The sequence below is a fragment of the Pseudophryne corroboree genome, chromosome 7 (genome assembly GCF_028390025.1).
Source record: "Pseudophryne corroboree isolate aPseCor3 chromosome 7, aPseCor3.hap2, whole genome shotgun sequence".
NCBI classification, from domain to species: Eukaryota; Metazoa; Chordata; class Amphibia; order Anura; family Myobatrachidae; genus Pseudophryne; species Pseudophryne corroboree.
This window is the reverse complement of record NC_086450.1, coordinates 45641559-45754921: the sequence shown is the minus strand read 5'-3', so window position 1 is coordinate 45754921 and position 113363 is coordinate 45641559. Positions and strand designations below refer to the sequence as shown.

General features: G+C 47.8%; 1 long non-coding RNA gene and 1 pseudogene across 2 annotated transcripts; both read right to left on the bottom strand.

The window, feature by feature from the left end:
• Positions 1-21361: 21361 nt before the first annotated feature.
• LOC134944509 (uncharacterized) lies at positions 21362-84781 on the bottom strand. 2 transcript variants are annotated; one of them, XR_010181884.1, is made up of 3 exons: positions 84733-84781; positions 27566-27725; positions 21362-23742 (listed from the first exon to the last, which is right to left on the bottom strand). It is a non-coding gene; the product is annotated as an uncharacterized LOC134944509 (long non-coding RNA). The 2 variants fall into 2 exon arrangements; XR_010181883.1 differs by lacking the exon at positions 84733-84781 and adding an exon at positions 27991-28338.
• LOC134946069 (5S ribosomal RNA) lies at positions 47474-47592 on the bottom strand (annotated as a pseudogene).
• Positions 84782-113363: the final 28582 nt, after the last annotated feature.

The window sequence follows — 113363 nt, the reverse complement described above, 5'->3', positions numbered from 1 at the left end:
TTGACCTGGGTTAATCAAGGTTGCGGCTCAGTGTAAAAAGGTTTACCTCTGGGACCTGGATAGCTTGCAGGGTTGTTCCTGAGAAAGATCTGGGTCATGGTGCACTGTAAATGTATATGTCTGGTTGATGCGACCCAGCACCCGTTCACAGAATAGGAAGAGACGGCGTTTGTAGATCATTTAATCTCCTCTGCATGCGTCGGCAGTGACATTACCGACCTGGCATATTGCCGGGTTGAGCTGCCTGTCTGAAAGGGGTCTCTGCCGAGTTACAAATGAGAAGGCGTGCGACTCGGCATTTAGATATAAAAGCAGTATTAGGTGGCAGTATAAGGGGAAGGGCATATGGCACAAATTAAGGAAACATATATAAAGCTAGGTACAAACTATACAATTATCTGTCAGATAATCTGCCAGATCTGGCTGGTTGGAATTAAAATTTGGTAATGGATGAGAGCAAATTACAAGTTATGATTTGCTCCTAAACACTGGAAAATGAACAAAACCTGTTGTTCATACAAATTGCTTATGTAACCAACTTGGATGAACGACTGTTATTGACGGTTTTGCAGTGTTTGGGAGCAAATGATAGATTGTAATTTGCTCTCATCCATTCCAAGATTTTCATTCCAACCAGCTAGAGTGTGTACCTAGCTTTAGGAAGGAAGGTGGGTGGCACAACTTAATGAAACAGAAGGAGCAGGTGGCACATTTTAATTAAACATTATTTAAGGGGTTGCAGCAGGTGGTATATGGTAAATTCAGGGCCGGATTAAGCCTTGGGGGGGCCTGGGGCACTTAGGACAGTGGGCCCCTGGTGGAGGGGGAGGGTGTATATTAGATTGTGCATACCTTTCAACATGACCCATTCCAGGAGGGACAAAATGCTCTCTATCCAGACTTCCCTTTTAATATATGATTGGCATCACATGTGTTGAACTATTTCATTGATAAAAAAAGGTATTTCAACAAAAATTATTACAATCATAAATTAAGAGGGAAGTCCAGGTAGAAAGCATTTTGTCACTCATGGAATGGGCCATGTTGGGAGGTATGGATTGTGTATATTAAATATAAACCAATGGTGTATATTAGATTTAAACTAATAGTTTAATAATGCCTGGGTACTATTTATAGCTCCACCTAATAGAGAGACAAAAATACACATAGAAAAATAAAATCTATAATTTATCTTGCAAAAATGCAATAGCAGCAGCCTCTGTACTACTTACACACTGGGACAGGACTCAGGAGGATGCTCTTTGTGTGTCTCTCTCTAGACCAGGGGTGTAGCGAGGGTGGCTCCAGTGGAGCACGAGCTCCGGCTGCTGGAAAAGTTAGAGGGCGCGCCACCTTCCCATCCCTCCCTCCACCCACTACACGACAGACTGCTGTACAGGCAGTCACAGAGCAGGAGGAGAAGCAGAGGAATGCACACTGACTTGGACTTGGAGACTAGGTAGGGAACAGGGAAGGACAGGGGCGACAGCAGTAGACACTAACAGCCGACACATTCCGGAGCTCTGCCGCCCTCTTTATATGTCCTGTCTGCTTGCAGCTGTGATACTTCTGTCCTGCTACACCACTCCCTGCCCCCGCTGCTGCAGCACCTCTCTCTGCCCCGGCTGCTGCAGCAGTACCTCTCTCTGTCCCAGCTGCTGCAGCACCTCTCTCTGCCCCTGCTGCTGCACCACCTCTTTCTGCCTTGGCTTCTGCAGCACCTCTCTCTGCCCCAGCTGTTGCAGCACATCTCTCTGTCCCAGCTGCTGCAGCACCTCTCTCTGCCCCTGTTGCTGCAGCACCTCTCTCTGCCCCAGCTTTTGCAGCATCCCTCTCTGCCCCGGCTGCTACAGCACCCCTCTCTACATTGATGATGCAGCACCTCTCTCTGCCCAGCACCTCTCTCTGCTTTAGAATCTGCAGAGTAACATGTATAAGCGGCTCTACTATGTGTCATAAAGTGTATAAGGGGTACTACCGTGTGGTGTAATCTGAATTGGTACTATTCTGTGGCCAAGCCACTACCCAATTAAGCCACGAACCTATATTTTTGCTGCATGCCTTTGGTGTGCACTGTCCCTGTTTTATACATGTGGGGAGCCCAATGGTACCTTTCACCCTAGTCTCCACAAGGTCTAGAACCGGCCCTGTCACCAATTTAGGATTTTTAAATATTTTTCTTTTCAAATGTAACAAGCACCCAGTTAAGTACAGGAGAAGGGGAGCCGAAACATACCCTTGCTCCTGGCACTATGGCACCTAGCTACACCTCTGCTCTAGACATGAACACTATCATTAGATAACAGGTTACACAGGACCCTGACACCCAGGTGGGAGGAGGAGAAGCTGGGATCCCTATGTCACTTACAGCCCTCTGCTGCTATCTCTCCTCTGGTCAGGAAGCTCCATCTGTATCTCTTGAAACCTGATACTCCTGTGTCTCTGCCTACAATGCATACGGTCCTGCTCACATTCTGGCAGTCTGGTTCTGCTGCAGCACAAGAGGGAGAGCCAGTGATGTCAGTGTGTTCTGGCTGGGGGGCCCTTAACAGAGGAAGGCCTGGGTTGCAGCATGCTCTGCATACCCCCCTTAATCTGGCTATGGGTAAATTACATAATGTATTTTATTAAATATATATATCAGACTTCTCCAGATACCCCTTATATGCAAATAGACTCCTCCACATATACCTTATTTTCACATACACATACTATGCTTACCGACTTTCTGGCTGCCACATGTGGGAGTGGGCAGCCATGTTGGAAAAATAGGGGGCGTGGCCCTATCAGGGTGGGTGACACAGGGGCGTGGATGCATTATTGTGTCATCGTTGCCTCACCTTTGCTATTCAGTGCCCAGATTACCGGCATTGAATAGCTGGAGGCGGGACTACAATGACGTGATTCAGCGCGAATCTCGTTATCGGCCTCCCAGGACCACCTACTGGGGGAGGCTGCAGGAGGGTGAGGCCGGCCTCTGGGAGACTTGCTTATCTTTCCAGGGGGCTGGGAGCGCCACACGATCCGGGAGAATAGGTAAGTATGACATATACACAGATACAGAGAGACAAATAGCACCCTCTAGTGTAGTATATAAATGAGACAAGGGGCAATCTGTAATAGCTATTATATATTACCCAGAGTCTCAAATTAACGAAGTGGTAAAAAATAAAATAGGGACTGACATGGATACTCAAAAAAAACCCTCATGTGAGTATTAGAAACCTTACCACAGGTTCCCACAAAACAAGAAGCGGTGCACATACTGTATAGTGAATACAATCAGCAAAAAATATATATTGTCCGTATACCAGAAGCGGGTGTGGTTCATAGGGTCAACCACACTTAGGTCGACAGTCATTAGGTCGACCACTATTGGTCAACAGTGACTAAGTCGACACCTGAAATAGGTTGACATGGTCATTAGGTCGACCTAAACTAGGTCGACATGACAAAAGGTCAATATGAGTTTTTTTCCTTTTTTGGGGCGTCGTTTTCTTCGTAAAGTGACCGGGAACCCCAATTAGTGCACTGTGTCCCCTTGCTTTGGACAAGGTGCCTCGCTCCGGTACTACTCACATTCGTAGTCCACGTGGATCGTAAAGTATGAAAAACATAAAAAATAATCGTGAAAAACTCATGTCGATATTTTGTCATGTCGACATAGTACATGTCGACCTAGTGACCATGTCGACCTAGAAACCATGTCGACATAATGCATGTCGACCAATAGTGTTCGACCTAATGACTGTCGACCTAAGTGTGGTCATCCTAAGGACCGGATACCACCAGAAGCAGAGCTTTAACTAGACATTTTGGTGCCCCCTGCACCAGAAAGAGAATTGCTCCCCCTCAATATTTAAAATAGAGACAGTGCACGCCAAAAGGTGCGCTAAAGATGGAGGGGTGTGGCTTCAAGGGAAAAGGGCGTGGTGACATAATAGTACCAATTCAAATTGCATCGCACAGTAGTGTCCATTATTCAAATTACACTGCACAGCAAGAGCCCCTTATACACGATACAGCACAGTAAGAGCCCCTTATACACGATACAGCACAGTAAGAGCCCCTTATACACGATACAGCACAGTAAGAGCCCCTTATACACGTTACAGCACAGTAAGAGCCCCTTATACACGTTACAGCACAGTAAGAGCCCCTTATACACGTTACAGCACAGTAAGAGCCCCTTATACACGTTACAGCACAGTAAGAGCCCCTTATACACGTTACAGCACGGTAAGAGCAGCTTATACACGTTGCAGCACAGTAAGAACCCCTTATACATGTTATAGCACAGCAAGAGCACCTTATACACGTTGCAGCACAGTAAGACCCCTTATACACGTTGCAGCACAGTAAGAGCCCCTTATACACATTGCAGCACAGTAAGACCACCTTATACACGTTGCAGCACAGTAAGACCCCCTTATACACGTTACAGCACAGCAAGAGCTCCTTATACACGTTGCAGCACCGTAAGAGCCCCTTATACATGATGTTACAGCACAGTAAGAGCCCCTTATACATAATGCCAGGTATGTCAGATAAAATATTAAACACTGTCTGGAGACAAATATCTGGGCAGTAAATCTGCACAGTCCCCAATAACAGGGAAGGGTTGAGGGATCAGATATAAGTATGTACAATGTTACTAACAAATAATGATCTTCGGGCCTTATTCAGCTTAAGCTGCAATTTAGCAAAATTGCCGATTATTGGATGACTGCGCATGCTCTGTGACCGCATCGGTCGTGCACGAAGGGCAAAATGCGTTAGCAGGCCCGGCAGAGTGTGATCGGATAGCAGGAAATGACCGTTAGTGGGAGGTAACATGGGGTTTGTGGGGGGTGGTTGGGAAACTGCAGGCGTGTCATGGCCATGTCGGGGCATGCACCTGCAGCCGCGTATATATTGTGTAGGCATGGGTCAACCAGTATTGTTGATGGTGCTGGTGGGTGTGGTATGCGTGACCGCTGGTCAGCATACCGACGCCAGCATCCCAGCAGCGGAATCCCAGGGGGGGGGGGGGGGGGGGTACGAGTGCATCAAGCACCTTGTGGGCTCACTGCGCTCACCACGCTGCGGTCCCTGTTGGTTGGTATGCCGACCATCTGATTGTGAGGGGGTGGGATGTAGGGAGGTTATGTGACCATAGGTCTCCTTACCGCCGGTCACATGACTACATCCCGTGCTAATGGCTCCCGATTTCTGCATATGCATCACACTTAGGGTTGGACTGGCCCACAGGTGCACCAGGAAACCCCCGGTGGGCCCCTCTGCTGGTGGGCCCACCCACTCCTCTAGGGATCATGTACCAAGCTGTGCACTTGAATTATACATATGTTACGTTATACTGCACAGGACTGTGGTGTATTGTTGTTCTGATACATTATCATTCATGCACTAGCAGTATTTACTATATATATTTATTAAAAGTCACAAACCATGCACTCGCTAATGGCTACCCAAGCCTCTATGGAGGTTGGCAACACCCCCTTTGGAGGCTGGCCACACCCCTAAATATGTGCCCTTATCACAGCATTCCCCCAGTGAGCTCTTCATGCCCCAGTCCGACACTGATCACACTTATGAGAATGCAGCAGTGGGCGTCTTTTTCTTTTCTTGGCGACGCTTCACATGCGTTTTTTAGCAGAAGCAGGATTGAGAAAATCACAATTTCTGTCTCAGTAGCTATCCAGACTGAATTAGGCCCTTCGTCTGTAATTTAGTAATAAAGCTGTTTCTCCTAAAATAAATTCTGTGTTCAGATAAAATATTTATCACTATTCAGAGTCAGATATACTGTTTGTGCAACAGATCTGTGCCCAGACCCTGATAGCGGAAAATGGGGCAGTGGATCAAATATTAGTGTGCGGAATGTTGGTAACAAATAATGGCTCTCATCTGTTATTTAGCTGTAGCAATGGTTCCCTACTTATATTCCCAGATGGCTTATGGTGCACACTGTATCGATATGTGTTGTCTATGAATATAGTTACATACATTATTATCATTATTAATATATTGGTGGTCATTCCGAGTTGTTCGCTCGGTAATTTTCTTCGCATCGTAGCGATTTTCCGCTAATTGCGCATGCGCAATGTTCGCACTGCGACTGCGCCAAGTAAATTTGCTAAGAAGTTTGGTATTTTACTCACGGCATTACGAGGTTTTTTCTTTGTTCTGGTGATTGTAATGTGATTGACAGGAAGTGGGTGTTTCTGGGCGGAAACTGGCCGTTTTATGGGAGTGTGTGAAAAAACGCTGCCGTTTCTGGGAAAAACGCGGGAGTGGCTGGAGAAACGGAGGAGTGTCTGGGCGAACGCTGGGAGTGTTTGTGACGTCAAACCAGGAACGACAAGCACTGAACTGATCGCAGTGGCTGAGTAAGTCTCGAGCTACTCAGAAACTGCAAAGAAATTTCTATTCGCAATTTTGAGAATCTTTCGTTCACAATTTTGCTAAGCTAAGATTCACTCCCAGTAGGCGGCGGCTTAGCGTGTGCAAAGCTGCTAAAAGCAGCTTGCGAGCGAACAACTCGGAATGAGGGCCATTGTGTTTATATCTGTATCGTATGATCAGATATTATTTAGGCATAGTGCCAATCACTTTTGCGATAAATCCTCTCTGCGACCATTATCACAAGACCACCACGACGCATGCGCAGTCCGCTGATAATCGCTCAACTGCGTAACAATCAGTTTAGCGTACATCCCTGACCAGGCCCAATGTCTGATAATGATGCTATGGTTATTGTTGGGGCGTGTTGGTAGTGTCCACTGGAAGACAACTGCTCTCCTGCCTGCGGGGGTGATGTAGAATGAGACCGGCACCACTTTGCTTCACATCATTTCCATAAAACCGCAATGGCGACTTTGTTAGTGAATACATTATATGGCTATGATTTGGGGTTCAATTGTGTCCATCTCTGGATCATGTCCTTTGTATGTTACCATTGTCTGCCTGTAACACCAAGCACAGGGCACAGCTGCAGTGACCCAGATCCTTGGCCCACAATTCTGTCTCTTGGCACCTGGACGAAATAGCAGGATACGTCTGCTAAATGGGGAAAGTCTAGGGGTAACAGTTTTGGAAAAAGATTTGGGAGTACTCATTGATAATAAGCTTAATAACCGTATACAATGTCAAAGCGCAGTAAAGAAGGCAAGTAAGGTGCTAGCGTGCATAAAACGGGGAATTGAGACCAGGAACGAGGATGTAATTCTGCTATTGTACAAATACTTGGTACGTCCGCACCTGGAATATTGTGTTCAGTTTTGGGCACCACTGTATAAAAAAGATATCGGGGAACTCGAAAGGGTTCAAAGGCGAGCTACTAAATTGATTAAAGGGCTAGAGGGACTGGATTACGAGGAAAGACTTACTAGGTTGATTATGTATACACTGGAAAAGAGGCGTCTAAGAGGAGACATTATTAATATCTTCAAATATGTAAAGGGGCACTACAAAGAGTTATCGGAGGAATTATTTATTAAAAGAACTCTGTTTAGGACACGTGGGCACTCGTTGAGGCTGGAGGAAAAAAAAATCTGTACACAACGGAGGAAAGGGTTCTTTACTGTTAGGGCAATCAGGATTTGGAATTCCTTGCCAGAGAAAGTGGTAATGGCGGACTCTGTAAATGCATTTAAAAAAGGATTGGATGAATTTCTTATTTGAATTGATATCCAAGGTAGAACATTTAAAATATTGACGTTGTTAATCTGGGTGTAACATGACTATAGTTGTTAACTAGTCATACAAACATTATTCAGCAGGTACAGTAAAATCAACTCAACTTAATACAGAATACAGGTTGAACACGATTGGCATTTTGACTCTTTTCAACCTCAATTACTATGTTACTATGTATGTCTGCGTGTGGACAGCGCTGATCCATTCTATAAAAGTAAGCATGTGCTCGATTGTTAAATCTTTCTATATATATTAATCACTGATCAAGCAGCTTATCTTGACTCATGAAGTTGCAGTACACACGTCAATCCAGTAGATGGCGCACCAAGACAAATATTACATATCATAGAGTCGTTGGTCATGTTACTTGCAACCTTTCAGTGTTACTGTAGATTAAGTAGCAACGGATTTGGGCTCTACAAGATATTTGTTTAACTAAAGTGAACTTAAGGCTTCATTCAGCACGGATTGCAATTGCGACTGAACGCACACTGATTGCGATCGCAAATCTGTGAAGACCTCTAGCCAAACCCACAATGTAATTTTCAAATATACAACCCCATCGCAAATCTAGCCCACTCCCACTGCACGCATAGCTGCAAACGCAACATTGCATACATTCACTCAAAATTAAGAGAATAAACGCAGCACTTATACATCGATGTCAGCACAAAACTGGGATGGTTTGTTTCTTGTTCTATTCTATCAGAATATTGGGGGTTATTCCGAGTTGTTCGCTCGTTGACGATTTTCGCAACGGAGCGATTAAGGCAAAAATGCGCATGCGCATGGTACGCAGCGCGCATGCGCTAATTATTTTAGCACAAAACTTAGTAGATTTACTCACGTCCGAACGAAGAATTACCATCGTTGAAGTGATCGGAGTGTGATTGACAGGAAGTGGGTGTTTCTGGGCGGAAACTGACCGTTTTCTGGGAGTGTGCGGAAAAACGCAGGCGTGCCAGAATAAAACGTGGGAGTGTCTGGAGAAACGGGGGAGTGGCTGGCCGAACGCAGGGCGTGTTTGTGACTTCAAACCAGGAACGAAACGGGCTGAGCTGATCGCAGTGTAGGAGTAAGTCTCGAGCTACTCAGAAACTGCTAAGAATTTTCTATTCGCAATTCTGCTAATCTTTCATTCGAAATTCTGCTAAGCTAAGATACACTCCCAGAGGGCGGCGACCTAGCGTGTGCAATGCTGCTAAAATCTGCTAGCGAGCGAACAACTCGGAATGAGGGCCCTTGTTAGGCAGGCATTAAGGGTCATGGTGTAAACACAATACATACATGTAAAATGTTAAAGCAACATGTTGCTTACAATAGTAATACGTGGGTGTGGTATGTTAGATAGACTAGAATTAGGTTGACAGTATCTAGCTCGGCCACTATTGGTCGACATGCATTAGGTCGACATGGGTTCTAGGTTGACATGGTCTCTAAATCGACATGTACTAGGTCAACATAACAAAAGGTCGACATGAGCTTTTCACTTTTTTTTGGTATCATTTTCTCTGTACAATGACGGGGAACCCCAATTAGTGCACTGTGTCCCCTCGCATGGCTCACCTCCCTCCGCTACCGCTGCGCTTGGCACAGGTTACCGTTCCCAATTGTAGTCCACGTGGATCGTAAAGTATGGAAAAGTTAAAAAAAAATTTAAATAATGTGAAAAACTCATGTCGACCTAGAGTCCCTGTCGACCTAGAAACCATGTTGACCTACTTACTGTCAACCAATAGTGGTCGACCTAGACATTGTCGACCTAAGTCTTGTCAACCTAAAGACCGGATCCCGTAATACGTTATGCACAACACTGTGCTAAAATGAGCATATACATGACAACATACATACTGCACCTAAAGTGTCATTTTGTAAATGTAAGAAAAATTATTTATTTAATTAGGCATACAGTACACTTGTTAGGATTCTTGGACTTGCTGAGTGTTGAGGTTCTTGGACTTGCTAAATATTGTGGGTCTTGGACTTGATTAATGTTGGGAGTCTTGGACTTGGTGAGCATGGGGGATCCTTGGACTTGACTGGTGTGGTAACCTTTGGCCTTGCAAAGAAATGTGAGGTACTCCAGGGCTATAGATGTGAGGTCCCTAGAGCCCTCAAGAGGGTATTCCCCAATAACAAACCCCCGCTGTTCCCTTAGTGCTAGTTGCGCATATTGGTACTTAGGGGTCCTCCTGGACTTTTTACCTCCAGCAGTAGGGGCTTACACAGTAGACTGGAGACCTCGGATAGTGAACTGGGGAGCAACTGAGAGTGAGGCACACAGGAGCCCGAGGAGCGTGACAGGAGCTGGATAGGGATCTCCACCCAGGCTGATGAAGTACTGTGTAGATAGTGAGTGGGCTAGAAACTGGAGTACTGGAAAGGCAGACTAAAGGTTCCACATTAAGCAGGCAGGGCAGCAGGCAGAAATCAGACAGGCAAAGGGGCCGGCAAAGTATTCATCGGGAATATCTGGACGGGTGTCAGGGTCAGTGATTTACACAGCAAGCATAAACTATAACCAGCACTAAGGGAGTGGCAAAGACAGGCTAACTGACAGCAAGAGGGAGTAATAATTACTCATAGATGTGAAGCTGCGCTGCTGCACGTTCTCACTGAGTTTGCACCTGCCTCCTAATTGCCTATCAAACAGGAACGCTGTCTGCTTCCAGCAAAAAGTGCGGCCACCACGTCAACATTGCCAGGCACCAGGCAGGGACCAAGGGCTCGGGCGGCCAGTAGAGATGAAGTGTCCCGGTCACCTGGCAACTGGGACCTGAGTTTGAAAACGACTCGTCCGGCAGACCGTCAAAACAGTGCTATAACTAGACATTTTTGCGCTGTTTGCAAGAAACACCATCAGCGCCCCCCATATATAAAACAGGGCCAGTGGCGCACATGCCAAAAATGTAGGGGAGTGGCTTTGTGGGGAAGGGGCGTGGTCACAAAATAACAATTCAAGGGAAGACAGCGAGAGACAAGACGTGGGGGAGAAAACGAGAGACGAGACATGGAGGAGAAAGAGATGCATGGGGAAGACAGTAAGAGAGGAGATGTTGGCGGGAGACCGAGAGACAAGACACAGGGAGAGCGAGAGAGATGAGATGCGGGGAAATGCAAGAGAAGAGACGTGGGGGAGAGAGCGAGACGAGACGCGGGGGAGAGCGAGAGAGACGAGACGCAGGGGAGAGCGAGACACGGGGGAGAGCGAGAGAGATGAGATGCGGGGAAATGCAAGAGAAGAGACGTGGGGGAGAGAGCGAGACGAGACGTGGGGGAGAGTGAGAGAGATGACACGTGGGGGAGAGCGAGAGAGACGAGACACGGGGGAGAGCGAGAGAGACGAGACGCGGGGGAGAGCGAGAGACAACATGCAGGGGAGAGCGAGAGAGACGAGACGCAGGGGAGAGCGAGACACGGGGAGAGCGAGATAGACGAGATGCTGGGGAGAGCGAGAGAGACGAGACGCGGGGGAGAGCGAGAGAGACGAGACGTGAGCGAGAGAGAGACGACATGCGGGGGAGAGAGCGAGAGAGACGACACCCAGGGGAGAGCGAGAGAGACGTCACGCGGGGGATAGCGAGATGTGGGGGAAAGTGAGCGACAAGATGACAAGATGTGGGGGGGGGGAGTGAGAATGAGACGTGTGGGGAGAGAAAGAGACGTGGGAAAGTAGAGAGTGAGGTGGGGAGAGAGATGGGGATGGGGGAGAGAAAGAGACTAAGAGGGGGAACCCAACAGAAAAAAAATAAGAATTTACTTACCGATAATTATATTTCTCGTAGTCCGTAGTGGATGCTGGGAACTCCGTAAGGACCATGGGGAATAGCGGCTCCGCAGGAGACTGGGCACAAAAGTAAAGCTTTAGGACTACCTGGTGTGCACTGGCTCCTCCCCCTATGACCCTCCTCCAAGCCTCAGTTAGGATACTGTGCCCGGACGAGCGTACACAATAAGGAAGGATTCATGAATCCCGGGTAAGACTCATACCAGCCACACCAATCACACCGTACAACTTGTGATCTGAACCCAGTTAACAGCATGATAACAGAGGAGCCTCTGGAAAGATGGCTCACAACAACAATAACCCGATTTAGTTAACAATAACTATGTACAAGTATTGCAGACAATCCGCACTTGGGATGGGCGCCCAGCATCCACTACGGACTACGAGAAATAGAATTATCGGTAAGTAAATTCTTATTTTCTCTGACGTCCTAGTGGATGCTGGGAACTCCGTAAGGACCATGGGGATTATACCAAAGCTCCCAAACGGGCGGGAGAGTGCGGATGACTCTGCAGCACCGAATGAGAGAACTCCAGGTCCTCCTCAGCCAGGGTATCAAATTTGTAGAATTTAGCAAACGTGTTTGCCCCTGACCAAGTAGCTGCTCGGCAAAGTTGTAAAGCCGAGACCCCTCGGGCAGCCGCCCAAGATGAGCCCACCTTCCTTGTGGAATGGGCTTTTACAGATTTTGGCTGTGGCAGGCCTGCCACAGAATGTGCAAGCTGAATTGTACTACAAATCCAACGAGCAACCGTCTGCTTAGAAGCAGGAGCACCCAGCTTGTTGGGTGCATACAGGATAAACAGCGAGTCAGATTTTCTGACTCCAGCCGTCCTGGAAACATATATTTTCAGGGCCCTGACTACGTCCAGCAACTTGGAGTCCTCCAAGTCCCTAGTAGCCGCAGGTACCACAATAGGCTGAAACCACCTTAGGGAGAAATCGAGGACGAGTCCTCAATTCTGCCCTGTCCGTATGAAAAATCAGGTAAGGGCTTTTATAGGATAAAGCCGCCAATTCTGACACACGCCTGGCCGAAGCCAGGGCCAACAGCATTACCACTTTCCATGTGAGATATTTTAAGTCCACAGTGGTGAGTGGTTCAAACCAATGTGATTTTAGGAACCCCAAAACTACATTGAGATCCCAAGGTGCCACTGGAGGCACAAAAGGAGGCTGTATATGCAGCACCCCCTTGACAAACGTCTGAACTTCAGGAACTGAAGCCAGTTCTTTCTGGAAGAAAATCGACAGGGCCGAAATTTGAACCTTAATGGACCCCAATTTTAGGCCCATAGACACTCCTGTTTGCAGGAAATGCAGGAATGGACCCAGTTGAAATTCCTCTGTAGGGGCCTTCCTGGCCTCGCACCACGCAACATATTTACGCCAAATACGGTGATAATGCCTTGCGGTTACATCCTTCCTGGCTTTGATCAGGGTAGGGATGACTTCATCCGGAATGCCTTTTTCCTTCAGGATCCGGCGTTCAACCGCCATGCCGTCAAACGCAGCCGCGGTAAGTCTTGGAACAGACAGGGTCCTTGCTGGAGCAGGTCCCTTCTTAGAGGTAGAGGCCACGGGTCCTCTGTGAGCATCTCTTGAAGTTCCGGGTACCAAGTCCGTCTTGGCCAATCCGGAGCCACGAGTATAGTTCTTACTCCTCTCCGTCTTATAATTCTCAGTACCTTGGGTATGAGAGGCAGAGGAGGGAACACATACACTGACTGGTACACCCACGGTGTTACCAGAGCGTCCACAGCTATCGCCTGAGGGTCCCTTGACCTGGCGCAAGACCTGTCTAGTTTTTTGTTGAGGCGGGACGCCATCATGTCCACCTTTGGTTTTTCCCAACGGATCACAATCATGTGGAAGACTTCTGGATGAAGTCCCCACTCTCCCGGGTGGAGGTCGTGCCTGCTGAGGAAGTCTGCTTCCCAGTTGTCCACTCCCGGAATGAACACTGCTGACAGTGCTATCACATGATTTTCCGCCCAGCGAAGAATCCTTGCAGCTTCTGCCATTGCCCTCCTGCTTCTTGTGCCGCCCTGTCTGTTTACGTGGGCGACTGCCGTGATGTTGTCTGACTGGATCAGCACCGGCTGACCTTGAAGCAGAGGTCTTGCTAGGCTTAGAGCATTGTAAATGGCCCTTAGCTCCAGGATATTTATGTGAAGTGATGTCTCCAGGCTTGACCACAAGCCCTGGAAATTCCTTCCCTGTGTGACTGCTCCCCAGCCTCGCAGGCTGGCATCCGTGGTTACCAGGACCCAGTCCTGAATGCCGAATCTGCGGCCCTCTAGAAGATGAGCACTCTGTAACCACCACAGGAGAGACACCCTTGTCTTCGGTGACAGGGTTATCCGCTGATGCATCTGAAGATGCGATCCGGACCATTTGTCCAGCAGGTCCCACTGAAAAGTTCTTGCGTGGAATCTGCCGAATGGGATTGCTTCGTAGGAAGCCACCATTTTTCCCAGGACCCTTGTGCATTGATGCACTGAGACTTGGCCTGGTTTTAGGAGGTTTCTGACTAGCTCGGATAACTCCCTGGCTTTCTCCTCCGGGAGAAACACCTTTTTCTGGACTGTGTCCAGGATCATCCCTAGGAATAGAAGACGTGTCGTCGGGATCAGCTGCGATTTTGGAATATTGAGAATCCAACCGTGCTGCCGCAACACTACCTGAGATAGTGCTACCCCGACTTCCAACTGTTCCCTGGATCTTGCCCTTATCAGGAGATCGTCCAAGTAAGGGATAACTAAAACTCCCTTCCTTCGAAGGAGTATCATCATTTCGGCCATTACTTTGGTAAAGACCCGGGGTGCCGTGGACAATCCAAACGGCAGCGTCTGAAACTGATAGTGACAGTTCTGTACCACAAACCTGAGGTACCCTTGGTGAGAAGGGTAAATTGGGACATGGAGGTAAGCATCCTTGATGTCCAGAGACACCATATAATCCCCTTCTTCCAGGTTCGCAATCACCGCTCTGAGTGACTCCATCTTGAACTTGAACCTCTGTATGTAAGTGTTCAAGGATTTTAGATTTAAAATAGGTCTCACCGAGCCGTCCGGCTTCGGTACCACAAACAGCGTGGAATAATACCCCTTTCCCTGTTGCAGGAGGGGTACCTTGATTATCACCTGCTGGGAATACAGCTTGTGAATGGCTTCCAATACCGCCTCCCTGTCGGAGGGAGACGTCGGTAAAGCAGACTTTAGGAAACGGCGAGGGGGAGACGTCTCGAATTCCAATTTGTACCCCTGAGATACCACCTGAAGGATCCAGGGGTCCACTTGTGAGTGAGCCCACTGCGCGCTGAAATTCTTGAGACGGGCCCCCACCGTGCCTGAGTCCGCTTGTAACGCCCCAGTGTCATGCTGAGGACTTGGCAGAGGCGGGAGAGGGCTTCTGTTCCTGGGAACTGACTGTTTGCTGCAGCCTTTTCCCTCTCCCTCTGCCACGGGGCAGAAAAGAGGAGCCCTTTGCCCGCTTGCCCTTATGGGGCCGAAAGGACTGCGCCTGATAATATGGCGTCTTCTTATGTTGAGAGGCTACCTGGGGTAAAAATGTGGATTTCCCAGCAGTTGCCGTGGCTACCAGGTCTGATAGACCTACCCCAAATAACTCCTCCCCTTTATAAGGCAATACTTCCATATGCCTTTTGGAATCCGCATCACTGCCGCGTCCATAACCCTCTTCTGGCAGAAATGGACAGCGCACTTACTCTTGATGCCAGTCGGCAGATATCCCTCTGTGCATCACGCATATATAGAAATGCATCTTTTAAATGTTCTATAGTCAGTAATATACTGTCCCTGTCTAGGGTATCAATATTGTCCGTCAGGGAATCCGACCAAGCCACCTCAGCACTGCACATCCAGGCGGAGGCGATTGCTGGTCGCAGTATAACTCCCGTATGAGTGTATATACATTTTAGGATATTCTCCTGCTTTCTGTCAGCAGGTTCCTTAAGGGCGGCCGTCTCAGGAGAGGGTAGTGCCACCTGTTTAGACAAGCGTGTGAGCGCTTTATCCACCCTAGGGGGTGTTTCCCAACGTGCCCTATCCTCTGGCGGGAAAGGGTATGATGCCAATAACCTTTTAGGAATTATCAGTTTTTTATCGGGGGAAACCCACGCTTCATCACACACTTCATTTAATTCCTCAGAAGCAGGAGAAACTACAGGCAGTTTTTTCTCACCAAACATAATACCCTTTTTAGTGGTACTTGTATTATCAGAAATATGTAAAACATTTTTCATTGCCTCAATCATGTAACGTGTGGCCCTACTGGAAGTCACATTCGTCTCTTCATCGTCGACACTGGAGTCAGTATCCGTGTCGGCGTCTGTGTCTGCCATCTGAGGTAACGGGCGTTTTAGAGCCCCTGATGGCCTTTGAGACGCCTGGACAGGCACAAGCTGAGTAGCCGGCTGCCTCATGTCATCAACCGTCTTTTGTAAAGAGCTGACACTGTCACGTAATTCCTTCCATAAGCCCATCCACTCAGGTGTCGACTCCCTAGGGGGTGACATCTCTATTACAGGCAATTGCTCCGCCTCCACATCATTTTCCTCCTCAAACATGTCGACACAATCGTACCGACACACAGCACACACACAGGGAATGCTCTGATAGAGGACAGGACCCCACTAGCCCTTTGGGGAGACAGAGGGAGAGTATGCCGGCACACACCAGAGCGCTATATATAAACAGGGATTAACCTTATAGAAGTGTTTTTCCCCTTATAGCTGCTGTTATGTTAATACTGCGCCTAATTAGTTCCCCCCTCTCTTGTTTTACCCTTTTCTGTAGTGCAGGACTGCAGGGGAGAGTCAGGGAGACGTCCTTCCAGCGGAGCTGTGAGGGAAAATGGCGCCAGTGTGCTGAGATAGGCTCCGCCCACTTCTCGGCGGACTTTTCTCCCGCTTTTTGCTATATTCTGGCAGGGGTTAAAATACATCCATATAGCCCTGGGGGTTATATGTGATGTATTTTCGCCAGCCAAGGTGTTTTTATTGCTGCTCAGGGCGCCCCCCCCCCCCAGCGCCCTGCACCCTCAGTGACCGGAGTGTGAAGTGTGCCTGAGGAGCAATGGCGCACAGCTGCAGTGCTGTGCGCTACCTTGGTGAAGACTGGATGTCTTCTGCCGCCGATTTTCCGGACCTCTTCTTGCTTCTGGTTCTGTAAGGGGGCCGGCGGCGCGGCTCTGGGACCGGACTCCGAGGCTGGGCCTGTGTTCGGTCCCTCTGGAGCTAATGGTGTCCAGTAGCCAAGAAGCCCAAGCTGGCTGCAAGCAGGCAGGTTTGCTTCTTCTCCCCTTAGTCCCTCGATGCAGTGAGCCTGTTGCCAGCAGGTCTCACTGAAAATAAAAAACCTAAAACTAAACTTTTTCTAAGAAACTCAGGAGAGCCTCCTAGAATGCACCCTTCTCGGCCGGGCACAAAAATCTAACTGAGGCTTGGAGGAGGGTCATAGGGGGAGGAGCCAGTGCACACCAGGTAGTCCTAAAGCTTTACTTTTGTGCCCAGTCTCCTGCGGAGCCGCTATTCCCCATGGTCCTTACGGAGTTCCCAGCATCCACTAGGACGTCAGAGAAAACTGCAATCTAAAATAACCCACATTTCAGTGTGTGACCGACCTGCAGCTTGGTGCTCTCATAGTCGCAGGCTCACAGCTGTGGCCTGTGTGGTGGAGGCAGAGCAGATGCCGCAGCCGGCTTCCGCTGCATTTGAGGTGCGAGGACGAGCCACCAGTGAAGCTGCCGTGCGGCCACGTGACATGTACAGGATGACAGCGGGGGTGGTGGAATCCAGGACTGCGGGCCGGCTAGAGTGGCGCCAGAGTGTGGGGTGTAGCTGCCGGGGAGCACAGGGTGGCATCGGCAGCGTGCACTATACCAGTGGTTTCCGGAGTGAGATGAATAGCGCAGCACGCCGCACACACTGGAGCTTCTAGCACGCATATCTGTGTAGCAGCAGGCCGGGAGCAGGAGAGGGAACCAGCGGGTGAGAGGTGCTGGGGATCAAATAGAGATTGGGAAGGTGCTATTATACTTTACATTGCAGCAGAAACATACACAGATCACAAACGTGGCCGGTTCCGCCCTCAGGACGCCTGCGCTGTGTGCGTTGCCCCCTCCGCACACACCTAGTTACGGCACTGCGTCACATTACTAAACAGCATTCCCTGCATCACTATGAACATCAGCTGCCTGTGATTTTGCAATTATTAGTTTAACCATCTGAGCTTTTGCTGCTGCCGACGGTAATTCCACAGTCTGCGTAGCTCTCTAGCTACCCAGCCTGTGTTGTTGAAGCGTTTGCAATGTCTGCAATCTGTTTCGCATATATTGCGATTGCAACACGCATGACACACCCACTACATGCCCCACATTGCAGAAATTGCATACTCATCTGACTGACACGCCTCCCCCACTCCTTTTTAAGCTAAATGCAATCGCTACTTTGTTCGCAGATACCTACAGTAGGTACTATCATGACAACCAGATTTGGTGCGTGCGCACTGTCTTCTGTTTGGTTATGTACGCATGCGCAGTGTCCCGATAATCACTCATTGTGCGATTAATCACATTTGCAACTGATGCTGAATGAGACCCTTAGACTGGACTGTGAGATTAATTGCCCCTTGAATTGGATTTTGTGGTTTACATGAAAAAATAGAAAACTGTGGATTATTGCTTATCGGTGTACTGTCACAGGGACAAATGCTCAGGGCTGCAGGCATAGATCGCAGGACCAGCTGCTTCTCCCATAGGCAGCTTTACGCGAAGTAAAAACTGTAAATAGTTTACAAAGACATTTTGTGATCAATGTGTACAATATAAATATACAGTACATCATAATAGTACATGGCACTACAGTATTTGTAAAATGAGTCCCGCTGAGGAAAATCAGACCATGAGCAATGCTAGCACACACACACACACACACACACACACACACACACACACACATAATATATATATATATATATATATATATACAGTAGCGCACATATTGCATAGCGCTGTACAGAGGTTACAGTCATTCATATCAGTCCCTGCTACATTGGAGCTTATAAAGAACTAAGGGGGACATTTACTAAGCAGTGATATGAGCGGAGAAGTGAGCCAGTGGAGACGTTGCCCCATCAACCAATCAGCAGCTCTGTATAATTTTATAGTATGCAAATTGTAGATGTTACTTCAGTGCTGATTGGTTGCCATGGGCACTTCTCCACTGGCTCACTTCTCCACTCTTATCACTGCTTAGTAAATGTCCCCCTAAGGATCAAAATGGGTTGAGGTTACCTAAAGGATAAAAGAAGGGGCAGACTAGATAGGCCAAGTGGTTTTTATTTGCAGTCAAATTTTATGTTTCTATGTTACTGTAAGGTCCCTATCATATGTACACATATACACACTATATGTACACATATACTCACATTTGTTGCTCGAAGCCAATGAGCCTACCAGTATGAAGCTGGAGTGTGGAAACTGGAGCACCTGGAGGAAATCCGTATAAGCATAAGAAGAACATATAAACTCCACACAGTTAGGGCCTTGGTGGGAATCAAACTCCAAACCTGCGGTGAGGCAGTCATGGTAACCACTACGCCAACCATGCTGCACATAAACAGATAACATGACTTGTGATGCGGTCTGGTATTTATAATTTGATTTAAAATTACAGTACTTTGTTATCTCCTTCTGCCACAGTTACCTACCACCAATCTCTTCAGATCATGGGGGTGACTCAGACCTGATTAGATGTGTTAAATTTAGCACATCTAGGATCAGCTTCCCTGACATGCAGGGGGACGCCCAGCACAGGGCTAGTCCGCCCCGCATGTAAGGCCCTGCCCCGCCGCACAGGTATAAAAGCATCGCACAGCGGCGATGCTTTTGTACTGGTAGAGTAGCTCCCCATCTGCACAGCACCTGCGCGCTGGCAGGGAGCTACTCGCTGCTGCTCGGGTCACAGTGGCTGCATGTGACAACAGGCAGCTGCTGCGGCCCGTCTCCCCAATGGTCCGGGCACGCCTGCGTTGCCCGGACCACGCCCTCTCGCCCAGTGACCGCCTCTACCTGTCAATCAGATCGTCGGCTGTCTGGCATGCGCCGGCGCACTGCGACGCTGGCGCATTCGCAGTTCAGACCTGATTGCTGCTGTGCGAACACGCACAGCAGCGATCAAGTCTGAATTAGCCCCCATGTTCCAAATTATACTGTAGTCAGACACAATTCTTTGCTGAAGCCAGTGAGTATAGAAAGGAACCTAAAATGTAACAAAACAAAATGCTGGTATCTAATTGGCTGCTTATAGGGGGTAATTCCAAGTTGATCGCAGCAGGAATTTTGTTAGCAGTTGGGCAAAACCATGGGGGTCATTCCGAGTTGTTCGCTCGCAAGCGGATTTTAGCAGATTTGCTCATGCTAAGCCGCCACCTACTGGGAGTGAATCTTAGCATCTTAAAATTGCGAACGATGTATTCGCAATATTGCGATTACACACCTCGTAGCAGTTTCTGAGTAGCTTCAGACTTACTCGGCATCTGCGATCAGTTCAGTGCTTGTCGTTCCTGGTTTGACGTCACAAACACACCCAGCGTTCGCCCAGACACTCCCCCGTTTCTCCGGCCACTCCTGCGTTTTTCCCGGAAAGGGTAGCGTTTTTCCCCACACGCCCATAAAACGGCCTGTTTCCGCCCAGTAACACCCATTTCCTGTCAATCACATTACGATCGCCAGAACGATGAAAAAGCCGTGAGTAAAATTCCCAACTGCATAGCAAATTTACTTGGCGCAGTTGCAGTGCGGACATTGCGCATGCGCATTAAGCGGAAAATCGCTGCGATGCGAAGATTTTTACCGAGCGAACAACTCGGAATGACCCCCCATGTGCACTGCAGGGAAGGCAAATATAACATGTGCAGAGAGAGTTAGATTTGGGTGGGTTATTTTGTTTCTGTGCAGGGTAAATACTGGTTGCTTTGTTCTTACACTGCAATTTAGATTGCAGATTGAACACACCCCACCCAAATCTAACTCTCTCTGCGCATGTTATATCTGCCCCCCCCCCCCCCCCCTGCAGTGCACATGGTTTTGCCCAACTGCTAACAAGGGCCCTCATTCCGAGTTGTTCGCTCGTAAGATTTTTTCGCAATGGAGCGATTAGTCGCAAACTGCGCATGCGCAATGTTCGCAGTGCGACTGCGCCAAGTAAATTTGCAAAGAAGTTTGGTATTTTACTGACGGCTTAACGAAGATTTTTCTTCGTTCTGGTGATCGGAGTGAGATTGACAGGAAGTGGGTGTTTCTGGGCGGATACTCAGCGTTTTCACGGCGGAAAAACGCAGGCGTGCCAGGGAAAAACGCGGGAGTGGCTGGAGAAACGGGGGAGTGTCTGGGCGAACGCTGGGTGTGTTTGTGACGTCAAACCAGGAACGAAACTGACTGAACTGAACTGTAAGTCTCGAGCTACTCAGAAACTGCAAAGAAATTTCTTTTCGCAATTCTGAGAATCTTTCGTTCGCAATTCTGCAAAGCTAAGATTCACTCCCAGTAGGCTGCTGCTTAGCGTGTGCAAAGCTGCTAAAAGCTGCTAAAAGCAGCTAGCGAGCGAACAACTCGGAATGAGGGCCAAAATTCCTGCTGCGATCAACTTGGAATTACCCCCATAGTCTGGGTTGAAAGAATACCAGTGCTTGGTGATGTGATGTGGCATTGGATGCTGACATGCTGCTCATTCATTGGCTGTTTACTGTTCAGCCACAGTCCAGTTCTAACGGGTCTTGCAGATGTTCTGTCTTATTGGCATGTGTTCGGTATATTGCAGCGCTGGGTACATATCAGACACTGTAACCAAGCCTTTATCCATGTTACATTTATTCCAGGAAAATGAAAATTATTTCTGAACATCTTCTCTATACAGCAGTTTATTCATTCTTCACAATTATTTTTAGCAAGTATAACGTGTAGATAACTTAAGAGAGTTAAATACACTCAATTATGCAGTAAAAGCATTCAATAATCACACAACCCCATAATGCTCCATATGGCATGTCAGGGCCTGCACCTCCTCCTAATGCAGGAACCTCTGCCTCTATGCCATATGGAGCATTATGGGGTTGCTCCAAGGTAGGTAGCTCTTAGCTTAGATATATTTAAGTAAGGAGCCATTATCATGTGGCTCCTTGCTGGTTAATCATAGACCCAGATTGGGGTAATGGAGATGTGGGGTGTGGTACATTCTAATAACACTTTTCACATACTAATTTCTTTAACACTATTTCTCCATTTTAATTACATCTCATTTTTGTATCACCTTTATAGCTTCGGCTTCCTAACACTAATTTATTAACACTATAGTTTTTTCACTGGTATGCTGCCCTGGGCTTTCTGGCTTATGTTGGTGTTTTGGGGTGCCACACCCTGCACCTAGATATAGCGCTAGGGACCCCAAATATACAGAAACGCTTTGATGCGGCTTTGGGGCTTATTCATACATTTGCGCAAATATATGTAACTGAGATCTCTGAATTCTAGTATTGTGTGGGATTTAAATCTGGTTACTGTTATCGTTCAGGGTGCTTGGGGAAACAAAATGCCTTTTCTTTCTTGCTTAGAAATACCCCTCCCTTTCAAGCACCTGAATGATATCACTAAGATAATTGAGCTTCTGCCACTATTTATGTCTGCTGGAAAGTAATGTAATAGCACGGACAACCAGGACCATATTGGCCTTATCAATAATGGAGGTCCAACCAATTCTTCCTTCACAATGCCTGGTCCAGTTTTCATAGCTCATAGTTGCTGTAAGATCCATTTAAAGAGAATGGCTTGTATTGATATTATGGGCCAAAACCAAAGTTCACATACTAAGCATGTGCAAAAAACCATATGGCGCATGCATTACCCCGAATGTATGCACAAAGTCAATGCAAAAAAGAAGTCCATCTCCTGAGAGTGTCAGTGAAAATGGCTGCGTTCCCAGATGCAGAGCCGCTTCCACCCCGGGCCCATGTTCAGACAGAGAAACTGCACCTGCCATAGGGCTAGTGTAAGGGTTGATGGTGGATGGTCTAGAACAGCCGGCCATGTTATTGCTTGCCCAAGTGCTGATAGTGGACATCTCAGGCCTTGCACATTCAGCTTCTGCATATTGCACCCATGTAGACGTCAGGGTTTTAATTTTGTTGGAGTAAAAGACATCTCCATCCCATTTATTGTATTAAAAGACCCCCAATCAGCACCCCCTCAGTGAATATCCAACAATCAATCTAAGGCTTGAGGAGAAGAAATTTTGTACTCAGCGCAGGAAGGGAATATTCACTGTAAGGACAAGTCGAATATGGAATACACTGCCAGAGAAGGTTGTAATGGCGGACTCATCCAATGCGTTACAAAATGGGGTAGACAAATTCCTAACGGAAAAAGATATACGAGGATATAGCCTTTAACCTAAATAGAATAGGGAATGCAATATAACTCAGGTTGAACTCGATGGACTACTAGTCCTTTTTCAACCTCACCAACTATGTATCAAGATATTTAACATTTCCAAAATGGGTCTGCGGCCACCTACTACAACAGAAAACCCCTCCCCCCCACTAAAATGTGACAGCTCCATGCCTTGGAGATCATTTAAATATCTTATTTAAATAAACTAAACTTTTGAATGTGACTTAAAACAATGGGTTATCATCAATCACTATGGAACGCATACCGTTTGTATCTCATGATGCTTTGCTGCGGTAAGGCTTAACCACAAATTGCACAATTTTTTCCATTTGCTCTTTCACCTCTGGAAACAAGGTCGGCATCAGTGTATCTGTATCAGACATGTTGACATTGAATAACGGCGGTACAGCTAGACCCGTCCTTTCTTTGTTGATGAACAGTGGTCCTATAAAAACCAAACACTGTCCAAACGGAGTGTTCACCTTCCAATAGGAGCAGTGAGAATCCCAGACCACATAGTATTTTTCATTGTTAGATGTGAAGACCCAGGTTTGGATGCCATAGTCCCCTTTTTGAAGTCCCCAGTCCTTAGGAGGAGTATCTGAACTGTATGCATGGTTAATGCGCTCCCATATTATCTTCAGAGGCCAACATGCTTCCTGGTACTCCGGCATCATTATTATATCCATGTCCATGTTTCTATGGACAATTTTACACACTGGTTCTTCTTTCCACGGGGTCTCTGGAAGTGTTGGCTCAAATGCTGTACTGTACTCAGCCAGATAAATCTGCAATATAAGATAATTATGGATACTTAATATTACATTAAAAACGTTGGATCTGTTGGACAAATATGTAAGTGGTCACATTTTTCTCATAAGGAGAGACCCGTATGTCTTTCTGTCCCAGATAGTCTCTGGTTGATGGTTCAGCTAAATGTATTCTTGTCTGTATAATTGGTCAGTGAATAATGCTGGCCATACATCTACAGACCAAATCCCTGTTTCTTTGATGCCAATCAGGTGAATATCGATTTGTTGGGAAATTGGCAAAACCCAGCATTTTAAAAATCTCCGCACACCGATTCTGGTCATTTTTTGGGTTGGAATCGTTGCATGGAGGATTTCCAACATGTTTGATTTTGCCAACACATTGGAAATGACCTGACCAGGCATTGGCCAAACAGGGTATTGCCATGATAGATGCCAGATCTATGGACCCCATAACATATCATCCAGCAGCTGTCATGTGCTAATATTTAATGGGTACTCTCAGATACACATGATGTCATACATACACAGCATGTCATAAGTCAACATTTTGCATTTAGGAGATCTACACTAATTAATTCTTGCATACTCTCCCAAAATGTCCAAGAGAAACCTCTGAAATACATGGAGGTCTCCTGTGTGTAGTCTTTTCTTGCATATGTAAATTCTACATAAACAGTCGCTTATATATTTCCATCCTCCTAAGCAGGGCGTAAAATGGTTCTGGAGAGGTGGTGGAACTCATTTCCCCCACCACCTACTATCCCCTCCCATTGGGCGGAGCCAGGGCTAGAGTTTTCAGCAGAAGGATATCTAACCAAAGGCGCTTATATGGGTCAAATTGCCAATAGCAGCTGCTGATAAAGGGTAGTCAAGTCTTGTATAGTATATCGGAAAAAACAATCACATTTTAGACATATATCTGTAGCAGCGCTGAATGATAGACAGTTACGATAAATAATTAAAAAATGTATTTAAACATATAAAATTTCATAATCAGTAAAACATATTATGTGTATGCTCAGGACTCCTTTCAATCCTGTACAATTATGCAGGGCCACCCACTATCAATTATTCCAATCAATATGGACAGTTCTTGAAAAAAATGATGTAATGGTCTTGTAAAGTGCTTGTAATTTTGATGTAACGTTACCAAATTGTGACCGCTGGAGGAAAGTTGCTGTCCACAGCCTGTATATTCTAGGAGTGGGGTATCCTCACAATGGCAATGCGGTATCCAACAGCGATGGATGGTTAACAGACCAAGGTGTTGTCCATTAGGAATTTTCCATAGGGTGAGCACGGAAATCCTGCTGACGGGGGTAAGGTAGTCCTTCTCCTGACGTGTTTCACTGACGCGTTTCACTGTTCTTTGACAGCTTTATCAAAGGACTTCCTTTGATAAAGCTGTTAGAAAACAGTGAAACGCATCGCCATTTTGAGGATACCCCACTCCTAGAATATACAGCCTGTGGACAGCAACTTTCCTCCAGTGGTCACAATTTGGTAACGTTACCTCAAAATTACAGGCGCTTTACAAGACCATTACATCATTTTTTCAAGAACTGTCCATATTGATTGGAATAATTGATAGTGGTTGGCCCTACATAATTGTACGGGATTGAAAGGAGTCCTGAGCATACACATAATATGTTTTACTGATTATGAAATTTTATATGTTTAAATAATTTTTTTTATTATTTATCGTAACTGTCTATCATTCAGCGCTGCTACACATATATGTCTAAAATGTGATTTTTTTTTTTAGGGTTTTCAGCACCCTGCTGGTTGCATAAAATAGGTGTGGTCTCCCAAGAAGGTTGTGGCCACATAATAGTACCCTCAATTCAAATTATGCCACACAGTAGAACAATCTTATTCACATTTCACAGCATGTATGCCCCTTATTCATATTACACCATGTAGTAGTGCCCCTTATTCACATTACGACACACAGTAGTGCTCCTTATTCACATTATATCACTCAGTAGTGTTCCTTATATACAATGCCCAAAGTAGTAGTGCTCCTTACACATAATGCCCACAGTAGTGCCACTTATACATATAATGCCCACAGAAGTGCTGCTTATACACATAATGCCCACAATAGTGCCACGTATACATATAATACCCACTAGGGTGGCCAATCCCGGGATCGGGATCGGCGGGATCACGGGATTTGAGGCCAAAAATGCCGGGATTTGAATCCCGGGATTGGAGCCTCCAATCCCGGGATTCACGGGATCAAACTGCGCATGCGCACTGTGGTTTTCTTGTCCGGGCAGCGCTGCTGAGCACTAGGGCTCGGCTCAGCCTCAGACGCTGCCCGGCCCTGGCTGTGCGTGGCGTGCACATCTCACACCTTCCCTCCGGTGGCCCGCAGCATCTACTCTTTGGCTGCCTTCCTGCCCGCCTGATCAGTGGAGGAGGCCGGCCCTGGCTGCCGTCGGTGCGCGGCGTGACGCCAGCGAGGTCATGCTGCGCATCCGCACACCATCCCTCCGGCGGACCGCCGCATGTGGTCTACATCGTGGCTGCCCTCCAGCCCGCCTTCTTTGACCTTAAATGGAGGAGGACGCCGCCAGACTATGCTCATGCCTGTAGTGAGTATGTTATTTATTTATTTTTTAATCTAAATTTGAAATGGGCGGGGCTTGGGTGGGAGAAAAATTTAATCCCGGTTCAATCCCGGGAATCCCGGGATTGAGCATTTTTCAATCCCGATTCCCGGGATTGAAAAAATGCCCCGGGATTGGCCTCCCTAATACCCACAGAAGTGCTGCTTGTACACATAATGCCCGCAGTAGTGCCACTTATACACATAATGCCCACAGTAGTAGAGTTCCTTATGCAAATAATGACTGCAACAGATTCCCCACCTCTCTGTGTCCCTCCAGCCCCCTTTCACCTTGTCTTCAGCAAACACAAAGCCTGCTCCTCTTCATGGTTCTCCTTCACTTCAGTGGAGGTGACGGCATGACATCACATACGCCGTGCCAGAAAAGGAAGCCACTGGGACCTGAGGAGGGGATGAAACCCTTCCGACAAGACACAGCATGTGTGAGTAACAGGAGGGGTGGGCTGCTGGCAGAGGAAAATGGAGTCACCAGGACCTGAGGAAGGGGGAGGTAGTTGCAGCTCGTCAGTGACATTAGCGCCATCTGCATCATTTATTGACAAGGGTGGTTGGGGCAGGCTTTCCTCTTGGAGTGCCGTGGAGCTGGAACTAGTTCCACCTGCCATTACAGTTGGTGTAACTCAGTTCCACCCCACTTTAACCCCTGCCTCTATGGAGTCCCAGATGTACAGTTGCCATTTTCTGGCTGCCCCCTTGGGGAGGGAGCATCCGGGTCAGCACAGCTCAGAAGAGAAGGGGGGATGTTGGGAGCATGACATGTCATAGAGAGAAGGGAGGGGTGTGACATGGCATAGATGGTGATACAAGGGGCATGGTGGATGTGATCAAGATATCATGGCCATGCCCTTGTTATTTAATGATGAGATTACTGCCCACTTCACTTGCCAAGTGGACGGCTGGGTAGAAGGTAGCGGCCGTTACTGGGAGACTTGCCCACTCTTCCACCCGATTTTCTGGAGCCTCTCTCTAGACTTGCCCACTCTACCACCTGATTTTCTGGAGCCTCTTTGCCATTTTAGGGGAGCAGGCAATAATGTCCAGATTTGGATTGACTACTGCAAAATGTCCATCATATTCTTTTTTATTATTATACATATCTCAAAAAGCACCACTGAGTTATCCATATTATTCTAGGGCATGGTCTTACATTCAGAGATCTCTGTGGTTGTGGCATTAATGTGTACATAACAAAGATACACTCACCGATGATGGAGACTCACAGGACTGCAGCAGAACAAGCTATGAGAAGGCCTTGCTAAGAGATCTGTTCCGATGTTTGGTGGGTGCATCCGAAGGCAGTGGTCAGTTTATTCCTTCTGCCTCTGTGCTTGGTGCCCCTGGTGTAATATTCCCCGCAGCTGCACTAGACAGAGGAGTCACAAGACAGTCATGTACTGTACACAGAATACAGATAACAGAATAGTGTAACAGCAACGCATTCACTGCGCACAAGTATAATTTTACCTAGCACTGGGGAAAAAATATATACAGTATATATATATATATATATATACACATACAGTGACACATACAGCACTCAATATCTGAGACAGAGAGCGATGCAAGGTCCATAATTATTAATAAATGACACTCCTGCTAGAAAAAAGAAAAAAAGAACCAGCACTCACATTTCAGTAGCATCCTTTTTTCGTGAAAAAATGTTAAAGATCCATACAGTCAAAATGTAATGGCAGCAGCAGCCCAACAGCCGCTTCAACCACAATCACTTGATCTTCCTATACAGTATATATATTGTGAAGGCAGCGGAAGCAGGTTTGTTCTTCAGCAGACGTCTGTTTCCCTTGTTTAGTTTAATTCAAATGTATTCGGGAAATGTAAGTAAATGCTGTTTAGGAAAAGTATGAGAACATGCCGAGAACACTGTCTGCACAAAAAGGCTCACATACTCAGAATCCACAGTAGATAAGATACGGAGGCCTTGCTTCTTATTGGCTGACAACTGTAATTCCCTGGTTGCTTGGAATTTGTTTTTTTTTATGCATTGCCTGCTAGAATGCTTCTAATTCCTGAATGTTTATAATAAACTCAGAACAGCTCTAATCTTCCAACCTCCACTCTTGTGTTCGTTGTACCTTCCTGCTCTATGCGCTGATGCTTATAAAAAGTTTATCTGACCTCTCAGAGTGACCTGTTGTCCCAGTGTCCTGACTCAGGGCCAGATTCAAAAACAAAAAATACAGGGGTGTTTTAAGAGAGGAGAAGACTCTACTGCGCATGCGCAGATCTCAGGGAAAATGGTGCGGCGGCCATTTTCCCTGACATTTCTCTACTGCGCATGCACAGAACGCCGTGAAAATGGCCGCTGGGACATTTTTCACTGTGTTCTAGCAGCGCTGCGGATGCCGGCGCTGGACTTCGGAGGGGTGAGTATTTTACAAATGCAGTGTGTGCGGTGGGGACCCCTTCTGGACTCGGGCCCGTGTTCACCGCACACACTGCACCCATTATAGACATGCCAGTGGAAACATATATATATATATACATATATATGTATATATCAGTGACATGCGGTGAGGGCACCAACTGGTGAGGCACGGAGGCACCTTCCCCCCCCCCCCCCAACCAAATACAATCTGTGTGAGGAGGGGCGGCCAGGGCTGTGTGTGGGGATCTGAGGGGGGGAGCTGTGGGGGGGCTTTGTGAGGAGGAGAGATCTTTGTGTGGCCCTGGCACGGCATCATCATCTTCACCATTGGGGACACACACACACTACACAGCATTGTGTATACACATAAACACACACACTTTGTACAGCAGCACCCACATGGGACCAAGCAGCAGGTAGATGAGGGCAGCAGGCGGGCAGACTGTACACAAGTCCCCTGGGAGCCGAAGCAGCAGCGGCTGTGATATCGCTACTGTCTAGGTAGCCCCGATTCGGTCCCTTCAATTATCATGTCACCTCTGGATACCAGGTCGTCATGTATTGCTGAGAGAACTCAATAAGACACACACAGCCGCATGTCTCATTAGTAATCTGTTTTACTTTGGTCAGCTTGGATATTTATACACATATATTGGCAGTAAATGATTAACACAATTATATAACTTCATATGCCCCTTGTCCTTCTGCTTATCTGGAGCTACATTTACATGTTTTCTGTTTCCGTGGAGAGCAGGGTGCCAGATGCTCACTTTCACACACAATGTTATATAAAACAAGCTTTTATATTTTCCATATGTTCAAGGCTAGTTTAATCTAATCTCTTTCTAATATTAAAATTAATTGCATTATTATAATTAAGCATGGTAGCTAAGCTTTATCTCTATCAGCTGTGACACAGCAGCAGCGCCTCCGTCACACGGGCAGTAGCAGGGGCTCCGCCTTCCCGCCGCCTGGGCACATCCATCACCGCTCATCTGGCTCTTACCTTCAGCAGGGAGAGCTGGTCCAGGGCGAACCGGAGAGGCCGCTTGTCATCCATCGTCTCCACGCCACCGCTCTCGGTCCTCTCCTGTCCAGCAGTAACTCCCCGCCGCTTATGTGTGATTGGACCAGCGGATCCAGTGCTGGATCCGCTGTCCAATCACATATGCCTTGGTGGCAGGGGCGTGCTTTCCCTGCCAGCGAGGCACTTGTATAAGTGCCGCATTCCCCTTAATTTCCAATGGGCTTTTACAGCCCAGAGCTTGGCCCCGCCCCCTGCTTTGTCCCCGTTCCCACAGTCTACGGGAGGCACTAGCTATCAGTGCCTCCCAAACTATTTAAACAGATTAAAATGATTATAATAATATAAAGAGCATACATATGACACAGAATATGTGTCTTATGTATCTTCTTTTTATTATTTTAATCATTTTGACAGGGGAGGCACTGCCTCCCCTGACTGCACGTCCCTGGTATATATATATATATATATTTTCTCTTAGAGGATGCTGGGATCCACATTAGTACCATGGGCAGGGCCGGACTGGGACTAAAAATAGGCCCTGGCATTTTTGAAGCACACAGGCCCACCTCTGTGACTCCTCCCCTCACTATTCCTGACTCCTCCCCACTTATTAGTCTATGTTCTTACAAATATAATTAATATTCTAACAACATACAGGCGTACATCATTCTCTATTAAAATATACACAACCAGTGGTTGAAGTGGAAATTTTTAAGTGGGGGTGCGCGCTCCGGAAAAGGGGGCGTGGTCACTCAAAAGGGGGCGTGGCCTTCAGTGTAGTTTACCACACCATACACCCCTTATACGCATTATGCACCATAATAGTAGGACCCCTTATACTATCTAGTACTGCTGCCCCTTTCACATTATACCACACAGTATGAGCCAAAATTCACATTACAGCACCCGGTATGAGCCGAAATTTACATTATATGCCCCCGATAGTGCAGTGCCAGGTATACAAATGCCCCCACAGTGCCAGGTATACAAATGCCCCCACAGTGCCAGGTATACAGATGCCCCCACAGTGCCAGGTATACAGATGCCCCCACAGTGCCAGGTATACAAATGCCCCCACAGTGCCAGGTAAACAATTGCCCCCACAGTGCCATGTATACAGATGCCCCCACAGTGCCAGGTAAACAATTGCCCCCACAGTGCCAGGTATACAAATGCCCCACAGTGCCAGCCAATTGCCCCCACAGTGCCAGGTATACAAATGCCCCACAGTGCCAGCCAATTGCCCCCACAGTGCCAGGTATACAATTGCCCCCACAGCAGCCAGTGCTGCAGCTGCTTACCGCTGCTGCACTGCTGCTGCTGCTGCTGCTCCTCCTCCTCCGGGCTGTGAGGGACGGGGGTGAGAGCGCCGGGCGCACGCCAGCGCGGCTGTGTCTGGCGCGGCAGCGTATAGCGTTCAAACCAGCCGCCGGTTCGTGAGCCAATCAGACCTCGCGGACCGGCGGCTTCTGATTGGCTGCCGGTCCGCGAGCTCTGATTGGCTCACGAACCGGCGGCTGCTTTGAAGTCCGCTATACGGCGCTCTCACCCCTGTCCCTCACAGCTCTCCAATCTTGACAGCTGAGACGCGCTGCCGCCGGACTGAGCGGCAGCGCGTCTCAGTGACCGCTGGACCGGCCCACGTGGCCATCGGCCCTTCTGGCATTTGCCAGAAGTGCCAGATGGCCAGTCCGGCCCTGACCATGGGGTATAGACATGGTTGCCGACTTCTGGGCTGCTCTCTCTGGGAGAGAGCAGCCCGTCGGCTCAGTAGGGAAGGGGGGGCCTGAGGTGACGTGACAGGGGGCGAGCCAGAGGCGGAACGTGGGGCGGAACGTGGGGCGGACCAGAGGCGGAACGGGGCGTGGCTTCAGGGCAGCGTCATTTAAGCCACGCCCCCCACTGTGTAATGCTGTGATTACCGGCATTATACAGCAGGGGGCGTGGTTACGATGACGTGATCGCGATTCAACAAGAATCGCGTCATCACCTGCCCGGACCGCCCACTTTACTCATTAAGTGGGCGGCGGGCAGGGGGTGACCCCCGTAAATCGGGAGACTTGCCTTCTCTTCCGGGGGGCTGGGAGGGTCACCCGTTTTTCGGGAGCCTCCCGGCCATTCCGGGAGGGTAGGCAAGTATGCGTATAGACGGGTCTACCAGGAGCCATTGGCACTTTAAGAGTTTAATAGTGTGGGCTGGCTGCTCCCTCTATGCCCCTTCTACCAGACTCAGTTTAGAAAATGTGCCCGGAGGAGCCGGTCACAGTTGGGGGAGCTCCTAGAGCTTCTTTAGTTTAATTGTTTTTCTAAGAGTATTTTAGGCACAGAGAGGCTGCTGGCAACAGCCTCCCTGCTTCGTGGGACTTATGGGGGGAGTAGTGTCCACCCTTAGGGGTTTTGAGCCACTACTCCGCTGTCAGGACACTGAGCTCCTGAGGGTGATGATCGTTAGCCGCCTCAGGCGACCGCTCACTCCCACAGCATGCCGCCACCCCCTAACAAAGCCAGAAGATTTCAGTGGCAAGTGAGTCACCAGCCCCCCTGACAAGTGGGGAGCTGGTGTGAAGATGGCGGCAACAGGGTGGGAGCGCGGTATTAACCGCGCTCCAGAGGCTCAGCGGTACACTGTGCTGTGCTATGAGGGGCACCCTGTGCCAGCGCCTATGCCCTACACTGTTTACTCATTCCATCAGGGACCTGGATCACGCTGCCGGCGCCATACCACAGGCCAGTATAAAGATATAAAGTGCGGGAAGCAGCGCCATGTTCAAGGGGCGGAGCTTCTCCTCAGAGAGGACCCAGCAGCTCACCAGCGCCATTTTCCTGCCTACATTTCCAGCTGCAGTGACGCTGACAGGGAGAGCTGTCCCTCCACGCAACTCCAGCTATCCTGAATGGTACCAGGGGGTTGTAGAAGGGGGGGGGGGGGGGCTGTGTACTCTATTAAGGTACACAGTCAGCGCTGGGTAGTTGTATTATTTCTACCTAGGGTAGCGCTGTGCGTGTGCTGGCTCCAAGCTCTGTGCTTCTCTGAAGGATTTGGGGGGAATCTGTGTCTGACAATTTCCTGTGTGTGTGTGTGGGGGTGTATGTTCCCTCACATAACTATGTCCAGGGACTCTGTGTCTTGTGCTGCAGAGGACGCTTCTTCTCCAGAGGAGTCCATTCCATATACCCAGGAATGTACTGTGTTGTCTCAGATTCCAGTTACTGAGCCAGAATGGCTAACTGATATTAAGGGAATGATCTCTCAGATCTCTACTAGGGTGGCCCATACTGAGACTGAAACTCAGGTGTTAAAAAAGATGGCAGGTTGGTCAGGTTCTGTTCCCATTCTTTCTAAGACCCCAAGTGCCTCCTGAGCTATTTAGCTCACCGCACGTCCTTGGTGTATACCCACAGAAGCGTGCACTTGCCCAGATTATGCAAGCCGACACGAATACCGACTCTGACACAGCAGACGGCGATGGGGATGTGCTGAATGGGGGCAGCATCCCTTAGCTTATGATTGAGGCCATTAGAGATCTGTTAAACATTACAGACACTTCACCTGTGCGGGGTGAGGAGGCTTACTTCACAGAAAATAAGAAAGCCTCGATAACCTTCTGTAACCCTACCTCTCTGGTAGGAGTTTTACCTTTCGATTGGCATGCCTCCACCCAAGCTGATACACCCAGGCTTGCTTGGGTGAGCCGTCCCGTAAGAGGATATTGGGTTGTTGGTGGTAGTAATGGACAGAAGCTCTTAGGTTAGGGAGGTATGGGTGTGGAAATTGGAATTTCTGAATTTCTCATACGTCCTAGAGGATGCTGGGGTCCACTTCAGTACCATGGGGTATAGACAGTTCCGCAGGAGCCATGGGCACTCTTAAGACTTTTCAAGGGTGTGAACTGGCTCCTCCCTCTATGCCCCTCCTCCAGACCTCAGTTTTAGAAATATGCCCAGGCAGACTGGATGCACTCTGAGGAGCTTACTGAGTTTCTCTGAAAAGACTTATGTTAGGTTTTTTATTTTCAGGGAGATCTGCTGGCATCAGACTCCCTGCTTCGTGGGACTGAGGGGGCAGATGTAGGAACCAACTTCCTAAAGAGTTTAATGGCTCTGCTTCTGGCTGACAGGACACCATTAGCTCCTGAAGGAAACTGAACGCTAGCCGTGCCTAGATGCTCACTCCCACAGCACGTCGTCACCCCCCTCACAGAGCCAGAAGTCAGAAGACAGGTTAGTGTTAGAAGACAGATCTTCAATCAAGAAAGTGACGGCTAAAGGTACCGCGCGGCTGGTGGGAGCGCAGCGCGCCATGTTGCCCACACATACACAGGCACTGCAGGGTGCAGGGCGCGGGGGGGGGGCAACCTGGGCAGCATGAAACCTATGGAAACTAGCATAAATAAGGGGCATAAGTTGCTGAGGCACAGTCCTACCCCCGCCAGTATAAAAAATTACCTCATAAAAGCTGAGGAAAAACACACCATTGAAGGGTGGAGCTTCCTCCTCAGTCAGCCAGCACACTGCTCAGCGCCATTTTCTCTCTCTCCTCAGGCTGCAGAGACAACGCTGGTCCTCCTCCACTACTGAACAAGTATCAGGGTGCAAAACAGGGAGGGCCACAGTGAATTTGGTGCTATATAATTGTGTGATTAGCATTATAAAAGCGCTGCCTGTCAGTGGGCATTTTGTGTTCACATATATTGTGTTACTGGCGCTGGGTTGTGAACTGGCAAATCCTATCTGTGTCCATCTGACAGATTTTACTGTGGGTCTGTCCCCTATAAGTCCCGGAGTGTCTGTGGTGTGGTTGTGCACGTGTGTGACATGTCTGTGGCAGGGAATTCTTCCTCTGTGGGAGACATGTTAGAGACACAGAGGTGTAATATGACACCAAGAGCCTGACTGGGTGAAAGGTTACATGATAGTTTGAATCATATCAGTAAGAGGTTGGACTGAATCTCATACAGAAAACTGAATATAATCTGCTGAAGATGTGATTTTTAATAGTTCAGCCTTTCATCCACAGGGACCCCTCTGGGTCACATACAAATAAGTAGTACAAACTGATACCGACACGGCCTCTGATTCCTGTGTCGACACTAGTGATTCCAGGGGAATAGGTCCTAAGTTAGCAAAAAGCATTCAAAACATGTTGTAGCTATAAAGGAGGTGTTAGAAGTTACGAAGCCCCTTCTTTTACCACAGGGAGAGGGTTTACTTTAGTAAAGAAGTAATGTAATTTTCCCTCCACCTTGGGAGTTGAACAGTCTCTTGGAGGGAGTCTGATTTAACCTGAAAAGAAATTTCAGATTTCCAAAAGGAATTCAGGCAGCTTACCTTTTTCCAAAAGGTGGGAGTCACCCCGCATTTTAGACAGGGCCCTGTCATAAAAGAGAAAAGGTGTTTCTCCCTGCGCCTGGAATGGCTTCACTTAAGGAGCCGACAGACTGCAAGTGAGTGAGGTAATCTATTGATGGGGCCAATGGGACACTACTCAGGCTTACCATTGTCTGTGCGTGGGTGGGTAGGGCTATTGGGTGGGTAGGGCTATTGAAAAGTGGTCAGAAAACTTGTCATTAGACATTGACACAGTAGATGGAGACGAGATACTCCTAACGTTAGGTCATATCAAAGACGCTGCTGCGTACGTACTAGAAACCATGAAATAGATTGGTTTCTTGGGATCAAGAACCGCTACCATGGCAGTATCGGCTCGGAGGGCGTTGTGGATTCGCCAGTGGAATGCTGATGCAGATTCCAAAAGAAATATGGAGGCTCTCCCGTATAAAGGTGAGGCATTGTTTGGTGATGGGCTGGATGTGTTAGTCTCGGCGGCTACCGCAGGTAAGTCGACATTCTTGCCTTATGCTCCTACACCGGTGAAAAAGACACATCACTCTCACATATAGTCCTTTCGGCCCAACAAATACAAAAAGGCCAAAGGTTCCCCCTTTTTTGCAGGAAGGGGAAAAGGAAAGAAAATCCACAGCGTCTCCCGGATCGCAGGAGCAGAAGTCCACCCCTGCTTCTGCCAAATCTGCAGCATAATCCTGGGGCTCCCTTGCGGGAGTCCGCTCGGGTGGCAGCACGTCTGAAACTTTTCAGCCAAATCTGGATTCAATCTGGCCTGGACCAATGGGTCTTACAAATAGTGTCCCATGGGTGCAAACTAGAGTTTCAAGATATCCCCCCATGCCGATTTTTCAAATCGACCTTGCCAGCTTCTCTTCCGGGAAGAGAGGCAGTAACAACGGCAATTCAAAAATTATGTCAGGATCAGGTCATTGTCCTGGTACCCTTGGCACAGTAAGGAGAAGGTTTTTTATTCAAGCCTCTTCGTAGTTCCGAAGCCGGACGGCTCAGTCAGACCGATTTTAAACCTGAAAAATCTGAATCTCTACCTGAAAAGGTTCAAGTTCAAGATGGAATCCCTGAGGGTAGTGATTTCCATTCTGGAAGAGGGGGACTTCATGGTGTCAGTAGACATAAAAGATGCTTACTTGCATGTTCCCATTTATCCTCCTCACCAAGCTTATCTGAGATTCGCAGTACAGGATTGCCATTACCAGTTTCAGACGCCGTTCGGACTCTCCACGGCACCGAGGGTATTCAACAAGGTGATGGCGGAGATGATGGTCCTCCTTCGTTAAAAAGGAGTCAATATAATTCCTTATCTGGACGATCTCCTGATAAAAGCGAGATCCAGGGAACAGTTGGTGCAGGACATCGCACTCTCCCTGTCAAAACTCCAACAACACTGTTGGATCATGAATTTTCCAAAGTCGCAGTTGGAACCGACGACAAGATTGTCCTTTTTAGGGATGATTCTGGACACAGAAGTAGGGAGAGTATTTCTTCCAGTGGAAAAGGCTCTGGAAATCCAGAAATTGTTCCAACAAATATTGAAACCAACAAGCGTGTCGATCCATCAATGCATTCGGTTGTTTGGGGAAAATGGTAGTGGCCTACGAGGCCATACAGTTTGGCCGATTTCATGCCAGATTATTCCAGTGGGACCTGTTGGACAAGTGGTCCGGATCCCACCTACACATGCACCGGAAAATAATCCTGTCCCCCAAAGCCAGGATTTTGTTCCTGTGGTGGCTACACAGTACTCACCTACTAGAGGGACGCAGGTTTGGGATTCACGACTGGGTCCTAATAACCACGGATGCAAGTCTCCGAGGCTGGGGAGCTGTCACACAGGGGGAAAGCTTCCAAGGAAAATGGTCAAGTCAGGAAGCCTGCCTTCACATAAACGTTCTGGAATTGAGAACCATTTACAACGGCCTTCTACATGTGGTACATCTTCTTCAAGATCCCGTGCAGATCCATTCGGACAATGTAACAGCAGTCGCGTACATAAACAGAAATGGTTCGATAAGGTGCCGCACAGGACTATTGAGGTAATCTTTGTAATGGGCTTTTGTAAAATATGTCCCTTGTAAACCAACAGTGCATATACATAGAAGATGCCTGAAATAGGTATCCAAGGTATCGATATTGTTGGTGGTGCACCCAGAGCAGGGGCGGATTGGGATGGAAAACCAGCCCGGGAAATTTCTGGAAGCAGCCCTAGTAGAGGCATGGTCTGTAGAGGGGGTGGGGTCTGAGAAGGGGGCGGGATCACTCATCAGGACTGAGTTGCTTCCTTCCTTGCGCCTTTTGCTGCAGTTACATCTGTGATTTTATTGCAGTGCTGCACTGCCACAAAGCCTTTCCCTGGTGTAGATTTGTGCATCTAAATATGCAGGGACTGAGACGCCCACTGTCATTGTCTACATATGCTGCAATCATACTTTGTGCATCGCAGGATACCATCATCAGTCACACCATGAAACTTGCACCAGCCCTATGCTAGGTGCAGATCATCCGTTTGAGTATGGCCTCCAATGTGAGCAATGCAGCATCTCTGCACACAACCACAATCAGCCTGTGAGGGTCATTCTGACCCGTTTGCTCTCTGCTGTTTTTCGCAGCCGAGCGAACGGGTCTGTACTGCGCATGCCAGACGGCCGAAGGCTGTAGCAGGGCTGCGATCGCCTCTGACTGATTGACAGGCATAGGCAGTCGCTGGCCGGGAGGGGGCGGAACTGCGGCATTTGGCTGCCGTTTCGTAGGTGCGGTCCGGCCAACGCAGGCGTGGCTGGACCGAACGGGTGGCGGAGCAGTAGCTCCCGGCCAGCACGCTAAAGCTGCGCTAGTCGGCAGCTACTCTTGAAGTGCAAAGGCATCGCCGCTGTGCGATGCCTTTGCACTTCTGCGGGGGGGGCGGCATTGACATGCGGGGCAGACTAGCCCCGTGCTGGGCGTCCCCCTGCATTTAAGGGAAGATGATCGTAGCTGTGCTAAATTTAGCACAGCTACGATCAACTCGGAATGACCCACAGTGTTACTCCAGTAATGCACCCATACTACATTACATTTACGTCTGATTATCCAACCACCTGTGACCATCCAGGAACGTAGAATACACAGAAGAGTACTCTAAAACCTCCAATGCATACATATATTAGAGATGTGCACTTGAAATTTTTCGGGTTTTGTGTTTTGGTTTTGGGTTCGGTTCCGCGGCCGTGTTTTGGGTTCGACCGCGTTTTGGCAAAACCTCACCGAATTTTTTTTGTCGGATTCGGGTGTTTTTTTCAAAAAACCCTAAAAAACAGCTTAAATCATAGAATTTGGGGGTCATTTTGATCCCAAAGTATTATTAACCTCAAAAACCATAATTTCCACTCATTTTCAGTCTATTCTGAATACCTCACACCTCACAATATTATTTTTAGTCCTAAAATTTGCACCGAGGTAGCTGTGTGAGTAAGATAAGCGACCCTAGTGGCCGACACAAACACCGGGCCCATCTAGGAGTGGCACTGCAGTGTCATGCAGGATGGCCCTTCCAAAAAACACTCCCCAAACAGCACATGACGCAAAGAAAAAAAGAGGCGCAATGAGGTAGCTGTGTGAGTAAGATAAGCGACCCTAGTGGCCGACACAAACACCTGGCCCATCTAGGAGTGGCACTGCAGTGTCACGCAGGATGGCCCTTCCAAAAAACACTCCCCAAACAGCACATGACGCAAAGAAAAAAAGAGGCGCAATGAGGTAGCTGTGTGAGTAAGATAAGCGACCCTAGTGGCCGACACAAACACCGGGCCCATCTAGGAGTGGCACTGCAGTGTCACGCAGGATGGCCCTTCCAAAAAACACTCCCCAAACAGCACATGACGCAAAGAAAAAAAGAGGCGCAATGAGGTAGCTGTGTGAGTAAGATAAGCGACCCTAGTGGCCGACACAAACACCGGGCCCATCTAGGAGTGGCACTGCAGTGTCACGCAGGATGGCCCTTCCAAAAAACACTCCCCAAACAGCACATGACGCAAAGAAAAATTAAAGAAAAAAGAGGTGCAAGATGGAATTGTCCTTGGGCCCTCCCACTCACCCTTATGTTGTATAAACAGGACATGCACACTTTAACCAACCCATCATTTCAGTGACAGGGTCTGCCACACGACTGTGACTGAAATGACGGGTTGGTTTGGACCCCCACCGAAAAAGAAGCAATTAATCTCTCCTTGCACAAACTGGCTCTACAGAGGCAAGATGTCCACCTCATCATCATCCTCCGATATATCACCGTGTACATCCCGCTCCTCACAGATTATCAATTCGTCCCCACTGGAATCCACCATCTCAGCTCCCTGTGTACTTTGTGGAGGCAATTGCTGCTGGTCAATGTCTCCACGGAGGAATTGATTATAATTCATTTTAATGAACATCATCTTCTCCACATTTTCTGGAAGTAACCTCGTACGCCGATTGCTGACAAGGTGAGCGGCGGCACTAAACACTCTTTCGGAGTACACACTTGTGGGAGGGCAACTTAGGTAGAATAAAGCCAGTTTGTGCAAGGGCCTCCAAATTGCCTCTTTTTCCTGCCAGTATAAGTACGGACTGTCTGACGTGCCTACTTGGATGCGGTCACTCATATAATCCTCCACCATTCTTTCAATGGTGAGAGAATCATATGCAGTGACAGTAGACGACATGTCCGTAATCGTTGTCAGGTCCTTCAGTCCGGACCAGATGTCAGCATCAGCAGTCGCTCCAGACTGCCCTGCATCACCGCCAGCGGGTGGGCTCGGAATTCTGAGCCTTTTCCTCGCACCCCCAGTTGCGGGAGAATGTGAAGGAGGAGATGTTGACAAGTCGCGTTCCGCTTGACTTGACAATTTTGTCACCAGCAGGTCTTTGAACCCCAGCAGACTTGTGTCTGCCGGAAAGAGAGATCCAAGGTAGGTTTTAAATCTAGGATCGAGCACGGTGGCCAAAATGTAGTGCTCTGATTTCAACAGATTGACCACCCGTGAATCCTTGTTAAGCGAATTAAGGGCTCCATCCACAAGTCCCACATGCCTAGTGGAATCGCTCCCTTTTAGCTCCTCCTTCAATGCCTCCAGCTTCTTCTGCAAAAGCCTGATGAGGGGAATGACCTGACTCAGGCTGGCAGTGTCTGAACTGACTTCACGTGTGGCAAGTTCAAAAGGTTGCAGAACCTTGCACAACGTTGAAATCATTCTCCACTGCGCTTGAGACAGGTACATTCCACCTCCTATATCGTGCTCAATTGTATAGGCTTGAATGGCCTTTTGCTGCTCCTCCAACCTCTGAAGCATATATAGGGTTGAATTCCACCTCGTTACCACTTCTTGCTTCAGATGATGGCAGGGCAGGTTCAGGCGTTTTTGGTGGTGCTCCAGTCTTCTGTACGTGGTGCCTGTCCTCCGAAAGTGTCCCGCAATTCTTCTGGCCACCGACAGCATCTCTTGCACGCCCCTGTCGTTTTTTAAAAAATTCTGCACCACCAAATTCAAGGTATGTGCAAAACATGGGACGTGCTGGAATTTGCCCATATTTAATGCACACACAATATTGCTGGCGTTGTCCGATGCCACAAATCCACAGGAGAGTCCAATTGGGGTAAGCCATTCCGCGATGATCTTCCTCAGTTGCCGTAAGAGGTTTTCAGCTGTGTGCGTATTCTGGAAACCGGTGATACAAAGCGTAGCCTGCCTAGGAAAGAGTTGGCGTTTGCGAGATGCTGCTACTGGTGCCGCCGCTGCTGTTCTTGCGGCGGGCGTCCATACATCTACCCAGTGGGCTGTCACAGTCATATAGTCCTGACCCTGCCCTGCTCCACTTGTCCACATGTCCGTGGTTAAGTGGACATTGGGTACAACTGCATTTTTTAGGACACTGGTGAGTCTTTTTCTGACGTCCGTGTACATTCTCGGTATCGCCTGCCTAGAGAAGTGGAACCTAGATGGTATTTGGTAACGGGGGCACACTACCTCAACAAATTGTCTAGTTCCCTGTGAACTAACGGAGGATACCGGACGCACGTCTAACACCAACATAGTTGTCAAGGCCTCAGTTATCCGCTTTGCAACAGGATGACTGCTGTGATATTTCATCTTCCTCGCAAAGGACTGTTGGACAGTCAATTGCTTGGTGGAAGTAGTAAAAGTGGGCTTACGACTTCCCCTCTGGGATGACCATCGACTCCCAGCAGCAACAACAGCAGCGCCAGCAGCAGTAGGCGTTACACGCAAGGATGCATCGGAGGAATCCCAGGCAGGAGAGGACTCGTCAGAATTGCCAGTGACATGGCCTGCAGGACTATTGGCATTCCTGGGGAAGGAGGAAATTGACACTGAGGGAGTTGGTGGGGTGGTTTGCGTGAGCTTGGTTACAAGAGGAAGGGATTTACTGGTCAGTGGACTGCTTCCGCTGTCGCCCAAAGTTTTTGAACTTGTCACTGACTTATTATGAATGCGCTGCAGGTGACGTATAAGGGAGGATGTTCCGAGGTGGTTAACGTCCTTACCCCTACTTATTACAGCTTGACAAAGGCAACACACGGCTTGACAAATGTTGTCCGCATTTCTGGTGAAATACTTCCACACCGAAGAGCTGATTTTTTTGGTATTTTCACCAGGCATGTCAACGGCCCTATTCCTCCCACGGACAACAGGTGTCTCCCCGGGTGCCTGACTTAAACAAACCACCTCACCATCAGAATCCTCCTTGTCAATTTCCTCCCCAGCGCCAGCAACACCCATATCCTCCTCATCCTGGTGTACTTCAACACTGACATCTTCAATCTGACTATCAGGAACTGGACTGCGGGTGCTCCTTCCAGCACTTGCAGGGGGCGTGCAAATGGTGGAAGGCGCATGCTCTTCACGTCCAGTGTTGGGAAGGTCAGGCATCGCAACCGACACAATTGGACTCTCCTTGTGGATTTGGGATTTCGAAGAACGCACAGTTCTTTGCGGTGCTTTTGCCAGCTTGAGTCTTTTCAGTTTTCTAGCGAGAGGCTGAGTGCTTCCATCCTCATGTGAAGCTGAACCACTAGCCATAAACATAGGCCAGGGCCTCAGCCGTTCCTTGGCACTCCGTGTGGTAAATGGCATATTGGCAAGTTTACGCTTCTCCTCCGACAATTTTATTTTAGATTTTGGAGTCCTTTTTTTACTGATATTTGGTGTTTTGGATTTTACATGCTCTGTACTATGACATTGGGCATCGGCCTTGGCAGACGACGTTGCTGGCATTTCATCGTCTCGGCCATGACTAGTGGCAGCAGCTTCAGCACGAGGTGGAAGTGGATCTTGATCTTTCCCTAATTTTGGAACCTCAACATTTTTGTTCTCCATATTTTAATAGGCACAACTAAAAGGCACCTCAGGTAAACAATGGAGATGGATGGATACTAGTATACTTATGGATGGACGAGCGACTGCCGACACAGAGGTAGCTACAGCCGTGGACTACCGTACTGTGTCTGCTGCTAATATAGACTGGATGATAATGAGATGAAATCAATATATATATATATATATATATAATATCACTAGTACTGCAGCCGGACAGGTATATATATTTATTATGTAATGACTGATGACGGACCTGCTGGACACTGTCAGCTCAGCAGCACCGCAGACTGCTACAGTAAGCTACTATAGTAGTATGTATAAAGAAGAAAGAAAAAAAAAAAACCACGGGTAGGTGGTATACAATTATGGATGGACGAGCGACTGCCGACACAGAGGTAGCTACAGCCGTGGACTACCGTACTGTGTCTGCTGCTAATATAGACTGGATGATAATGAGATGAAATCAATATATATATATAATATCACTAGTACTGCAGCCGGACAGGTATATATATTTATTATGTAATGACTGATGACGGACCTGCTGGACACTGTCAGCTCAGCAGCACCGCAGACTGCTACAGTAAGCTACTATAGTAGTATGTATAAAGAAGAAAGAAAAAAAAAAAAACACGGGTAGGTGGTATACAATTATGGATGGACCAGCGACTGCCGACACAGAGGTAGCTACAGCCGTGAACTACCGTACTGTGTCTGCTGCTAATATAGACTGGATGATAATGAGATGAAATCAATATATATATATATATATATAATATCACTAGTACTGCAGCCGGACAGGTATATATATTTATTATGTAATGACTGATGACGGACCTGCTGGACACTGTCAGCTCAGCAGCACCGCAGACTGCTACAGTAAGCTACTATAGTAGTATGTATAAAGAAGAAAGAAAAAAAAGAAAGAAAAAAAAAAACCACGGGTAGGTGGTATACAATTATGGATGGACGAGCGACTGCAGACACAGAGGTAGCTACAGCCGTGGACTACCGTACTGTGTCTGCTGCTAATATAGACTGGATGATAATGAGATGAAATCAATATATATATATATATATAATATCACTAGTACTGCAGTCGGACATGACTGATGACGGACCTGCTGGACACTGTCAGCTCAGCAGCACCGCAGACTGCTACAGTAAGCTACTATAGTAGTATGTATAAAGAAGAAAGAAAAAAAAAACCACGGGTAGGTGGTATACAATTATGGATGGACCAGCGACTGCCGACACAGAGGTAGCTACAGCCGTGGACTACCGTACTGTGTCTGCTGCTAATATATACTGGATGATAATGAGATGAAATCAATATATATATATATATATAATATCACTAGTACTGCAGCCGGACAGGTATATATATTTATTATGTAATGACTGATGACGGACCTGCTGGACACTGTCAGCTCAGCAGCACCGCAGACTGCTACAGTAAGCTACTATAGTAGTATGTATAAAGAAGAAAGAAAAAAAAAACCACGGGTAGGTGGTATACAATTATGGATGGACCAGCGACTGCCGACACAGAGGTAGCTACAGCCGTGGACTACCGTACTGTGTCTGCTGCTAATATAGACTGGATGATAATGAGATGAAATCAATATATATATATATAATATCACTAGTACTGCAGCCGGACAGGTATATATATTTATTATGTAATGACTGATGACGGACCTGCTGGACACTGTCAGCTCAGCAGCACCGCAGACTGCTACAGTAAGCTACTATAGTAGTATGTATAAAGAAGAAAGAAAAAAAAAAAACACGGGTAGGTGGTATACAATTATGGATGGACCAGCGACTGCCGACACAGAGGTAGCTACAGCCGTGGACTACTGTACTGTGTCTGCTGCTAATATAGACTGGATGATAATGAGATGAAATCAATATATATATATATAATATCACTAGTACTGCAGCCGGACAGGTATATATATTTATTATGTAATGACTGATGACGGACCTGCTGGACACTGTCAGCTCAGCAGCACCGCAGACTGCTACAGTAAGCTACTATAGTAGTATGTATAAAGAAGAAAGAAAAAAAAAAAACCACGGGTAGGTGGTATACAATATTATATATATATTATATACAATTATATATATATATATATATATATATATATTAAACTGGTGGTGACTGGTGGTCAGGTCACTGGTCACACTATCAGCAACTTGCAAGTAGTACTCCTAAGCAGACAATCACAATATATATTATACTGGTGGTCAGTGTGGTCACAATGGCAGTGTGGCACTCTGGCAGCAAAAGTGTGCACTGTACGTTATATGTACTCCTGAGTCCTGCTCTCAGACTCTAACTGCTCCCCACTGTCAGTGTCTCCCCCACAAGTCAGATAATATACAGTCACACTATCTATCACTTCAGCAAGTAACTAGTACTCCTCCTAATGCTCCCCAAAATTACTACTGTGTCTCTCTCTACTGTCTCACTCTCTTCTCTATAAACGGAGAGGACGCCAGCCACGTCCTCTCCCTATGAATCTCAATGCACGTGTGAAAATGGCGGCGACGCGCGGCTCCTTATATAGAATCCGAGTCTCGCGATAGAATCCGAGCCTCGCGAGAATCCGACAGCGGGATGATGACGTTCGGGCGCGCTCGGGTTAACCGAGCAAGGCGGGAAGATCCGAGTCGCTCGGACCCGTGTAAAAAAACATGAAGTTCGGGCGGGTTCGGTTTCCGAGGAACCGAACCCGCTCATCTCTAACATATATCCAAAGGAAACACAATACCGTAAATAAATGCAAGTACCCCCACAGACGGAGTACCCTGAAACTTCCAATACCTACATATATCCAACAGAAACACAATACTAGCAGAGAGGCAGATGGGAGAAAAAGAGAGATAGGGAAGAGACTGACAGATGATGTGAGAGGACAGTGGGAAGAGAGAGACAGATCAAAGAGACTGACAGGAAGAAGAAAGATACAGAGAGCAGAGTGACAGAGGGAGGAGAGACAGGTGGGCAGTAAAGATACAGATGGAAGGGAGGGACAGTCAGACAGAAGATACAGACAGAGGGAAGAGATAGAACCATGCCTGGTCATATCACTCGGGCAGTACTGGAAATGGGGTACAGGCAACTTGAAGTTCTGCATGCAGTGGCAGAAAGGAAGATGCACTGCGCATACACCAATCTATGAAGAAGAAAAAAACTGCTTTGTTTTCATTCGTCAGCACTGTTTCAATGTGACAAACAGTGCTGCTGGGTGTTTTAGGAAGCAGCTTCAGTACTGAATTCACGTAAAATAACGTGGCTGGCGGTAATGTTAATGGTAATGAAAAATTAGTGTTGAGAAATGGGAGCCATGGTGAGGGAAAGAAGGTGTCAAAGAGACATGGGGTGATAGAGACAGACACGGGTGGGGGGCAGAGAGAGACAGAGGGGTAATGGATACAGACACGGGGGGAGGGTTGTCAGAGAGATAGAGGGGTAATTGAGATAGACACAGGTGGAGGGGTGTCAGAGAGACGGAGGGGTAATATAGATAGACACGGGGGGGGGGGGGCGCGGTGTCAGAGAGACAGGGGGTGATAGAGACATGGCGAGGGGGGGCGGAGTCAGAGAGGCAAACAACATGGGGGAGAGGAAGAAGTAAGGGGTGGGTTGGAGAAATAGGGCAGACAGGCTTGTCTCTGTTCACCTACCCCCTCTTCTACTGCTGCTGGCCGTTCCCAGTGCAGTCCACAAGGCTCCACATCAGATATCTGCAGACTCCATGGCTGTGCTGCAGCTTCAGTGATCATAGCAAGTGTATAGGCAGGGGCGGGGCAACAGCCACACATACACAGTGCAGCGCACAACAAATGCTGACTGCTGTTAAAGGCTGTACGCTGCCTTACTATTTCAAAAGGCAGCATGCAGCACAAGTTCTCATTGCGCACAGGTTTACTGACTGCTCGCTTCGGCACGGCAGGAGCGGATATCAGGGAGTCCAGTGCTCCCGCTCCACCCACATTACACCGCCAATTGCCTGATAACTGCTCCGATGGTTTTAAACCCCACCCCACTGATTTTAACATAAACTGGCAGCAGCTCGCAGGCGGGAGCTTCCGCGGACGGTTTCTGAGCAGAAACCGCCTCTAGTGACCAGCAGCCATTGCCCAATCTAAGAGCTCCGATCGCAGTAGCGGCAGTCCCCGGCTCAGCGCAGAGCGCACTATGTGCATTGGCCCAGCAGAAGTGGGGTAGGGCCGGCCCACCGGTGACTTGCATGGTACCCTAGTGGGCCAATCCGCCCCTGACCCAGAGTCAATGGTACGTGTCGAGATTTCGAAGAAAAAAGAAAGACTCTTGTAGAATAAAACTTAACTTTTAATTAGTATGTATTAAAATTTACGGTACACAAACAAACACACATATGATACAATGGGGAAGGTTACAGAATTGCACCTTTCCTCATATGGGTAACAGTTCTCAAATATCTGTTACGAAAAACTAGGAGTAGCAAATTCTCCAATGATTCTAAGTATTTTAGGTGACAGTGGCACCTGAGGTGCAAATATCAGAAATATTTTTTTTTTCAGATAATAAGAAAATTCAAACAATAATTAGGACTACAAGGTAGTCCCATATCAAATGTCAACTGTGATGATATCTCCTGGTATGGACTAATTAGCTATTTGATGATCCAATCAAAGATATGTAATGTAATTAAATTTTATATAAGTTTGAGGTCAAACATTAATGGAAATGATAAATGAACAGATAAGGTCGGTAATGGTCAAATGTTGCTCCAACACTTCTGCTTTTCACATGAATTCAAGGGTGTTATGGACTGCAACCAATGTTCCCTAGTGGTCTCCCATCTAGGTTCTAACAGCAATCAAGTATAAATTTGTGGTCAAAGCGTTAATGGAGAAGATAGATAAACGAATGAGGTCGGTAATGGTCAAATGTTGCTCCAACACTTCTACTTTTCACATGAAATCAAGAGTGTTTCTTACTGCACCCAATATTCCCTAGCGGTCTCCCATCTAGGTACTAATAGGGCTTCTCACTGCTTAGCTTCCAAGATCAGGCGAGATTGGGCGTGGCCAGTGACATATGGCAGTAATATCACAAGAATTTGTGAATGAGAGGGTGTTTGGTTATTCGGACAATGGGGGTTATTCCAAGTTGATCACAGCAGGAATTTTGTTAGCAGTTGGGCAAAACCATGTGCACTGCAGGGGAGGCAGATTTAACATGTGCAGAGAGAGTTAGATTTGGGTGTGGTGAGTTCAATCTGCAATCTAAATTGCAGTGTGAAAATAAAGCAGCCAGTATTTACCCTGCACAGAAACAAAATAACCCACCCAAATCTAACTCTCTCTGCAAATATTATATCTGCCCCCTGATAAAGCTAAATATTTATCTTATATAAAACCCTTTATGAGGTCTAAGAACACTGTACGCTGTTTACGTATGGAGTACCGTAAGGGTACGCTCGTTGCGTAACAATCGCTTAGCCGTGGTCGAGACGCTCAAGCGTCACGTTCGCTCACGGCCAAGAGATCACAGGCAGGCACGCTATTGGCTGCCGACTAACGTAATGATTCGCTATAGCGTAACGGACGCTGTATCGGGAGCGGGCTGCTCGAGCGATACAGATGCTCACGAGAATACGCTGTTGGTATCGGGCACACTTATAGGTGAGCGACTACCGTAATGCTACGCTATCAGCGTAGCGGACGCTCGAGACCACGAGGAGATCACGAGCGGCGCAGACGCTCACAATGTTAAACCTTTATATCTAAACCATAAACAATGTAATATGCTGTAAAACCTTAGTGTAGAGATAGGGTGTAGATGCAACACAGTGTAACCTTATTAACTTAAAAGCTGTTTGAGCGTCACCGACGCTCTGAGAATACTTAACACTATAAGAAATACACAGATACCGTGCTTAGGGTCCAACGCCTAATATATATATTATGAATGTTATACTTGCAAAATAATTAATACCATACAAGTCATACACTACAATATAACATAGACTAACTAACCAGGTAACTACACAGTAAATACAATACAATACTATTACGTTTAAGAGACTACGAGAGAAAGAGGAGAAGAGAGAGAGAGAGAGATATGGCCCATAACATCAAGAAAGACAATATGATTGCGGAGAAAACTTACGCACAAAGGAAACGATCGCATGCGCCTCTGGACATCCAGCTCCCGATTTTCAGCAATGATAACCGTTGAAGAGTGAGCTGGATGTGATCGGCTTGTCTATTTATGCCCCACACACAATGCAATTCAATGGTCCCTACAATCTCATTGTTCATTGGACACAGGAATTCCTCCTCGCATTATAACAAAAGGTCATAGGTTGATTCATACAGGTGGGCTGTGACGATTTCCAACTGCACAGGTGGGAGGGAAACTGGGTTTCCCGCCGCATGGATAATTAAGTGCAAATAATAGTAAATGGACATAAACTTCTTATGTCCATAATTATTCGCACGAGCGATTAATCCGCTTCAAACCAACACCGGAATATTGCTAATTAAATACTCTTCCGATGGATACTAAACACCACTGTATTACTCCTGTCTGACCCTTCGTATCAAACAAAGGGGGATTTCTCTGTTCATGAACATTCTACATTAACCAAACTTTCAGAATCTATCAAAGGGACCATGATCTACAAAATACATTATATAGTGAAAATATGTAACGATTGAGTCGCACGCTACGAACACATGAACTCTACCGTAAATGCACATACCGCGCGCCCGCGGGTGCCCGCAACAGCGAGTATGCGCATGCACGGGAGAGCGCACGCATGCGCAGCGCAGACCTGTGTGAGGTGCAAATATGGCAGTGTGCATCGTGATATTTTTCTGACTTTGACACCCCCCTGCAGTGCACATGGTTTTGCCCAACTGCTAAAAAATTTCCTGTGGGGCCTCCACCAAGAAGTCTTCGCAGAGGTGACAAGTCTTTGGGGAGTTCCTCAAGTAGACATGATGGCATCTCGTCTAAACAAGAAGCTTCAGAGATATTGTTCCAGGTCGAGAGACCCTCAAGCAATAGCAGTGGATGCACTGGTGACCCAGGTGGTGTTTTGGTCGGTATATGTTTTTCCTCCACTTCCACTGATTCCAAAAGTTCTCAAAATAATAAGAAGAACAAGAGTTCGAGCAATCTTCATTGCCCCAAACTGGTCAAGGAGGGCTTGGTATCCAGATCTTCAGGAGTTGCTCATAGAAGATCCTCGGCCTCTTCCTCCTCGAGAGGACCTACTACAGCAGGGGCCGTGTGTGTATCAAGACTTACCGCGGCTATGTTTGACGGTATGGCTGTTGAGCGTCGGATCCTAGCCCGAAAGGGTATTCCCAAGGAAGTCATCCCCACTCTTATTCAGGCCAGTAAAGGAGTAACGTCTAAACATTACCACCGTATTTGGAGAAAATAAAGGGAGATAAGGTCAGAGATGTAGATGGGAGAGGAGTGGGTGAGGGCTTTGTAAGAGAGTGTGAGAAGCTTGAAATGGATTCTGAAAGGGAAGGGGAGCCAGTGAAGGGCTAGTAAGAGAGGAGAGGTGGACGTAGTGCGTTTGATGAGGAAAATGAGCCGGGCAGCAGCATTGAGGATAGATTGTAGTTGAGAGAGGTATTTGTCAGGAATGCCAGTCAGGAGGAGATTACAGTAGTCTAGTCTGGAGATGACCAGTGAGTGGATAAGAGTCTTAGTAGCATCCTGGGTCAAAAAGGGTCTGATCCTGGAAATATTTTTTAGATGAAAACGGCAGGTTTGTGAGAGGTGCTGAATGTGTGGTTTGAAGGAGAGGGAGGAGTCAAGGATTACTCCAAGATAGTGCACTTGTGGGCTAGAGGAGATAGTAGTGCCATTAATAGATAATGAGATTGTAGGAGGTGAGGTTATGCGGGAGGGAGGGAAGATGATCAGCTCGGTCTTAGACATGTTAAGTTTTAGAAAGCGCTGGGACATCCAGGAAGAGGTAGCAGAGAGACAGTTGGAGATACGAGAGCAGGGGAGAGGTCTGGAGAGGAAAGATAGATTTGGGTGTCATCAGCATAGAGATGATATTGGAAACCAAAAGAACTAATGAGCTTACCTAGTGAGGACGTATAAAGAGAGAAGAAGACCAAGGACAGAACCTTGGGGTACCCCTACAGTTAGTGGAAGTGAGGGGGAGGTGGAGTCATGAGAGGAGACAGAGAATGAACGGTCAGAAAGGTAGGAAGACAGCCAAGAGAGGGCAGTGTCACGCAGACCAATGGAGTGAAGGATTTGCAGTAGGAGAGGATGAGCCACAGTGTCAAAAGCAGCAGAGAGATCAATAAATATTAGTAGAGAGTAGTGTTCCTTAGATTTAGCAGCATGGAGGTCATTGCATACTTTTGTAAGGGCAGTTTCAGTGGAGTAGAGAGGATGGAAGCCAGACTGGAATGGGTCGAGCAGTGAGTGTGAGGAAAGAAAGGAAGTAAGGTGGTTGTTGACAATACGCTCAAGGAGTTTGGAGGCAAAAGGGAGGAGAGAGATGGGTCGGTAGTTGGAGAGAGTGTTTGGATCAAGGGTAGGTTTTTTAAGAATAGGAGAGATGAGTGCATGCTTGAAGGCAGAGGGGACAGTGCCTGATGAGAGGGAGAGATTGAGAAGGTGGGAAAGATGGGAACAAGCAGAAGGAGAAAGGTAGCAGAGGAGGCGGGAGTGGATAGGGTCAAGTGGGGAGGTGGTGAGGGGACAGGAACGAATGAGGACCATGACTTCCTCTCCAGATGCATGGGAGAAAGATGTCAGAGTTGGTGTGAGGGATGGGGAGGGTTGGTAAGGGATGGGAGAAGGCTGGTTACTGATGGTCTGGTGTGATGTCCTGACATATGGAGTCAATTTTGGATGTGAAGTAAGTGGCAAAGTCAAGAGCAGAGAGTGAGGAAGGGAGACGAGGTGGAGGTGGGCAGAGGAGTGAGTTGAGAGTGGCAAAGAGGTGCTGGGGGATGGAAGACTGGGAGGAGATGAGGTTTTTGAAGTATGACTGTTTAGCAAGAGAAAGGGCAGCACTGAAGGATGAGAGCATAAGTTTGAAATGGAGGAAGTCTGCCTTAGAGCGTGACTTCCTCCAGTGTCGCTCAGCAGTACGTGAGCATTTTTGCAGATATCTGGTGCATTTGGTGTGCCAGGGTTGAGGTGTTAATTTGCGAGGGTGAATAGTGGTTGGTGGAGCAACAGATTCAAGAGCAGAAGTAAGGGATGCATTGTATGTGGAAGTGGCTTGTTCAGGGCACGAGAGAGAGAGAGAATAGGAGAGAGAAGTGAGTCAAACAGGGAGGAAAGGAATGTGGTGTCAATAGCCTCAATGTTATGCTTAGTGATGGTAGCCTTAGGAGGTAGAGATGGGGAAGCAGAGAGAGATAGGTTAAAGGAGAGCAGGTGGTGGTCTGAGAGGGGAAATGGGGAGTTGGAAAAATCAGAAATATCACAGCGGTGAGTGAAGACCAGATCCAGTGAGCTTCCATTCACATGGGAGGGTGAGGAGGTCCACTGGGAGAGACCAAGTGAAGAGGTGAGGTTAAGGAGTTTACAGGCAGGGGATTGTGTGGGAATGTCAATAGGGATGTTGAAATCACCTAGGATAATGGAGGGAATGTCAGAAGAGAGGAAGTGAGGAAGCCAGGAAGCAAAGTTGTCAATGAATTTGGAAGCAGTGCCAGGGGGGCGGTAAACCAGGGTTGAGCAGGGTTAGCCTTTTATATGTATATATATGTATGTATATATATATATATATTACAAAACAAAAAATCAACCCTAATATCTTGCGCTATACCTCTAGTCTCAAACCAACAAGAAATACCCTCTGTCAGATAAGGTATTAAAAGTAGATTACAAATAGAAATGGATTCTCGTGGGAGCCAATATGCCTTTTGTATGACAATAATTAAAAGTTTTTATTGTACAGAAACAAACGATATTTATCCTAAGCGTTCGTTATTGACACAACCTTCTAAAAATTCATATAAAACAATATTACAATCTTATACATAAATTACAGTTGGATGTGAGGATTTTACAGCCAGGTGATCACAGTCAGAACTCGAAATGGATGTATCTCCAACCAGATGTTTGTGATAAGGACTTTGTTAACCAGACGTTGCAAAACCCAACGCGTTTCGTCCGTTAGGACTTCATCAGGGGTTTGGAATCTAGATAGACTTCAAAAAAATATATATAAATTTGGTTGAAATTAGATGATGTTACGTTCCCTATTTTCAATCAAGAATGGTGGAACCTTATAGTCTACCTCTGTTTATACATGTCACCAAACAGAGAACTTAGGAAAATTTCAAATCCTGAACGAAACTATTCCTTTTTACAGGAACAAGTGCAACCTCATTGAATATTCTGTAGTTGGTATTCAATGAGGTTGCACTTGTTCCTGTAAAAAGGAATAGTTTCGTTCAGGATTTGAAATTTTCCTAAGTTCTCTGTTTGGTGACATGTATAAACAGAGGTAGACTATAAGGTTCCACCATTCTTGATTGAAAATAGGGAACCTTAGACTATAAGGTTCCACCATTCTTGATTGAAAATGTGCTGCCGGCTCTGAGGGGGAGAAAAGGTTTTGTGCTTCCGGCGCTGCTGCATGTGTGACAGCAGCCGGCAGCAGCAGCAGGGATAGCAGCAGCAGCTCAGCACAGGGATGCAGAGCAGGGAGAACGTCTCTCCTTCCTGGTGCCTCCCTGCACTGCATCCCTTTGCTGAACGGCTAGCGCCGGACCTGTGTGCAGTGTCACTGACACTGCACAGCACTCTCACCTTTTACATTGATTCAGCCAGTCACTCAGTTCTGCCAGCCAGTCACTATTGTTAGCACCAGTGTCCCAACGCCCCACATTACAGGGAAGTAGACGCACTACATAAACTACAGCTCCCAGCAGCCCTTAGCACCGAAGAATTCCGCCCCTTAGGGCTGCTGGGAGCTGTAGTTTATTGCGTACATCTTCTTCCCTGTAATGCGGCGCATTGGGACACCGGTGCTAACAATAGTGACTGGCTGCTGTGCGAGTCTCCGGGAAAGCCACTGCCAAAGGGAGGACAGCAGCAGAGCTGCTGACAGGAGGAGAAGCAGGAGAAGCATTACCCGCCCCTCCCCCACTCACAGTACCTCCGGGCCCCATCCGCGGCACCCTCACACACCCCCTCCAGCACCCGCGATAGCTCCGGACCCCCTCCCCCACCCGCAGCGACTCTGTACCTCCCGCCGCACCACCGCATCCGCCCCACCCCCACCCGGGGCGACCCCGCAACTGCTCCTCCCCCACCCGCAGCGGCTCCGGACCACCACCCGCAGCACCCACGCACCCTCCCCCACCTGCGGCACCACCGCAACCGCCCCTCCCGTGGCACCCCAGGATCCCATCCACCTCTTCCCTGCAACCCCCTACTCCCCCAACCAAAGCACCTACTAGGTGATTCACCAGGCCCTGCGTGCGCTGTTCACGCTCTTGCAAGGGGCTTTCACCCCTTAACCATTGCACGCCCTTTGTCCGTGCAATATTTAACCACTCACACAATTATGATTGGATGTAATACTCCATATAATAAAAATATTGCATGCCACAAGGGTGTGCAAGGGTTAAGGGGGCGTAGCCCCTTACGACGGTGTGAAGAGCGCCCGTAGGGCGCGATGAATCACCTAGTATATATATATATATATATATATATCTGCATACAATCTGCATCTCTCTCTCCAATGTCCCTATCTGCCCCTACCATTCCACTCTCTCCCCAGTCCCTATCTGCCCCAACTCCCCACCCTCTCTCTTTCTCCCACCAGTCCCTGTATGCCCCTACATCGCTCTCCACCCCGCTAGTCCCTATCTGCCCCTACCCCCACTCTCTCCATATGCAGCAAGTGTGAAATAGTCAGTTAAGTATTAGTAATATTAGAAGAAGCAGGTTAGGAGGATGTAACATCTCCCTGCTGTATCACTTTCACCTGTGACAGCTTGCAGCACACAAAGGAGTTATTTGATCTGTTGGGTGCCCTCTAGTGGCCTCCGGCACACATAACAGAGGTGAGGAGCAGAGTTAGCCTTTTATTACATTGTAATTAAATAAAAAAATTGGGCGCAGTAGTATATATATCTAATACAGTATATAAAAATGAAAATTTGTCCTTCTGTTCTTCTGTCTTTCAATACAAATCCACAGTTTACAAGTGAAGATCGTGAAATTTTCCATACAAGCGTATTAAAACATGGCGGAGGCAACTAAAACAATTTGAAATCCCTAGCATCCCTAGGGGGGCAGACATCAGCACAGAGTATATCAGGAGACAGCATAACTCTGGAATTGCTGGAGCAATGTACTAAAAAATTGGTACACATATGCCTTACAATCTGGCAACAAACACTGTGGGAGGAAGACACCCCTAGCACCCTTAGGGGTGAGGCAGCAGCACTGAGTATTTCAGCAGACAGCATAACCCTGGAATGCCTGCAGCAATTTACAACAAACTTGGTACACATATGACTTACACTCTGGAAACAAACACTGTGGGGGTCAGACACCCTGAGCACCCCTAGGGGTGGGACAGCAGCACAGAGTATGTCAACAGACAGCATAACTGTGGAAGGCATGGAGAAATTTACACCAAACTTGGTACGCATCTGACTTACAATCTGGGAACAAACTCTGTGGGGGTTAGACACCCCTAGCACACCTAGGGTTTAGGCAGCAGCACAGAGTTTTTAAGAAGACAGCATAACTCTGGAATGCCTGGAGCAATTTACACCAATCTTGCTACACATATTAGTTACACTCTGGGAACAAACACTGTGGGGGTAACACACCACTAGCACCCCTAGGGGTGGGCCAGCCGTAGAGACTATATCAGGACATGCATGATATGTCAGTAATGACAGGGCTGCATGTGACAGGGGCAGTGACATGATGTGAGGAGGGGAATGGAGGTAGCATGAACCCACACACTGAGAGTTATATAGTGGAAGTAGCACGGTCCCCCAGCAGCACAGAGTATATCAGGAGATACATAATGTGCTGTGCTATATAAGAAACTGTGGAGTGTTTGGGGTAGGAGGATCTATCTAGGTACTTATCTAATATATAAAAGCGAAAATGTATATCTTTTTAAATTGGGTTTTCATTTTATTGATGTGTATAACATTTTACATGCTTTGTTATACTATGTTATTTATAGCATGTGTTTAATATTTAAATTAAGTTTTTGCAAACAAAAATTCTTAAAATCCCGGGCAACGCCGGGTACTCCAGCTAGTATTATTCTAAAAAGGAAGGTCTCCATATTAGTAGTGCCCTTTTTTCTTCTCTAAGCTGCTCCCAAATGACTTGGCAGTCATAAAGATAATTAACATAAAAAATCGAGTAGTACAGGTTACTCAATTAGAGAGCGCTCATGAATTTATTAGTTAACACAATGGTTTAAAATAAAAACAACAATAAAATCAATGGTATTCTCTATAATATGAGATGGAAGCATAATAAACACAAATGTGGATGGTGAGAGTATGCCTACAGAATACCATTGATTGTATTGTTATGTTTTTATTTTAAACCATTGTGTTAACTAATAAATTGATGAGCGCTCTCTAATTGAGTAACCTGTACTACTCGATTTTCTTGTTTTATTACATTGGATAGCATTTGCAACCCTACTTAAATTAGCATGTATTATTTCTCTTAATTTATGCTGTTTCATTTTGGCCAGCTTTTAGTGCATGAGAGTGTTCTGCAACCAGTGTTGGACTGGCCCACAGGGGTACAGGGGAAATCACCGGTGGGCCCCACTGCCTGGGGGCCTCTACCTTCCCCTCTAGGGATCAAGGTTCCAGACTGTGCACTTGAATTATACATTACATGTGTTACCTTATACTGCACAGGACTATTTTGTATTTTCTACAGTGCATCGCTGTTATTAATCTGGTACATTATCATGCATGCACTAGCAGTATTTACTATATAAATATATTAAGGGCCCAGACCATGCACTCCCTAATGCAGGGATGGGGAGCGTCCGGCCCGCGGGTCGTTTAAGGCCCGCACAGCCTCTTCATCCGGCCCGCGGCACACCTAACTCGGGAGGGAGATGCCGGGCGCCCACTGAGTTTGTGTTACCAGCGGGCGTCTGGCTCCTTTCCCTGAGCGGCAGCCGGAGGCAGGAACTCACTCCACTGTGCGGCTGTGTGCTATTGGAGAGACGTCATGACGTCTCTTCCATAGTTCCGAGGAGCGGGCGGCCAGACGGAGGGCAGCGCAGTCCGGAAACATGAGCAGGGGCTGGTGAGTATTGTGTTTTTGGTTTTGTGTGTGTGTGTGTAAGCAGCGCTACCAGGGGGCATAACTGAAGGGGGCATATATACTGGGGGCATATCCACTGGGGACACAACTACAGGGGGCATAACTATAGGGGGCATATCTACTGGGGGCATAACTACAGGGGACATATCTACTGGGGGCATAACTACTGATTGGGGGCATATGTACTGGGGCATAACTACTGGGGGAATATCTACTGGGGCATAACTACTGGGGGCAGGCTAATTTTTAAGTTGATCATTTTTGTATGGCCCCTGAAGGATTTTATAACTATCCAAATGGCCCTTGGTAGAAAAAAGGTTCCCTGTGGAGCCCTCTGGAGAGTGGCCACACCCCTAAACATGCATCCCCCGGTGGGCCCTTCATGCCCCAGTCCGACACTGTCTGCAACTGTGATGGTAACAAAATAATTCTTGTTTATAGCTGCTATTGGAAATTAGCTTACAATGGTGGTCATTCCGAGTTGTTCGCTCGTTGCCGATTTTCGCTATGCTGCGATTTGTTGCTAAATGCACATGGTACACAGCGCGCATGCGCTTAGTTATTTAACTAAAAACTTAGCAGTTTTGCTGTTGTCTGTGCGGCGCTTTTCAGTCACTCTGCTGATCGGTGAGTGATTGACAGGAAAGGGGCGTTTCTGGGTGGTAACTGAGCGTTTTCCGGGAGTGTGCAAAAAAACGCAGGCGTGTCAGGTAAAAACGCAGGAGTGTCTGGAGAAACGGGGGAGTGGCTGGCCGAACGCAGGGCGTGTTTGTGACGTCAAACCAGGAACTAAACGGACTGAGCTGATCGCAATCTAGGAGTAGGTCTGGAGCTACTCAGAAACTGCAGGAAAATATTTAGTAGCAGTTCTGCTAATCTTTCGTTCGCTATTCTGCTAAGCTAAGATACACTCCCAGAGGACGGCGGCCTAGCGTTTGCAATGCTGCTAAAAGCAGCTAGCGAGCGAACAACTCAGATTGAGGGCCCATAAGTATTGTTTGCGGTGTCTAGACTTTGGACTGACACAAAAGCAACTTTAGTTCTGCTAATAAGAAACTAAGGGGGTAATTTAGAGTTGATCGCAGCAGCAAATTTGTTAGCAGTTGGGGAAAACCATGGGGCTCATTCCGAGTTGTTCGTTCGTTGACGATTTTCGCAACGGAGCGATTAAGGCAAAAATGCGCATGCGCATGGTTCGCAGTGCGCATGCGCTAAGTATTTTAGCACAAAACTTAGTAGATTTACTCACGTTCGAACAAAGATTTTCATCGTTGAAGTGATCGGAGTGTGATTGACAGGAAGTGGGTGTTTCTGGGCGGAAACTGACCGTTTTCTGGGAGTGTGCGGAAAAACGCAGGCGTGCCAGGAAAAAACGCGGGAGTGTCTGGAGAAACGGGGGAGTGGCTGGCCGAACGCAGGGCGTGTTTGTGACGTCAAACCAGGAACGAAACAGCCTGAGCTGATCGCAATCTGTGAGTAGGTCTGTAGCTACTCAGAAACTGCTAAGAATTTTCTATTTGCAATTCTGCTAATCTTTCGTTCGCTATTCTGCTAAGCTAAGATTCACTCCCAGAGGGCGGCGGCCTAGCGTGTGCAATGCTGCTAAAATCTGCTAGCGAGCGAACAACTCGGAATCACCCCCCATGTGCACTGCAGGTGAGGCAGATGTAACATGTGCAGAGAGAGTTAGATTTGGGTGGGTTATTTTGTTTCTGTGCAGGGTAAATACTGGCTGCTTTATTTTTACACTGCAAATTAGATTGCAGATTGAACACACCACACCCAAATCTATCTCTCTCTGCACATCATATCTGCCCCACCTGCAGTGCACATGGGGGGTAATTCCAAGTTGATCGCAGCAGGAAATTTTTTAGCAGTTGGGCAAAACCATGTGCACTGCAGGGGAGGCAGATATAACATGTGCAGAGAGAGTTAGATTTGGGTGGGTTATTTTGTTTCTGTGCAGGGTAAATACTGGCTGCTCTATTTTTACACTGCAATTTAGATTGCAGATGGAACACACCACACCCAAATCTAACTCTCTCTGCACATGTTAAATATGCCTCCCCTGCACTGCACATGGTTTTGGCCAACTGCTAAAAAAAATCCTGCTGCGATCAACTTGGAATTACCCCCATGGTTTTGCCCAACTGCTAACAAATTTGCTGCTGCGATCAACTCTGAATTAGGTCCTAAGTTGCGAGATAAAATTCTGTCTGTGTATACATTATAGACTGACACAGTAACAACTGCAGTTCTTATACAGATGACAGATACTGTTACATGTTTACTGTATCTGGAATGATTTTAATTAATTGCTGTGCCTGGATTGCGAGCTGACACAATAATACCCCTTTTCCACTAGCTCAAAAAACACGGGTAAATGCACGGGGGCGCGCATTTACCCGTGGTTTTTGCAAATGGAAAAGGGTACCCACCGCAAAAACCCGGATCAAGTGACCGGTGAATCCTACCCGGGTAACTACCTGGGTAGAACACGGGAATGATCCGGGTAGGGTTGTAGTTTAAATGGGAGCCGTGTCGATGCGACATGGCTCCCATTTACACTGTATGGAAGGGCGGTGCTGGGAGATCATGTGATCTCCCAGCGCCGCCCCTGCTGCGTCACTAGCAGCATCAGTATGCTGGGTTGGTGAATACTGATGGGAAGGGGGCGGAGCACGGGCCACATCCGGGTAGCACCCGTGTCAGGCACCTGGCTGCGACCCGTGCTCATAGGTGGAAAAGGGGTATCACTGTTTCGGTTCATAGTCAGATGGCAAAAACAGATACTGATACAACTCTTTATTGCCAATAGCGAATTCATTCTATCTATGTTACAGAGACTATGTATCTCTTTGGGATAATAAGAAAATAATTGTTTATTGAATTTTAACATTATAACTTTTTGCATTATCCCTTAACTTGACAACTTATTTTTTGTACCATTATGTTGTATTATGGGGGTAATTCCAAGTTGATCGTAGCAGGAATTTTTTTAGCAGTTGGGCAAAACCATGTGCACTGCAGGGGAGGCAGATATAACATGTGCAGAGAGAGTTAGATTTGGGTGTGGAGAGTTCAATCTGCAATCTAAATTGCAGTGTAAAAATAAAGCAGCCAGTATTTACCATGCACAGAAACAAAATAACCCACCCAAATCTAACTCTCTCTGCAAATGTTATATCTGTCCCCCCTGCAGTGCACATGGTTTTGGCCAACTGCTAAAAAATTTCCTGCTGCGATCAACTTGGAATTACCCCCTATGTTTGTAACTACATCTACAATAGAGAATGCTTTCAAAAATGGTTTGCTATAATATCACTAAGTATTGATCTGATTGGGCCAATTATGGCATGCTAATAGCTAGGGATTAATATCCATTTGTTATTGTCAACACTGTATATGGGAAAAATGCTCGACAGGGAGCTGCAATACCACAGGTTATTCAGAGATCTGAATTAATTATTAGATTTAAACCTGTTAATTATAATATCTTTATATTTTCACTACTGCTTAATTAGAACATAAAGTGTCCCCTTGATATACTTTATCAGAATAAGGAATAGGGTATTTAAATTCTGATTATGATAAAATTAGAGACTATTTAGAAATCTTTTTAAGGGACTGGATTGGCACGATTGTTCTTCCAATAATTATATAATTAATAAGGAAATTAAGAACAATTATTATATTTAAGCCGATGTTTTATTTTATTCTCTTTAATTTTAGGCTGGTAAACACTCATTCTATGTCATGCCTAAATAGGATCTATTTTAAACTAACAATAATAAAGGTTACATTTTAATATCATCATATTATATATTACGAAAAGAGTGCGCCACCAAGGAATCCTTCTTAGGCCCACTAGTGGTCTTGCCGAAACCCCGAACATGAATATTGTACTTTGCTTTCAGGCGCACCTCCAACCATATCTATCTACTTTAGTTTTATTTTCTTTTTAATCGGTTGGTTATCACTAAATATTACTCTCAATACGTACCTGTGCATAGTCTTTTAGGTCAAGTGGCTCTCCTACAGCTATAAAAAGGGAGCACCCAGGTACTCAATGGTCTTCTTGTGAGCTTACCTGGTGGTGATGTAGTGGGTTCACTCAACGGAGGGTCTGGCAGTGCAAATACCAGGCTGAGGTGTGGCTGGTATCCTGAGCAGGCGTGACGAGAAGCTAAGTGTCATAGGAGGTAGGTGCAGCAACTACATAGGCTGGCTTCCATTACTGGACAGAGCTAAGTCCCGGCACCTGACAGCCCAGGGGTGTTGCCAGATAGTTAACTGCATAAAATATAATTTAGCAATATTATATGGACAAGATATCTTGTCTCACTTAAAACATTTACTATGAAAGGCGATTCTAACCATAGTGAACGGGATGGAAATATATTTTATAGTGAGGAATAGATGAAATAGGTTTGAACATATTAGATAAATGTGTAGATGATTTAGGAAATAATGATTTGTATATGTGTTTATATAGATCAGTGGTCAATGAACAGGGTAAATGACCCCAAATAAGGTAAAAATTAAATTCCTGGGGGTAATGGATGGTCGCGCTGCCGAGACACAGCCCCGTCCAGCACCGTCCGGCTCGCGATGTGACATGCTGACATCACACTGCGCTCCCTCCTGCCCGCCCTGCGCTGTGCTCCTGTCTGCCCTGTGCCGTGTTCCTGGCCGCGGTGTGTGACGTCAGCATGTCCCTCATGCCTGCCCATCCTTCTGTGCTGTCCTGTCCTCCTGCCCGCGGCCCGCTAACTCACACACAGAACTTGAAGTGTTCTGTTGCTGACCGCTGACGGAGTTCCGCAGGATCAGACAGCGGCCGACATAACAGTGGGAAATTCCCACTGATATTACTGAGGTGAGGATGTGACCATCTGTCTCCTAAAAGTCGTGTCTCCCCCCCCTCCCCCCTCATCCATCTTTCTTACATTCATCCTGGTGTTTTGGGGAGAAAGTGTTAATTAACCCATTCATTGCCAAAAAATAATCAGCAAAAATAATAAATATACACACACACACACACACACACACACACACACACACACACACACACACACACACACACACACACACACACACACACATAGTATCTCAGAAATGCCATATAAACAGTGATAACCACAATAATATATGATTTCCTTCCTTTCAAGTTGGGATAAAGTCAACGTATCTAAATATATTTTGGGGTAAAAGGTAAAAAAGTTCCCTGACCCCCGATATAGATATACTGGGGGAGATGTACTAAGCCTGAAAAGTGATAAATATCACTGTGATAAAGAACCAGCCAATCGGCTCCTAACTGCCATGTCACAGGCTGTGTTTGAAAAATGACAGTTAGGAGCCGATTGGCTGGTGCTTTATCACAGTGATATTTATCACTTTTCAAGCTTAGTACATCTGGCCCACTGTATATATTTGTGTTTTACTGCAAGATTATGAGTCATTGTTGTCTGAACAGGTTTTAGGCCATAAATGAAGTTAGGTATGTGACTGAGAACTCTTTTGGTCACTTGGACACATGAATTCACAGGTGTGCTTACAGTTAGATTGAAATCAAGCTCCAGAATACCTTTGGCAATCATAAAACTGGTTTGTCTATTGTCCAGTATAGGCCAAGCTAGGGATCATAGATTAACTATTACAATAAGAGATCACATCTATTGATAAAACATGGTCTAAACCACTTTAGGCAAAACGTGTCAATATAACAGAACTTTGGATGAAAAGACTTTCTGAATTTTACAATACTCTCCATGCTTGAGGCAGAGTGGGCACCACGTTTTATGACACCATGGCCTATATTTACTAATATTCGTGTTTGAGTCGGTTTGTGTAGTGTTTAAACTCGTTTAGTATCGGGTGCATTTTCATGCAACTTTTTGAAACTATATACGCCAAGTTACGAAGCAGTCGACTTTATGGTTTTCGTGTTTTCCGATGTCGATGCCAGTCGGTTTTTTTGGCCACATTTACGGCCGTCATTGTCGTTTGCGTACGTGTTTTTGTTGTTTTTTCTGGTTTATTTTCTAAGTTAAACGCGGCAGGTTTTTTTTTAAACCCCGGCCGCATTTTCACTTTTAGTTTCGTTTTTCATCCCCGTTCGTGATTGGTTGTGTTTCAGATGTAGGAGTGTCTGTGCGCAACCATATAAATACGCCCCAAACCGTCTGCACCTCGTGGGTTTAGTTAGTGGTGAGGAGGGAGGTTGTGCTGTGGAGGTAGGTGAGTTTTTGGTTTGGTGAGGAGTGTTGTTTGCGATTTCTGAGTGTAGTATTGTGTTAGAAAGTAGTCTTGTCATTCTTGTAGTCTTGTTTTTTGTGGTTTTGTCTCATTTTTTGTAGTGATGTGCACCGGACATTTTTCGGGTTTTGTGTTTTGGTTTTGGATTCGGTTCCGCGGCCGTGTTTTGGATTCGGACGCGTTTTAGCAAAACCTCCCTGAATTTTTTTTTGTCGGATTCGGGTGTGTTTTGGATTCGGTTTTTTTTTACAAAAAAAACTCAAAAACAGCTTAAATCATAGAATTTGGGGGTCATTTTGATCCCATAGTATTATTAACCTCAGTAACCATAATTTCCACTCATTTCCAGTCTATTCTGAACACCTCACACCTCACAATATTATTTTTAGTCCTAAAATTTGCACCAAGGTCGCTGGATGACTAAGCTAAGCGACCCAAGTGGCCGACACAAACACCTGGCCCATCTAGGAGTGGCACTGCAGTGTCAGACAGGATGGCACTTCAAAAAAATTGTCCCCAAACAGCACATGATGCAAAGAAAAAAAGAGGCGCAATGAGATAGCTGTGTGACTAAGCTAAGCGACCCAAGTGGCCGACACAAACACCTGGCCCATCTAGGAGTGGCACTGCAGTGTCAGACAGGATGGCACTTCAAAAAAATAGTCCCCAAACAGCACATGATGCAAAGAAAAAAAGAGGCGCAATGAGGTAGCTGTGTGACTAAGCTAAGCGACCCAAGTGGCCGACACAAACACCTGGCCCATCTAGGAGTGGCACTGCAGTGTCAGACAGGATGGCACTTCAAAAAAATAGTCCCCAAACAGCACATGATGCAAAGAAAAAAAGAGGCGCAATGAGGTAGCTGTGTGACTAAGCTAAGCGACCCAAGTGGCCGACACAAACACCTGGCCCATCTAGGAGTGGCACTGCAGTTTTCTAGCGAGAGGATGAGTGCTTCCATCCTCATGTGAAGCTGAACCACTAGCCATGAACATAGGCCAGGGTCTCAGCCGTTCCTTGCCACTCCGTGTCGTAAATGGCATATTGGCAAGTTTACGCTTCTCCTCAGACGCTTTTAATTTAGATTTTTGGGTCATTTTACTGAACTTTAGTGTTTTGGATTTTACATGCTCTCTACTATGACATTGGGCATCGGCCTTGGCAGACGACGTTGATGGCATTTCATCGTCTCGGCCATGACTAATGGCAGCAGCTTCAGCACGAGGTGGAAGTGGATCTTGATCTTTCCCTATTTTACCCTCCACATTTTTGTTCTCCATTTTTTAATGTGTGGAATTATATGCCAGTATCAATAGAAATGGCCTACTACTATATATACTGTGCAAAACTGAAATGCACCACAGGTATGGATGGATAGTATACTTGACGACACAGAGGTATGTAGAGCAGTGGCCTACTGTACCGTACTGCTATATATTATATACTGGTGGTCAGCAAACTGTGCAAAACTGAAATGCACCACAGGTATGGATGGATAGTATACTTGACGACACAGAGGTAGGTAGAGCAGTGGCCTACTGTACCGTACTGTTATATATTATATACTGGTGGTCAGCAAACTGTGCAAAACTGAAATGCACCACAGGTTTGGATGGATAGTATACTTGACGACACAGAGGTAGGTAGAGCAGTGGCCTACTGTACCGTACTGCTATATATTATATACTGGTGGTCAGCAAACTGTGCAAAACTGAAATGCACCACAGGTATGGATGGATAGTATACTTGACGACACAGAGGTAGGTAGAGCAGTGGCCTACTGTACCGTACTGCTATATATTATATACTGGTGGTCAGCAAACTGTGCAAAACTGAAATGCACCACAGGTATGGATGGATTGTATACTTGACGACACAGAGGTAGGTAGAGCAGTGGCCTTCTGTACCGTACTCCTATATATTATATACTGGTGGTCAGCAAAATTATGCACTGTACTCCTACTATATACTACAATGCAGCACAGATATGGAGCGTTTTTCAGGCAGAGAACGTATAATACTGGTGGTCACTGGTCAGCAAAACTCTGCACTGTACTCCTCCTATATAATACTGCTGGTCCCCAGTCCCCACAATAAAGCAGTGTGAGCACAGATATATGCAGCACACTGAGCACAGATATGGAGCGTTTTTCAGGCAGAGAACGTATAATACTGGTGGTCACTAGTCAGCAAAACTCTGCACTGTACTTCTCCTATATAATACTGCTGGTCCCCAGTCCCCACAATAAAGCAGTGTGAGCACAGATATATGCAGCACACTGAGCACAGATATGGAGCGTTTTTCAGGCAGAGAACGTATAATACTGGTGGTCACTGGTCAGCAAAACTCTGCACTGTACTCCTCCTATATAATACTGCTGGTCCCCAGTCCCCACAATAAAGCAGTGTGAGCACAGATATATGCAGCACACTGAGCACAGATATGGAGCGTTTTTCAGGCAGAGAACGTATAATACTGGTGGTCACTGGTCAGCAAAACTCTGCACTGTACTTCTCCTATATAATACTGCTGGTCCCCAGTCCCCACAATAAAGCAGTGTGAGCACAGATATATGCAGCACACTGAGCACAGATATGGAGCGTTTTCAGGCAGAGAACGTATAATACTGGTGGTCACTGGTCAGCAAAACTCTGCACTGTACTCCTCCTATATAATACTGCTGGTCCCCAGTCCCCACAATAAAGCAGTGTGAGCAGAGATATATGCAGCACACTGAGCACAGATATGGAGCGTTTTTCAGGCAGAGAACATATAATACTTGTGGTCACTGGTCAGCAAAACTCTGCACTGTACTCCTCCTATATAATACTGCTGGTCCCCAGTCCACACAATAAAGCAGTGTGAGCACAGATATATGCAGCACACTGAGCACAGATATGGAGCGTTTTTCAGGCAGAGAACGTATAATACTGGTGGTCACTGGTCAGCAAAACTCTGCACTGTACTCCTCCTATAATACTGCTGGTCCCCAGAATAAAGAAATTTGCAGCCCCCTGAAACAAAGTGAGAGGACGCCAGCCACGTCCTCTCACTATCATTTCCAATGCACGAGTGAAAAATGGCGGTGACGCGCGGCTCCTTATATAGAATCCGAATCTCGCGAGAATCCGACAGCGGGATGATGACGTTCGGGCGCGCTCGGGTTAACCGAGCAATACTGGAGTATCCGAGTATGCCTCGGAACCGTGTAAAATGGGGGAAGTTCGGGGGGGGTTCGGATTCCGAGGAACCGAACCCGCTCATCACTAATTTTTTGTCCAAGTTTTTTTTCTTTATAGTCCCTTGTCAGTGTGTGTGTGTGTGTGTGTGTGTGTGTGTGTGTGTGTGTGTGTGTGTGTGTGTGTGTGTGTGTGTGTGAGTTGTGCAGTGGTAGTGGAGGAGTGTGTTGTTTGTCTTTTTTTTCCTGTGTTAAGTGTTTAGACACACAATTTTGTGTGACTCAGAGGTGGGTGAGGTGGAGGGTGTGAGTGAGGGTGAGGAGGTCGGTCAAGTGGAGGAGGTGAGTGAGAGTGAGGTTAGTGAGGTAGAGGAGGTGGGTGAGGTTGCTGCAGCAGCCTCAAATGACAGTGACAGTGACAGTCAGAGTGCTCCGCAGCCACGCACCACTACTAAGACTGGGTGGAATGTCAAGTTTAGTTATGCAGAAAATGTGGCATTGGTGCGGGAGCTGATGAAGTATCAGCGGCAGCTATTTGGGCCTGAGTCCGCCAAGGTGCCAACACGGAAGAAGACGGTGTTGTGGGCGAAAGTTGTTGATGCTGTCAATAGTGAGGGGGTGGTCAAGTGGACGGAGGACACGTGCCGCAAATGGTACTATGACATAAAGCGACGTGTTAAGTCCAAAATGGCCAAGGAGGCAAAGTCGGCTCGAAAAACCGGTGGTGGCCAGCCCTATATTGCAAGATATCTGGACTATGAGGAGCCCATGCGGAATGTGTAATACCTCCTGAAGTAGTCTCTGCAACCCATGTCCGCGATTCAGATCGGCCCAGGAAGAATGGTGAGCATGTGTATTTGCATTAACATTCTATGACATTACTTCTGGCTTAATTTTTTTATCAAATGTATGTCATGTCACGTTGCATATTACTCCCATCTTCAAGTGTGTGTCAGCAAATACATTGTTTTGATAATGTTTTATACAAAAGCCAATGTAACATATTACTTTATTGTATGTCATGTGTTTTTTTTCCCAGTATATTTTCCATGTGTAGTTTGGACTTGGTGTGTCATTGAATTGTCCAGCAATAATGTTTTCCTTTTGCACATTTAAAAGTTTTAAATTTGGACTATGGCCCTCATTCCGAGTTGTTCGCTCGCAAGCGGATTTTAGCAGATTTGCTCATGCTAAGCCGCCGCCTACTGGGAGTGAATCTTAGCATCTTAAAATTGCGAACGATGTATTCGCAATATTGCGATTACACACCTCGTAGCAGTTTCTGAGTAGCTTCAGACTTACTCGGCATCTGCGATCAGTTCAGTGCTTGTCGTTCCTGGTTTGACGTCACAAACACACCCAGCGTTCGCCCAGACACTCCCCCATTTCTCCGGCCACTCCTGCGTTTTTTCCGGAAACGGTAGCGTTTTTTCCCACACGCCCATAAAACGGCCTGTTTCCGCCCAGTAACACCCATTTCCTGTCAATCACATTACGATCGCCAGAACGATGAAAAAGCCGTGAGTAAAATTCCTAACTGCATAGCAAATTTACTTGGCGCAGTCGCAGTGCGGACATTGCGCATGCGCATTTAGCGGAAAATCGCTGCGATGCGAAGATTTTTACCGAGCGAACAACTCGGAATGACCCCCTATGTTTTATATTTTGGTTATCCATGTGCAATGTTGCAAAAACAGTGGTTGCCATGTTAGAGGCTGGAGTAGTGCAAAGTGGATTTGAATCCACTTACATGTGTAATGTCATTAGTACTGAATGTAATATTTTTAAAGACAAACCCACTATTTGTTTGTTCAGTTTGAGTCTGTATTTGTATTTTGTACCCTGACACAACACTGCAGACTAATTTTTTTTTTTTTTTGTTTAGTTTTTGTTTGGCTCATATTGTGGTAATGTGTGTTTGGAGTGCCACATCACAGACCAATTTCTATATTGCATCTGTAAATGTTTTCCTTTCATTACAAAATGAAGATGTGTGTGTTTTTGGTTGTTAGTGTATGTATTTGTAATTGTGTCCTATGTCTGTGTCCTGTACATGTTTTCCTGTGTTGCACTTTCCATAGTGCATATGGCTATTTGACAATGTTGTTTTTTTATGTTGTGGATTTTTGGTTTACGGTCCTTATGTTTTGATTTTAAAATAAACAAGCATTTTTAAAAGATTTAATGTTTATAAGCATAATGGGTGTATGTATCAACAATAGCATGAATACATGAGTTATATTATTTGTTTCTTGTTTTACAGTGTTGGAAAATAGCAGTACTGGTCGTCCTACAGTAACTCCCATCACATCTGATGATGATGACGCTGCGGAAGCAGGTAAAGTGTCCATTGTAGTATAGGTTATGTTTGTAAAGGAATGGCCATGACAAAATGTAACTTTCAATACTAGGTCCATCAAAAGAAGTCTTGAGCAGCAGAAGGCGGACTTCTGTAACACACCACAAAAAAAAAACATGTGGAAGCAAAGAAAGCAAGGTCTGATGTCCAGGGCCAACCACAGCAGGCTACCCCGCCACGAAGATTATCGACCGTATGTTCGGTCCCGCCACTCCAAATTTTGGACACACCTCCAAGACGCCAATCACACTCCCCTCATCTTGATTGTGAGTAACAAACTGAAATAAATTAAATTAATTTCAGATCGTAATAATCCATTTACTTAAACGCATTAAGTCAAAACCCATCAAAATCAGATATACTTAACGAAGTCAGTAAAATATGAACTGGAATCCAAGCAAAATGGCCTTGTCCACATCCTGTAAAGATATGTATGTCCACTTCAGCCATACAGTAGCACATTGTGTGGAACATGCTGCAACAGAAACTCATGTGTAATTTTTGAAAATAGTAAGGTTGTTTTACACATTTACACATGTGTGTTTGACCTAACATTGCCAAATACATATAAAAACATTACTATGTTTTTTTTGGAAAAACTATAAGGTAACACATTATGGATTACAATGTGTTTTTATGGTGGAGTATGTCTGAACTACCATAAAACTCATGTGTTTGCTTTCACAATGAAGTAACCAGACACATTTGCCACAAACAGGCATATGTATGTATTTAAGTTATGAGTGATGATGTTGCTAGGCAGGATATCTGAAAGCAACAGTCAATGACATGTGTTCCATGTTTAGTGCTTTGTTATAATTTCTCAAACATATGGCTAACTAACGGATACATTTCTTTAATTTCAGCTTCTAGTCCTGGTAACAGCATCCCTACGCAACACCAGCAACACAGTGACATGGATGAGACAATCATGTTAGAAATGCAGCCATTAAGCCAAGGAATCAGCCCCCAGCACCTGTGAGTACACCACCACAGCAAAGCACACCACCACCACAACACAGCCCAACAACACCAGTAGCACAAGGCCCTGATCAAGTGTTTTGGAACATTTGGGCTAGACAGCAGGCCACTAATTAAGATTGCCTGCGTAGGCAGACACAAATGTTTGCAAGCCTACCATGTCACCTCAGAAGAATTATCAGAAATATGAGTAGACAAAATGAACAAACCACGAGAATTGGCAATACCATGGAACTCATGCGTGCAGACATTACACAGGTCATGGGCAACTTACAGCGCATAATGGAAGAACAGCACAGACTAATGGAAGAACAGCACAGACTAATGGAAGAACAGCACAGACAACAGCAAAGCTATATCAACATTTTACAAAACAATCAAAAGATAAATGAATCTTTATTCCGAATTGTAGACAATCAAAATGCTGCTACACGTGAACTGAATGCCACCCTCACTAACCTCAATGAAACACTCAGATCCCTGCACCAACAGCAAGCAAGCAGCAGTTCTGGTACGACTACTCCAAATATAACGCCAGTGTCATCACCACCAAGACACTCCACCAGAGCACGCCAACATGACAGTGGTAAAGGCAAAGGCCAGGACAAGCAGCCACCCAAAAAAAAGTTAACAAATAAACCACAATTATTTTTTTAAGAGAAGTAAATCAAAATACTTAGTAAGTGTATGTTTGTCAGAATAGATATAACACTTAGCTCCTTGACAATTTGTACAACATCATTAATTATAACTGGTACAAACAACAATAGGAAATTTGTACGCACATTTATTCTTTACCATCTTTGAATTTTTTTGGAGGAGGTAAATGTTGTTTGAGCTGCACATAGATGTTAGCAGGAAGTAACCAGACCACTTGATTTTTTTTCTAATCATTACTCTTTCTAGATTCCAATTATTCTCAGATCCTGCAGACACAATAATTGTCAGCCAGGCAGAATATGTTTAGCAGGAAGTAACCAGACCACTTGATTTTTTTCTAATCATTACTCTTTCTAGATTCCAATCATTCTCAGATCCTGCAGACACAATAATTGGCAGCCAGGCAGAATATGTTTAGCAGGAAGTAACCAGACCACTTGATTTTTTTCTAATCATTACTCTTTCTAGATTCCAATCATTCTCAGATCCTGCAGACACAATAATTGGCAGCCAGGCAGAATATGTTTAGCAGGAAGTAACCAGATTACTTGATTTTTTTCTAATCATTACTCTTTCTAGATTCCAATCATTCTCAGGTCCTGTAGATACAATAATTGGCAGCCAGACAGATTCATCCATGACCAATGCAACTTACAATGTGAATTAAAACTGATTTACATTTCTTCTGTAGACGACTTTACAAGAAAAACACAATAGAGTTGTGTAAAAGTGTCCTAATATGTTTGTGTAAATTTTTACAATTTAACAACCAAAATGAATGACATTATTGTTGTGGCATGTTTGTGTGTGTTAAAAATGAGTAATCATATTTAAAAACCTGAGGCAGAACCCACAAAATGAAAAATATTTTAAATTTTTTTTTTTTTTTTAAGGTATAACATTTTTATTAAAACATTGCTTCACGTTACAGAGTCGGTTGCATTGGTAATAAACAGGTACACATTGATAGTGTCACAACATGATGAAAAAAGAACATCAAATGATCGTTAGTGGATCCTCTCCTATATGTTATACAATCTCACAGACATCATGTGAAAGAAAATGCAAAACAAAAATATATACTAAAGACCTGCCAGTCTAATTGCAGCAGAGATATGAGGAGGCTGAGGCCCCGCGGCACCCCCAACCCCTAATCTGTCAGTACTATGGGAGGATCCCCAATTGCCATTCGTGTTTCAAACCATTCAGTGTTTTTTTGTGAATTTTGGATTCTAGTTTGGAAATCTACCGGAAGAGTAGCCACATAGCTTTCCCAGGATTCAAAAAATTGCTCTACTAGCTTGTCTTTTTGCAAGGCTGTTTCTATCCAGTGCATCTGAAATATATGATGTAGCTTCCCTTTGAATAGAGATAGAGTGGGAGGATCCTTATGTATCCAAGATTGTAGGATCGCCTTACGTGCTGCTGCACTAATTGCCAGCAGCAGTCGTCTACCCCCCTTCGTTATTATTTGTCCAGCTGGGATTATTCCAAATATTGCACCATTCTGCAGTAAAAGGGATAACATTTACCAGATGCTCCATAGTGTATTGGCGTATCGGAAGCCAAAATCGACGGAGAAGTGGGCACGACCAGAAACAATGCAATAGGTCCGCTTTGGGAGCGTGACATTTCAGACAATTGTCCGAATCTGTCATACCCGCCTTATATTGTTTATATGGGCAGACGTAAGCTCTGTGAACTATATTATAAAACATCTCTTGGTATTGTGCTGAGGGCATAAGTTTGCAGGAGTGCAGCAAACTTTGTAATAGTGTATCACATGTCAGTCCAGGGAAGTCTGATATCCATTTGCGTATTCCTGAGTCTGAATGAGAGTGATCTAGCTGAGTGTTTAAACGTTTGTAATGTAGTGAAAGGGCACTCTTCGTGGCTGGAGGTGTGTGCAACAAGGTATCTAGTGCATTATTCAAGTCCTCCTTCGACAATGCCCTAAGAACCGAACAGGTATAATGTTGCAACTGGAGAAAGGCCAATGGATAATCTCGTAGGAACGGAAATTTTTCCTGCGATTGAGTAAATGTGAGAGGTTTCCCTGTGTCTGTATTAACTAGTTGTCCTATGTCCTGCAGACCCTCATCGTGGAACATCGTAAAGGGGAACCCCGCCTCCCCATGCTGGAAGTCAGGATTACCCAGAAACCGTAGAAACAAGGATTTATGTCTCCCCAAGTTTCCGGATCTTCTCAAGGAGTGCCAAAGGCGATAGACCGACCACAGAAGGGGATTATCTTTCAGATCCTGATCGCAGTCCGCCTCCATATAGTGGAGGAAGTTCGGCAAGTTTTTACATTTTATGAATTGTGCCTCAAGGTGTGTATTTGCATAAGTGTCGGTATCGTTTAACCAGTCTTTCAAGAACCTTAATAAAGATGCGTGGTTATAAAGCAAAACGTTTGGGAAGTTAATTCCGCCATTAGCTTTTGGTTGTTGTAGTTTATGCATGGCAATACGAGGTCTCTTGCCTTTCCATATAAACTGTCGGAACAGTTTAGTTATGTGGGACAGATCTGATCTACTAATCAATATCGGGAGGGATTGTAAAATGTATAATAACCGTGGAAATGTACACATTTTATCAAAGCAGCTCTCCCAAGATACGAAAGCATTAAATGGTTCCATCCTTCAAGTTCTTTCGCAATAAGGGTTATTGCCGCCTTTACATTCAGCCTATATAGATCCGAAGGATATTTCAGAAGGTTAATGCCCAGGTATGTTATGTAGGTGTTTGCCCAGTTTATAGGGATCTGTTTCCCCCATCCCAGGCGCCTCACCCCGTGTTTCAAATATAGCCCTATAGATTTTGAAAGATTAACCTGGAAACCCGAAATTTGTCCAAATTTGTCTAATAAAGCTAAAATATCCTGCAAGGAATCTCTGGGGTTCCTAATATAAACTAACACATCGTCCGCGAATGCCGACAGTTTTATCTCTTTGTCCCCAATTGGGATACCTTGATAAATCTTCGAGTTCTGTAGTACCCAAAAGAGGGGGTCTATGGATAAGTTGAAGAGAAGGGGTGACAGGGGACACCCCTGTCTTGTACCCCTTTGCATCGAAATCTGAGGACCCCGTTTGCCGTTAACCAGCAAAGAGGTCGTCGGAGCGGTATAGAGATACTTAATAATATCTATAAAATTCTCTTTAAACCCTCTGTAGTGCAACACATTAAACAGATGATGCCATGACACGGTGTCAAAGGCCTTGTGTGTGTCCAGGCTTAAGAGCATGTATTCCTAATTAGGGGCATTTCTGGACGCCACTGTCGCCGCAATGGCTGTGCGAATGGCCTTGACTGATTGGCGGCCACGCACAAAACCATATTGATGGTCTGTCAGTAACTCCGGGAGAATTAGTTGCAGTCTGTTCGCTATGATCTTTGTGAAAATTTTAAAATCAGAGTTCAAAAGAGAGATGGGCCTATAAGAGTCTGCCAATAGTGGATCTTTAACAAACAAAAAAAAACCCTTGCGCTATTCAGACTCAATTAGAGGCAACAAGGCTTGAATAATCTCAAATAAGATTATAATTACAAGATGATTTTATTATCTATAAAATTGATCAAATATGAACCTATATAATTCATTAACAACTGTAATATGCGCATATACATAAAAATAAAACATTACTAATAATACAACTACTAATGAGCATAAGAGGTGGATCATATAATTAACAGTGACCACAGTGGGCTAGACACTGATAACGTCCTTGCTTTCAATTTTCAAATAGGACCTTCTCATCAAATGTGTTCATGAGTCCTTCATAATTAGATATCATATATTGTTGCTGCTGGATAGATCTTGTGAGGTATGAGAGTATTGGATTAATTCCCTGATACCTGTGCGGAGTGGGTTTGACTGTGTATATAGGCACCCATTTGCAATTACACATACTTATATATGTATATGTATGTTTATATATATATATACAATAGCGCCAGACATCACTAGTGGTTTTTTAATAGTGGATCTTTGTCTGGTTTAAGGATTAGAGTAGTGTATGCTTGAGAGAATGTCGGGTATATGGGGTGTTCCCGATAGATTTTGTTATAGAGTTCCAATAACGTTGGCATGAGTTCTCGCTGTAGCAGTTTCTAATAAGTCCCAGTAAACCCATCAGGTCCCGGTGACTTGTTGGGTTGCAATGACTTTATAACTGTTTTAATTTCGTCTTCCCGAATGTCCCCTTCTAATGTTTCTTTCTGTTCTGAGCTAAGTGTTGATAAATTTGCCTAAAACAGAAAAACCCTCTGCAGCTCCTCCTGTGGGGCGATACCAAAATCTAAACGTTGTTGTGCCTGGGCCGTTAAAAAAGCATCGAGTAATTTTTTATCACGCAGATATATTTCCAAGAGATTCTCAGAAGGGTCAGTTTTGTAAGCATTAAAACTATAGAACATGGCTGCATACAATGCATGATATTGTTTGGAACTTTCTTTTCTTTTTTTTGCTACGTATCCAATTATATGACCTCGCAGCACCGCCTTTGACGTCTCCCAGAACAGCACCGAGTTATCCCAATGCTCTATATTATCGTCCACAAAATTGTTCCAAGAGTGCAGTAGAAATTTCCTAAATTCATCCGTAGTGGACAGGTAGTCAGGGAAACGCCAAAGGCAGTCCACACTCGCACGGGAGCCAGCATATATCTCCAGTCGCACCGGCGCATGGTCCGAGATGATTATGTCATCTAAAGCAGCGCTTTTGATCTGATCTAGAAAGTGATCTGCCAGTAGAATGTAGTCTATCCTTGACAATGAACCATGCACCCTGGATAAATGGCTATAGGATCTGTATGTCTGATGTAATAGGCGCCATGGATCACTCAAGTGTAGAACCTCCCTCATTTCCCGTAAATATTTCCAGCATGAGGAGGACGGCCTCGAGACGTGAGACGATTTATCTAATGCAGGGTCATCTACTGTATTGAAATCCCCACCAACCACTAGGGTGAAGTTAACCCTGCTAGCCAAGACCTGAGTGGGTTGGCATAAAAATTCTCCAGTTGCCACATTGGGTGCGTATAGGTTTACTAGTGTAAATTTGTTGCCCTCGATCAGTGTATCTAGTATTAAGTAGCGACCCTCAGGATCCGCTATAGAGTGTAGGATTTCATATCTCAGGTGTTTGTGAAACACAATCGCCACCCCTCTGGATTTAGAAGAGTAAGAGGCTTGTACACACTCCGCTATCCAGGGGGCGCGCAGTGTAGACCCATCCCCTAGTCTCCAATGAGTCTCCTGTAAGAAGGCTATAGAGGGACGTTTCCTACGGAGGTGAGTGAGAATCTTTTTCCTTTTAATTGGGGTGTTCAGTCCTCCCACGTTCCAGGATAGTATGGAACAATGGGAGTCGTCCCCAACTTTAGGGACGTCAGAGGTATCACCCGCCATCAGTATCAAGTATGGGGGAGGAATAGCCATGACCCAACCCCCCTCTCGCGGTCACAAGAAAAAACGTCCCCACATCTAGGAGGGGCATTGGACGGGTCTGAAGTACCAGGGGGCGCAGGCCCCAGTCACCTCCCTCCACCTCATATCTTCGAGTCCCTAATACATGAAAAAGGCAGGCTAGTACAATTCGGCAGTGAAATTGAAGCAATGCAATAACTGTTTTTGTATAAACATTTGAAACTGGGTCAACCAACAGACCCAAATTAAACCACTGAGGATCCCCAACTCCATCAGAGGGGATGCTCCGTCCTGTCAATAACCTTAGTATAAGTAGTAAGAACTGCAGCAACATATTGTGAAATTGACAAAACAATAATCAAATTAGAGTAAAAGAATAAAAAACGCATTAGAAAACAAACATTCAAGGTCATATATTCTAACTTAGTTGTATAGTAAGACTCAAGAACAGGGGTTCGAGGATTCATTCGGATACCTCCCAGGGAACCCTTTGGAGAGCATGGTAGAACAGAATTGGTGGTAGCGAGAAGGGAATCTCTCCCCGAGTAGTAGGCCACAGTGCACCTAGACCCCGTCAACTGGTAACATTCCCATATGTCAGGGGAAACCCATGGATTCAGCTGTCAGCACTAACGTCAGAACGAGCCGGTGAGGGAGGGCTGTTCCTTAAGAAGTGTGATTTCGCTTGTTGAGGGTCAGTGAACAACTGAGTACGGCCATTCTCAACAACCCTCAGTTTGGCTGGGTAGAGCAGTGCGAATTTAATCTTTTTGTTTACCAAGAACTTACAGACCTCCGAAAAGGCCTTGCGTTTTTGAGAGACCATGACTGAAAAGTCTTGGAACACTAAGATTTTTTTGCCATCCACCCTAAGTTCAGGGGTAGCGCGATATGCCTGCAACAGTCTCTCTTTGTCTCTATAGTCGAGGAATTTGGCAATAGTCGGCCTGGGTTGTGCCCCCCTGTCCCTGCGTTGCGCACCTAATCTATGTGCTCTTTCCACCGGCAACGGTGGGTCAGTATCTGGAAACCCCAGCGCCACCGGAACAAGAGTGCTGATGTAAGCCTACAACTGTGTATCTGATACCGACTCAGGAATGCCTATAAAGCGTAAATTACATCTTCTATTTCTATTTTCTAAATCATCAAGTTTCTCCATCATAACGTGGATAGTTTGAGATTTAGTGGCAAGTTCCTGTTGCAGTGCATGCATCGAGTCTTCTGTGTCACTGGTCCTCTGTTCCAGAGTGTCAATTCTAGCTGTGTTTGCTTCTACCTTAGCCAACGAAGTGTCCAGTCTAGCATGTAAGTCCTCAAATTTCTTATCTATAAGGGGCATAAGCATGTTAATAACCTCCTTAGCATTCTCCGCCGGCGATGGAAAGGTTATATTGCGAGGATATGACTGGGAAGTAGAGTCCTCCCCTCCGGATACCGGAGAGGGAGGAGTAGGCGGATGAGATGCATTCCCTTTTTGGGCGGTTTGGCGTTTATAGGTTGATTTCGCATTAGAAGTAGGCATGTCTGCTAGGGAATTCTGATGTTTTTCTAGAAATTTGTCCATAACACTATGGACCCAAACAAAGAAAAACTGTAGGGCAGGCCCACACTCACGGGTAGGTGGAATAACCCTAAGGGATGCTTTATAGTCTTACTAAAATGTGCAGAGTAGACCTCGTTGTTTCACTCTAATATCTACATTTCACGTAAAGAAATAAATTAACAGTGAGAGGTATCTCTCAGAATAGTATAACAGAAGAGAGATCGCTTACTGCTCTCTAGAATCCTAGAAGAATCACGGGCAAATCAACACATCAACAATTGCAGCACAGTAATATAAGAATTATGTGAATACAGAATTGGAATATAAGCAGTTAGAAAGAATAAATGAAAGGTGATATGAAAAATTCACAATTTAACCACAAGGTGGCAGCGCAAGCTTCAATATAGAAATCTCTCGATTCCCAATAAGAAATACCTGTACCAAAAATAAATAAAAGCAAAATAAAATAAGTTATTTAGGTACCAGTAAATTCGCCATGGGGAAGAGGCGTGTTTGGTTAGATAATTGAGAAAGCAGTCCTCATATAAACAGTCTGTAAATAAATCACAGACAGCTACAGTGCAGCTCTTCAAAAGCACAGTGGAATTAGCTCAGGGGCAAGTCCAGCAGTCTGGTAGGAGCCAGCCACCTCGCCTTTTCAATCGTGATACTCAGAAGAATGTGTGCAGTAGTCCCGTATCACATAAGCACAGTTGCCCAGAAGGGTATGAGGAGAGAAGTAGTAAAAGAGCAGAGAGGGGAAAAATGGAATGGGTAGGGAGGAAGGGTGGTGAGGGAGTAGGAGATACACTAGGAGGGAATGGATCTAAGAAAAGGGAGAGAGTGGATATCAGAGGCTGTTAGTAAGGGAAGAAGGAGGGGGGTGACGTACAGTATTAGTACCTGGGGAAGAGAGTGTCGGTCACTTCGTGTAGGCACGCAGCATCCCTGTCGAAGTCACAGCAAGGGCTGCAGGATTCCCTGGATCAAGGTCACCGGTAGGCCCTCGCACTAGCAGCCAATAGTCTGGGGGTTAGTAGATCCCTCCTGCCTCTCAGAGCGCACCGCTGGGCCGCACAGTGTCGGATCTTCGGTCCACAAGGCAAGGGGGCAGTGTTCGAAGTGCCGCCTCAGGATCCGTCCTCCGGGTCAGAGACACCCCTCTGTCCACAGGCAGCTCAAGGAGTGTCGTTGCGCACCGGGTCTCCCTCTCCAGGATCAGGTAGGCGGGCGTTTGGGTAGTGCAGCGGCCAGAGAGACTCAGCCACGTCCCAGGCCGTCACACACAGCCCAGAGCAGAGCGTCCTCCCCCGCAGCAGCCGCGCGTGTCAGGGCGGCATCTGGTCCTTGCAGCCGTATCAGAAGCAGGGCGGGCGCCAGACCGAGGAGCGGTAAGGTGGAATAGGCTGGAGGCAGCTCGCACCTCGTCACAGCAGCCCGCAGTGGTGATCGTAGGACAGGGCGCGCGTCCAAGCAGCCACACACCCCACCACCGCAAGGGCCTCCCCAGCGTCACCCGAACAGGAGTGAGCTCCGGGTCCGGTATCAACGAGCCGCAGGTAAATGGCAGCAGCTCCCCTCCAGCGCCAGCAGCTCACAGCAGAAGTCACTGGTACAGGCAAAATCGTGCCAACGCCATGCTGGCGGTCATGCCGGCCATCCAGCCCGATGGCCTGATTCCGGGGCAATCCACCACTTTTCCCCACAATATAAGGTTCCCTGCCGTCAGGGAGTTTCCACAGCAAAGAGATGCAGTTTTTGTGGAAGTTAGATCCACCAAAAAGGGGGATTCAGAGGGATTCTCTACATAGCGTGGAGGAGCTAAGTTAAAAAGCGGCCATACTAGCTGGCCACGCCCCCGGAAGTTCAAATATTTTACATTTTAACACTAATGTGTGTAATAATGGATATATGTTGAAAAATGTGTACTGACTTACAAATCTCCAAGTTTACTCCAGCAAACATAAGGCAATAAATTATTTTGGATGAGACAAGTTTGTGTCCCTTTTATAGGCATGGTAAGTCAGGTGTGAATGATTTGTAAGTGTCAACACATGTAAACACGGCTGATAAAAGCAGGTCTATTTTTTTGCTGATTTTTTTTTACGAATCGCAAAATAATACGACCGCAATTGAGCACTCAAAGACTAACACCCAAATACGAATGAATAGTGAATACCCGTGTTGTATGAAATAACAGCCGCGTTTGACCGATGGTCTATTCATTCGTATTTCTGAACTTTGTCATTTAAACCATTACGAATAGTCCAAACACTGCCGAGATTTGTGCTTAGTGAATTCCTGTGTTGGAACTTAGAAAAAGAAACACAAATCGGACAAACTCGGATTATTAGTAAATATAGGCCCATGCCTTCTTCAGCAGTACAAGGCAGCTCAGTTCAATGTTTGTTTTATGACACCTTGGAATGTAAATGGCAAACCTATAATTAGCTATTACATTGAAAACACTATGGCCCTCATTCCAAGTTGTTCGCTCGGTAATTTTCTTCGCATCGCAGCGTTTTTCTGCTTAGTACGCATGCGCAATGTTCGCACTGCGACTGCGCCAAGTAATTTTGCTATGAAGATAGTATTTTTACTCGCGGCTTTTTCTTCGCTCCGGCGATCGTAATGTGATTGACAGGAAATGGGTGTTACTGGGCGGAAACACGGCGTTTTATGGGCGTGTGGATAAAAACGCTACCGTTTCCGGAAAAAACGCGGGAGTGGCTGGAGAAACGGGGGAGTGTCTGGGCGAACGCTGGGTGTGTTTGTGACGTCAAACCAGGAACGACAAGCACTGAACTGATCGCAGATGCCGAGTAAGTCTGAAGCTACTCTGAAACTGCTAAGTAGTTTGTAATCGCAATATTGCGAATACATCGTTCGCAATTTTAAGAAGCTAAGATTCACTCCCAGTAGGCGGCGGCTTAGCGTGTGTAACTCTGCTAAAATCGCCTTGCGAGCGAACAACTCGGAATGAGGGCCTATGAGAATATACCAGCTAAATGTTAAGTTATAGGTATATATACATGAGTTCAGTGAGAGAGAAGTCAGGTAGCAGGAGGAAAAGGAGTTGGAGGTCAGAAGGAAAGAAGTTGCAGAGTTAAGAAGAAGCTAAGTGCAGGAGGAGGAAGGATAGCAGGAAATGAAGATGTAGACTGAAGCTTGGTGCAGGACAGAAAGGAAAGGATCTTTAGGACGGTAACTTGCAAGTATACAATTTATATTAGTAATTGTCTAAGTTTGTGAAACTTATATTATGTTTGTTCTATAATTAAGGAAGCATAAATATTATTAGTATATATGTCACCACTGTGTATATCTTATTCTGTATGATTTGATTTTGCCTGTAATAAATCAGATGATAAGAGCGGTAATCTCAAGTTTGAACTCTCTTTAAGGAATCATACCTTCATAATTTCATAAGTCATATGTATAAGGACTGAATATATTTATCAGCCACTTAGTTTGTAAGCCTGACATAATATATTTGCAAATCTATATTAATTTAAGTATCCATATATTAATAATCATATATGATATATTCAATATTAATATCATTTATAAATATGATTCCATAATTCAATAGGGGGAAGGAGGCTACTATCCTGGGTCCTGAAAAAAAAAAAGAGCCGCCAGAGAGGTTGGTAAGCACGGCATCCAGCCCCATACACCGACGAGTGATCCGCAACATGGCTGTCTTAACAGCATTGTAGGTCTGGACAAAGTAATGCACTGGGGCCAGTCATAGTTTACCCCTCTTACAGTCCAGCACCATCTCTTCACATGATTCCATAGAATAGAGCGAATGGCTGTCAGCACTCTGACAGGTGGATAGCTACAGCCATCCACCAATTAGAATCCTGACAGCCATTCACTGTCTGGCTGTAGGCTGGAAGGCAGGTAGCAAATGCTGTCTGGCCACTCTGATTGTGTGTAACTGACAGTCAGAGCAGCCAAGCAGCAATCTCTACCTGCCTCCCAAAGAGCTCCAAAGGCACCAGCCTGGGAGGCAGATTTAACCCCGGCCCAGCCCATCCATTCTCAAAGGCCCCAAGAATCGGGCCTTGGGCAACTGCCCAGAGTGCCTATACATTATAATGGCCTTGACCTGCGGTCCAACACAAAAGCACATTAACAAAGACACTGGCATGCGCATAGTGTCTATTCACCGCTGCTCTGCTAAGCAGGTCAGCGAGTGACAGCCTCCCAGCTGCCCCCTCCCTCCGCAGGACACTGACCAACAGCGTTCTAATGAAGTTGGCACGCCACCTCCTGCACCGTGACCCCCTCTGCCTGTCAATCAGGCAGAGGCTATCGCAGCCCTGAAATGCTTTTAGAATCTCACTGGGATCCCGGGGTGCGCATGCGCACTCCGCAAAGGGCTTCAGTGATCCAGTCTGAATTAGGCCCTCAGACGGTTGATATGTACATAGCATAGGACTGGTGAAAGTTACAATGGTGCATCCAATGGTGGCGCCTTAAGCCCAGTCAGTGCAGTAACTAGACATTTTAGCACTGTGTGCAAGAAACAGCATTGGGCCCACCCCCCATATGTAAAATAGCTTCAGTGCGCGTTGTAGGCACGTGAAAAATATATAGGGGCGTGGCTTTATGGGGAAGGGGTGTAGCCACAAAATAATACCATTTCATATTACAAAGCACAGTAGTCTCCATTATTCAATTTACGCCAAACGGAAGCGTCCCTACACCAGGTAGAGCCCCTTTTAAACATTACGGCAGACAGCATCCTCTTTTTACACATTACTGCAGACAGCATCCCCTTTTTACACATTACGGCAGACAGCGTCCCCCTTATTACACATTACGGCAGACAGCGTTCCTCTTTTTACACATTACTGCAGACAGCATCCCCTTTTTACACATTACGGCAGACAGCGTCCCCCTTATTACACATTACGGCAGACAGCGTTCCTCTTTTTACACATTACGGCAGACAGCATCCCCCTTTTTACACATTACGGCAGCCAGCGTCCCCCTTTTTACGCATTATGGCAGCCAGCGTCCCCCTTTTTACACATTACGGCAGGATAGATAGATAGACAGACAGAATAGTTGATACTTACCAACTCTCCGCTGGCTCAGGCAGTCAGGCTCCTCGGTACTGGCAGCTCCGGAGGCATAGAAAAAGGAGGAGGGGGGAGAAGGACTCCTGAGCCGCAGCAGCACAGTGTAATATGTAGCGGCGCTGCATGCAGCTGTCCCTCTCCTTCCACATTGTCTGGCCGCCGCCGCTGTGATTGCTGGGATGAGGGAAACGCATCCCAGCCTTCACTGCAGCGGTGACCAGCCTATGTGGAAGGAGAGGGACAGCCGCTACCAATTACATAGCGCTGCTGCGGCAGCCTCCTCACCCTCCTTCCTCTTCCTTCACACCTGCCCGGGTACTTCTCCTCGTCCTCTCCTCCTCCTGCACACACAGGTGGCTTGTAATGAGTCAATTTGACTCTTTACAAGCTGCTGACTTGGAATGCGGGCAGTTGCACCCTTAGGGCGACTGCGCTGTGTGCCAGGCACACATGTAGTTACGGCTCTGAGCCCAGTACACAGTAGCCGAGTCCCCGCCGATGCCCAATATGTGCATACACACTTGAAATGCCAGCGGGAAGGAGAGCGACAGGCGGTGGGTGGCGGAGGGAACGACACCCATGCTGCATCTGCAGCATGGCTGTCATTAACAAAGACCTCCCTCGTCTGTACATGTTCAGATGAGGGAGGAGGTCATTAATGATGTGCGGGGGTGCGCATAGTTAACGATAATGAGTGTACACACTAGGCGATATTATGAACAATGTCACTCAGAAATCCCTTTCTGAGCGACATTGTTCACAATATCGCCTGGTGTGTATGGGGCTTAAGAATACACACAACATGATTGTAGCGTCTGTACACACTGAAAGTGGGCGTCTCATTCTTGCACATTTGTATGCACGACTGCACACCAGGGAAATCACTGACACAACTACAGCAAAAGACACAAGGATGGCCGCAACTGTGTCCGATTCAGAATCAGGCCCTATGAGGAGGGAGTATACCACCACTCTTCAGACCCTGCCCCCCATTAGGACTGCTAGTCAACATACACAAGGTCGACCAGGTCATAAGGTCGACATGAAAAACGTAGACAGCAGAAAAGGTCAACAGGTACAAAAGATCGACATGAAAATGGTCAGTACAGAAAAGGTCAACAGAAGTGTTTAAGCTTTTTGGGATGTCATTTTGTATGTTTCATCACCCGTGACCACAATTAGTGCAAACGTGTACCCTTGCACAGGCTTTGGGTAGGTTACTTTTCCCAATCATATTCCACGTGGATGGTAAATCAAGCAAAAGTTGACAAATACGTGAAACCCCCCAAAAAAAGTTGTCGACCCATTGAACTTGTGGACCTTTTACCTGTCGGCCTTTTGACCATGTCCACCTATTGCATGTCGACCATATGGGGTCGCCCATATTGACTGTCTAACTGAACAGTGTCTACCCTTTAGGCTGTGTACACACGGTGCAATATTTATAAATATAGGCCCTCATTCCGAGTTGTTCACTCATTATTTTTCTTTGCATCGGTGCGATTTTCCGCTAACTGCGCATGCGCAATGTTCGCACTGCGGCTGCGTCAAGTAAATTTGCTAAGAAGTTTGGTATTTTACTGACGGCATTACACGTTTTTTTCTTCGTTCTGGTGATCGGAGTGTGATTGACAGGAAGTGGGTGTTTCTGGGCGGAAACTGACCGTTTTATGGGTGTGTGTGAAAAAACGCTACCGTTTCTGGGAAAAACGCGGGAGTGGCTGGAGAAACGGGGGAGTGTCTGGGCGAACGCTGGGTGTGTTTGTGACGTCAAACCAGGAACGACAAGCACTGAACTGATCGCACTGGCAGAGTAAGTCTCGAGCTACTCAGAAACTGCTAAGAAAAGTCTTTTCGCATTCGCAATATTGCGAATACTTCGTTCGCAATTCAGCTAAGCTAAGATTCACTCCCAGAGGGAGGCGGCTTAGCGTGTGCACTGCTGCGAAAAGCGGCTAGCGAGCGAACAACTCGGTATGAGGGCCATAGTGCATATCGCACTGTGTGTATAGATCTTGCGATGCCGATATGTGGTCCGGCAGGAGCAGCATCGCAAGGAAAAATAGATTGCGCAGGCAGCCCAACATTGACTATAATGGCGGGGCCAGGCTCCGGACACATCGAATAGTCAATGTCGGGCTGTATGGCGCATCTTGTGTACACAGCCTTACTCACATAGCTCTGGTGTCCTACCACATCCCAAATACATTCTTTAGGTTAAATGGTTTCTGAGAGAGAAAAAAAGTGTTTTACTAAGAAATGTAACCGTCCTCTACTTCTTCAGTCCTTTGTCCTCTATAGCGGACCCTCACCACAAGGTGATATCCTGACCCATCTGTTATCTCTATTAGAGACATATATTAGAAGACATATATGCAAAGACAATGTATTGCTTACCTTAATTTTCTCAGGCTCCTACCAGCGCTGGTTTCCTGTGGGGTGTGAGACAGAGACAGGCAACATACTGTAAAACAATGAGATGTGAGCAGGAAGTGACAATCAGCAGGGGGGTGCTTAACCCTTTCACTGCTGATGGGGTTGGTTTTTCTCTTCCCATCCCTGTGCACAGACTATTTTGGCTTATTTTAAACTGAACACATTCCAGCGTCAATGTTAGTCACTTTTGTGTGCAGGACCCTCACACCATGCCTTGTTTTTCAAGAAGACTTTGCATTTTTTTATTTTTTACATCTGACATAACTAGAGATGTGCGGCGGACACTTTTCGGGTTTTGGTTTTGGATCTGGATCCGTGTTTCAAAAAAAAGTGTTCTTGTTTGGATCTGGATTGGATTTGCCAAAACCACCCTTTCAGGTTTTGGTTTTGGATCTGAATTTTTTTTTTATAAAACCGGCTAAAATCACAGAATTTGGGGTTGTTTTTTTTGTTCCTATGGTATTATTAACCTAAATAACATTCATTTCCACTCAATTCCAGTCTATTTTGAACACCTCATACCTCACAATATTGTTTTTAGGCCAAAAGGTTGCACCAAGGTAGCTGGATGACTAAGCTAAGTGACACAAGTGGGTGGAACATACACGTGGACCATCTAGGCGTGGCACTGCAGTGGCAGACAGGATGGCACTTTTAAAAACTAGACCCCAAAGAGCACATAATGCAAAGAAAATAAAGAGGTGCAATATGGAATTGTCCTTAGGCCCTCCTACCCACCCTTATCTCCTATATAATAGCCCAGATCTGTGACTCTGTGACTGTGTGTATAACGCTGGGCGTGGCTAGGAGTTCTCATTGGGTTAGCAGTAGGTCTATCACACCCAGTCCACATTTGATTGGGAAAGAAACACCCTCCCACCAGTGGCGGAACTAGCGAGCAATGGGCCCATGTGCGACAAAATGGCTTGGGCCCCCCTCCCCCCATCCCATCCCATCCAAGTCCACCCCCTCACCCCTGGTGAGGATCTGGTGAGGGGGGCCTGCTCAGGGAAGTGGATACCTAGCAACAGTGCCGTAACTAGACATATTAGCACTGTGTGCAAGAAATGGCATTGGAGCCCCACCCCTGCATGCAAAATAGGGGCAGTGCGCGCCGTAGGCGCACGCAAAAATACATAGTGGCGTGGCTTCATGGGGAAGGGGTGTGGCCACAAAATAATACCAATTCATAAAACGGTGCACAGTAGGATCCATTATTCAAATTACGCCGCAGGTAGAGACCCTTTTACACCTTACGGCGGACAGATTCCTCTTTTTACACATTACAGCAGACAGCGTCCCCTATTTACACATTACGGCAGACAGCGTCCCCCTTTTTACACATAACGGCAGACAGCGTCCCCTTATTACACATAGCGGCAGACAGCGTACACTTGTTACACATAACGGCAGACAGCGTGCCCTTATTACACATAGCGGCAGACAGCGTACACTTTTTACACATAACGGCAGACAGCGTGCCCTTGTTAAACATAGCGGCAGACAGCGTACACTTTTTACACATAACGGCAGACAGCGTGCCCTTGTTAAACATAGCGGCAGACCGTGTGCCCTTTTTACACATTACGGCAGACAGCGTGCCCTTGTTACACATTATGGCAGACAGCGTGCCCTTGTTACACATAACGGCAGACAGCGTGCCCTTGTTACACATAACGGCAGACAGCGTGCCCTTGTTAAACATAGCGGCAGACAGCGTACACTTTTTACACATAACGGCAGACAGCGTGCCCTTGTTACACATAACGGCAGACAGCGTGCCCTTGTTACACATAACGGCAGACAGCGTGCCCTTTTTACACATTACGGCAGACAGCGTACCCTTGTTACACATTACGGCAGACAGCGTGCCCTTGTTACACATTACGGCAGGCAGATTCCCCCTTTTTACACATTGCGGCAAGCAGATTCCCCCTTTTTAGCAAATGGAGACTCACCATGCACATAGGGAATGAACAGCAGCAGCAGCAGCTCCAGCTCCGCTCTCTCTCTCCCTGTCCCTCCCATTATGACAGTGGGCGCCGGGGACGGCCACGAGATCTTGGCATGATGCTTGTCAGATCCCCGACGCCCAAATACAGAGAGAGGAAGCCGAGGGAGGGGTGGGATATAAACAGGAAGGGGGAGGAGCTGAGTTAGCTGCCCCTCCTCGCTTTCCTGATTGACAACATGATCTTGCAGCAGGAGGACGTGTGGAGGAGGAGGCGCTGGAGAGAGCATTCCCTCCAGCAGCAGCAGCAGCAGCAGACAGTCACAGAGAGTGTGTGAGACCTGTTTGCATATGAGGGAGGGACGGACCCTCCTCCCTCTTCGTGTGTTACAGAGGCGGCAGCGTGTCTGGTGCTGCGGCTGCTGCCCGTAGTGCCCTGGTGGCTGGTCTGATCTGTTCCTTATGACGGGCGGGCAGCGGGAGTCGCGGGACGCAGACCCGACGGGTCACGGGAGCGCTGGTGTGCGGCATGATACAATGAGTCATTGTGACTCATTGTAATGCCGGCCGGCGGCTGTGGGCCCTTGAGTGCGGCGGGGCCCCAGTGCAATGCACTGCCTGCCCTGCCAGTAGTTCCGCCCCTGCCTCCCACACAGGTTACATCCAGTGGGAGGCTCTAACCTTTGGCTGCTGTGTGTTCCCAGAGCAGGACTAACAATGGGGCTGATGGAGCTCAGCTCCAGGTCCACACCCCAAAATAGGCCCACTGCATCTGCAGCAACACACCCTCCAACAATTTACACATAAAAATCGGCACAAATTCTGAAAAGGGGGCGTGGCCACAGGTATAGTGGAGTGGCCACGCCCATTTTCCTATACTTTCAATGGAAGTTTGGAAAGCCAAAAATCTGGACAGACCATAAAAAAAAGGTCCTGTACCTGCTAAAAAGGCACAGTTGGAGGGTATGCCACTGCATCTGCTGCAAGTCTCTGCGTTGTAGATGGGGGGGGGGGGACTTTTACTGCAGCGTCCTATGTTCTGCTGCCAGTCCACCTGCCCCCTCCGGCATCAACAATCCCCACTCCCTAGCCGCGATACAAGTGGAACAAAAGTTGCTGCAGCAACCGGCATAGATGTGCATGAAAGCGGCGCAGCGGAAGGCTATCAAAGCCTTCCCTGCGCAACATACTCTCTGAGCCCCAGAGACTCTTCTGCGCGTGATGTCACAGAAGTGCTTCCCCGCCACAGCCGCGCCCAGATCCCCAAAGGCCCTGACTCCGCCACACAGCACCTGGGCTGCTGGCCTGAATCCCCGAGATGGCTAATGTAACAGATAGAGTGGGTGATATCGCATAGGGTAATGTCTGGATGCTGAATCCAGAGCCGGCCCTAACTAATATGATGCCCTAGGCAAGATTTTGGCTGGTGCCCCCTAGCACCGCTGCTTGTTCTGCCGGAGATGACTGGCATGAATCAGCTGGCAGCTCTGCTAATGTCGGGCGCCTTTTGTTTATGAAAATGCATCTTATTTGCATTACTATGTGGCTAGGATGCACAAGCAGCTTCTGCTGATTAAAATGATATGCAGCATGCCTATATTCTGTGTGCGACTGTGGCTGTATCTGCATACGAAATGCTACATTACAGTGATTTTGTCACGATCCGGGTATCTGGACGCCATTACCTGCCGTTTAGGTGTCTTCTGAGACTGGCCCAGCGTTCCAAGTCCGGATCTCATCTGTGTCAACACTCTGCACATCCCTCCTGTCATTCTGAGACGCTACCACAGCGGCACCATGTTTGAATCCAACATGGCGTCTCCCGTCCTCCGCTGCCGTTCCTGTGTTATTGCTGCAGGTTCTCAGAATAGTGTATCATGCCTGCCGCGGCCTCTGCTGCCCTCCAAGTGTCTCAGCATATAGCTGTCATCTGGCGTCTCCTGTCCTCCGCGGCCGGCGCCGCCATTATCACTATGTTTGCACATTTCATTTCAAACCAGTTTTCCCTCCAGGTTCCAGCATGGGCGCAGCCATGTTGGATTTGATCACATGCTCCAATTCCTCCAATCCACCGCTGATCCAGCGAATCCTATCTTACCAGCAGTATCCACTACCACCGGTAATCATCTATCAGCTAATCTGTTTCTACGCTCCCAAGCATCTCTCATCATCCACTCTGTGTTTCATCACCTGGCTGGTCCCATCCAGCATCCACTCCGTGACTTCAGTACCGAGCTGATTCCATTCAGCATCCACTCCATGTCTTACCACCTGGCTGGTTCCATCCAGCTGATACAGCAGCTTACTCCAGTTACCAGTTTCACCTGTTACAACTACTGGCATGTTCCTCGGCTATCTCCACTACTACAACCAGGCCTGGTAAGGTTATTTCATCAAAGGACTATAACATCTGTTCTGAACCTACCAGTGCTCTGAGATACCTTCCATGGTTACATGTTCCAGGAACTGTATTATTTGCCACTGTCATTGCTAACCTTGTATGCTGCTTGTCATTACACAGAGTCTGTTAATAAACTTTTATTTTGAATTTTAAACTGGTTGTCATGGTCACACCTTCGGGTAATCATTCTGCACTTACATGTCCAGGGGTCTGATTAAACCTCTCAAGTTTAATTTCATCTCAGCCCCTACAACTGGGGCTTCCTCCCATCAGCTTAAACCCTCAGTTGTGACAGTAAGCACTGACCATATGAATCCATCCGGAGACCAGGATCAAGCGGCTAGACCTATGTAAGAACTGGCAGCCAGACTTGAACATCAGGAGGCTGCAAAAGGTCACATCATCTGCTGTCTCCAGGATCTCTCTACTCGGCTGGATGGGATTCAGACGACCCTGGACCTGGCACGTCTGGTGCGTCCACCACAGTGACTCCAGCTGTAACCCCACCCACCTTTCCCATTTCCATACCACGTCTTCATCTTCCAACGCCAGCAAAATTTGACGGATCTCCAAGGTTCTGCAGGGGATTTCTCAACCAATGCGAAATCCATTTTGAGCTTCAACCTGGCAACTTCCCTAGTGACCGTACCAAAGTTGCTTATATTATTTCTCTTCTCAGTGGCTCAGCCCTTGATTGGGCATCACCGTTATGGGAGAAGTCTGATCCCCTGCTGTCCTCCTATACTGACTTTGTAGCATCATTCAGGTGCATCTTCGATGGGCCGGGTATCCTCTGCTTCATCTGAGATTCTCCATCTACGCCAGGGAACACGTACTGTGGGACAGTATCTTATACAGTTCAAAATCCTGGCATCTGAACTGGCCTGGAACGACGAGGCCCTGTATGCTGCATTCTGGCATGGCTTGTCGGAACGCATTAAAGATGAGTTAGCTACCAGAGACTTGCCTTCTAAGTTGGATGAGCTAATTTCACTATGCACGTAAGGTTGATCTACGGTTCAGAGAGAGAGCAACCGAGCGAGGAAGATCATCCGTTCCTAAATCTTCTGCTCCTCCTCCTCGTCAACCATCTCCATCCAAGGATGAGCCTATGCAAATTGGTCATTTCCGTCTATCTCCCGTTGAGCGCCGAAGACGCCTCTCCGAGTCTCTATGTCTCTACTGTGCAGCTCCATCGCACACTATCAACGCCTGTCCCAAACGTTTGGGAAACTCCAGATCCTAGCTCGCCAAGGAGAGGGCCGGCAAGGAGTAATGATCTCCTCTCCATCTCCTCATGATTGTAACCTCCCAGTGTCGCTCCAAATTGCTCAACGTTACAGGAACATCATTGCCCTCCTTGATTCCGTAGCAGCTGGGAATTTCATAACCGAAGCTTATGTTAAACGGTGGTCCCAACCCACCGAGAGACTGTCCTCGTCCATCTCTTTGACTGCCGTGGATGGCAGCAAGATTTTTGACGCAGTAATTTCCTTAAGGACTCTTCCAGTTCGTCTGAGAGTGGGAGTTCTTCATTCTGAGTATATTTCTTTTCTAGTGATTCCAAGAGCCACACATCCAGTGGTTTTAGGCCTTCCATGGCTCCGTCTCCACAACCCATCGATTGACTGGACGACTACGCAAATACTGGCATGGGGTCCCTCCTGTGCTGAGACTTGTTTAGCCAAAGTTCTTCCTGTTTGTTCTTCCTTCCCCAGGTAATCTGATGGTCCACCTCCTCCATATCAAGACTTCACGGACGTGTTCAGTAAAGCCTCTGCTGATATCCTTCCTCCTCATAGAGAATGGGACTGCCCAATCGACCTCATTCCAGGGAAGGTTCCACCGCGAGGCCGAACTTATCCGTTGTCTCTGCCTGAGACACACTCCATGGAAGAGTACATCAAAGAGAACCTGGCGAAGGGTTTCATCCGACCATCTTCTTCTCCAGCCGGCGCAGGCTTCTTCTTCGTTAAGAAGAAAGACGGTGGTCTGCGTCCGTGCATTGACTACAGAGGTCTGAACGACATTACTGTCAAGAAACGATACCCTTTACCCCTGATTACAGAGCTCTTCGATAGAGTTAGTGGTGCAACCATTTTCACAAAGCTGGACTTGAGGGGTGCCTACAATCTCATCCGGATCCGTGAGGGTGACGAGTGGAAGACCGCCTTTAACACCCGTGACGGACATTATGAGTACCTCGTCATGCCCTTCGGATTGAGCAACGCTCCAGCAGTCTTCCAGCACTTCGTGAATGAGATCTTCAGGGACATCTTATACCGCCATGTCGTGGTTTATCTAGATGACATCCTCATCTTTGCTAATAATCTAGAAGATCATCGTTTCTGGGTAAAGGAGGTTCTTTCCCGTCTCCGTGTCAATCACCTCTATTGTAAATTGGAGAAGTGTGTGTTTGAAGTTAAAACCATTCCGTTTCTAGGTTACATTGTGTCCGGTTCCGGACTAGAGATGGATCCTGAGAAACTCCAAGCAATCCAGAATTGGCCTATACCCTTAACCCTCAAAGGGGTCCAGAGGTTCTTAGGGTTCACCAATTATTATAGAAAGTTTATACTAAGAAGCTGCGCAGGCCTTTCACCTTCTGAAGCAACGGTTCATCTCTGCACCAGTTCTGAAACAGCCCGACACCGACTCTCCTTTCATCTTACAGGTGGATGCCTCCTCCGTTGGAGTAGGAGCGGTGTTATCCCAGAGGGCTAAAGATGGTCATCTACATCCTTGCAGTTTCTTCTCCCCAGCTGAGCGCAACTATGCCATTGGCAATCAGGAGTTGCTAGCCATCAAGCTCGCTCTATAGGAGTGGAGATACCTGTTGGAGGGAGCTTCTCATTCAATCACCATACTTACCGACCACAAGAATCTTTTATATCTCAAAGGCGCACAATGTCTGAACCCTCGTCAGGCCAGATGGGCACTTTTCTTCTCTAGGTTTGACTTTAAACTCCAGTTCTGTCCGGGTTCTCAGAATCGTAAGGCCGATGCCCTTTCCCGCTCATGGGAGCAAGAAAATGAGTCAGAGTCTGCGGACAAGCATCCTATTATTAATCTGTTGGCATTCTCTACGGTAGGGATGGACTCTACGCCCCCGCCAGGGAAAAGTTTTGTTAAACCAGTTCTAAGGAAGAAGCTCATGCATTGGGCCCACGCTTCCCGTTTTGCTGGACATACAGGCATTCAGAAAACCCTTGAGTTTATCTCTAGGTCCTACTGGTGGCCAACTCTGAAGAAGGACGTTATGGAATTTATTGCCTCCTGCCCAAAGTGTGCCCAACACAAAGTCTCCCGCCAGTCGCCTGCGGGGCAACTGGTTCCATTATCTGTTCCCCGTCGACCATGGACCCATTTGTCGATAGACTTTGTTACTGATCTACCTATCTGCAACAAGTTTAATACCATCTGGGTGGTAGTTGACCGGTTCACCAAGATGGCACATTTCATCCCTCTCACCGGTCTTCCATCAGCTTCCAAGTCGGCTCAAGTGTTTATACAAGAGATCTTCCGACTTCACAGTCTTCCTGAAGAGATCATCTCGGATCGTGGAGTACAATTTGTAGCCAAATTTTGGCGAAGTTTGTGTCAAGCCCTCCAAGTCAAGTTAAAGTTTTCCACAGCTTACCATCCTCAGACCAATGGTCAAACCGAGAGGGTGAATCAGGACTTGGAGGCCTTCCTCTGTATATATGTGTCTTCCTCTCAAGATGACTGGGTTCAACTCCTTCCTTGGGCCGAGTTCAGCCACAACAATCAATACCATTCCTCATCTTCTTCGACACCATTCTTCATCAATTATGGATTCCACCCTAAAGTCCCAGAATTTCAACAGCTTCCCGCTACTTCTGTTCCAGCAGTGGATGTCACCTTGCGTCAGTTTTCAAATAACTGGAAGAACGTCCGCGCAGCCCTGCTTAAAGCCTCATTCAGGTATAAGAAGTTTGCCGATAGGAAGCGTAGAGCGGTTTCTGCTCTCAAGGTGGGTGATCGTGTGTGGTTGTCCACGAAGAATTTGAGGTTGAGAGTTCCCAGCATGAAATTTGCACCTCGCTACCTCGGTCCCTTCTAGATTGAACAAGTCATCAATCCTGTTGCCTACAGATTACAGTTACCACCCTTCTTGAAAATATCCAGGACATTTCATGTTTCCTTGTTGAAACCGCTGATCCTGAATCGGTTTCATTCCGCACTTCCTCCAGCTCCCAAAGTTCAGACTCAACGGGGAGTCGAGTATGAGGTGGCCAAGATTTTGGACTCACGTCTCACGTCAGTTACAGTACCTCATTGACTGGAAGGGCTATGGTCCTGAAGAATGCTCTTGGACCAATGCCTCAGATGTCCATGCTCCTGCCTTGGTCCGAAATTTCCACTCACAGTTTCCTTTAAAGCCTAAGAAGTGTCCTGGGGCCACTCCTAAACGGGGGGGGGGGGGGGGGGGGGGTCACGATCTGGGTATCTGGACGCCATTACCTGCCATTTATGTGTCTTCTGAGACTGGCCCAGCGTTCCAAGTCCAGATCTCATCTGTGTCAACACTCTGCACATCCCTCCTGTCATTCTGAGACACTACCACAGCGGCGCCATGTTTGAATCCAACATGGCGTCTCTCGTCCTCCGCGGCCTCCGCGGCCTCCGCTGCCATTCCTGTGTTATTGCTGCAGGTTCTCAGAATAGTGTATCATGCCTGCCGCGGCCTCTGCTGCCCTCCAAGTGTCTCAGCATATAGCTGTCATCTGGCGTCTCCTGTCCTCCGCGGCCGGCGCCGCCATTATTACTATGTTTGCACATTTCATTTCAAACCAATTTTCCCTCCAGGTTCCAGCATGGGCGCAGCCATGTTGGATTTGATCACATGCTCCAATTCCTCCAATCCACCATCTCTGGAATCTGCATAATTGCCCAGCCAATGCCTGCATAACATTAGGTATAAGTATCCTGTGTCTGGGCCAGATAGATGTCAGTGCTTTGAATGTCATGCCTTGTTCCAGTCTCTCTCTCCTGTGGTTTGTTTCTCCAGGTTCCAGTTCCTGTCTCCAGCATCCACAAAGAGACCCGCACCTGCTTTCCATCCTGCCGTGCAGCCTGACTCTACAGTCCTCAGTGGCTGTCCAGTTTCCAGCTATCTACTATCTGCTTCCAGCAGCCAGCTTTCAAACAGATTCCAGATTCTACAAAACACCGGTGCTGATCCAGCGAATCCTATCTTACCAGCAGTATCCACTACCACCGGTAATCATCTATCAGCTAATCTGTTTCTACGCTCTCAAGCATCTCTCATCATCCACTCTGTGTTTCATCACCTGGCTGGTCCCATCCAGCATCCACTCCGTGACTTCAGTACCGGGCTGATTCCATTCAGCATCCACTCCGTGTCTTACCACCTGGTATGTCTTTCCATCCAGCTGATACAGCAGCTTACTCCATTTACCAGTTTCACCTGTTACAACTACTGGCCTGTTCCTTGGCTATCTCCACTACTACAACCAGGCCTGGTAAGGTTATTTCATCAAAGGACTATAACATCTGTTCTGAACCTACCAGTGCTCTGAGATACCTTCCATGGTTACGTGTTCCAGGAACTGTATTATTTGCCACTGTCATTGCTAACCTTGTATGCTGCTTGTCATTACATGGAGTCTGTTAATAAACTTTTATTTTGAATTTTAAACTGGTTGTCATGGTCACACCTTCGGGTAATCATTCTGCACTTACATGTCCAGGGGTCTGATTAAACCTCCCAAGTTTAATTTCATCTCAGCCCCTACAACTGAGGCTTCCTCCCGTCAGCTTAAACCCTCAGTTGTGACAGATTTCCAGGAATACACTGCAATGTAGCATTTTGTATGCAGATACAGCCGCAGTCACGCACAGAATATAGGCATGCCGCATATCATTTTAATCAGCAGAAGCTGCTGGTGCCCCTAAGCATACCAGATGCCCCAGGCATTTGCCTAGTTTACCTATGCCTAAGGCCGGCTCTGGCTGAATCAATGTAAAAGATGACAGTGCGGTGCAGTGCAGTGGGTGTGCAGTGTCACTGAGACTGCACAGCACTCTTACCTTTTACATTGATTCAGCCAGTCAGTCAGTTCTGCCAGCCAGTCACTATTGTTAGCGCCGGTGTCCCAACGCTCCACGTTACATGGAAGTAGATGCACTAAATAAATGACAGCTCCCAGCAGCCCTTAGCGCCAAAGCATTCCGGCGCTAAGGACTGCTGGGAGCTGTAGTTTATTGAGTGCATCTTCTACCTGTAATGCGGCGCATTGGGACACCGGCTTTAACAATAGTGGCTGGCTGCTTGGCTGCTGTGCGAGTCTCCGGGAGAGCCACTGCTAAAGGGAAGACAGCAGCTTAGCTGCTTCTAGGAAGAGAAGCAGGAGAAGCATTACCCCCCCCTCCCCCTACTCACAGTACCTCCGGGCCCCATCTGTGGCACCCACACACCCCCGATCCACCATCGCGGTGGCTCCAAACCGCCTCCCGCACCCGCAGCACCCCCACACCAGCCCCTCCCCCACCCACGGCACTACCACACCCTCCCCTACCTGCGGCACCCCCACAACCACTCCTCCCCCACCGTGGTGGCCCCGGACCTCCTCCCCCACCCACGGCACCACCGCACCAACCCCTCCCCCCACCCGCAGCACCCCCGCAAACCGCCCTGCCCCCACCCACATCTCCCCTGAACCCCCTCTTCCATCAGTGTCTCCCCCGCACCCACCACTCCCCCAACCACAGCACCTACTAGGTCATCAGGCCCTGCGTACGCTGTTCACACCGTTGCAAGGGGCTACGACCCCTTAACCATTGCACGCCCTTTGTCCATGCAATATTTAACCACTCACACAATTATGATTGGAGGTAATACTCCAAATAATACAAATATTGCACGCCACAAGTGCGTGCAAGGGTTAAGACGGTGTGGAGATGTGTCCTGTTTTACAGGACACATTCCAGCTGCGGCAGGCAGGGAAACTGTGTCCCCTGCTGGACAACATGTCTGACAGCGCTGGGACAGTGTATCTGTCCCTAGCGCCTGTCAGTGAGCAACGGCGGCGGGTGTCCGGTGCAGGGATTAGACTTTTCCCTGCACCAGATGAGGAGCAGCGTTGGGCAGCGGCGTGGCGGAACTTTAAACTTGGCGCCATTCTGGCCGCCAATGAAAAGCGCCACCCGCGGCTTTTCAAATCCGGCGCCGTCCACGAGCCAATCGCGGCTCGCGGGGCGCCGGCCAATCAGAGGCGGGCGCGGCGAGCCAATCAGCGCTCTCCGCATCATAGGCCCCGCCCCCGGCGTCTGACGTCAGACGCCGGGCGGGAGCCGAAGGAGAAGCGCGCGGAAGAACAAGAAGAAGCGGCCGGGACCCGGAAAAAGAAGTCGGCGCGCAGGAGCGCAGAAGATTGACCGACGCGGAGGAGAAGACGACGGCCGTTTGAAGAAGAGCTCCGGTGGCCGCTGAAGAGGCCAGAAGACGGCGGGCTGCAGAAGGAGGATGTCCAACGGCAGCTGGACGCTGGAGAGCGGAGGCGGTGCTGCTGGCCAGGACGGGTCAGCTGCAGAAGAGGGCGCCGGAGACCCCCGGATCAGGTGAGGCCTCAGTGAGACTACTCGCACCCCCCTTCCCTTTTCCTCCCTAGACCATCAGGGACGGGCATTAGGCCCGGGGGCACAGTTCAGGCACTAGGCCTGTGGCGCAGATAGGATTTTGGGGGTTACCATTCAATTTGGTGGTATGGGCATTAGGCCCAAGCCACCTTATAGGTGTAGTAGGCGGGCATTAGGCCCAAGGGGCAATTCAGGTAATAGGCCTGTGGGACATTAGAGGGCATTAGGCCTTAGCGTATTTTGTAGGTTAGGGATATAAGGTGACCCAGGGCATTAGGCCCAGGTCACCCAACGGGCGACCAGTTAGGCGGGCGCTAGGCCCGTGGGTGATGTCAAGCCTCTGGCCTGTGTGCAAATAGGGGGCACTAGGCCCAGTCAATAAGTGGCCCTCCCCAAAGGTGGCACTGGGTGCTAGGCCCAGGCCACCCCAAGGTGTATATGTAGGCAGGCTCGCTTGGCCTGAGCCCCACATAAAGACAGAGTACAGGAGGTGGGTGAGCTGTGCAGCCCCCACTACCTGGTGTTTTGATTCGGGTACTCAAAGGGACAGCATCGTGGTAGTTGCTGGCACTGTGTATTGTGACGTATGTTGTTACAGTGCAGGGCAAAGTGTGAGCTTGTTAAGTCTGTGTTTAGTTTAGTTGCACCACACCCACAGAGCTAGTTTGAGGGCTCTACCGTTGTAGTTAATATAGGGGTATGACATTAGGTTAGAGTTAGGCCCTGCACGGCTATTTGCTTGTTTGTTTGCCTCCTTACAGGGACCTGTAAGAGATGAAGACGTTCACAGTGCGGAACTGACGGTGAGTAGCATCTGTGTACGTTTGTCCCTGTCTGTCCTCGAGCGCCGGAATAGGGGTTTGCTCACGGACGTGAGAACCCCTTCATCACACTATGCGCGAGAGTGCGAGTGTGTGAATTCTGGGTGGTTGAGGCTTTGTGCCAGTGATGACCTTTCACCCAACCGGTGAAGGTCGCCGTCACCCCTGGGGTATCCCCTTTTCCGGTGGAAGAAGGGTTGATACCCCCCCTTAAGGTAGTCTATTTTCTCCTCAGCTCGGTCGTCCGTCAACTCCGAGAGGGAATCGCCGTGTCCGGGGTCCAACTGAAGATTTCCAGGTCCGTTGAAGGATCCGGTACCTGAAGGTGAGAGAGTGCGGCGCCTGGTGAGTAGCGAAACTACACCTGCACGGCAGCAGGCACTACACCGCACCGCCTCCCCTCTTACATTTTGGCGTAGTCGGCAGGATCAAGGACCGCGGACATGATGTGGAACGTCCCCAAGAAGACCTCCCTGTGGACGGCTCCGGAACAGACCCACCCCCGGATGTGTGCGAACCAGAGCGACTAGGTGACGGTGTCTGGGGCAGACCTCCTGAAGATGGTGCATCGGTCGGTCCAGCATGAAAAGGAAGAGCGCCACTAGAAGGGGCGCAAGAAGGCCGCTGTGACGCCCTGCAAGAAATGTCGGCAAACGGGGCACTTTGCCGACGAAGGTACTTGGCGAGAGACATCCCCAAAGAAGGTGGTCCAGGAAGCGGACCAAAGACGTCGGAAGGGCCAAGTGAAGAAAGAGTCCTGGTGTTTGCTCTGTGGAAACTACGGCCATGAGCATAACAGTTGTCCCTGGGATGAAGAGTTGAGCCAAGACGAGGGTAATTTCTAGTGTGAAAGCTGTAGAGATCCCCGACATCGGCTCCTGGAGTGTCCATGGACGGAGGACAGGACAGACTACGAGGCCATGGTGAAGCAGCTGACGGAGTCTCGTCAGCAACTTTGGGACCGGATGGCTGCAGAGCCCGTGTGCGCGCTCTGCGAGGCTAGGGGACATGCGCTTCCAGATTGTCTGTGGAATGAAGACCGGATGATTGCGGATGGTCGTGCCCAGAGATGGGAGAAGGAAACCAGAGAAACGGAGCGGAAGACTCTGCTTGAAGTTAGTTCGCAGGTGCCCATTTCCTCTGAGCCGGAACCAACGGGTGAAGATCCCTCAGTGAAGGAGGTGGCCAAGGAACCCGTCTTGGAGAAGGTGGCAGTGGCCCTCCCTTGTTGGAAGTGTCGGCAATCAGGACATTCGGCCAATGAGTGTCCCTGGGAAGATGCCGCGGACCTACTCTGCCCCAGTAAAGAAGAATCATTTCCCGCATAAGGTGGAGGTGGACGACTGGGAGGTCAAGATACCACGCTGCAAGGAAAAGCGTGAAGACCCAGTGACGAGGACATCTGGAATCTCCCCGCGTTGGAACCGTCCACGACCAGGGCGTGCGGAACAGGTGTGTCCTGGGTACCAAGAGATGCCAGCGGAAGCGAAGAAGTACGCAGAGTGATTAGAGATACCAGCGGAAGAGACATACGCTGAGGAATTAGAGGCGCCAGCGGAAGGAACTAAGTAATAGTCCCCTAGTCCAGGTATCGGAGGAGGACTCGGACTACGGTGAAATGTCTGCCGACGAATCCCTCCAAGAACAGATGGAGGACGACTCTGGCATCGGGAGTGCCGACGAGGGTGACTGGCAGGATCGGGTGGAGTCGTGCTCCCAGTAGATTGCCCTCCGTGAAGAGGAAATAGTCCTGGAGCAAGAATACCTGCCGGAAGTGACGGGTTGGACGGACGTACGGGAGAGGATCGTGATGCCGTGGGAGGACCCGTTCCAGAGGAAGACATAGGACCTTTGGAGATGCCCCACGAGGAAATGCGACGTTATGGAATTTATTGCCTCCTGCCCAAAGTGTGCCCAACACAAAGTCTCCCGCCAGTCGCCTGCGGGGCAACTGGTTCCATTATCTGTTCCCCGTCGACCATGGACCCATTTGTCGATAGACTTTGTTACTGATCTACCTATCTGCAACAAGTTTAATACCATCTGGGTGGTAGTTGACCGGTTCACCAAGATGGCACATTTCATCCCTCTCACCGGTCTTCCATCAGCTTCCAAGTCGGCTCAAGTGTTTATACAAGAGATCTTCCAACTTCACAGTCTTCCTGAAGAGATCATCTCGGATCGTGGAGTACAATTTGTAGCCAAATTTTGGCGAAGTTTGTGTCAAGCCCTCCAAGTCAAGTTAAAGTTTTCCACAGCTTACCATCCTCAGACCAATGGTCAAACCGAGAGGGTGAATCAGGACTTGGAGGCCTTCCTCTGTATATATGTGTCTTCCTCTCAAGATGACTGGGTTCAACTCCTTCCTTGGGCCGAGTTCAGCCACAACAATCAATACCATTCCTCATCTTCTTCGACACCATTCTTCATCAATTATGGATTCCACCCTAAAGTCCCAGAATTTCAACAGCTTCCCGCTACTTCTGTTCCAGCAGTGGATGTCACCTTGCGTCAGTTTTCAAATAACTGGAAGAACGTCCGCGCAGCCCTGCTTAAAGCCTCATTCAGGTATAAGAAGTTTGCCGATAGGAAGCGTAGAGCGGTTTCTGCTCTCAAGGTGGGTGATCGTGTGTGGTTGTCCACGAAGAATTTGAGGTTGAGAGTTCCCAGCATGAAATTTGCCCCTCGCTACATCGGTCCCTTCAAGATTGAACAAGTCATCAATCCTGTTGCCTACAGATTACAGTTACCACCCTTCTTGAAAATATCCAGGACATTTCATGTTTCCTTGTTGAAACCGCTGATCCTGAATCGGTTTCATTCCGCACTTCCTCCAGCTCCCAAAGTTCAGACTCAACGGGGAGTCGAGTATGAGGTGGCCAAGATTTTGGACTCACGTCTCACGTCAGTTACAGTACCTCATTGACTGGAAGGGCTATGGTCCTGAAGAATGCTCTTGGACCAATGCCTCAGATGTCCATGCTCCTGCCTTGGTCCGAAATTTCCACTCAAAGTTTCCTTTAAAGCCTAAGAAGTGTCCTGGGGCCACTCCTAAACGGGGGGGGGGGGTCACGATCCGGGTATCTGGACGCCATTACCTGCCATTTATGTGTCTTCTGAGACTGGCCCAGCGTTCCAAGTCCAGATCTCATCTGTGTCAACACTCTGCACATCCCTCCTGTCATTCTGAGACACTACCACAGCGGCGCCATGTTTGAATCCAACATGGCGTCTCTCGTCCTCCGCGGCCTCCGCTGCCGTTCCTGTGTTATTGCTGCAGGTTCTCAGAATAGTGTATCATGCCTGCCGCGGCCTCTGCTGCCCTCCAAGTGTCTCAGCATATAGCTGTCATCTGGCGTCTCCTGTCCTCCGCGGCCGGCGCCGCCATTATTACTATGTTTGCACATTTCATTTCAAACCAGTTTTCCCTCCAGGTTCCAGCATGGGCGCAGCCATGTTGGATTTGATCACATGCTCCAATTCCTCCAATCCACCATCTCTGGAATCTGCATAATTGCCCAGCCAATGCCTGCATAGCATTAGGTATAAGTATCCTGTGTCTGGGCCAGATAGATGTCAGTGCTTTGAATGTCATGCCTTGTTCCAGTCTCTCTCTCCTGTGGTTTGTTTCTCCAGGTTCCAGTTCCTGTCTCCAGCATCCACAAAGAGACCCGCACCTGCTTTCCATCCTGCCGTGCAGCCTGACTCTACAGTCCTCAGTGGCTGTCCAGTTTCCAGCTATCTACTATCTGCTTCCAGCAGCCAGCTTTCAAACAGATTCCAGATTCTACAAAACACCGGTGCTGATCCAGTGAATCCTATCTTACCAGCAGTATCCACTACCACCGGTAATCATCTATCAGCTAATCTGTTTCTACGCTCCCAAGCATCTCTCATCATCCACTCTGTGTTTCATCACCTGGCTGGTCCCATCCAGCATCCACTCCGTGACTTCAGTACCGGGCTGATTCCATTCAGCATCCACTCCGTGTCTTACCACCTGGCTGGTTCCATCCAGCTGATACAGCAGCTTACTCCAGTTACCAGTTTCACCTGTTACAACTACTGGCCTGTTCCTTGGCTATCTCCACTACTACAACCAGGCCTGGTAAGGTTATTTCATCAAAGGACTATAACATCTGTTCTGAACCTACCAGTGCTCTGAGATACCTTCCATGGTTACGTGTTCCAGGAACTGTATTATTTGCCACTGTCATTGCTAACCTTGTATGCTGCTTGTCATTACACGGAGTCTGTTAATAAACTTTTATTTTGAATTTTAAACTGGTTGTCATGGTCACACCTTCGGGTAATCATTCTGCACTTACATGTCCAGGGGTCTGATTAAACCTCCCAAGTTTAATTTCATCTCAGCCCCTACAACTGAGGCTTCCTCCAGTCACCTTAAACCCTCAGTTGTGACAGATTTCCAGGAATACACTGCAATGTAGCATTTTGTATGCAGATACAGCCGCAGTCACGCACAGAATATAGGCATGCCGCATATCATTTTAATCAGCAGAAGCTGCTGGTGCCCCTAAGCATACCAGATGCCCCAGGCATTTGCCTAGTTTACCTATGCCTAAGGCCGGCTCTGGCTGAATCAATGTAAAAGATGACAGTGCGGTGCAGTGCAGTGGGTGTGCAGTGTCACTGAGACTGCACAGCACTCTTACCTTTTACATTGATTCAGCCAGTCAGTCAGTTCTGCCAGCCAGTCACTATTGTTAGCGCCGGTGTCCCAACGCTCCACGTTACATGGAAGTAGATGCACTAAATAAATGACAGCTCCCAGCAGCCCTTAGCGCCAAAGCATTCCGGCGCTAAGGACTGCTGGGAGCTGTAGTTTATTGAGTGCATCTTCTACCTGTAATGCGGCGCATTGGGACACCGGCTTTAACAATAGTGGCTGGCTGCTTGGCTGCTGTGCGAGTCTCCGGGAGAGCCACTGCTAAAGGGAAGACAGCAGCTTAGCTGCTTCTAGGAAGAGAAGCAGGAGAAGCATTACCCCCCCCTCCCCCTACTCACAGTACCTCCGGGCCCCATCTGTGGCACCCACACACCCCCGATCCACCATCGCGGTGGCTCCAAACCGCCTCCCGCACCCGCAGCACCCCCACACCAGGCCCTCCCCCACCCACGGCACTACCACACCCTCCCCTACCCGCGGCACCCCCACAACCACTCCTCCCCCACCGTGGTGGCCCCGGACCTCCTCCCCCACCCACGGCACCACCGCACCAACCCCTCCCCCCACCCGCAGCACCCCCGTAAACCGCCCTGCCCCCACCCACATCTCCCCTGAACCCCCTCTTCCATCAGTGTCTCCCCCGCACCCACCACTCCCCCAACCACAGCACCTACTAGGTCATCAGGCCCTGCGAAGTCTGTTCACACCGTTGCAAGGGGCTACGACCCCTTAACCATTGCACGCCCTTTGTCCATGCAATATTTAACCACTCACACAATTATGATTGGAGGTAATACTCCAAATAATAAAAATATTGCACGCCACAAGTGCGTGCAAGGGTTAAGACGGTGTGGAGATGTGTCCTGTTTTACAGGACACATTCCAGCTGCGGCAGGCAGGGAAACTGTGTCCCCTGCTGGACAACATGTCTGACAGCGCTGGGACAGTGTGTCTGTCCCTAGCGCCTGTCAGTGAGCAACGGCGGCGGGTGTCCGGTGCAGGGATTAGACTTTTCCCTGCACCGGATGAGGAGCAGCGTTGGGCAGCGGCGTGGCGGAACTTTAAACTTGGCGCCATTCTGGCCGCCAATGAAAAGCGCCACCCGCGGCTTTTCAAATCTGGCGCCGTCCACGAGCCAATCGCGGCTCGCGGGGCGCCGGTCAATCAGAGGCGGGCGCGGCGAGCCAATCAGCGCTCTCCGCATCATAGGCCCCGCTCCCGGCGTCTTACGTCAGACGCCGGGCGGGAGCCGAAGGAGAAGCGCGCGGAAGAACAAGAAGAAGCGGCCAGGACCCGGAAAAAGAAGTCGGCGCGCAGGAGCGCAGAAGATTGACCGACGCGGAGGAGAAGACGACGGCCATTTGAAGAAGAGCTCCGGTGGCCGCTGAAGAGGCCAGAAGACGGCGGGCTGCAGAAGGAGGATGTCCAACGGCGGCTGGACGCTGGAGAGCGGAGGCGGTGCTGCTGGCCAGGACGGGTCAGCTGCAGAAGAGGGCGCCGGAGACCCCCAGATCAGGTGAGGCCTCAGTGAGACTACTCGCACCCCCCTTCCCTTTTCCTCCCTAGACCATCAGGGACGGGCATTAGGCCCGGGGGCACAGTTCAGGCACTAGGCCTGTGGCGCAGATAGGAGTTTGGGGGTTACCATTTGATTTGGTGGTATGGGCATTAGGCCCTAGCCACCTTATAGGTGTAGTAGGCGGGCATTAGGCCCAAGGGGCAATTCAGGCAATAGGCCTGTGGGACATTAGAGGGCATTAGGCCTTAGCGTATTTTGTAGGTTAGGGATATAAGGTGACCAAGGGCATTAGGCCCAGGTCACCCAACGGGCGACCAGTTAGGCGGGCGCTAGGCCCGTGGGTGATGTCAAGCCTCTGGCCTGTGTGCAAATAGGGGGCACTAGGCCCAGTCAATAAGTGGCCCTCCCCAAAGGTGGCACTGGGCGCTAGGCCCAGGCCACCCCAAGGTGTATATGTAGGCAGGCTCGCTTGGCCTGAGCCCCACATAAAGACAGAGTACAGGAGGTGGGTGAGCTGTGCGGCCCCCACTACCTGGTGTTTTGATTCGGGTACTCAAAGGGACAGCATCGTGGTAGTTGCTGGCACTGTGTATTGTGACGTATGTTGTTACAGTGCAGGGCAAAGTGTGAGCTTGTTAAGTCTGTGTTTAGTTTAGTTGCACCACACCCACAGAGCTAGTTTGAGGGCTCTGCCGTTGTAGTTAATATAGGGGTATGACATTAGGTTAGAGTTAGGCCCTGCACGGCTATTTGCTTGTTTGTTTGCCTCCTTACAGGGACCTGTAAGAGACGAAGACGTTCACAGTGCGGAACTGACGGTGAGTAGCATCTGTGTACGTTTGTCCCTGTCTGTCCTCGAGCGCCGGAATAGGGGTTTGCTCACGGACGTGAGAACCCCTTCATCACACTATGCGCGAGAGTGCGAGTGTGTGAATTCTGGGTGGTTGAGGCTTTGTGCCAGTGATGACCTTTCACTCAACCGGTGAAGGTCGCCGTCACCCCTGGGGTATCCCCTTTTCCGGTGGAAGAAGGGATGATACCCCCCCTTAAGGTAGTCTATTTTCTCCTCAGCTCGGTCGTCCGTCAACTCCGAGAGGGAATCGCCGTGTCCGGGGTCCGACTGAAGATTTCCAGGTCCGTTGAAGGATCCGGTACCTGAAGGTGAGAGAGTGCGGCGCCTGGTGAGTAGCGAAACTACACCTGCACGGCAGCAGGCACTACACCGCACCGCCTCCCCTCTTACATTTTGGCGTAGTCGGCAGGATCAAGGACCGCGGACATGATGTGGAACGTCCCCAAGAAGACCTCCCTGTGGATGGCTCCGGAACAGACCCACCCCCGGATGTGTGCAAACCAGAGCGACTAGGTGACGGTGTCTGGGGCAGACCTCCTGAAGATGGTGCATCGGTCGGTCCAGCATGAAAAGGAAGAGCGCCACTAGAAGGGGTGCAAGATGGCCGCTGTGACGCCCTGCAAGAAATGTCGGCAAACGGGGCACTTTGCCGACGAATGTACTTGGCGAGAGACATCCCCAAAGAAGGTGGTCCAGGAAGCGGAACCAAAGACGTCAGAAGGGCCAAGTGAAGAAAGAGTCCTGGTGTTTGCTCTGTGGAAACTACGGCCATGAGCATAACAGTTGTCCCTGGGATGAAGAGTTGAGCCAAGACGAGGGTAATTTCTAGTGTGAAAGCTGTGGAGATCCCCGACATCAGCTCCTGGAGTGTCCATGGACGGAGGACAGGACAGACTACGAGGCCATGGTGAAGCATCTGACGGAGTCTCGTCAGCAACTTTGGGACCGGGTGGCTGCAGAGCCCGTGTGCGCGCTCTGCGAGGCTAGGGGACATGCGCTTCCAGATTGTCCGTGGAATGAAGACCGGATGATTGCGGATGGTCGTGCCCAGAGATGGGAGAAGGAAACCAGAGAAATGGAGCGGAAGACTCTGCTTGAAGTTAGTTCGCAGGTACCCATTTCCTCTGAGCCGGAACCAACGGGTGAAGATCCCTCAGTGAAGGAGGTGGCCAAGGAACCCGTCTTGGAGAAGGTGGCAGTGGCCCTCCCTTGTTGGAAGTGTCGGCAATCAGGACATTCGGCCAATGAGTGTCCCTGGGAAGATGCCGCGGACCTACTCTGCCCCAGTAAAGAAGAATCATTTCCCGCATAAGGTGGAGGTGGACGACTGGGAGGTCAAGATACCACGCTGCGAGGAAAAGCGTGAAGACCCAGTGACGAGGACATCTGGAATCTCCCCGCGTTGGAACCGTCCACGACCAGGGCGTGCGGAACAGGTGTGTCCTGGGTACCAAGAGATGCCAGCGGAAGCGAAGAAGTACGCAGAGTGATTAGAGATACCAGCGGAAGAGACATACGCTGTGGAATTGGAGGCGCCAGCGGAAGGAACTAAGTAATAGTCCCCTAGTCCAGGTATCGGAGGAGGACTCTGACTACGGTGAAATGTCTGCCGACGAATCCCTCCAAGAACAGATGGAGGACAACTCTGGCATCGGGAGTGCCGACGAGGGTGACTGGCAGGATCGGGTGGAGTCGTGCTCCCAGTTGATTGCCCTCCGTGAAGAGGAAATAGTCCTGGAGCAAGAATACCTGCCGGAAGTGACGGGTTGGACGGACGTACGGGAGAGGATCGTGATGCCGTGGGAGGACCCGTTCCAGAGGAAGACATAGGACCTTTGGAGATGCCCCACGAGGAAATGCGACAGATGGTGGTTGTTTCCCGGGAGGAAAGGGATGCCCCGGTGGATTCCGCTGTTGGGTGGTGGTCGGTACCACACCCTGAAGACAGGGACGATGTCCCAGATGATATGGAAGGCCAAGAGTGGGTGACTGTTGTCCCCGTGGAGGCCCACATCGAGAGACTGCGAGGAGATGTCACTTCCCCAGAGGATCCACCAATGGAGGTCAGGAGGAACGAAGAGGAGGAATCCGGAACCGGTGGGGGAAGGATGTGGGGTCACAGCCTGACCGGGCTGGGCCTTTGAACACAACCTCGCTGGAGGGACCTTGGAATTCCCTGACCTGCGGACAATGGACGTCATGGAGACCTTTGTAGGGACTACAAAGGAAAAAGGGGGGAAATGTGGAGATGTGTCCTGTTTTACTGGACATATTCCAGCTGCGGCAGGCAGGGAATCGTAGGACTCGGACTACGGTGAAATGTCCGCCGACGAATCCCTCCAAGAACAGATGGAGGACGACTCTGGCATCGGGAGTTCCGACGAGGGTGACTGGCAGGATCGGGTGGAGTTGTGCTCCCAGTTGATTGCCCTCCGTGAAGAGGAGGAGATAGTCCTGGAGCAAGAATACCTGCCGGAAGTGACGAGTTGGATGGACGTACGGGGAGAGGATCGTGATGCCGTGGGAGGACCCATTCCAGAGGAAGACATAGGACCTTTGGAGATGCCCCACGAGGAAATGCAACAGATGGTAGTTGTTGCCCGGGAGGAAACAGATGCCCCGGAGGATTCCGCTGTTGAGTGGTGGTCGGTACCACACCCTGAAGACAGGGACGATGTCCCAGATGATATGGAAGGCCAAGAGTGGGTGACTGTTGTCCCCATGGAGGAAGAGTCCCCTTGGGGGCCCACATCGAGTGACCGTGAGGAGATGCCACTTCCCCAGAGGATTTACCGATGGAGGTCAGGAGGAACGAAGAGGAGGAATCCGGAACCGGTGGAGGAAGGATGTGGCGTCACAGCCTGTCTGGGCTGGGCCCTCGAACACAACCTCGCCGGAGGGACCTTGGAATTCTCTGACCCGTGGACAATGGACTTCGTGGAGACCTTTGTAGGGACTACAAAGGAAAAAGGGGGGAAATGTGGAGATGTGTCTTGTTTTACAGGACACATTCCAGCTGCAGCAGGCAGGGAATCTGTGTCCCCTGCGGGACAACATGTCTGACAGCGCTGGGACAGTGTGTCTGTCCCTAGCGCCTGTCAGTGAGCAACGGTGGCGGGTGTCCGTTGCTGGGATTAGACTTTTTCCCTGCACCGGAAGTGGAGCGGCGTCGGGCAGCGGCGCAGTGGCACTTTAAACTTGGCGCCATTCTGGACGCCAATGAAAAGCGCCGCCCACGGCTTTTCAAATCCGGCGCCGTCCGCGAGCTAATCGCGGCTCGCGGGGCTCCGGCCAGTCAGAGGCGGGCGCGGCGAGCCAATCAGCACTTGCCACGCCATAGGCCCCGCCCCCGGCATCTGACGTCAGACGCCGGGCGGGAGCCGAAGAGGAGAAGCGCGCGGAAGAGCGCGGAAGAACAAGAAGAAGCGGCCGGGACCCAGAGAAAGAAGTCGGCGTGCAGGAGCGCAGAAGAGAGACCGGCGCGGAGGAGAAGACGACGGCCGTTTGAAGAAGAGCTCCGGTGGCCGCGGAAGAGGCCAGAAGACGGCAGGCTGCAGAGGGAGAATGTCCAGCGGCGGCTGGACGCTGGAGAGCGGAGGCGGCGCCGCTGGCCAGGATGGGTCAGCGGCAGAAGAGGGCACCGGAGACCCCCGGATCAGGTGAGGCCTCACTGAGGCTACTCGCACCCCCTCCCCTTTTCCTCCCTAGACCATCAGGGACGGGCATTAGGCCCAGGGGCACAGTTCAGGCACTAGGCCTGTGGCGCAGATAGGAGTTTGGGGGTCACCATTTGATTTGGTGGTTTGGGCGCTAGGCCCTGTCAAAGTCGAAAAATATCATGATTCAGATGCCTTGTATTAACCCCTAATGTGTGCGCATGCTGCTCGTCGCCTGGTCCCCCGTGCGTACACATCCCCGCAGGTTGCGAAAGGGACGCTCCAGCGTCTTGTGCGCGTGGGATGTGTAAATACGGCGGAGTTTGTGAGCTTGTAGCGTGCGACTCGATCGTAACATATTTAACCCAAATAGCGTATATTATAGATAATATTCCCCTTAATAATGTCAGCAAGTATGGTAAGTTTAAAACGGTTCTTGGACAGAGAGATTCCTCTTTACATGCTAGGAAGGCTCAGATAAAGGTTGGAAGGTAGTGTTTAGTATCCAGCTGTAGGGTATTAAAAGGGTAATATTCCTATGATATTTAGGAAAGATTTGCATATTCCTGCGCATAGTTATGCGCAGAAGTAGAAAATAGATATAAAATTGCATTTAGAATAAATTATAAATAAGTGCAGGGTAAGTGAATGGAATTCAATCATTTCTTTCCCACAGACTGAATACAATGGCCTTATTTACACTAAGCTTTGAGATTCTATGAAGAGGGCTTACACTTTGTTTATGAATAGGGCCAGGTTTCTATCCAGAATAATGAGTGCTGAGTTGTCAATTGTCTCAACTGAAGGAGGGGACAGTGGGGTAAACAAAGCCCAAGAGCAGAGTTTGTTTGGAAGTTCCGAAACAATAACTAACCACAACAATCCAGACAAACAGGAATTTGGAATACTAACAAGTCCTAGTCATCACCCACTTCTTGAACTAACCAATGGCCCCTGGTGCAGGACATGTCCCACCCCCCTAACCAATGGAAAAAGAGCACACAGTGTCTATTGTAGTATGTCTTGAGCTAGTGAATAAATATAACTTGCAATAGGCTTTGACACACAAGACTCTGGAGGCTTTCTCCTTGATAAGCTGAATTCAGGTTGCGCCGGCGAAGTATTCTCACGTATGTATATTTCTCTGCAGCCACCTTGTTACTCGTTTATGTATGCCATTTCTTTCTCATTCTATGTATTTGTGTTTGCAATCGTTCGCTAGTGTTTATACAGTATTTGTATTGTGTTATTCTGTTTAGTTATTAATGTTAGGACTGTAGTTTATAAGCTGTAACTGTATTTTTCCCCTTTCATACTAAAATCATCTAAGAAGGTGTTGGAACCTAAGTACTGTGTGTTTCACCATTTATTACTGAGGGTTTCTGAGCATCCCAATCGCTCAAACAGCTTGCTTATTCACAAGGTTAACTAGTGTTACATCATTGCAGTATCTCGGTACTAAGGTTTACAGTATAAAAGGTTTAAAAGGTTATCGACGGTGTGTACGCTCACTGTGTGTATTCCGTACACCCAGCGCAGACTGTGTACGTTACTTGCGTACCACGTGCGAAGTCTTTATACGCAAATAGCGTACGAAGTGCGTAGCACGTGCACGTGGTTTAGCTGCCATTACGGCTTCACGGTATTAGTTAATGTCTTATGTTAAAAGGTAAATATTTGACTCTATCAGCCCAAGCCACCTTCTAGGTGTAGTAGGCGAGCATTAGGCCCAAGGGGCAATTCAGGCAATAGGCCTGTGGGACATTAGAGAGCATTAGGCCCTAGCGTATTTTGAAGGTTAGGGATATAAGGTGACCCAGGGCATTAGGCCCAGGTCACCCAACGGGCGACCAGTTAGGCGGGCGCTAGGCCCGTGGGTGATGTCAGGTCTCTGGCCTGTGCGCAAATAGGGGGCATTAGGCCCAGTCAATAAGTGACCCTTCCCAAAGGTGGATAAAGGTGGCACTGGGCGCTAGGCCCAAGCCACCCCAAGGTGTATAGGTAGGCAGGCTCGCTTGGCCTGAGCCCCACATAAAGACAGAGTACGGGAGGTGGGTGAGCTGTGCGGCCCCCACTACCTGGTGTTCTGATTCGGGTACTCAAAGGGACAGCACCGTGGTAGTTGCTGGCACTGTGTATTGTGACGTATGTTGTTACCATGCAGGGCAAAGTGTGAGCTTGTTAAGTCTGTGTTTAGTTTAGTTGCACCACACCCACAGAGCTAGTTTGAGGGCTCTGCCGTTTTAGTTAATATAGGGGTGTGACATTGGGTTAGAGTTAGGCCCTGCACGGCTGTTTGCTTGTTTGTTTGCCTCCTTACAGGGACATGTAAGAGACGAAGACGTTCGCAGTGCGCAACTGACGGTGAGTAGCATTTGTGTACATTTGTCCCTTGTCTGTCCCCGAGCGCCGGAATAGGGGTTTGCTCACGGACGTGAGAACCCCTTCATCACACTATGTGCGAGAGTGCGAGTGTGTGAATTCTGGGTGGCTGAGGCTTTGTGCCAGTGATGACCTTTCACCCAACCGGTGAAGGTCGCCGTCACCCCTGGGGTATCCCCTTTTCCGGTGGAAGAAGGGTTGATACCCCCCTTAAGGAAGTCTATTTTCTCCTCAGCTCGGTCATCCGTCAGCACCGAGAGGGAATCACCGTGTCCGGATCCGACTGAAGATTTCCAGGTCAGTTGAAGGTTCCGGTACCTGAAGGTGAGAGAGTGCGGCGCCTGGTGAGTAGCGAAACTACACCTGCACGGCAGCAGGCACCACCACACCGCACCACCACCCCTCTCACAACGGCAAAGCCCCTAACGAAGGTGTGAAGAGCGCCCATAGGGCGCGATGAATCACCTAGAGTTGTATAAACAGGACATGCACACTTTAACAAACCAATCCTTTCAGCGACAGGGTCTGCCACACAACTGTGGCTGAAATGATTGGTTTGTTTGGGCCCCCACCAAAAAAGAAACAATCTCTCCTTGCACAAACTGGGTCTACAGAGGCAAGATGTCATCCTCATCCTCTGATTCCTCACCCCTTTCAGTGTTTACTTCCTCATCCTCACAGAGTATTAATTCATGCCCACTGGAATCCACCATCACAGGTCCCTCTGTACTTTCTGAAGGCAATTGCTGGTAAAGGTTTTCCTGGAGGAATTTATAATTAATTTTGATGAACATCATCTTCTCCACATTTTGTGGAAGTAACCTCTTACGCCGATCGCTGACAAGGTGACCGGCTGCATTAAACACTTTCAGCGTACACACTGGAGGGAGGCAACTTAGGTAAAATAAAGCCAGTTTGTGCAGGGACCTCCAAATTGCCTCTTTTTCCTACCAGTATACATAGGACTGTCTGACATGCCTATGGGGTAGAAAATTGGAAAAAATTCTGCCGCGCCCCCTAGACTGCTGCACAAGGTGGATAACAAGGGATGTCACACAATCTCCGGAATCACAAATATACAAAAAGAAAGAATTAACCACCTAAACGCGCTGTCCATTCAATTCACCCGACATAAACATATATGGGAGTATTCTCACAATGATGAGTGAATGTTCAGTGTCGTGGATGGGGTAGGTCAAATGTTCGTGTGTATTTCTTTTCAAATCCTCTAGCGAGATGTCTCTATCGGGGGAGTCCTTCAGGCAAAGTATGCCCAATTTCCTTAATTTGTATATATTGAGGTAATGTCGAATCCTCTCATTGGTCGCCAGAAAACAGTGATTACCTGGTGAGGAGTCCAGGGAGCGATTCCGGAGCGCCGACTGGGAGCATACCATCGCTCACACCTCCAGAGTATTCGAGCACACTTACTCTGCTTTTCTGGTAATTGAGTGAATCTTACTGCCATCCAGGCTACCCTATAAGTTTTTTAGAACAGTTTTTACTTTTTGCCATCTGGTAATTGGTTTGGTTTTATCATTTAGGATTCCAAAGCGGATCATTGTATAATAGAGATGAGCGCCTGAAATTTTTCGGGTTTTGTGTTTTGGTTTTGGGTTCGGTTCCGCGGCCGTGTTTTGGGTTCGACCGCGTTTTGGCAAAACCTCTCCGAATTTTTTTTGTCGGATTCGGGTGTGTTTTGGATTCGGGTGTTTTTTAAAAAAAACACTAAAAAACAGCTTAAATCATAGAATTTGGGGGTCATTTTGATCCCATATTATTATTAACCTCAAAAACCATAATTTCCACTCATTTTCAGTCTATTCTGAATACCTCACACCTCACAATATTATTTTTAGTCCTAAAATTTGCACCAAGGTCGCTGGATGACTAAGCTAAGCGACACTAGTGGCCGACACAAACACCTGGCCCATCTAGGAGTGGCACTGCAGTGTCACGCAGGATGTCCCTTCCAAAAAACCCTCCCCAATCAGCACATGACGCAAAGAAAAAAAGAGGCGCAATGAGGTAGCTGACTGTGTGAGTAAGATAAGCGACCCTAGTGGCCGACACAAACACCGGGCCCATTTAGGAGTGGCACTGCAGTGTCACGCAGGATGTCCCTTCCAAAAAACCCTCCCCAATCAGCACATGACGCAAAGAAAAAAAGAGGCGCAATGAGGTAGCTGACTGTGTGAGTAAGATTAGCGACCCTAGTGGCCGACACAAACACCGGGCCCATTTAGGAGTGGCACTGCAGTGTCACGCAGGATGTCCCTTCCAAAAAACCCTCCCCAATCAGCACATGACGCAAAGAAAAAAAGAGGCGCAATGAGGTAGCTGACTGTGTGAGTAAGATAAGCGACCCTAGTGGCCGACACAAACACCGGGCCCATTTAGGAGTGGCACTGCAGTGTCACGCAGGATGTCCCTTCCAAAAAACCCTCCCCAATCAGCACATGACGCAAAGAAAAAAAGAGGCGCAATGAGGTAGCTGACTGTGTGAGTAAGATTAGCGACCCTAGTGGCCGACACAAACACCGGGCCCATTTAGGAGTGGCACTGCAGTGTCACGCAGGATGTCCCTTCCAAAAAACCCTCCCCAATCAGCACATGACGCAAAGAAAAAGAGAGGCGCAATGAGGTAGCTGACTGTGTGAGTAAGATTAGCGACCCTAGTGGCCGACACAAACACC